General features: G+C 41.9%; 5 protein-coding genes across 5 annotated transcripts; 2 read left to right on the plus strand and 3 right to left on the minus strand.

Moving 5' to 3' along the window:
• Positions 1 to 8,010: 8,010 nt before the first annotated feature.
• On the minus strand, positions 8,011 to 27,128 carry LOC124119802. Its single transcript, XM_046482445.2, has 34 exons — positions 26,996 to 27,128; positions 25,885 to 26,003; positions 25,193 to 25,303; positions 24,898 to 24,918; positions 23,995 to 24,027; positions 23,654 to 23,674; positions 22,905 to 22,962; positions 22,063 to 22,139; positions 21,732 to 21,764; positions 21,469 to 21,489; positions 20,702 to 20,759; positions 20,288 to 20,343; positions 20,141 to 20,161; positions 19,779 to 19,845; positions 18,995 to 19,050; positions 18,834 to 18,854; positions 18,476 to 18,542; positions 17,692 to 17,747; positions 17,531 to 17,551; positions 17,172 to 17,238; positions 16,388 to 16,443; positions 16,227 to 16,247; positions 15,868 to 15,934; positions 15,085 to 15,140; positions 14,924 to 14,944; positions 14,565 to 14,631; positions 13,781 to 13,836; positions 13,620 to 13,640; positions 13,261 to 13,327; positions 12,585 to 12,672; positions 11,298 to 11,421; positions 11,017 to 11,084; positions 10,130 to 10,324; positions 8,011 to 8,186 (listed from the first exon to the last, which is right to left on the minus strand). Exons 2-34 carry the CDS (start codon positions 25,997 to 25,999, stop codon positions 8,052 to 8,054), a joined length of 2,022 nt encoding a protein of 673 aa, XP_046338401.2. The 5' UTR covers positions 26,000 to 26,003; positions 26,996 to 27,128; the 3' UTR covers positions 8,011 to 8,051.
• Positions 27,129 to 45,022: 17,894 nt separating this feature from the next.
• LOC124119804 (transmembrane protease serine 11E-like) lies at positions 45,023 to 74,597 on the plus strand. Its single transcript, XM_048388741.1, has 9 exons — positions 45,023 to 45,238; positions 45,711 to 45,906; positions 47,924 to 48,059; positions 49,343 to 49,544; positions 50,139 to 50,304; positions 70,860 to 70,965; positions 71,063 to 71,234; positions 72,834 to 72,967; positions 74,384 to 74,597. The coding sequence occupies exons 1-9, from the start codon at positions 45,094 to 45,096 to the stop codon at positions 74,564 to 74,566; spliced, it is 1,440 nt and encodes a 479-aa protein (XP_048244698.1). The 5' UTR covers positions 45,023 to 45,093; the 3' UTR covers positions 74,567 to 74,597.
• Positions 64,591 to 70,058, plus strand: LOC124119805. The gene is made up of 2 exons (XM_048388742.1): positions 64,591 to 69,656; positions 69,929 to 70,058. Exon 1 carries the CDS (start codon positions 64,591 to 64,593, stop codon positions 65,812 to 65,814), a length of 1,224 nt encoding a protein of 407 aa, XP_048244699.1. The 3' UTR covers positions 65,815 to 69,656; positions 69,929 to 70,058.
• A 32,462-nt stretch (positions 74,598 to 107,059) lies between the features above and the next one.
• LOC125376791 (papilin-like) lies at positions 107,060 to 108,311 on the minus strand. The gene is made up of 2 exons (XM_048388737.1): positions 108,037 to 108,311; positions 107,060 to 107,642 (listed from the first exon to the last, which is right to left on the minus strand). The coding sequence occupies exons 1-2, from the start codon at positions 108,309 to 108,311 to the stop codon at positions 107,060 to 107,062; spliced, it is 858 nt and encodes a 285-aa protein (XP_048244694.1).
• A 1,802-nt stretch (positions 108,312 to 110,113) lies between these two features.
• Positions 110,114 to 110,848, minus strand: LOC125376792 (serine-rich adhesin for platelets-like). Its single transcript, XM_048388738.1, has one exon. The coding sequence runs from the start codon at positions 110,846 to 110,848 to the stop codon at positions 110,114 to 110,116; it is 735 nt and encodes a 244-aa protein (XP_048244695.1).
• Between the last annotated feature and the right edge of the window lie 33,331 nt (positions 110,849 to 144,179).

Here is a 144,179-nt window from a genome sequence, read left to right on the forward strand (position 1 = left end):
TTGTATGTTTCAGACAGAACTTGCAATATCTCTATAACATCCATCAAGACACTGCATATTTCATAGAGCACTTGCAATACCTCTATTACGTTCACCAAGACACTGCATGTTTCATAGAGCACTTGCAATACCTCTATAACATCCACCAAGACACTGCATATTTCATAGAGAACTTGCAATACCTCCATAACGTTCACCTAGACATTGCATGTTTCAGATAGATCTTGCAATGCCTCTATAACATCCACCTAGACACTGCATGATTCAGATAGAACTTGCAATACCTCTATCACATCCACCAAGGCACTGCATATTTCAGATAGAACTTGCAATACCTATGTAACGTTCACCAAGACATTGCATGATTCAGATAGAACTTGCAATACCTCTATCACATCCACCTTGACACTGCATATTTTAGATAGAACTTGCAATATCTCGATAACATCCACCTAGACACTAAATGTTTCAGAAAGAACTTGCAATAACTCTAGACATAGACATTGCTTGTTTCAGACAGAACTTGTAAGAACCCTACACCTCGTCACTGCATGTTTCAAATGTCTTCATATCTATTGCACTTACTTTCCACAGTGGGCAGAATGTCTGTAATAAAACCAAATCAGCATTGTTAATATACCCGTTGCTAATGACAGAATGTATCAGTGTGTTGTGAAACCGAAACATTGTTGTTGAGTAATTTTACTTGGACGGATAGGTTGATAAACATTGAAAGTTATCTGGCTACACTTGGGATGTACCCGAGCATAATGTCCCCGTAACATCAAGAGATATGCCTCAATAGATAATGAGGAAGAAATCACCATCAAATTGCGCATACATCGTGTGGAAATGATTGCTATCTATTTCATAGCTTGTTATAGTTAACTGGAAAATATTTTTTTAAATAGTTGCCTTTCCCGATCTGCTCCACCACAGGGAGTGTCTCTGCAAGGGAAGTCGTGTATTTCTTGAGTTCTCGTTAAGTCATGGAGGATAGAATTACGTCAGAGGTTATCACGCAAGCGTGTGTTGGGGTGGTAAACATAATTGCTTGAATGTCCTCATTGATATACTACGTCACAAGGTCACACTGTCCTGATAGTGACAGCATTGCAGCACTTTGTTAACTTATTTGCATATCACATTTCCCTTGTTTGCAAACAAATGCGCAGGTTGTTCATATCAGTCCCGCCTAGTGGTAGCCTTTCAGTGCGAGTTACAAGTTCTTTTGCATAATTGTCAAGACATGTGACAGTGAGGAGTAGGGCAATACATCCCTACACATCAAATTGATCTTACAATGTATCTCCAGATGTGATGTCTGCACTTGGAACCATACAAACATTGAACGATAACTGCCTACACAGAATTTTCCAACTTTTTCAGTTATCGTCTTTCGAGGAAATCCATCGGTAGCCGTCCACGTTAAATATCTGGGCAATTTATATATATTTGCTAACACTTGTAAACGGCCTCACCTACACTCCTGTTAGAAACTGATGTTCGATAGCTGATACTATTATTTGATAATACCCAATCAAAGGCCGGTTCGTTTGTAAACACTGAAAGTAGAACCTACCTCACCTTTCATATTTGCATAATTAAACGTACATAACCCCCCAAAATATCGTTTTTATCCGTTGGCTTTCTCCTGCCGCGAAACATACCCATTAAATGATAGACTTTTATGACCTTGCTCCACTACTTTATGCGGTAAAAGAAAACTTACGTGTAAAAATCGTTTGATTTTCAAGCCTTGCTTTGGTACGACATGAGAAGCGTATTCTTGAATTTCACTAAACTATCTACTCTACACTCTTAGCATTTTAGTGCATAGAATAATTCCTGATAGGAAATCTAAACAAGCGGAAACAGGACACAACAAAATGGCTTACTTTGGGCGATGTTTGCGATGTCTGAAATCAGAAGTAGAAAAAACAATTATTCGAGATGGTTTGATTCTGTCTTTGAAGAAATGCAAGACCTGATTTTACTTGAAACGGAATACCTGCAGGGAGGGGCGTTATCAGACAGTGACCCAGTCACTACAGGAGCTGCAATGCCATAAGTTGTGTTACATATGACGAGACATACCTGAGATCCAATGTTTCTCTACAAAATTGCTGACCTTTATAAAAACGTTCGTTGCAGTTGGAGAGTGTGTTCTATGTTTGCCTACCTTGGCCGAACTTCTAGAATCCATTCTTTAGGGTGTCCAGAAAACTCCTCTTCCCGATCGACGTGGCGACGGCCTTGATCTGCTTCTCACCACCCTGGATATGGGCGTTGGCTGGAGTCAGATGTACATGTATTACACTATGTCAGATGTACATGTATGATTCTATGTCAGATGTACATGTATTACTCTATGTCAGATGTACATGTATTACTCTATGTCAGATGTACATGTGTTACTCTATGTCAGATGTACATGTAGTACTCTATGTCAGATGTACATGTATTACACTATGTCTGATGTAAATGTATTACACTATGTTAGATGTACATGTATTACTCTATGTCAGATGTACATGTATTACTCTATGTTAGATGTACGTGTATTTCTTTATGTCAGATGTACATGTATAACTCTATGTCAGATGTACATGTATTACTCTATGTCAGATGTACATGTAGTACTCTATGTCAGATGTACATGTATTACTCAATGTCAGATGTACATGTATTACTCAATGTCAGATGTACATGTATTACTCAATGTCAGATGTACATGTAGTACTCTATGTTAGATGTACGTGTATTTCTTAATGTCAGATGTACATGTAGTACTCTATGTCAGATGTACATGTATTACTCTATGTCAGATGTACAGGTATTACACTATGTCAGATGTACATGTATTACACTATGTCAGATGTACATGTATTACTCAATGTCAGATGTACATGTATTACTCTATGTCTGATGTAAATGTATTACACTATGTCAGATGTACATGTATTACACTATGTCAGATGTACATGTATTACTCAATGTCAGATGTACATGTATTACTCTATGTCTGATGTAAATGTATTACACTATGTCAGATGTACAGGTATTACACTATGTCTGATGTAAATGTATTACACTATGTCAGATGTACATGTATTACACTATGTCAGATGTACATGTATGATTCTATGTCAGATGTACATGCATTACACTATGTCAGATGTACATGTATGATTCTATGTCAGATGTACATGTATTACTCAATGTCAGATGTACATGTATTACACTATGTCAGATGTACATGTATTACTCTATGTCAGATGCACATGTATTACTCTATGTCAGATGTACATGTATTACTCTATGCCAGATGTACATGTATTACACTATGTCAGATGTACATGTATTACTCAATGTCAGATGTACATGTATTACTCAATGTCAGATGTACATGTATTACACTATGTCAGATGTAAATGTATTACTCTATGTCAGATGTACATGTATTACACTATGTCAGATGTACAGGTATTACACTATGTCAGATGTACAGGTATTACACTATGTCTGATGTAAATGTATTACACTATGTCAGATGTACATGTATGATTCTATGTCAGATGTACATGTATTACACTATGTCAGATGTACATGTATTACACTATGTCAGATGTACATGTATTACTCTATGCCAGATGTACATGTATTACACTATGTCAGATGTACATGTATTACACTATGTCAGATGTACCTGTATTACTCAATGTCAGATGTACATGTATTACTCTATGTCAGATGTACATGTATTACTCTATGTCAGATGTACATGTATTACTCTATGCCAGATCTACATGTATTACACTATGTCAGATGTACATGTATTACTCTATGTCAGATGTACCTGTATTACTCAATGTCAGATGTACATGTATTACTCAATGTCAGATGTACATGTATTACTCAATGTCAGATGTACAGGTTTCTTACCTGTCGTGACGTCAATCATTGCAGGAAACTTTAAAGACACTGATATACATGTTTATTTACTCCAATATTCAACATGTTAGTTATTGATGTTTTAGTGCAGTATGTGCTAGAACACCGACTCTACAGTATGCATCCAAGAACACAAGTGATGGATAAATTAGGATCAACAACTGGTTCTCATAGTCCCCTGCACTGTCAAAGTGTTTCCATCTCACACCGTGAAGTAATCTCACACCGTGAAGTAATCTCACACCGTGAAGTAATCTCACACCGTGAAGTAATCTCACACCATGAAGTAATCTCACACCGTGAAGTAATCTCACACCGTGAAGTAGATATTACTGCACACCATGAGTGTTTTATCAACCTACACTGTCAAAGTATTTCCATCTCACACCGTGAAGTAATCTCACACCGTGAAGTAGATATTACTGCACACCATGAATGTTTTATCAACCTACACTGTCAAAGTGTTTCCATCTCACACCGTGAAGTAGATATTACTGCACACCATGAATGTTTTATCAACCTACACTGTCAAAGTGTTTCCATCTCACACCGTGAAGTAATCTCACACCGTGAAGTAGATATTACTGCACACCATGAATGTTTTATCAACCTACACTGTCAAAGTGTTTCCATCTCACACCGTGAAGTAGATATTACTGCACACCATGAATGTTTTATCAACCTACACTTTGAGGGTATTATCATAATAAAATGGAAATGTTATATAGCCCTACACCGTGCATGTATATCATCCCACAGTATGACTATGTTATAACCTTACACTGTGAAAGTGATATCACCCTGCAGTATAAATGTATTAAACCTTACACTGTGAATACATTATCACCCCACAGTATAAAAATGTTATAACCTTACACTGTGAAAATGATATCACCTTACAGTGTGTATGTATTATCACCCCACAGTATAAATGTGATATAAGCTTACACTGTGAATATATTATCACACCAGGGTAAAAATATGTTATAACGTTATACTGTGAATGTATTATCACCCGACAGTACACATGTGTTATAACCTTACACTGTGAATGTATTATCACCCAACAGTATAAATATGTTATAACCTTACACTGTGAATGTATATCATCCCACAGTATAAATGTGATATAACCTTACGCTGTGAATATATTATCACGCCAGGGTAAAAATATGTTATAACCTTATACTGTGAATGTATTATCACCCGACAGTACACATGTGTTATAACCTTACACTGTGAATGTATTATCACCCAACAGTATAAATATGTTATAACCTTACACTATGAATGTATATCATCCCACAGTATAAATGTGATATAACCTTACACTGTGAATGTATTATCACCCAACAGTATAAATATGTTATAACCTTACACTGTGAATGTATATCATCCCACAGTATACATGTGATATAACCTAACACGTGAATGTATTATCACCCATCAGTATAAATGTGTTATAACCTTACACTGTGAATGTAGTGTTACGCCAGGATATAAATATGTTATAACCTTACACTGTGAATGTATTATCACCCCACAATATAAATGTGTTATAACCTTAAACTGTAAAAGTTACATCGCCCAACACTGTGAATGTTGGCAAGTTATTGGAGTGAATGGCATACTAGTGATCTGGCACACAACACGGCCATCGACCGGCGGACATGACAAGATACACAGTGCAACCACTATTACTTACAGGGATTTTACCAGAACATTTGACAGACAGCAGTGATTGTATCAGAAAAAAGACAGACACCAGTGATTGCACCAGAACATATAGACAGACATCAAGGATTGTACCAGAATATATAGATAGCAGTGATTGTACCAGAACATACAGACAGACAGCAGAGATTGTACCAGAATATTTAGACAGACAGCAGTGATTGTACCAGGACATACAGACAGAGAGCAGGGATTGTACCAGGACATACAGACAGACAGCAGTGATTGTACCAGAATATACAGACAGACAGCAGAGATTAGATATTACTGCACACCATGAATGTTTTATCAACCTTCACTGTCAAAGTGTTTCCATCTCACACCGTGAAGTAGATATTACTGCACACCATGAATGTTTTATCAACCTACACTTTGAGGGTATTATCATAATAAAATGGAAATGTTATATAGCCCTACACCGTGCATGTATATCATCCCACAGTATGACTATGTTATAACCTTACACTGTGAAAGTGATATCACCCTGCAGTATAAATGTATTAAACCTTACACTGTGAATACATTATCACCCCACAGTATAAAAATGTTATAACCTTACACTGTGAAAATAATATCACCTTACAGTGTGTATGTATTATCACCCCGCAGTTTAAAGTTGATATAAGCTTACACTGTGAATATATTATCACGCCAGGGTAAAAATATGTTATAACGTTATACTGTGAATGTATTATCACCCGACAGTACACATGTGTTATAACCTTACACTGTGAATGTATTATCACCCAACAGTATAAATATGTTATAACCTTACACTATGAATGTATATCATCCCACAGTATAAATGTGATATAACCTTACACTGTGAATGTATTATCACCCAACAGTATAAATATGTTATAACCTTACACTGTGAATGTATATCATCCCACAGTATACATGTGATATAACCTAACACGTGAATGTATTATCACCCATCAGTATAAATGTGTTATAACCGTACACTGTGAATGTAGTGTCACGCCAGGATATAAATGTTATAACCTTACACTGTGAATGTATTATCACCCCACAATATAAATGTGTTATAACCTTAAACTGTAAAAGTTACATCGCCCAACACTGTGAATGTTGGCAAGTTATTGGAGTGAATGGCATACTAGTGATCTGCCACACAACAAGGCCAACGACCGGCGGACATGACAAGATACACAGTGCAACCACTATTACTTACAGGGATTTTACCAGAACATTTGACAGACAGCAGTGATTGTATCAGAAAAAAGACAGACACCAGTGATTGCACCAGAACATATAGACAGACATCAAGGATTGTACCAGAATATATAGATAGCAGTGATTGTACCAGAACATACAGACAGACAGCAGGGATTGTACCAGAACATACCTACAGACAGCAGGGATTGTTCCAGAACATACCTATAGGCAGCAGGGATTGTACCAGAACATACCTACAGACAGCAGGGATTCTACCAGAACATATAGACAGACAGCAGGCATTGTACCAGAACATACCTACAGACAGCAAGGATTGTACCGGGAATACCTACAGACAGCAGGGATTGTAGATAGATAGACATGAAAGCTTTATGGATAACAACTTCTTTATTATCTGTAGCAATGTATCAGGTAGACATTTCATTCACGAAAAATATAGGGACTGTAAAATCACGAAGCCTCACATTCTGCACCATCATGTTTACAGAGAATCGTTTAATAAAGTCCTATTTGAGATCAGATCGATGGGCAATCTAAATCTGAAAAGTTTAGATGTGCGAATTAATGAGAACATATCTAGCCACATACTTGCCAGTGCCTGCACGGTCACGGGATAACACGCAATAGGTAAAGGCCAAGGCAGCGCTACACGGAGTAAGGCGCCAAGAAAACAAGCAGAAATGGCAGAATCTTCCCAAAAAGTTATCGTCTTTGAGAGGCATTTAGAAGTTGGAGTAGCATAAGGTGTACGGATGAACAATTTCTTTATTGCATGTCGGTACAGGTTATAACGCTGTTATATATAAAAATGGTATCCCCTTTGATTTGTTTCTCAAATAAATACGTACACGATTTAATTCATATTTTGTCTCTGCTGGGGTAGACAGGTACTGTCTATTTGTCTTTCTCACCGAATTGTTCAATATGTTCTGTATGCAGGACATAGGTCCTACTTGCTGAGGTGAGTGTGTAAATAATCTTGCAGCGTCACGCTTCACTTTGTTGTATTGCCTTCCTTATTGTGTATGTCGGAATGTACTGACATTGAGAGTGGGTTTCACACAATGGTGTATAACACGGATACACACATTCATACGTCACCGAATAAACAAGGAGGCAATGTTTTAATATGTTGTTTTATTCTAAATCTCTTGTATACTCGTTTAATGTCCCGTCAGTTTTTCAGCTACACTCTTGATCTGAGTGAAGACGGATCCCAGTTGAGTCTGGAATGGCTTGAAGAACTTGACGGCCTCGGCAGCGACCTGTGCGGTGGCTTGTCCAGCTTGGGCTAGGAACTGGACACAGACACAGATGTTACATGCGTGAATACAATGTTGCAATGTAACTTACTGTCTGGGTCAACCTTTGAATTCGTTGTTTCAATGAAACTTACTGTCTGGACGAGGCCCTGATAACAATGTTTCAATGGAACGTACTCGTACTGTCTGGGCGAGCCACTAAAAACAATGTTTCAACAGAACGTACTTCCTTCTGTCTGGCCGAGCCACTAAATACAATGTTTCAATAGAACGTACTGTGTGGTCGAGCCACGAAATACAATGTTTCAATAGAACGTACTGTGTGGTCGAGCCACGAAATACAATGTTTCAATAGAACGTACTGTCTGGTCGAGCCACTAAAAACAATGTTTCAATGGGACTTAATATCCGGTCGAGCCACGAAATACAATGTTTCAATACAACGTACTGTCTGGGCGAGCCACTAAATACAATGTTGCAATGGAACGTAATGTGTGGTCGAGCCACTAAATACAATGTTTCAATAGAACGTACTGTGTGGTCGAGCCACGAAATACAATGTTTCAATAGAACGTACTCTCTGGTCGAGCCACTAAATACAATGTTGCAATGGAACGTACTGTCTGGTCGAGCCACTAAATACAATGTTTCAATAGAACGTGCTTGTACTGTCTGGGCGAGCCACGAAATACAATGTTTCAATAGAACGTGCTGTGTGGTCGAGCCACGAAATACAATGTTTCAATAGAACGTACTGTCTGGTCGAGCCACTAAAAACAATGTTTCAATGGGACTAAATATCCGGTCGAGCCACGAAATACAATGTTTCAATACAACGTACTGTCTGGTCGAGCCACTAAATACAATGTTTCAATAGAACGTGCTTGTACTGTCTGGGCGAGCCACGAAAAACAATGTTTCAATGGGACTAAATATCCGGTCGAGCCACGAAATACAATGTTTCAATACAACGTACTGTCTGGTCGAGCCACTAAATACAATGTTGCAATGGAACGTACTGTCTGGTCGAGCCACTAAATACAATGTTTCAATAGAACGTGCTTGTACTGTCTGGGCGAGCCACGAAATACAATGTTTCAATAGAACGTGCTGTGTGGTCGAGCCACGAAATACAATGTTTCAATAGAACGTACTGTCTGGTCGAGCCACTAAAAACAATGTTTCAATGGGACTAAATATCCGGTCGAGCCACGAAATACAATGTTTCAATACAACGTACTGTCTGGTCGAGCCACTAAATACAATGTTTCAATAGAACGTGCTTGTACTGTCTGGGCGAGCCACGAAATACAATGTTTCAATAGAACGTGCTGTGTGGTCGCCACTAAATACAATGTTTCAATAGAACGTACTGTCTGGTCGAGCCACTAAAAACAATGTTTCAATGGGACTAAATATCCGGTCGAGCCACGAAATACAATGTTTCAATACAACGTACTGTCTGGTCGAGCCACTAAATACAATGTTTCAATAGAACGTGCTTGTACTGTCTGGGCGAGCCACGAAATACAATGTTTCAATAGAACGTGCTGTGTGGTCGCCACTAAATACAATGTTTCAATAGAACGTACTGTCTGGTCGAGCCACTAAATACAATGTTTCAATGGAACTTACTGTCTGGTCGAGCCACTAAATACAATGTTTCAATGGAACTTACTGTCTGGTCGAGCTACTTAATACAATGTTTCAATGGAACGTACTGCCTGGTCGAGCCACTAAATACAATGTTTCAATGGAACATATTGTCTGGTTGAGCCACTAAATACAATGTTGCAATGGAACATATTGTCTGGTCGAGCCACTAAATACAATGTTGCAATGGAACATATTGTCTGGTCGAGCCTGTAAATACAATGTTGCAATGGAACTTACTGTCTGGTCGAGCCACTAAATACAATGTTGCAATAGAACATATTGTCTGGTCGAGCCACTAAATACAATGTTTCAATGGAACTTACTGTCTGGGCGAGACCCTTCAGGTTACCCAGTGCCGGGGAAAGAGCTTGTGTGGCAGTTGTAACAGCGCTTCCGAGGAATGTTTTAAGATCGGCAAAGGCGGTGCCAGTCAGAAGACCAAGAGTATCACCCACAGTGTCCTTCAATCCGTTGAAAATATCGCCGAGAAGACCACGACGGCTGTGCTTGGAGAAGAGCTGAAAACATACACCACTGTCACAACTCTCCGCTTCACTGTAGTTTTATTCTTTAAAAAACTGTAGAGGTTTTCGGAATTATATTTTTTATGAGATTTCTGGTAATAGTTGCATCATAAATACGGACAAATTGGAAACACATTTCAAGGTAGTGAAGTATGGCATGACGTTATGACCGCCAACGATGTTGAAAGACGATAGGGGTAAGATGGGAATATTTTACGTGTTTGCATCAGTCGTTTGTAATTGTCGCACGATTTGTTAAACATTCATTAACTCGCTTAGGCTAAATGCGTATCAGTCTCCCAAAGGCGATTTCCAGGTCTCTGCCCCACGCCTCTTCAACACCTGGAAAGTTCAACCAGCGTGGTTGGCGGCCTAAGGCGGTGACGCACACGCCTCCCTATATTGCCACAGGCGTGTTTAAGGGGGGAAAAGGCCTGGGCTTATTGCTGGCCATGGTATTCTATGGGTGTGGCGCTGCTGGAGGTGAGTATTGACGATTTGAGAACGGGCGTTGTACCGATAGTACTGTCCAGTGCACAATATAGAGTGGGAGTCCCTCAGTCATAGTGATGGTTGAGAGTTGGTATATGGATTAACCCCCCTTTATATCTAAATATTTTGGCTTAATATAACGTCTGTGTGTAGAATCCTCAAAACGTTTCTCTGCAATCGATCGTGATATTAACCTTTGCAACAGCGTTGGGGACAATATTCTGGATCAACGCATCAATATCAACGTCAAATGTTCCCTTTTCTGAAACAATGAACAAAACAGGAAGTTCTACTTCAAATGAATACAAAGAAGGTCATCTCAGTGAGGTTATCCACGTGGAAGCACATAAGTCAGCATAACATTATTCAAACACTGACACAGGCATTTAACTGCACAATCTAACTGAAAGCTTTTATCGCCATGTGCTTCATATTTAATCTTATACATATATGTTGTATATGCCTATAGTAGTACCCATCATTGACTCGACATCCTTCTCCAGGGTGGACAGCACCATCTGGGCGAGGGCTTTGACATCCTGGCCACTGGTCAGACCCTGGGCAGCTGTCTTCAGGTTGCCCTCAAGGTTCGTGGCGATCTGAACGTAATGATCAGATACTTTGTCACTGAATTCAGACACAAGACCTAGAAAACGTTTCGAAATGCTGTTTTATCGAGATTTGTACTGATTGTCGTATTTACTACGAAGATAAAATATATGTGAATTTGTAAGTCTGATGTCAACTTTATATGTTGATAAAAACGACAAAACATTTCCATAATCCATATGAATTTATCGTATGCTACTGACTATAGTATCATCATGTCTCTGAATCTCTATAAAATATATATGATATGAGGCGTTTGCGAAAAGGTGACCCACACCTACACAGGCAAGTCAAATATTCATCTAAAAAGAAAGTGAACATGACAAAAGTCAACATAGGGAACTGCATCATACTTTCTTTCAGTCACTGATGTTTCAAAAACCTTAAACGTTTTTCCTGAATCAAACAGCTTTTGAGCAAGACTCGTATAACGCTCTATGAAATCTTTATAGAACGAGCATCCTCTATTTAGTCAAGGACCAACCTGTAGGTCCCGTGACCAAATGATATAAACAAAGGTTCGAACGTGTTTTTGAGTTTCCTGATGTATACTGAACAATTTTGACTTGGGCTGCCCGGTCATTTTGGGGAAGGGTCAACAGTGGTCTTCTAGTAATTATACTCATAAGTTGTTAGATGGTGGCACCAATTGCTTGGGCTGCTGGAATTTGCTTCATAAAAAGTGTAAGTTGATTATTGGAAAGTTGAAGTCATCCCTCTCGACATACAGTCTTGTGGAGACTTATCTTCACGTTAACACACAGCTCATCGTGTTCCGAATGTTATTGTTGATATTCACCTTCTCTGCTTCCTCCACACATAATGAATTGAATGATAATGTGCATGAATTGTATTCACCTTCTCTGCTGCCTCCACATATGATGAGTTGAATGATAATGTGCGTGAATTGTATTCAACTTCTCTGGGTCCTCTACATATGATGAGTTCTGAAGTAATGTGCATGAATTGGATTCACCTCCTGTGCTCACTCCACATAAAATGAGTTGAGAGATAATGTGAGTGAATTGTATTCACCTTCTCTGCTTCCTCCACATATAATGAGTCGAGAGATAAAGTGCTTGAATTGCATCCACCTTCTCTGCTTCCTCTACATATAATGAGTTCTGAAGTAATATGCGTGAATTGTATTCACCTTCTCTGCTCCCTCCACAGACTCCTTCAGCTTGTCCACCACAGAGAGCATCTCATCCCTCACATGTTCCAGAAGTCCGGCCTCCACACTGAGAACAAACACGATACTTTCATACATGGCATGACATCTCTGGCACTGAGCATGATTTACAAACACATACACAACACTGTTACAGAGGGCCTCTCATCTTTTACACTGAAAACAAGGACAAACACATACCCGGTACTTTCATACATGGCATGCAATCTCTAACACTGAACATGAGTATAACAACTACACTACAATAGATACATACCTTCAAGGATGTCTGTAAAGCAATTGGCATTAATTGCCATTTGAAAAAGAAATCATCTTACTTTGATTGAAAGCACACGTCGACATTATACATGCTCCATACACGAAATCCATCGTTTGTAACATATAGAAAAGTATTGAATGAAGGGAATGAAGGAAGTCAGAATATATCTAACCTCATCATGGTGGCTGTCAATAATCGAAGCCTGGCCAAGTAAATTATCGGCCAATTGCTTCGGAAATTTCAACTTTTCTTGCTTATGACAACATACAGTTTGCAATATCACACATATCAATCGACTTTTCGACAAACATGATATCAAATGAAGAACAAAAGCATCTTGAATGAAATTAGCTTTTAGTACATGAAGTCATTACTTACATTTCACGTTTTCCTACACTAGAGAGGAGTGCGGGGAGTGCGCTTTGGATGATTGTGGGTGCAAGCACTGGAAAGGATTCAAATACATAGATTACAAACATTGGTCGATATGGTAACACTCCAACCTTTTATCTAGTCCATGCATATAAGAAAACATCGTGTTTCTATTATTATCGAGGTAACATATTCATTACATTCACAGGACGTTACACATCGTATTTGGTTGATTTCCTGAGAGCGTCACATTACGATGATAAAAGAATAATTGCTGTCAGAGATCATACTTCACACAGAGGATGTATCTTTGACAATGTTTCCATAATTGTTTGTAAGATTGACGTGAAAAGTAACATACTCACCTTCAATCTCCTTGGCAACAGCTGTAGAATAAAATTGAAAAGAAGTTAGACTTGTCGCTTCATTAAAATGAAATCTCTTTATTACCTGGCTTTCATTTTGCATTTGCTTCATGTGTCCCATAACACGTTGTAATATTATTTAACATTATTGAAGAGCTTACTTTGGCCAATAGTCCCCAAGGTCTTCTTCAGATCATCCAGGAAGTTTCGCCGTTCTCTAAAATGGGAAATGATTTTAGCTCTTATAACTACGTATTTCTTGTAACAGGGTTTGTATTTCCCCTATAGTAATATTCGTGTTTTCAGCCAGAGAATGTCTTCATGCATACAGAAGTAATATATGTTTATCATGGTGGTCTTTCAATAATCAAGTCTTGATCTCTCATGCCAGTGCTTGAATGCATGAGCAATGATAAACGTTAACTCGCTACACCAAAAGTGCATACGTATCAACGTTCCACTTTGTGATTACCTGATTCCCGTTTTATTTGACTTTTTGGACAAGCATTAAATATTGAGCACCTACTCTGCCTTCGAAACTCAACGCGTATGCACAATGGAGAGAAAATCTTAGAAGGGTGTCTGTAAAGTAATTGGCATTATTGGGCATGTGAATAGCAAATCATCTTACTTTAGTTGAAAGCCCACAGGATCTGTTTTCTTGACACGAAATCCATTGTTCGTATCATGTAGAAAATTATTTAAGTAAGGGAATGGAGGAAGTCAGGGTGTATTTAAAGTCATCATGGTGGCTGTCAATAATCGAGTCCTGACCATGTAAATTATCGGTCGATTGCTTCGGAAATTTCAACTTTACTGGGTTATGACAGCATACAGTTTGCAATGTCGCACACCTCTATAGACTCTTCAACAAGCATAATATCAAATGAAGAACAAAAGCATCTTGTATGAAATTAGGTTTTAGTAGATGAAGTCATTACTTACATTTCACGTTTTCCTACACTAGAGAGGAGTGCGGGGAGTGCGCTTTGGATGATTGTGGGTGCAAGCGCTGGAAAGGATTCAAATACATAGATTACAAACATTGGTCGATATGGTAACTCTCCAACCTTTTATCTAGTCCATGCATATAAGAAAACATCGTGTTTCTATTATTATCGAGGTAACATATTCCTTACATTCACAGGACGTTACACATCTCATTTGGTTGATTTCCTGAGAGTGTCACATTACGATGATAAAAGGATAATTGCTGTCAGAGATCATACTTCACACAGAGGATGTATCTTTGACAATGTTTCCATAATTGTTTGTAAGATTGACGTGAAAAGTAATATACTCACCTTCAATCTCCTTGGCAACAGCTGTAGAATAAAATTGAAAAGAAGTTAGACTTGTCGCTTCATTAAAATGAAATCTCTTTATTACCTGGCTTTCATTTTGCATTTGCTTCATGTGTCCCACAACACGTTGTAATATTATTTAACATTATTGAAGAGCTTACTTTGGCCAATAGTCCCCAAGGTCTTCTTCAGATCATCCAGGAAGTTTCGCCGTTCTCTAAAATGGGAAATGATTTTAGCTCTTATAACTACGTATTTCTTGTGACAGGGTTTGTATTCCCCTTTAGTTATATTCGTGGTTTCAGCCAGAGAATGTCTTCATGCATACAGAAGTAATATATGTTTATCATGGTGGTCTTTCAATAATCAAGTCTTGATCTCTCATACTAGTGCTTGAATGCATGAGCAATGATGAACGTTAACTCGCTACACCGAAAATGCATACTTATCAACGCTCCACTTTGTGATTACCTGATTCCCGTTTTATTTGACTTTTTGGACAAGCATTAAATATTGAGCACCTACTCTGCCGTCGAAACTCAACGCGTATGCACAATGGAGAGAAAATCTTAGAAGGGTGTCTGTAAAGTAATTGGCATTATTGGGCATGTGAATGGCAAATCATCTTACTTTAGTTGAAAGCCCACAGGATCTGTTTTCTTGACACGAAATCCATTGTTCGTATCATGTAGAAAACTATTTAAGTAAGGGAATGGAGGAAGTCAGGGTGTATTTAAAGTCATCATGGTGGCTGTCAATAATCGAGTCCTGACCATGTAAATTATCGGTCGATTGTTTCGGAAATTTCAACTTTACTGGGTTATGACAGCATACAGTTTGCAGTGTCGCACACCTCTGTAGACTCTTCAACAAGCATAATATCAAATGAAGAACAAAAGCATCTTGTATGAAATTAGGTTTTAGTAGATGAAGTCATTACTTACATTTCACGTTTTCCTACACTAGAGAGGAGTGCGGGGAGTGCGCTTTGGATGATTGTGGGTGCAAGCGCTGGAAAGGATTCAAATACATAGATTACAAACATTGGTCGATATGGTAACACTCCAACCTTTTATCTAGTCCATGCATATAAGAAAACATCGTGTTTCTATTATTATCGAGGTAACATATTCATTACATTCACAGGACGTTACACATCTTATTTGGTTGATTTCCTGAGAGTGTCTCATTACGATGATAAAAGGATAATTGCTGTCAGAGATCATACTTCACACAGAGGATGTATCTTTGACAATGTTTCCATAATTGTTTGTAAGATTGACGTGAAAAGTAACATACTCACCTTCAATCTCCTTGGCAACAGCTGTAGAATAAAATTGAAAAGAAGTTAGACTTGTCGCTTCATTAAAATGAAATCTCTTTATTACCTGGCTTTCATTTTGCATTTGCTTCATGTGTCCCACAACACGTTGTAATATTATTTAACATTATTGAAGAGCTTACTTTGGCCAATAGTCCCCAAGGTCTTCTTCAGATCATCCAGGAAGTTTCGCCGTTCTCTAAAATGGGAAATGATTTTAGCTCTTATAACTACGTATTTCTTGTGACAGGGTTTGTATTTCCCCTATAGTAATATTCGTGTTTTCAGCCAGAGAATGTCTTCATGCATACAGAAATAATATATGTTTATCATGGTGGCCTTTCAATAATCAAGTCTTGATCTCTCATGCCAGTGCTTGAATGCATGAGCAATGATGAACGTTAACTCGCTACACCGAAAATGCATACTTATCAACGCTCCACTTTGTGATTACCTGATTCCCGTTTTATTTGACTTTTTGGACAAGCATTAAATATTGAGCACCTACTCTGCCTTCGAAACTCAACGCGTATGCACAATGGAGAGAAAATCTTAGAAGGGTGTCTGTAAAGTAATTGGCATTATTGGGCATGTGAATGGCAAATCATCTTACTTTAGTTGAAAGCCCACAGGATCTGTTTTCTTGACACGAAATCCATTGTTCGTATCATGTAGAAAACTATTTAAGTAAGGGAATGGAGGAAGTCAGGGTGTATTTAAAGTCATCATGGTGGCTGTCAATAATCGAGTCCTGACCATGTAAATTATCGGTCGATTGTTTCGGAAATTTCAACTTTACTGGGTTATGACAGCATACAGTTTGCAGTGTCGCACACCTCTGTAGACTCTTCAACAAGCATAATATCAAATGAAGAACAAAAGCATCTTGTATGAAATTAGGTTTTAGTAGATGAAGTCATTACTTACATTTCACGTTTTCCTACACTAGAGAGGAGTGCGGGGAGTGCGCTTTGGATGATTGTGGGTGCAAGCGCTGGAAAGGATTCAAATACATAGATTACAAACATTGGTCGATATGGTAACACTGCAACCTTTTATCTAGTCCATGCATATAAGAAAACATCGTGTTTCTATTATTATCGAGGTAACATATTCATTACATTCACAGGACGTTACACATCTTATTTGGTTGATTTCCTGAGAGTGTCACATTACGATGATAAAAGGATAATTGCTGTCAGAGATCATACTTCACACAGAGGATGTATCGTTGACAATGTTTCCATAATTGTCTGTAAGATTGACGTGAAAAGTAACATACTCACCTTCAATCTCCTTGGCAACAGCTGTAGAATAAAATTGAAAAGAAGTTAGACTTGTCGCTTCATTAAAATGAAATCTCTTTATTGCCTGGCTTTCATTTTGCATTTGCTTCATGTGTCCCACAACACGTTGTAATATTATTTAACATTATTGAAGAGCTTACTTTGGCCAATAGTCCCCAAGGTCTTCTTCAGATCATCCAGGAAGTTTCGCCGTTCTCTAAAATGGGAAATGATTTTAGCTCTTATAACTACGTATTTCTTGTAACAGGGTTTGTATTTCCCCTATAGTAATATTCGTGTTTTCAGCCAGAGAATGTCTTCATGCATACAGAAATAATATATGTTTATCATGGTGGCCTTTCAATAATCAAGTCTTGATCTCTCACACCAGTGCCTGAATGCATGAGCAATGATGAACGTTAACTCGCTACACTGAAAATGCATGCATATCAACGTTCCACTTTGTGATTACCTATTTCCCGTTTCATTTGACTTTTTGGACAAGCATTAAATATTGAGCACCTACTCTGCCTTCGAAACTCAACGCGTATGCACAATGGAGAGAAAATCTTAGAAGGGTGTCTGTAAAGTAATTGGCATTATTGGGCATGTGAATGGCAAATCATCTTACTTTAGTTGAAAGCCCACAGGATCTGTTTTCTTGACACGAAATCCATTGTTCGTATCATGTAGAAAATTATTTAAGTAAGGGAATGGAGGAAGTCAGGGTGTATTTAAAGTCATCATGGTGGCTGTCAATAATCGAGTCCTGACCATGTAAATTATCGGTCGATTGTTTCGGAAATTTCAACTTTACTGGGTTATGACAACATACAGTTTGCAATGTCGCACACCTCTATAGACTCTTCAACAAGCATAATATCAAATGAAGAACAAAAGCATCTTGTATGAAATTAGGTTTTAGTAGATGAAGTCATTACTTACATTTCACGTTTTCCTACACTAGAGAGGAGTGCGGGGAGTGCGCTTTGGATGATTGTGGGTGCAAGCGCTGGAAAGGATTCAAATACATAGATTACAAACATTGGTCGATATGGTAACACTCCAACCTTTTATCTAGTCCATGCATATAAGAAAACATCGTGTTTCTATTATTATCGAGGTAACATATTCATTACATTCACAGGACGTTACACATCTCATTTGGTTGATTTCCTGAGAGTGTCACATTACGAGATAAAAGAATAATTGCTGTCAGAGATCATACTTCACACAGAGGATGTATCTTTGACAATGTTTCCATAATTGTTTGTAAGATTGACGTGAAAAGTAACATACTCACCTTCAATCTCCTTGGCAACAGCTGTAGAATAAAATTGAAAAGAAGTTAGACTTGTCGCTTCATTAAAATGAAATCTCTTTATTACCTGGCTTTCATTTTGCATTTGCTTCATGTGTCCCACAACACGTTGTAATATTATTTAACATTATTGAAGAGCTTACTTTGGCCAATAGTCCCCAAGGTCTTCTTCAGATCATCCAGGAAGTTTCGCCGTTCTCTAAAATGGGAAATGATTTTAGCTCTTATAACTACGTATTTCTTGTGACAGGGTTTGTATTTCCCCTATAGTAATATTCGTGTTTTCAGCCAGAGAATGTCTTCATGCATACAGAAATAATATATGTTTATCATGGTGGCCTTTCAATAATCAAGTCTTGATCTCTCATGCCAGTGCTTGAATGCATGAGCAATGATGAACGTTAACTCGCTACACCGAAAATGCATACTTATCAACGCTCCACTTTGTGATTACCTGATTCCCGTTTTATTTGACTTTTTGGACAAGCATTAAATATTGAGCACCTACTCTGCCTTCGAAACTCAACGCGTATGCACAATGGAGAGAAAATCTTAGAAGGGTGTCTGTAAAGTAATTGGCATTATTGGGCATGTGAATGGCAAATCATCTTACTTTAGTTGAAAGCCCACAGGATCTGTTTTCTTGACACGAAATCCATTGTTCGTATCATGTAGAAAACTATTTAAGTAAGGGAATGGAGGAAGTCAGGGTGTATTTAAAGTCATCATGGTGGCTGTCAATAATCGAGTCCTGACCATGTAAATTATCGGTCGATTGTTTCGGAAATTTCAACTTTACTGGGTTATGACAGCATACAGTTTGCAGTGTCGCACACCTCTGTAGACTCTTCAACAAGCATAATATCAAATGAAGAACAAAAGCATCTTGTATGAAATTAGGTTTTAGTAGATGAAGTCATTACTTACATTTCACGTTTTCCTACACTAGAGAGGAGTGCGGGGAGTGCGCTTTGGATGATTGTGGGTGCAAGCGCTGGAAAGGATTCAAATACATAGATTACAAACAGTGGCCGACATGGTAACAATGCAACTGTTTATCTTGTCCATGTATATCAGAAAACAGCGTGTTTCTATTTTTATAGGGTAAGCATATTCATTAGATTCATGGAACATTACATATCTTTTTCGGTTCATTTCTGAGATTGTCCCATTACAGTGATGAAAGGAATAATTATTGTCAGAGATCATACTTCACACAGAGGATGTATCTTTGACAATGTTTCCATAATTTCTTTTTGTAAGATTGACGTGAACAGTAAAATACTCACTCTCAACCTCCTTGACAAGAGCTGTAAAATAAAATTGAAAAGAAGTTATTGAAATGAAATCACTTAAATACCTTGTTTTCAGTTTGCATTTGCTTCCTGGGTCTCACAGCACGTCGTTAAGATCATAAAGATTATTGAAGAGCTTACTTTGGCCAATATTCTTCAGGGTGTTCTTCAGATCATCCAGGAAGTTTCGGCGCTCTCTAAAATGGGAAAGGATTTCAACTCTTGTAACTGCGTATTTCATGTAACAGGGTGAGTGTGTTTGCATTTTCTCCTTTAGTAATATTCGTGTTTACAGTCAGGCTATGCCAGACTCAAACATTTGACATTCTTTCTGCGGGGTCAACACTTAACAATCCATCTGTTCGATTTAACACGTATCAATAGCTTTGTCGGGTCAGCATTTAAGGATCCATGTGTGGGATTAATGCTTAACAATCCTTCTGTGAGATCAACACTTAAAAATCCGTCTGTGAGAGGGAACGGTGATGAAACTAATTTCAAGGTTCAACTATGGAAACCCAATATGCATACATCTTCATCACTTGGTTTACTCACATCTCTCGTCTCCCAACGAGAGCAGTCAGTCCAGCGCTGATAAGACTTGGGGCAACCTCTGAAAGTAATTATGTTTATTGAGTACTTCTAGTAGTAGTGATGGTGGTGGTGGTAGTGGTAGTGGCAGTGGTACCAGTGTCAGGTATTTTTTGAAAGACCTGATATTGTGATGTGTCAAGAGAGGCATATGACACAGTGGGTGGTGTGTCAAGCGAGGCATGTGACACGTTGTGTGGTGTGTCAAGCGAAGCATGTGACAGTGTGTTTCGTGTTTCAAGAGAGGCAGGTGACAGTGTGTTTTGTGTGTCAAGAGAGGCATGTGACACAGTGTGTGGTGTGTCAAGAGAGGCTTGTGGCAGTGTGATTGGTATATCAAGAGAGGCATGTGACCCAGTGTTTGGTGTGTCAAGAGAGGTTTGTGACACAGTGTGTTTGGTGTGTCAAGTGAGGCATGTGACACAGTGTGTTTGGTGTGTCAAGTGAGGCATGTGGCACAGTGTTGGGTGTGTCAAGAGAGGCATGTGATATAATCTTTGGTGTGTCAAGAGAGGCTTGTGACACTGTATTTGGTGTTTCAAGAGAGGCATGTGACACAGTGTGTTTGGTGTGTCAAGTGAGGCATGTGGCACAGTGTTGGGTGTGTCAAGAGAGGCTTGTGACACTGTGATTGAATCTGTAAACGAATCTAGCAATGTGACAACAATGGCGCCAACATCAATGATAACTACACGTTACACGTTAGACATGTACATATGTAGACAACTCACTTTCAGCAATTGGGAGCACCTCTGAAACAAAAGTATTCTGTAGTTAGACTTGTGTTCACTCTTAACGTATTAAATGTTCTTTCATATTTGTGCTAATATTTTCAATGTATGGTCAGGCAGTTACAAAATATTGATTTTACATATGTGTCCACACGTGTTGATCGTTTCAGAAAGGAACCTCGCGTTTCCAGTACATGGAGCATGGAGGACATGTTGTAGGTGCATATTTGCAGCTGAGAAAAAAGGGTGAGAAAAAAACTTACGTTTTCCAATCTCTTCGACAACAGGTAGAGCGGCTGGAGAAAATAATATGCTTGTTATTTGCATAAATAGTAAAAGAGACGAAGTTACATTCTGTGGAATTGTTTGCAGAACAAGGTTATTGTGTGTCGTGACATCTTCTGCACTGGTGGATTCCTACGGTTTACGATGGTTTCCTTTGGTTCTGGGCGCTGCTTATGTTCGGAATACTGGAATAATCTATCAGCCAACTAACTCATTCGAATGATGGTAAAACAAGCCGCGTATGTATACGTCTACTTTTTTTAACACAGGAACCGGCAATGGTGTTACCATGGTGATATAACATCTTACCTTTGGCGGCAGTAGCGATGGCATTCCCGACTGTTTCGAGACCTTTCTTTATGTCATCAAATATGTTCCTCCTCTCGCTGTGACAGGAAAGACAAGTGTAATGTTGGTAGATTTAATGATTGATTTACATTTTAGTGTTACGATATTTAAATGCGTTTTGTTATTATAAGGGGTCTGCGAGGACGACTCATGTCTCTTTTAACGCAGGTTATGAGATGTGTGTGGGTTTTGGAATATCGATTGTGATACACATTGCGCTTGTCAAGTGAAAGTGTATGTTTGCGACAATGTGTGATGTATTCATGAATCTTTACAATGTTTTTTTATGGGACCGACGACGGCGTGCCTCAGTGATAAATATATAAAATTCATGAAGAGTGTTGCGTCCATGGTTACATCACGAAGAGTATGGAACATCATGGACATGTGTGAAATGGGCTCAAAACACCAAAACAAGAACCGTTACAACAGTTATTGTCTACAGTAAACTACGGTTCTAACGAACTTTAGTTCGTAATAACCGTAGTTCGTTATCGTATTTTCGGTCAGTTCGTTATAAGCGTGTTCGTTATAAACGTAGTTTACTGTATAGGATTTTCCCTCACATATGTGACAGTTCTTATCCATAAGAGGACAACTTTGTCGAACACTTTCTATTGTTCTTTCACTTTCATCAAAATATTTTGACACCTCGTCTCAAATATGAAGAATGAATATTGGAGATTAGTGGATTATAGCAGTTTTCCTAGATTCGGTATCTAACGTTCTATTATGCACGTGATTACAATGTCTGAGGCCCATTTCTGGTTTCATCAGCCATGTAAAAACATGTATTCACTTACATGTCCCTTCTTCCAAGAGCTGCCGTAAGAGCCGTGCTGATGAGTGTTGGTGCCAGCTCTGTTAGAATGTCCACGCCATTATTACACAGTACAAAACATACTGAACCAATATTGATATTAGTATAATACAGCACAAAACACACTGAACCAATACCAATACTAATACAAAAAAACCACACTGAACCAGTACCAATACTAATATAACATAGCACAAAACACACTGAACCAATACCAATACTAATATGAAAAAACACACAAAACACACTGAACCAAACTTAATGCCAGTATAACATAACACGAAACACACTGAACCAATACCAATACTCATATAAAAAAACACACAAAACACACTGAACCAATACCAATACCAATACTAATATAACATAGCACAAAACGCACTGAACCAATACCAATACTAATATAAAAAACCCACACAAAACACACTGAACCAATACCAATACTTATATAACATAGCACAAAACACAACCAATGTTAAACTCACTATTCAGTGCAAAAAACAACAACACACTGACTCAATGTTAACTCCGTGATTCCATAGCATAAAACACTCTATAACATCCACCTTGACACTGCATATTTCATTTTTAACTTGCAACAAATCTACACCTCGTTTCAGACAGAACTTGCAATAACGCTACACATAGACACTGTATGTTTCAGAAAGAACTTGCAATAACTCAATACCTGTCACTGCATGTTTCAAATGTCTTCATATCTATTGCACTTACTTTCCACAGTGGGCAGAATATCTGTAATAAAACCAAAGCAGCATTGTTAATGAACCCGTTGTTAATGACAGAATGTATCAGTGTGTTATGAAACCGAAACATTGTTGTTGAGTAATTTTACTTGAACGGATAGGTTGATAAACATTGAAAGTTATCTGGCTACACTTGTGATATGCCCGAGCATAATGTCCCTCTTACATCAACTGTTATGCCTCAGTAGATAATGATGAGGGAATCGCAACCAAAGGATCAAACGAATTTTCATACATCGAGTGGAAATGCTGGCCATCTATTCCATAGCTTGTTATACTTAACTAGAATATGCTGTTTTCAATAGTTACCTTTCCCGATCTGCTCCACCACAGGGAGTGCCTCTACAAGGGAAGTCGTGTATTTCTTGAGTTCTCGTTAAGTCATGGAGGATAGAATTACGTCAGAGGTTATCACGCAAGCGTGCTTTGGGGTGGTAAATGTCATTATTTGAATGTGCGCATTAATATATTACGTCACAAGGTCATACACTCCGGCATTACGCCACCTTGTTTACTAAGTCTCATGTCATTTGTCTCTTGTTCATATCAGTCCCGCCTAGTGGTAGCCTTTCAGTGCGAGTTACAAGTTCTTTTGCAGAATTATCAAGAAATGCCGTTACAACTGTGACAGTGAGGAGTAGGACAGTACATCCGTACACATCAACTTGACCATCTCTAGATGTGATGTCTGCACTTGGAATCGTACAATCATTGAACGACAGCCGCCAACACAGAGTTATCGCATTTCGCGGACATCCATCGGAAGCCGTCCACATTAAATTTCTGGGCAATGTATACATATTTGCCCCCACTTGTAAACTGATTGTCGATACCTGAGACTAATATTTGATAATATCAATATCCCTGACAGTCAATTCTGACCAGACAAGGGAGAAGCCCTGTTTGTTTGTAAACACTAAAAGTAGTACCTACCTCAACTTAGTTAGCATAATTAACCGTACATGCTTTATCCTGCCGAGAAACACCCATTATATGATAGATTTCTATGACCTTGCTTCACAACTATACACGCGAAGTAAGCCTGCGTCTTAAAATCGTTTGATTTTTAAGCCCAGCATTGGAACGACGTGTGAAGCGTTTTCTTGAATTTCACTGAAATTTCTACTCTACTCTCCCAACTCTTTCTTGCATACAACAATTGCTGATAGGAAATCTAAACAACAAGAAAGAGGACATAACAAAATGGCTTACTTTGGGCGATGTTTGCGATGTCTGAAATCAGAAATAGTAAATCAATTAGTCAAGATGGTTTGTTTCAGTGCTTGAAGTATGTCAAATATAAATATAAGACATGATTTCTGATTTTTCTTTACACAGAATACCAGCAAGGAGGGGCGTTATCAGACAGTGACCCAGTCACCAGAGGAGCTGCAAAGTTGTGCTACATATGACGAGACATACCTGAGATCCAATGTTTCTCTACAAAATTGCTGACCTTTATAAAAACGTTCGTTGCAGTTGGAGAGTGTGTTCTATGTTTGCCTACCTTGGCCGAACTTCTCGAATCCATTCTTCAGGGTGTCCAGAAAACTCCTCTTCCCGACAGACGTGACGCCGGCCTCGATCTGCTTCTCAACACCCTGGATAAAGGCGTTGGCTGGAGTCAGATGTACAGGTATTACTCTATGTCAGATGTACATGAATTACTCTATGTCAGATTTACATGTATTACTCTATGTGAGATGTACATGTATTACACTATGTCAGATGTACATGTATTACTCTATGTCAGATGTACATGTATTACTCTATGTCAGATGTACATGTATTACTCTATGTCAGATGTACATGTATTACTCTATGTCAGATATACATGTATTACTCCATGTCAGTTGTACATGTATTACTCTATGTCAGATGTACATGTATTACTCTATGTCAGATGTACATGCATTACACTATGTCAGATGTACATGTATTAATCTATGTCAGATGTACATGTATTACTCTATGTCAGATGTACATGTATGATTCTATTTCAGATGTACATGTATTACTCTTTGTCAGATGTACATGTGTTACTCTATGTCAGATGTACATGTATTATCCTATGTCAGATGTACATGTATGACTCTATGTCAGATGTACATGTATGACTCTGTCAGACGTACATGTATTAATCTATGTTAGATGCAGACGTATTACTCTATGTCAGATTTACACAGATAGTGGACCAACCCGCTTTTTCCTGTGCGATGACCTGCTGAGTCAGCACCTTCTGCTGCTGGAGGATGTCTTGCAGGAGATCAGCTCGACTCAGCGCGAGGATGCAGAGAACCAGGAAGACCCTCATGATGCTGGTCAAGCAGAGAAACAGGAAACCGTCAGTTGTGTATGTATGTATTTATATCAGTACTTTGACAACAGATCGCACAGAACAGGATTCTGAATGAAACATGACAATGAAGAGTCAAACAGTTCACCGGATGCACCAAAAGCATATACATAAACCACAACGATTAAACAAGTGTCCATTTTATGGTCACTCGGAGCATCGACTACTGACCGTAGTGACAAACCATGTACATCATCAACATGTTATGTTGAACAAAGTGGAAACTGAAAAATGCCTTTCAATAGCATTCAAAGGAACAAAGGAATGTCAGGTGGAAATATACATTGTAGGCTCTCTCTTTGACCTGGAAAGTCGGTAAGAGACATCGTGTCAGATTGAGTCAACCATCAGATAATAACTCGTAGACCTCCAACCAGAGCACAACCATCAGTCAATACGGGTAGACATCCAGCCAGAGCACAACCATCACAGAATAAGACCTAGACCTCCAACAAGAGTACAACCATCAGAGAATAACACGAAGACCTCTTACCAGAGCATAACCATCAGATCATAATATGTGGGCATCCAAACAGAGAACAATAATAAAAAAATAACATCTAGACCTCCAGCATCACAACCATCAGCGAATAACACGTAAACCTCTAACAGCAGCCCAGCCATCAGATAATATTACCCAGATCTCCAACCAGAGCACAACCATCAGAACATAACATATGGATCTCCAACCAGAGAACAACTATCAGAAAAAAGCATATGGATCTCCAACCAGGGAACAACCATCAGACCGTGGACCTCTAACTGCCGCACAACCGATGTTCTAACATACAAAGTTCTCGATATTCTGGCCAAACAGACAGTAATTATACATATGTGAACAACTGAATTAGTGCAAAGTAGATTGTAATAAACTGAAGGTAATAATGAAGGACCATTGTCCAGATGCACCAGCTGTAGTGCCTGGTGCTTGCGCTTGGTGCTAGATCCACGTACCTGGTGCTTGCGCTTGGTGCTAGAACCACGTACCTGGTGCTTGCGCTTGGTGCTAGGTCCACGTACCTGGTGCTTGCGCTTGGTGCTAGAACCACGTACCTGGTGCTTGCGCTTGGTGCTAGATCAACGTACCTGTGCGGCGTCTGTGGACAGTGCAGGCACTGCATGGAGGTAGGTCAAACTATATATAGTGGCTGTGCAAGGAGTGGAGGGACATATGCAATCTTGCCAGTTGCTGCATTCTCAGGGTTTTGTAACTGGAACAATGGTTCTACAGTTTGCATTAAAAAACACAAGCAATGGGTAAATTAGGATAAACCCTTTATCCTCAGAGGCCCTAACGCTGTGAGAATGTTATCACCCTGAGCTGTGAACGAATTACCTTCGTACACTATGGAGGTGCTATCATCGTACACTATCTAGGTGTTACTACCCTGCACAGCAAAGGTGTTATCATGCTACACTATGAATGTGTTGTTATCACTGTACACTATGGAGGTATTATCATCGTACACTTTGAAGGTGTTATCACTGTACACTATGGAGGTATTATCATCGTACACTTTGAAGGTGTTATCACTGTACACTATGGAGGTATTATCATCGTACCCTTTGAAGGTGTTATCACTGTACACTATGGAGGTATTATCATCTTACACTTTGAAGGTGTTATCACTGTACACTATGGAGGTATTATCATCGTACACTTTGAAGGTGTTATCACTGTACACTATGAATGTGTTGTTATCACTGTACACTATGGAGGTATTATCATCGTACACTTTGAAGGTGTTATCACTGTACACTATGGAGGTATTATCATCGTACACTTTGAAGGTGTTATCATGCTACACTATGAATGTGTTGTTATCACTGTACACTATGGAGGTATTATCATCGTACACTTTGAAGGTGTTATCACTGTACACTATGAATGTGTTGTTATCACTGTACACTATGGAGGTATTATCATCTTACACTTTGAAGGTGTTATCACTGTACACTATGGAGGTATTATCATCGTACACTTTGAAGGTGTTATCACTGTACACTATGAATGTGTTGTTATCACTGTACACTATGGAGGTATTATCATCGTACACTTTGAAGGTGTTATCACTGTACACTATGGAGGTATTATCATCGTACACTTTGAAGGTGTTATCATGCTACACTATGAATGTGTTGTTATCACTGTACACTATGGAGGTATTATCATCGTACACTTTGAAGGTGTTATCACTGTACACTATGGAGGTATTATCATCGTACCCTTTGAAGGTGTTATCACTGTACACTATGGAGGTATTATCATCGTACACTTTGAAGGTGTTATCACTGTACACTATGGAGGTATTATCATCGTACACTTTGAAGGTGTTATCACTGTACACTATGGAGGTATTATCATCGTACACTTTGAAGGTGTTATCACTGTACACTATGGAGGTATTATCATCGTACACTTTGAAGGTGTTATCACTGTACACTATGGAGGTATTATCATCGTACACTTTGAAGGTGTTATCACTGTACACTATGGAGGTATTATCATCTTACACTTTGAAGGTGTTATCACTGTACACTATGGAGGTATTATCATCGTACACTTTGAAGCTGTTATCGGTGCACATTATGAACGTGTTATCATCGCTCACTATGAAAGTGTTAAACACCTTCACTATGAGGATGTTATCATCGCACACTATGAAGGTGTTACCATCCTATGTTATAATTGTCTCACCCTACATCGCCGAAGTTTTTCCACCAGTTTAAATTGTAACACACTTACAGAAAAAAGTGATCCTTTCATCCACTGTGTTTAACCTACACTTTGAATGTGTTGTCAACCTTCACTGTGAATGTATTCTTCGTTGGCAAGTTATTTGAGTCAGCGATTTGCGAGCGATGTGCCACACAACACCATCAACGACCAGCGGACATGACAAGTTGCAACCATTCTTATTTAATTATTTAGATATGTACTACATCAGCATCACAGATATATCCAGATATTTCCACTCGGGTAGGACAAGAAGAGTTACACCGTGATTTATAGATAATTTGTCAAAAATTGAATCAGTGTCAGTGATTGTCGTAACCATTAGTAGCACCAAGATTGTGTCAGTGATTGTTGTAAACATTAGTAGCACCAGGAATGTGCCAATGTCAGTGATTGTCGTAACCATTAGTAGCACTATTGTTGTAAACATAAGTAGCACCAAGAATGTATCAGTGGCAGTGATTGTTGTATCCATTAGCAGCACTAAGAATGTATCAGTGGAAGTGGTTGTCGTAACCATTAGTAGCACTATGAATGTAATCATTTTATATCACGTGAAAACAATCCTGACATTTCTAGGTCTGAAATTTGACAACACCCTTGTGCCTTTAATCGACGTAATTCTCCTGACCAGATAACACTATGGTAGAGGCACCAGCTGTAATAGATAAGCTGAATAATGTGAGTCTTGACAGAATTTAAGAAATGATGAGCCAATTTGTGCAATCCTTGAAATACAGATATATACACTCTGAAAGAGTTGTGGTTCTTGGAAATAACTAAAAATTTCCAAAAGAGATATTAGCTTCTAGTAATAGTTGCATTATAATAATGAACGAATTGTAAACACATTACAGTCCGAAGTGACGTATGACGTAAATGTGTTGACACTAACGATCAAGAAGGACGATAGGTGTAAGATGGAAATATCAAAAACTGACTTTTTTTATAAGCAGTGGAAACAACCACGATTTGTCAAACATTCATTTTCTCGAAGTGGCACATTGCGCATGAATCTCCCAATGGCGATTGGAGGGAGTGGGACCTACTCCTCTTGCAGTTCCTGGCCAAACTCAGCTAACGTGTTCGGCTGCCCATGACGTTGCCTCACACGTCTCCTTATCAGATATTCTTTATTCATTTCGTGCTGTAGGCCATCGGCCTATTGTACATTTAGATAGTCTACAATTTAGATGGAACTACAATGATATTTACCAATATTTAGAAGATACGATTTAACACAAAAATGTAATTTTAATAAAGAATACGTATGCATTTTAGGACTACTAGCAATATCCGAATGCCATTCATGGTCATGAATATATTTTAATCATGATACAAATTCAAATACAAATAGTAATGCCATAATAAACAAACAACATGCAGTGTCTATCTTTTTCGATCTCGAAAAAGCATATGACACTACATGGAAACATGGTATTTTAAAGGACTTACACGATTTTGGAATGAGAGGCCGTTTGCCTCAATTTATATCCAATTTTTTAATTGACAGACAATTTCAAGTCCCCGTGGGCTCAACCCTGTCTGATCATTATAATCAGGATCAGGGTGTCCCATAAGGCAGTATCTTGTCTGTTACACTATTTAGTATTAAGATAAATAGCCTGTCTAAGGTCTTAAATGATTCCATAGATGAGTCGCTTTTCGTGGATGATTTTAACATATCTTATTCAATTGAAAGACAATTGCAGTTATGTCTCAATACAATTCAATGATGGTCACTGGAAAATGGCTTTAAATTTTCTAAAGCCAAGACAAATTGTACACATTTTTGTCGCAAATATAAACCACATCAAGACCCTGTACTGTATTTGGATGGCACACCTATCAAAATTGTAAAGAAAGCCAAATTCCTGGGACTTATTTTTGATAGCCATTTGACATTTAAACCCCTCTATCAAATACCTTAAAGCTAAATGCCTGAAGGCACTCGATTTGTTAAAAGTCGTTTCCAATTCAAAGTGGGGAGGTGAACAGAAGACCCTCCTCCAACTATATAGATCTCTCATAACTGGATTATGGCTCCATCGTTTATGGAGGAGCATGCAAAAGCAATCTAAAAATTCTGGATTCTATACATCACCAAGGACTACGGCTCTGCCTTGGATCCTTCGAAACTTCTCCCATTAACAGTTTATATGTAGAGGCTGATGAACCATCACTAAAACTCAGACGTCTAACATTATCTCTACAGTATATTACCAAATTATCTTCAAATCAGTCAAACCCTGCATATGATTGCGTTTTTTACCCCCTATATGGGGACCTCTACCAAAATAAATCTTCTCTTATTCCCCCTCTTGGAATAAGGTTGAAAACTGCAATTTCTGATGCGAATTTACACCTTGAAACTATTTCTCCTTACCTCCTTTTGTCTTCAGCCAGAGGAAGACCTGACACTAACAAAATTAAAGAAATCACAAACTAATCCACTAATTTATCAACAAGAATACTAAATATGATACATACAAATCTATGTTTACAGATGGATCCAAGGAGGGTGACGCAGTTGCTAGCGCTACCATCATGGGATCCAGAACAATATCGTTCAGGTTGCCAGTTGACATTTCAATTTTCACGGCAGAATCACACGCCATCTTGACAGCTCTTAAATACATTCAAAATCAATCTAAGCATAAGCAGTTCATTATATTTTCCGACTCTCTTTCATGTCTTCAGGCTATGCACAATATGTCCAGTACACATCCACTATTACTCGACATTGTCGAATTTTATAATGATCTAGCTACTGGCCAATACGACATCGCTTTCTGTTGGTTACCCAGCCATGTTGGAATCGTTGGTAACACAATGGCTGATGCTGCTGCAAAAGCAGCACTCAACAAATCTGTGACACCACTTCTTATCCCCTACAGTGATATTAAACCGTTGATTTGATCGTACATCAGAGATCTAATGCAAAAGAAGTGGGACGCCCAGGTAGGTATAAATAAATTACATAACATAAAATCAAATATTGGTTACATCTTCTTGGGTTGTCAGTCCAGATTTGAGGAGGTCATTTTACGACGATGTCGGATTGGCCATACGCGCCTCACCAATGAATATTTATTGAAAGGTGAGGATCCTCCGTTCTGCATCCCTTGTGATGAAAGAATCCTGGTCAAGCATTTCCTGCCTGATTGTGTTGATTTTGCCATCACAAGGGATAAATATTTCAAAGGTAAATCTATGAAGGATCTTTTGAATATATTAATTCTCATTTAATTATTGGCTTTTTAAAAGAAATAGAGTTGTATAATAAATTTTGTTAACTTGTTTTGTATAAAATAATTTTTAACATTAGTAGAATAAATTATTATCTGTGATTGTTTGTGGTTGTATTCTCGAAGGGGGTTAAAGTACTGTAAAATTATTGTCCCCCTGAGAGGATATCGTAAGTCCCTGTCATTCAAAGAATATTTATATCTACTACGTTTTTAACAGTAGAATTTTTGTCATTTTAATTGTGGCTAATCTTACATTACAATCGCCAGCGACTGATAGGATGGTGTAGACCCTGCTGGGGTCCATGCAGGGAGCAAAGGTACTGTAAGTCCCCATGGAGTCCAGTGTGGTGATCTACCTTCAGTGACTGGCGATCTATAGCTCATTTTTATCTTGTATTGTTATCGTATGGAGTTATATTTAAATGATTATCTGCTAGTTTTAAATACAACCTGTGATAAATCTAGTTATTTTACTGTCCTTCGACGACAGGTTTTTATGGTCTAAATATATGTATTTTGAATATAGAATGTTTTCTCGTCACGATATGGCTGAAATAATGCTGATGTGACGTTAAATTTTAACTCACTCGCTCACTCACCTCTTACGGCATGATCGGGTGTCGAAGACTTAACACCTACAAATTGTTTGCATGCTAATACATAGATCTGTTCAATATCATTGGTATTTATTTAAGCCCCAAATTGCAGCTCCATATAACAATATTGGTGCGACTTGATATCAAATATCTTGAAAAATACTTTATACTCAAATGGTTTTACATTCCTGCGTAATTCTAAAATACCAAAGAATACTTTTTTGGCCTTAAGTGCAGCGTTGCATACATAGTTAGACCAATTTAAAGTCTTTGAGAACGATAGTTTTATCAAAGTTAACAGTTAATGGATATCTATGGCAAAAGTCTTTAAGACCATCAAAGCGCTTCAGTAGGCCAAACGCAGTATCAGCAATTAAAGTTACATCGTCCGCAAGGAACAATGAAGAAGTTCTGTATGAAACTGGATTCCTGGGTCACATTTGGATTCAATTTCTAGAGCCGAGTCATTTATGAACGCATTAAACAGAAAGGGGCTTAATATACAGCCTTGACGGACTCCAATATTACACGGGTTGGAAAGTTGGTTTCCATATTTAACACAAGAGATAACATATTTATAGAAAGACTGGATATATTTATACATCTTTGGCGAGACTTCGTGTACGTTTAATACGAGCCACAATTTCGTTCTGTCAATAGTAGCATGGGAAAATCTACAAAAAGTGTATATATTAAAATATGGTAAATCAGCTGGTGCAGATAAACTTATATATGAAATGTTTAAATATGTCTAGGATATACTATGTCCATTCTTGACTTTATTATTTAATGCTGTGTTTGATACTGCATACTTTCGGGGCGGTCGGGTAGCCCAGTGGTTAAAGCGTTCGCTCGTCACGCCGAAGACCCGGGCTCGTTTCCCGACATGGGTACAATGCGTGAAGCCCATTTCTGGTTTTTCCCCGCCGTGAAATTGCTGGAATATTGCTAAAAGCGGCGTAAAACCATACTCACTCACTCACTCACTCACTGCATACTTTCCTACTATGTGGACACATGGGGTTATTGTTCCCCTCCACAAAAAAGATGACACTAAAATAATCAGCCAACTACAGAGGTATAACAATACTTAGTACTTTGAGTAAAGTGTATACTAACATTTTAAATAAGAGATTACAGTTTGGGGGTGAATCATGTGATAAAGTTTGGTAAAAAGAGAAATCTACTTATGATGTCCGAGAGGTGTTCAGTGGGGGAATTGTCTGGGATCATTGCTGGCCATGGCATTCTATAACTGTTGGTCTGCTGGAGGTGAGCATAGATGATTCGTGCACGGTGAGCACGGGCGTTATCGTCCTGAAAGACAAAACGTCAACCCACACGCCTTGCTTCGATATACAGTCCAGTGACCCTTCCTTGCACAATATGGAGTGGGATTCGCTCAGTCATAGTGATGCCACCCCACACCATTACCGATCCACCGCCAAATCCGTCATGAAGTCTCAAGTTGACATTGGCTGGATGTTTATGCGAAGTGAATCGGCCACGTGACCAGCGACGATTACCCCAGCGTCTACGTTGTGCACACCATTGATGTCCGTTGGCAACAGGAAGATGTGTATGGAGCGACACAACACGTGACCGCCCGGCTTATAGATGTGCTGCAGGCAGACCCCGTAGTCTCATGAAAGTTTGCAGCAATTGGATTCGTCGTTTAAGCTTGATAAGCTCGTAGAGCCAGCAGCTGGTTTCGAACCAATCGAACCTTTGTTCATGTCGTTGACCTGTGCCGCCCTGTACGAGCTCGAGGTTGATCGTCTCGATGTGGGGTTTGTTGCTCTACTAATCACAGACTGTGCAACACGGAACTTACTGACCACTGCACGTTGACTTCTGCCATTACTAATCACAGACTGTGCAACACGGAACTTACTGACCACTGCACGTTGACTTCTGTCATTACTAATCACAGACTGTGCAACACGGAACTTACTGACCACTGCACGTTGACTTCTGCCATTACTAATCACAGACTGTGAAACACGGAACTTACTGACCACTGCAGGTTGACTTCTGACATTACTAATCACAGACTGTGAAACACGGAACTTACTGACCACTGCACGTTGACTTCTGCCATTGTCCAGCATGCCAATCGCCCGTAGATGCTACGTGGGTATGAATGAATGAAGAATGAATGAAATTCTTTATTTGTCCCAGAAGTTAGAAGATTTACAAAATCTCTGATATTCTCAGAGCAAATGTATTGTGCTAGTATTGATATAGATGGGTGCATTATTAACACATAAAATATATATATGCACACATTTTCTTCTAGAAGTTCAATTTGAACGTAACTTTCGATATCCAGTTTGTCAATATTTCGATCATTTATGAAATATTCACAGTGTAGAAGTACATGTCTGTCATAATCATAGGCATTTCTGCCACATTTAGAACATTCACGTGATGTAGTGGGTGATGAAACTATCTGAAGGGAGTATTGGATGCAATACCTAAGATGAGGATAAGTTAGTGCTAGTTTCCATTATACATGTAGTTTAAGTCTACTGTCCTGTATCGGACCAGATCCTCTCTGTGTTTCCACCTACCTTCTTCATATGAGGATATTGAATCATATACAATTCTTCTCCATTATTTTTTACAAGGAAATATTCCAGTACTGAAAAAGTTCAAAATGACATTTTTACCAGCAGTTAACATTGTGTCACACATGCTAGTGCTAGTTTGTATATATTAAGAGCATTGACTAAGGCTAAGTATGCACATATACTATGTTTCATAGGAAAGAAGCATGAGTTCGTATACAGTCTTTGTCTAGTAGGAGTAGTGGCCTGCATTTGTCTATGTATCCTGTCAGCGTCCACATTCCAGGATTTGCTATGGTTGAATCAGTTGATGATTTTTGGTCTAGACCTTGGGTGACTCTGGCAAAGTGCCGTTGAAATTCTCTGGTATCTTTACCACGTATGTCGCTTTGCAGCTCACACGCATAGAAGCTAGTTGAGAAAACCATTCTGGGGGGGGGGGGGGGGGGGGGGTTGGGGTTGTGTGTGTGTGTGCAAATTTCTTCATTTCTTTTTCAAGTTAACTTTCACAAGGAAAAATGTTTTCTATAAAAAAAACAGGGGAGGGGGGGGGGGGGCAACTGGGTTTTTCATCACTTGGGTATGTGTATATTCTGGTATATGTACATTCTGGTTGTGTTTGATCACGTGGGTATATGTAGTTTGTGTTTGTTTTTTATCACGTGGGTAGGTGTATATTGCGTTTGTGTCTCATCACGTGACGTATATGTACTAGTATATTGTCGTTGTGTTGCTGCATCACGTGGATATATATATATTGTGTTTGTGTTTCATCACATGGGTATATGTAGGTTGTGTTTGTGTTTCATCACATGGGTATATGTATATTGTGTTTCATCACATGGGTATGTGAATATTGTGTTTGTGCTTCATCAAATGGTTATGTGTATATAATGTTTGGGTTTCATCACGTGCGTATATGTACTAGTATATTGTCGTTGTGTTGCTGCTTCACGTGGATATATGTATATTGTGTTTGTGTTTCATCACATGGGTATATGTAGGTTGTGTTTGTGTTTCATCACGTGGGCATAAGTATATTGTGTTTGTGTTTCATCAAGTGGGTATGTGTATGTTGTGTTTGTGTTTCATCAAGTGGGTATATGTATATTGTGTTTGTGTTTCATCCCGTGTGTATATGCATATTGTGTTTCATCACTTGGGTATGTGAATATTGTGTTTGTGCTTCATCAAATGGTTATGTGTATATAATGTTTGGGTTTCATCACGTGCGTATATGTACTAGCATATTGTCGTTGTGTTGCTGCATCACGTGGATATACATGTATGTATATTGTGTTTGTGTTTCATCACATGGGTATATGTAGGTTGTGTTTGTGTTTCATCACGTGGGCATAAGTATATTGTGTTTGTGTTTCATCACGTGTGTATATGTATATTGTGTTTCATCACGTGGGTATATGTACATTCTGGTTGTGTTTCATCCCGCGTGTATATGTATATTGTGTTTGTGTTTCATCCCGTGTGTATATGTATATTGTGTTTCATCACGTGGGTATATGTACATTCTGGTTGTGTTTCATCCCGTGTGTATATGTATATTGTGTTTGTGTTTCATCACGTGTGTATATGTATATTGTGTTTCATCACGTGGGTATACGTACATTCTGGTTGTGTTTGATCACATTGGTATATGTATATTGTCTTTGTGTTTCATCCCGTGTGTATATGTATATTGTGTTTCATCACGTGGGTATGTGAATATTGTGTTTGTGCTTCATCAAATGGTTATGTGTATATAATGTTTGGGTTTCATCACGTGCGTATATGTACTAGTATATTGTCGTTGTGTTGCTGCATCACGTGGATATATGTATATTGTGTTTGTGTTTCATCACATGGGTATATGTAGGTTGTGTTTGTGTTTCATCACGTGGGCATAAGTATATTGTGTTTGTGTTTCATCAAGTGGGTATGTGTATATTGTGTTTGTGTTTCATCACATGGGTATATGTACATTCTGGTTGTGTTTGATCACGTTGGTATATGTATATTGTGTTTGCGTTTCATCACATGGGTATATGTATATTGTGTTTCATAACGTGGGTATACGTACATTCTGGTTGTGTTTGATCACATTGGTATATGTATATTGTCTTTGTGTTTCATCCCGTGTGTATATGTATATTGTGTTTCATCACGTGGGTATGTGAATATTGTGTTTGTGCTTCATCAAATGGTTATGTGTATATAATGTTTGGGTTTCATCACGTGCGTATATGTATTAGTATATTGTCGTTGTGTTGCTGCTTCACGTGGGTATATGTATATTGTGTTTGTGTTTCATCACATGGGTATATGTAGGTTGTGTTTGTGTTTCATCACGTGGGCATAAGTATATTGTGTTTGTGTTTCATCAAGTGGGTATGTTTATATTGTGTTTGTTTTTCATCACGTGGATAAGTGTTTATTGTGTTTGTGTTTCATCACGTGGGTATGTGTATGTTGTGTTTGTGTTTCATCAAGTGGGTAAGTGTTTATGTGTTTGTGTTTCATCACGTGGGTATATGTACATTCTGGTTGTGTTTGATCACGTGGGTATGTGTATATTGAGTTTGTGTTTCATCACGTGGGTATATGTACATTCTGGTTGTGTTTGATCACGTTGGTATATGTATATTGTGTTTGTGTTTGTGTTTCATCACGTGTGTATATGTATATTGTGTTTCATCACGTGGGTATATGTACATTCTGGTTGTGTTTCATCCCGTGTGTATATGTATATTGTCTTTGTGTTTCATCGAGTGTGTATATGTATATTGTGTTTCATCACGTGGGTATATGTACATTCTGGTTGTGTTTCATCCCGTGTGTATATGTATATTGTGTTTCATCCCGTGTGTATATGTATATTGTGTTTCATCACGTGGGTATACGTACATTCTGGTTGTGTTTCATCACATTGGTATGTGTATATTGTCTTTGTGTTTCATCCCGTGTGTATATGCATATTGTGTTTCATCACTTGGGTATGTGAATATTGTGTTTGTGCTTCATCAAATGGTTATGTGTATATAATGTTTGGGTTTCATCACGTGCGTATATGTACTAGTATATTGTCGTTGTGTTGCTGCATAACGTGGATATATGTATATTGTGTTTGTGTTTCATCACGTGGGTATATGTAGGTTGTGTTTGTGTTTCATCACGTGGGCATAAGTATATTGTGTTTGTGTTTCATCAAGTGGGTATGTGTATATTGTGTTTGTGTTTCATCACATTGGTATGTGTATATTGAGTTTGTGTTTCATCACGTGGGTATAAGTATATTGTCGTTGTGTTTCATCACGTGGGTTTGTGTAAAGTGTGCTTGTGTTTCATCATGTGTGTATGTGTATTTTGGTGTGTGTCGTGGGTATGTTTATATAGTGTTTGTGTTTCATCACGTGGGTATATGTACATTCTGGTTGTGTTTGGTGACCTGGGTATGTGTATGTTGTGTTTGTGTTTCATCACGTGGGTATGTTTATATTGTGTTCGTGTTTCATCACGTGGGTATATGTACTAGTAAATTGTCGTTGTGTTGCTGCATCACGTGGGTATGTGTATATTGTGTTTGTGTTTCATCACGTGGGTATGTGTATATTGAGTTTGTATTTCATCACGTGGGTATAAGTATATTGTCGTTGTGTTTCATCACGTGGGTTTGTGTATTTTTTGTTTGTGCTTCATCACGTGGGTTTATGTAAAGTGTGCTTGTGTTTCATCAAGTGTGTATGTGTATTTTGGTGTGTGTCGTGGGTATGTTTATATAGTGTTTGTGTTTCATCACGTGGGTATATGTACATTCTGGTTGTGTTTGGTGACCTGGGTATGTGTATGTTGTGTTTGTGTTTCATCCCGTGGGTATGTTTATACTGTGTTTGTGTTTCATCACGTGGGTATATGTACTAGTAAATTGTCGTTGTGTTGCTGCATCACGTGGGTATGTGTATATTGTGTTTGTGTTTCATCACGTGGGTATGTGTATATTGAGTTTGTGTTTCATCACGTGGGTATAAGTATATTGTCGTTGTGGTTCATCACGTGGGTTTGTGTATTTTTTGTTTGTGCTTCATCACGTGGGTTTATGTAAAGTGTGCTTGTGTTTCATCAAGTGTGTATGTGTATGTTGTGTTTGTGTCGTGGGTATGTTTATATAGTGTTTGTGTTTCATCACGTGGGTATATGTACATTCTGGTTGTGTTTGGTACCTAGGTATGTGTATGTTGTGTTTGATATAGTACAGAGGAGGCCTAAGGCATAATCCACATCATGGTACAGATGAAGGCATAATCCACATCATGGTACAGATGAAGGCATATTTATGTATACAATTAAGAAGATGCGGTATTTATGGTACATCAAATTATGTTGCAAACATCAAGTGAATAAGTTATTTTGCAGGTTGAGTAAACAAAGCCCATTTTTTATTAAAGGCAGAGAAGTCGTTATTTCTACGTGCAATATGATATTCAACGTCATAGATACTTCTTATTGTGTTCTTAAAAGCAACAAAGTCAACATTTTCATTCTTAATACACTGGACAAAGATAAATCTTTTAGCAGCTACAATCAAATGGTTAATTAATACATCAGAGGTACCAAAGAGGAGCTCGTTGTCAGTTATAAGGATTTTTCTATGCAAGATATGAGTCAAGTAAATACAGAAATCTGACCAAAAATTCTTAACAACATGACATTCGATATAAACATGAAAAATATTTTCTTTGTGAGTATGACACATAGAACACTCATCGTTATCAATAAGTTTCATTCTTAATAACTCACGTTTAGTAAATATTACTTTATGAATAAATCTAAACTGGAAATCCCTGAGTTGTGAGTCCCTTAACCCATGGCAATATACACTGAATATTTGATTCCATGGAAAAGAGCATCCCAGCTGATTTTCCCATTTCAAACAAGATTGAGGGAGAGGGAGGGAATTCCCTATCAGTTTATTATAAAACACTTTTGTTCCTTTAATAGAACGTGTAAGATCATAAATCCAAGGAGATACTGTGAGATTAGAAGAGGAATGTAGATTTTTATCAATATTTTGTCTCCAACTTCTTGGAATATTAAAAATCATACGGTTATAATCGAGAAAAGTTCCTTTAAGATCATAAAGTTGTTGTAAACGTGGGAAAGGGATCCATCCGTTTTCATCATACAAGTCTTTTATCGTAACTATACCTTTTTTAAACCAGTCATTAAAAATTAATACTGGTTCTCTAAAATAATGGTTTAACCATATGGGTTGGGAAGCAATTTCTGGTTTTTCTAAGACTTCAAAGTCATATGAATGCATAAAGTCACTCCAGGCTATAAGGGTATGTTTCCAGAACGGATTTACAATTTCCCAATTCTTGTGCAAACTGGCACCTAAAGTGTAGATATGAGCCAGCTGAAAACTAGCAAGGTCATAATTAATGTTTTTTTCACAATATCTTTTTAAACATGAAATTTTTAAAGATGCTATAAATTTGGGTATATCAGTCATTTTCAATCTACCTTGACTATAATTCCTTTTCAAATAATCCCTCTTAATCTTATCTCTTTTGCCACTCCAAATAAAGTTAAAAAGAATTCTATTCAATTGATCAATAAAAGCTTTTGATGGATTTGGGAGAGCGGAAAAAATATGTACAAGGGTAGAGAGAATTAAGGTCTTAACAACTGTTATTTTACCCATCAAAGTCAAATTACGTTTTTTCCATTTGCTTATAATACCATAGATATTATCAAGGCGTTTTTCAGTGTTGATTACCCAAAGGTCTTTTAAGTCAACATTAAAACATATGCCTAAAACTTCAAAGTTGCCATCATGCCAATCTAGCTTTAAGTTAGGACAAATTCGGACTTTACTACCAGCCATACTGCCTATCCATATTGCTTTGGTTTTTTCAAAGTTCATTTTTAATCCTGAGATTTTGTAAAAAGTTTCAAGTGTATCCATGGCTGATTTTAATGATTTTTCCGAGCCATCTAAAAATAGTTGGGTGTCGTCAGCATATTGGCCCAATGTGAGTTCAATATCGTGTAGAAGTATACCTTTTATATCTTCATTATTACGAATCATGATACCGAGAATTTCAGCTACGAAAAGAAACAAATAGGGGGAAATTGGGTCACCCTGTCTACAACCTCTTTCATTCATGAAAAATTTAGAGAGGTAGCCATTTTGGACAATACAAGAAGAGGCATTAGATATGAGTATATGTATCCATTTAATCATATTTGGCCCAAAGCCAAATTTTTCCAGAACGATGAAAATAAAATCTTTATTCACGGTGTCGAACGCTTTCTCAAAATCAATGAGTGTCAACGTACCTTTTTTGTCAAGTCTCTTAGTTTCAAATATGATATCGTAAAGTAATCTAGTATTTTCACTTAAACATCTCCCAGGGATAAATCCTGATTGATTACAATGAATTAATTTGTTTAAAGATTGCTTGATTCTATTAGTAATACAAGAGCTTAAAATCTTATATACAGCATTTAATAAAGTAATAGGACGCCACTTTTTTAATCTTTTTCTATCTTTATTTGCTTTTGGAATGCAAGTAATCACATCCCAGTTCTTAGTAGAAGTCAAAGAGTTAGAGTGGTAAGCGTGATTAAAGTATCTCCATATCCAGACTCTTAAATCTTTCCAGAAAAATTTAAAGAAGTCAATTGGGAAGCCATCAAGACCTGGGCTCTTATTATTTTTCATTGCAAGTGTAGCTTTACCAATTTCGTTTAAGGATAACGGCTGTTCAAAGGCCTGTTGCATATCAATCTCTAGTTTTGGAATTGGAATATTGTTTAACATCAGGCTTGGGTCAGTATCTACTGAACTATTTTTTTGGTACAAGTTTCTATAAAATGATTCTTGTTCTTTAATGATGAGAGTTGTATCATTCAGTTCCTCACCTTCACTATTAATCAAAGAGGAGATGATATTATTTGTAAAAAATTCTATTTTCAAGACGACAAAAGTATTTACTTGGTTTCTCTCCCTCCTCATACCATTGTAAACTCTTATTAAAAGCATTTATCTTGTTTTCTTCTTCTTTAATTTTTTCATAATCCTTTTTTGATTCAGATAATTTACTTAAAGCTTCTTCAGAAATATTTTGAAAATCCTCTCTAATTTTATTTTCATATTGGTTTATTTCTTTTTCTAAATCGCCCAATTTCTTTCCTTTTTTCTTTTTTCAAATATGAGGAAAAAGAAATTGTTTTACCTCGCAAATTCATTAAAAAGGTTTCCAAGAATAGGGAATCAGGTATATTCAGTTTTAAATCCAAATCATCAAAAGGAGCAGAATGGTCTGATCTATAAGATGGATGCACATATTGTTGTTTTGTTTCATCTAAAACAGTCGTAACCATATCCACATAATGTTTATTTCTTAAAAGGGCAGTGTTAAATTTAAAATATCCACGGCCCCTATTATTTATCAGAGAATCATTTAGGCATAAAGAAATAGCCGAATGGTCAGATTTATAACCTGGGAGAATGTCAGCAGCAGAGGATAGGTTTAAAATATCTTCACTAACCAGAAAAAAGTCTAGCCTAGCTTGCTGTCTGGGTTTATGTTTCCACCATGTAAATTTTCTAACAGCTGCATTCTGTTCACGCCAAATATCATATAGGTTAAACTGAGATAAATAGTCTAGAACCGTTTTTCTAGCATTTGGGTTGTTAACATTTTTATAGTTTTCCAGATCTAGAGATTGATCAAGAATGAGGTTCCAATCCCCACAAATTATAATCGCTTCATTATCAAGTCCATCAATGGCATTAAAGATATCATGATAAAATTTTGGGAGATCAGAATTAGGCCCATATAAAGTAGCTAATAGCTAATAGCTAATAGCTGTATATTGAGTTTGTGTTTCATCACGTGGGTATATGTACATTCTGGTTGTGTTTCATCCCGTGTGTATATGTATATTGTGTTTGTGTTTCATCAAGTGTGTATATGTATATTGTGTTTCATCACGTGGGTATATGTACATTCTGGTTGTGTTTCATCCCGTGTGTATATGTATAATGTGTTTGTGTTTCATCCCGTGTGTATATGTATATTGTGTTTCATCACGAGGGTATATGTACATTCTGGTTGTGTTTCATCCCGTGTGTATATGTATATTGTGTTTGTGTTTCATCCCGTGTGTATATGTATATTGTGTTTCATCACGTGGGTATATGTACATTCTGGTTGTGTTTCATCCCGTGTGTATATGTATATTGTGTTTGTTTCATCCCGTGTGTATATGTATATTGTGTTTCATCACGTGGGTATATGTACATTCTGGTTGTGTTTGATCACGTTGGTATATGTATATTGTGTTTGTGTTTCATCCCGTGTGTATATGTATATTGTGTTTCATCACGTGGGTATATGTACATTCTGGTTGTGTTTCATCCCGTGTGTACATGTATATTGTGTTTGTGTTTCATCCCGTGTGTATATGTATATTGTGTTTCATCACGGGGTATATGTACATTCTGGTTGTGTTTCATCCCGTGGGTATGTGCATATTGTGTTTGTATTTCATCACGTGGATTTATGTATATTGTGTTTGTGTTTCATCAAGTGTATATATGTGTATGTTGTGTTTGTGTTTCATCACGTGGGTATAAGTATATTGTCGTTGTGTTTCATCAAGTGGGTATGAGTATACTGTGTTTGTGTTTCATCACGTCGGTATGTGTATATTGTTTTAGTGTTTCATCGAGTGTGTATGTGTATATCGTGTGTGTGTTTCATCACGTTGGTATAAATATATTGTCGTTGTGTTTGATCACGTTGGTATATGTATATTGTGTTTTTGTTTCATCACGTTGGCTTATGTATATTGTGTTTGTGTTTCATCAAGTGTGTATGTGTATGTTGTGTTGTGTTTCATCGCGTGGGCATGTGTATATTGTATTTATGTTTCATCACCTTTGTATGTGTATAGTGTGTTAGTGTTTAATCACGTGGGTATGTGTATGTTGTGTTTGTGTTTCATCACGTGGGTATGTGTATGTTGTGTTTGTGTTTCTTAACGTGGGTATGTGTATGTTGTGTTTGAGTTTGTGTTTCATCACGTGGGTATGTGTATGTTGTGTTTGTGTTTCATAAAGTGTGTATGTATATGTTGTGTTTCATCACGTGGGTATGTGTATATCGTGTTTCATCACATGGGTATGTTTATATTGTGTTTATGTCTTTTCACGTGGGTATAAGTATATTGTCGTTGTGTTTCATCACGTGTGTATGTGTATGTTGTGTTTGTGTTTCATCACGTGGGTATAAGTATATTGTCGTTGTGTTTCATCACGTGTGTATGTGTATGTTGTGTTTGTGTTTTATCAAGTGGGTATAAGTATATTGTCGTTGTGTTTCATCACGTGTGTATGTGTATGCTGTGTTTGTGTTTCATCATGTGGGTATATGTATATTTTGTTTGTGTTTCATCACGTTGGTATGTATATATTCTGTTTGTGCTTCTGGTTTTCAGGATCGGTGATGCGATTGTGATTGTGAGTGGGCTATCACAATATAACGGATACAAGCACACGCACGCACGCACGCACGCACGCACGCACGCACGCACGCAGATGATGCAATATTCTTGAACGCGACTTTTAAATTATTTTCCTTCACCTCTAAGTAGTTCATATGTTGACACAACATTTGATTTTTATATTTGTTTGTGGAAGAAGCGTTTCGTGTCTAATGGGTAACAGCAAGGCACCAGCTTTAGCCATCAAGCAAGGATTATTACGTTACTTGGGACTCATCACGTGTGAAAGGTGCGCTCCACCTTGTGTACACCTGGGAGAGAACAGGTGCCACCTCCAGATAACCCAGACCTGGTCCCGGCAGGAGTGCCACACTACCTCAACACAGCCATGGCAGAAACCGTTTCATGGGCGCTCCGTCGTCTTACACTGATTGTTCTCTGGGTCCACGTGACACATCAGTCTCACTTCCAGCGCACTGTTGTGTTCATCCGCGCCAGTACAGATCTCGGGGAGAATGTATTCATACGAGGAGGTAAACCACCAAGAAGGTTGTGTTCATCCGCGCCTGACCCGTGTGGTGTCATTAGGCGGCTACAGAGCCAGGGTTGCTATTTCCAAGATAACATAAATACCGAGACCCAGAATATACAGTGCAATTGTTCTAATCGAGCTATGCCACAAATGGAACCGCATATATAGATCCCATAGTGAGTATTGTGGGGGCAGTTCCAACCGACATATATAGTAGCTCTGCTGAGCTGTTTAGGAACATTATACAATGCCACATAGATATGTAAACGTTTCCCAAACCGCCCTGACATTATGGTTCCCGTCTACTGTCTCCTCTCTAATGTTCGTTTTATTTTCTGGACTAAAATCACTGCGATGAACAGTCACACAACATAGAAACATATGCAGAGGTAAACGTTTTGCACGTATATGTTTTGCCATTGTCAAGACAATTCGGGTGGGTATGACGTCACATTCATTGTCTAACACACCAGGGAGAGGCAACTGCTCGGCTGACTCTTGTCCCATCCCCATCAAACACCGGATAGTGCCTACACACGCGCATGCAGGGGCATACTACACGTGGTCGCTAGGAGACCGGCACCTGGACTGGCATGGCATGGAGACAAGCCAGCACTCCTTCCACGGCAACAAGCCCCATGGAACACCCATGATATGGACCACGAATAAGTAATGGGATTTTTTTAGTTCTTAGTTTCGATCCGATGATCATTTTTGGTTTGTCTGTACAGTCGAGACGTCACTGAAACACTGTGATATCATCCTACATCACACTGGCATACCGTGACGTCACTGAAACACTGTGATATCATCCTGCATCACACTGGCATACCGTGACGTCACTGAAATACTGAGATATATCCTACATCAAGCTGATATATCGTTACATCACTGAAACACTGTGATATCTTCCTACATCACACTGGCATACCGTGACGTCACTGAAATACTGAGATATATCCTACATCAAGCTGATATATCGTTACATCACTAAAAACACTGTGATATCATCCTACATCACACTGGCATACCGTGACGTCACTGAAATACTGAGATATATCCTACATCACACTGGCATACCGTGACGTCACTTAAATACTGTGATATCTTCCTACATCAAGCTGATATACCGTTACGTCACTGAAATACTGTGATATCTTCCTACATCAAGCTGATATATTGTAACTTCACTGAAATACTGTGATATCTTCCTACACCAAGCTGATATAGCGTGACGTCACTGAAATACTGTGATATCTTCCTACATCAAGCTGATATATCGTTACGTCACTGAAATACTGTGATATCTTCCTACATCAAGCTAACATACAGTGACGTCACAGAAATACTGTGATAGCTTCCTACATCAAGCTGATATAGCGTGACGTCACTGAAATACTGTGATATCTTCCTACATCAAGCTGATATATCGTTACATCACTGAAATACTGTGATATCTTCCTACACCAAGCTGATATAGCGTGACGTCACTGAAATACTGTGATATCTTACTACATCAAGCTGATATAGCGTGACGTCACTGAAATACTGTGATATCTTCCTACATCAAGCTGATATAGCGTGACGTCACTGAAATACTGTGATATCTTCCTACTTCAAGCTGATATATCGTTACGTCACTGAAATACTGTGATATCTTCCTAAATCAAGCTGATATACCGTAACGTCAATGAAATACATTGATATCGTCCTACATCAAGCTGATATACCGTGACGTCGCTGAAATACTGTGATATCTTCCTACATCAAGCTGACATTTCGTTACGTCACTTAAATACTGTGATATCTTCCTACATCAAGCTGATATAGCGTGACGTCACTGAAATACTGTGATATCTTCCGACATCAAACTGATATAGCGTGACGTCACTGAAATACTGTGATATCTTACTACATCAAGCTGACATATCGTTACGTCACTTAAATAATGTGATATCTTACTACATCAGGCTAAAATATCGTGACGTTACTGAAATACTGTGATATCTTACTACATCAAGCTCATATATCGTTACGTCACTGAAATACTGTGATATCTTACTACATCAAGCTGATATACCGTGACGTCCTTGAAATACTGTGATATCTTACTACATCAAGCTGATATACCGTGACGTCCTTGAAATACTGTGATATCTTACTACATCAAGCTAAAATATCGTGACGTTACTGAAATACTGTGATATCTTACTACATCAAGCTGATATACCGTGACGTCCTTGAAATACTGTGATATCTTACTACATCAAGCTGATATACCGTGACGTCCTTGAAATACTGTGATATCTTACTACATCAAGCTAAAATATCGTGACGTTACTGAAATACTGTGATATCTTACTACATCAAGCTGATATACCGTGACGTCCTTGAAATACTGTGATATCTTACTACATCAAGCTGATATACCGTGACGTCCTTGAAATACTGTGACATCTTACTACATCAAGCTAAAATATCGTGACGTTACTGAAATACTGTGATATCTTACTACATCAAGCTAAAATATCGTGACGTCACTGACATACTGTGATATCTTCCTACATCAAGCTGATACCACGTGACCTTACTGAAATATGAAGTTTGTAAGTCTGTGAGACGGTGAGTATGTCAGCGAGTGAGTGAGTCAGGTGTCGCAGTATGCAAGCTGGAGGCTATGTTTCAGACATGTCCAGGGCGGGCCCACGGTACGGGATGACGGCTTCGGGTACACGCCAACTAACAAGCTCGGTAGCAACTTCTGGATGGTGGATATCGACATGGACTGTTCGCAAACATACAACGGCTGGTTTGAGTTTAAGGTGAGAAAGTTTAAAATTCATTAATTATGTAATTTGATAAGAATGAATAGATATTAGAAGAAAACAATATGTCCACAGGAAGATAGAGGCTATCACGCGAGTGTTTTTTGGGTGGTAAATATTCTGTATCAGGAATACATAGTGTTTATTCCTAATACAGAATATTACCAGCACCAAACACACAAGAGTGAAAACCTCTTTATCATATAATGTCATTCTTCAGTTCTTTGCTCAAAAATCACTTCCCATCTCTCACAAACATTACCTTCACATTGCACGTTTTCCTGGAATGTGCGCATTAATATATATTACTTCAGATTGTAACTGTTGTGTTAGTCACTGAAACCTGTTTCTTATACAGTGATGTAAGTACATATATGCAAAACAACAATTGCCCACACAAATTGTTTTTACTTGCCTTGCCTTGCAATCCATTGGTCTGACCGATAGAGTAAATGTACTTTATCAAAGGGATGCTACCCTAACCCTAGTGTATGAGACGCCAGGGCCACGCTCAGACGTTGTTGACAGTCGGCATGTCCTGTCATAACCTTCAGTCAGATGTACACACAGGGACAAAACGAAACAAGGTCACAATTCGAACATATTTCAGCCAAATCCAACTGTTTTAATTTGTGGAAAAGGTTCCAAGCCACAGAGGTCTACAAGCACTGATATGGAAACTGATCCCGCTTGGCTAGTGCCCTCGCAAAATTGTTTCGCGATTTATATCTCCAAAGCTGTCAAAACTTGTAAAATGCCTTAGCTACGTCATAGTTGGACCCTGATTTTCAGTATATTAGACTATTCTTTTGTTAATCAAAGCAATTATCCCAGTCGTTTATCCAGATTCCCGACAGTTAATTTCTGACTCGATCGCCAAATGACAAGCCATGTTTGTTTATGGGCCCTGAAAGTAGTGCCTATTTGACCTTTGATATTTGCATCTCTATCCGCATATGACCCCAAAGGATATCGTTTTAATCCGTTGGCTTTATCATCCCGAGAAACCTACCCATTATATGATAAAGAATAATAGTATGCCAATGAATCTAAACAGTGTCATTTGATCTGCATCAAGCTGGATGTCGCAATTACAGTACTGGCGATGCGCTTCCTAGAAATATAGGCATGAAATAACACGTCGGAATTAATTATTCATCAGATGGGGGGATTTCGCTGGATGTACAAAATTAATTAATTAAACATAGAAAACAACAAGTACTAAACTCCGCTACGTTTGTGCTGATGCACTGACTACATACGTGCTTCGTAATTCCCAGGCCTACACGGCGGCTGGCGACCAAGGGTCATGGGAGCCGAATGTAGATCAAACCGAGGCTTGCGGAGGTGACGTTGACGGGAGAAGACCATACCAGTCGATAAATCACATGGCGCTGTGCGGAAAGATGAATATCTTTTACTTCATGAACTATGGTTGCACCATCAACAATATCAATGACACGCTACAGTCTGTTAATACAGGTAAACCATTACCCATCACCAACGGTTAGGCAAGAAATGTGTGCAGGTAAGGAAGGTGTGCAAGTAAGGAAGGTGTAAAGGTAAGAAGGCGAGCAGGTAAGGAGGGTGTGCAGGTAAGGAAGGTGTACAGTTAAGGACGGTGTACAGGTAAGAAGGCGTGCAGGTAAAGAAGGTGTCCAGGTAAGGAGGGTGTACAGTTAAGAAGGTGTACAGGTAAATTATTTGTACAGGTAAGTTATTTGTATAGGTAAGGAGAGTGTACAGATAAGAAGGTGTACAGGTAAGTTATTTGTACAGGTAAGGAAGGTGTACAGGTAAGGAGGGTGTGCAGGTAAGGAAGGTGTACAGTTAAGGACGGTGTACAGGTAAGGAGGGTGCACAGGTAAGGAGGGTGTACAGTTAAGGACGGTGTACAGGTAAGGAGGGTGCACAGGGAAGGAGGGTGTACAGTTAAGGACGGTGTACAGGTAAGTTATTTGTACAGGTAAGGAGAGTGTACAGGTGAGAAGGTGTACAGGTAAGTAAGGTGTACAGTTAAGGACGGTGTACAGTGTAAAGAATCCAACGCTTTCAAGGAGAATTGTTTTGTTTCAGATAGGTGTGGTCACCGCAACCCCTCTCGCCGTATTGTTGGGGGCCACCCGGCCACCCCCGGGACCTGGCCTTGGATGCTGGAGGTCATGTACCAAGGCAATCACGGATGTGGCGCTGTCCTCATCTCCCCCACGTGGGCAGTGACAGCAGGCCACTGCGTCCGAACGTGAGTAGCATTGTGAGAACGTGTTGCATCACGGTCATTTTCCCTTAAAATAGAATAGAAGAATCAGAGTTGCTAGCGTTCCAAGATTTAGTCAGGTGCAGTGTGTTATAATAAACATTTCAATACATTTAATCACATAATCATATCTAATAATCATAAATTATATCATTACAAAAAATTGTCATAACGTCGTGGTTTCTTATGACATAACTACTCAGAATATAAATCATTAAGCATTTCGCTTCAATCTTATAACATAGCAAATAATCACCATTACATTATACACAAATAGATCAGGATGGAACTTTAAATAACGGCACAATAACAAAGACAACACATATGATTCACAATGCCAATGTCAGCTGAAATAATGCAACATTAATGGTAGACGTATTTTTACATGTATTACGGTAATGCAGTTTCGCTCATTACCGTAGTTCTTTTAATACAAGCGTTATTTAGCTACTTTATGCAGAGCTCGCATACGAGCATTGTGCATTGAACTATTAACATCAAGTTACAGGTATTTCATATCCTATCAAGAACAAAGCTGACTGACTATTAACTAAGTCCAGCATTACTGCTAGCAATTAATCTACACATATTGACGACATAACATATTTTACTTTACGACGTTGTTGATACTTGTACTAAATTTCTTATTTATCAAACGGTTATCAAGATGTTGATCAGGAATAAATGATTTCATATTTTGGTGATCGAAATTACTACAACCTACATAAGTGATTACAACCTACATAAGTGATACCTATAGAGGCATAGTGCGCATTGAAAACATTCCTAATCGTTATCGAAGATTCAAAATACATTAAACAATAACTTAAGAATGAACCAACGCATGTGGTTGAAAATATACAATGTTCAAGGAATCTAAGACAATAATCATGAAATACATTCAACATATTTGAAAACAACAATTAAAACAATCTGAGACAATATTCAACATGAATGAAAACAACCATTGAAACAACGCATGAAAATGTCTTACCTTAAAATAGAATAGAAGAATTGAGAATAAATGATGACATCAGAGTTGCTAGCGTTCCAAGATTTATTCAGGTGCAGTGTGACTTGGTAGTCTTAATTACTTACTTACTTATATTGGAGATTTTACGTGCGCTTTCCGACTGCAGCGTATTTCGCACACGGGCCAGGCCAGGCCATTTAATGTGTTTCCGAAAAGGGGTAAAAGTTGTTTGGCAATCCAGTAGGAGTGTTTTAGTGGTTGCTTATATAGAATTTTTTCGAAATTTTGAGATTTGGAAAAAATGCCAAGAGGGTTTGGGGGGCGAACTAAGGGAGCTGAGTAAGGAAGTTTTTTAGTTTGATTATGTGGTCTGGTTTTGGTTTTGGTAGTTTATTCGGGTTTTAAATGCGATTTATCAGTCCTGTTTTGATTAAGTATACGCCTAAGGCTTTAAATTTTTTTATTTTATTTTGTGGGTTTAGGATTGCTTCTAGAGTAAGAGCCTTACTTAGATTTAGGGTGGTTTGTAGTGTAGTTCGGTGTGTTAGGTAGTGGGTGCAGTGTATGAGTGCGTGTTCTGGGGTTTCTTGCGGTTTGCAATGTGGGCAGGTTCCTGTTGCGTGTTTTATTATTATTTTGAGGTGGTTATTTAGGTTGGTATGTCCTGTTTGGAGTTTAGTGATTACGATGTCGATGTTTTTGGACGGATGTAGAAATTTTGGTTTGGTTAGGTTTTTTTTGAGAACCTTTTTGATTTGGCTATTTGAGTTTAGATATAGGTTATCCCATTTTTTGGTGATTTTTTGTTTGTTGACACTTTAAATTTCTGATTTGGAGATAGGTAGGTTTAAGCTTATTTGTGGGATTTTAGGGATAGTTTAGCTGCTTTATCAACTTTTTCACTGCCGTATATTCCTACGTTGGCGGGGATCCAAATGAATACTATTTGTTTGCCTGCCTTAGTTAAGTCGTTTCCGCTTTTTAATATTTTCATTTATTAGTTTGGGGCGATTTTTGGTGTTTTTATTTTCGAGGGCCTGTAATCCACTGAGGGAGTCTGCAAGAATTAGTATCTTTTGGTGTTTTTTAGATCGTTGGTTATGGAGGGCTGAGGCCATGCCAATTAGCTCTGCTGTAAAGATTGATTGATTCTTTGGGAGTCGAAAAGATTGTGTGGTTTTAGTTGGTTGTGCGACGTGGACTCCGAAGCCTGTGTGGTTGGAGATCGGATCGGAGGATCCGTCTGTGTAGATGTGACACCAATTTGGCCAATTTTCGTGTATGTATGCTAGTGTGGTGGTTTTAGCTATGTTTGGGTTTGTTTATTTATTGTCTTGGCTAGTGATATGTCTATTTTGGGAGTTTTGAAGTTTGGGGAGATATTTGATTGTTTGCAGTTTTGCTTTAGATTGTTTATTCTGTGTTCATTTAGGTAGTTGATTATTCTTTGGGATATTGGGGTAAGTAGAGGGTGTCCTAGGTAGGGCTTTGTTTTGGGGCCGGATGTTTTGGTTTATTAGGTTTTGAATGAGGGGTTTGATTAGGACGCGGCCCAGAAGTTTAAGGTTAGGTGTTCCCTGCGTAGATTTAGTGCCATTTCTCCTGTTAGGGCATGGAGTGAAGTAAGAGAGGTGCCATATTGGGTTCGTGTGACCAGTCTAAGAGCCTGATATTGTATTGAGTCTAGTTTTGGGGTGAGAAATTTGTTTAAGGTGTCGTAGATGGCACAGCCGTAATCTAGTTTAGATCTAATCAGTGAAAGAGTGAGAGGAGGGTATCTTTGGAGGCCCCCCAGTTTGAGCCAATTAGACATTTTAGCGTGTTTAAGTCTTTGCTGCATTTGGTTGTGAGGTGTTTTACGTGAGCATCCCATGAGAGATGTTCATCGAAAATCAGACCTAGGAATTTGGTTTGTTTTTGGAATTTGATTGGTTTGTTGTTTAGCTGAAGATCTGGGGTAGCGCGTTTCATGTTTTTGTGTTTGAATACCATTCCTGTAGTTTTTTCCGAGTTTAGGGAGATGCCCCATTTGTCAGCCCATTGCTGTATTTTGTTTAGGGATTTTTGAAGTAGATTTTGGGACATTTTGATGCTTTTAGTGCGGATCCAGGGGGCTCCATCATCCGCGAATTTAGATGTATTTATTTTAGGGGATAGGCCCTCGAATAGATCATTTATTATTATATTGAAAAGTATGGTGCTGAGGATGCTGCCCCGGGGAGTCCCATGTTCTAGGGGACATTGGTCCGATAGCGTATGGTCTATACCCACGGTTATTTTACGATCGTTTAGAAAGTCCTGGATGTAGTTTAATATTTGACCTTTTAGTCCTATTTGTTTTAGTTTTTGTATTAGCCCGTTGTGCCATACCATGTCGAATGCTTTGGAGAAGTCTAAGAAAATGCTTGTTGTATATTGTTTGTTAAGTTGTCCTGTCTTAATGTCCTGCTCTAATCGGGCGAGGTTATCTAAGGTTGAGAGGCCAGGAGTGAAGCCGCTTTGGTCTGGGTTTATGATGTTATTTTGAGTAAGGTAGCTTGGTAGTCAAACTGCACCTATTTATATAGTCGAGGGACGCATAGCAAACTCTGATTGGTTTAGTTTTGAAAACATTATTTTAATTTATTGTCACTATTACTTCCTTTGTTATTTCATGTGTTGTTCCGGGTTGATACAATTGTAGATGCAAGTTTTCCTAATGTTTGAAAGTATGAACTGTTAGTGAAATGACATGAAAACAAGTTAAAATTGTTACAATTCATTCAACTTATTATCCATGGTGGTCCAATGATTAAGACACTTTATTATTTCACCAATGTTCTAAAGTTCAATTTCCACGTAATATGTATCAATGCTAAGATACATGTATACAATGTTTACATGTTCTCAGTAACTTTTCACTACCTCGTGACCTTAACCTTCATGTGCAATGTCAAAGCTCACAGGTCATGTCGCGACCTCTTCAAAGCTCATGCATTTTGAAGCACATGCTCACCAGTGTGTATTGGACCTCCATGCTGCCAGGTTCTCACCTTACTGCCTGCTATATTTGAACTATGTAAAGACACATGTGAGTACCTTTCCCTTTCATTGTTAGGTTTTATGTTTATTTCTGAACACCCTGAAATTGTATATATGCCAAAATATTAATTTAGTGCAAAATTGTTACATTATATTTGCAAATGTGTGCTTGGTAATTTTGCATAATTTCAATGTAGTCAACGTATTTATTGCTTCATTTGGATGTAACTTCGAATGTGTTAAATACTAGGAAAATTGGTAAATGTTTCTGAATTTACAGAAAGCTATTGTTTATTGTAGTTTTCTAAACCTCATCAACTTGTCGGCGCTTCAACTGGTCACCAACTTGTCACCAATTGTTCCTAAAGCCATGGCTCTGACTATAAACTGTATTATGTTTAACGTCACAAAATAAACCCTGTTGATGCGAGTGTTAGTTTTGTCGTCTTGCATCCACATTAGTTCAGAAAAAATATACAGACAGTAGGGTGTAATTATTGGTAAAATTGCAGAATATTGAACGTCTTACCGTAATGGAGGCCAATACACACTCATCCTAGACTGTTCAAAACGGTTATCAGTCACAGTCCGGGATACGTTTGAAGTTTATTTTGAACTGTTAATTGCTTAAGAGTACACGTATTTAACGTTTAACCGTAAAGCAATTGATCGCACAACAGGTGTTAAATTGTTGAAAAGTGACATCTGTATTCTTAAAAGTTAAAGAGTCATGGCTACAAGAGACATGCAGGATTACTCGGACGTTTCCAATCCTGTAGAAGAGGACGAACACTGGGACATGCTGGGAGGTGAAGAGAATAAGGACACTTCACAACGTCCAGTACGACAGAGAATTCTTATGGAGAAAGGCAAAAGTGAACATTACGTCTGCTAAGGAACAAGAGTGTTGCTGCTCTTTCTGCTTTGACTCAGCGCAAAAATGAACTTGTTTCTCTTATGAACAATCACGATAATTTGCATTTAGTTAAATCTTTTCTTGATAATTTTGCTGCTTTGTTTTCCAGTTACGAAATATGCTCTCAGGTCTATTCCAGTGAACTTGACACTCCTGAGGAGAAAGTGAAGTCTATTCAGCATGCTGCGGTTAAGCGGAATGAAGCTCATGGTTTCAGGGATTTGGTCGTGAGTTGGATCCAACGTGTTGAACATGAGTTGTCTGATCAAGTTAACAGAGAATCCATTTCAAAACAAAATTCTGTAATCAGTGGGCTATCCAAGCATTCAGTTAATTCTAAAAAGTCTACCATTAGCTCTACTCGGTCTGCTCATATTTTTGAGAAAGCAAAACTTGCTGAGCTCCGTGCAGAAAAGGCCATGCTGTATTCGATGACACAGGCCCAGACATCCATGCATGAAACACAGTTGAAGATGAAAGAGCTTGAGCTCGACATGGAGATCGCCAAGACCAGTGCAAGAGAACAGATATTTGCCGATGCTGAGGTAAAGTCTACAACAGAGATGAAGGTAAAGATACAAGGTACAGACCATGATGAGATAAATCAGATCTTTCCTTTTACATCCGAAATTAAACCTGATATGCGCAATGAGCAAATAATTTCCAATCCTGCGAATCACTGCACTGACCGGCCATCTTGGCAACTATCGAATCCTAGTTCCAATCCTGTACATTACAACACTGGTCAATCCTCGCATCCAAGGTTAGATCCTAATGCAAATGACTTTCTGCCAGAAAATAGGAATATTTCAAATAACTTCGTTCAAGATCATGAATGTGTATCTGATAACCAACTTCATTCATCAAACCATGTTTTCCTAGAGACTCAAAGACAGATGGCCAACGCCATGTTTTTACCACAACCGGAAGTCCCCAAGTTCAAAGGTGACCCAACGGAATTTGCTGCTTTCTTGATGGCGTTCGATGCCCGGATTGTTCCAAACACACAGACCGATGCAGATAGGCTTTACTATCTAGATCGACAGTTGCAGGAAGAGGCAAAGGATCTTGTTTCTGGATGTCTCTACATGCATGTAAATACTGGCTACAGCAAGGCAAGAGATTTATTGATGAAAGAATATGGTGACCCATATAAAGTTTCTACAGCATACTTGAACAAAATTCTTTCATGGCCCGTATTGAAAATTGATGACTATGTGGGACTTAAACAGTTCTCCTTTCTCCTGATTAAATGTTGTCATGTAATGCAAGACATTTCACAAATGCTTGTAACACGTCCCATTTTAATTCTGGAAACCCAAAAGTCCAGAAACTCTACGCTCTTTGCCCAGTCTCGGTTAAAGGTATTTACAAAATTAAACATGCCGTTTTCATGGGAACATACCAAGGAATAAAAAATGAAAAAAAAATTGTTTAAAAACTCAATATTTAGACTATGTCGCCCATGGGCCTGCCCATGGGCGAAGTCTGGCCCATGGGTAGGCCCATGGGCAGGCCCATGGGCGAGAATATTTTCCTCTACTTAAAACTCATGTTTTTGTTTCGCAAATACATTTAATGTATTCATTCAAGTATCATGACACAAAATTTAACTCATTTTAACTTAATTCAACGATTTTATAGCGATATTGAAATATTTCGCCCATGGGCGAGAAAAAGGTTTGGCCCATGGGCGAGAATATGTTCCTTTACTTAAAACTCATGATTTTGTTTCGCATATACATAAATGTATTTATTGAAGTATCATGACACAAAATTTAACTCATTTTAACTTAATTCAACGATTTTAAAGCGATATTGAAATATTTCGCCCATGGGCGAGAAAAAGGTTTGGCCCATGGGCAGGCCCATGGGCGAGAACATGTTCCTTTACTTAAAACTCATGTTTTTGTTTCGCAAATACATTTAATGTATTCATTCAAGTATCATGACACAAAATTTAACTCATTTTAACTTAATTCAACGATTTTATAGCGATATTGAAATATTTCGCCCATGGGCGAGAAAAAGGTTTGGCCCATGGGCGAGAATATGTTCCTTTACTTAAAACTCATGATTTTGTTTCGCATATACATAAATGTATTTATTGAAGTATCATGACACAAAATTTAACTCATTTTAACTTAATTCAACGATTTTAAAGCGATATTGAAATATTTCGCCCATGGGCGAGAAAAAGGTTTGGCCCATGGGCGAGAACATGTTCCTTTACTTAAAACTCATGTTTTTGTTTCGCAAATACATTTAATGTATTCATTCAAGTATCATGATACAAAATTAAACTCATTTTAACTTAATTCAACGATTTTATAGCGATATTGAAATATTTCGCCCATGGGCGAGAAAAAGGTTTGGCCCATGGGCAGGCCCATGGGCGAGAACATGTTTCTTTACTCAAAACTCATGTTTTTCTTTTGCAAATACATTAAATGTATTTATTCAAGTATCATGACACAAAATTTAACTAATTTTTACTTAATTCAACTATTTTACGGCGTTATTAAAATATTTCGCCCATGTTTTCGTCAGTCCCTTTCAAGCATCAACTAACTGTTTGCAAAGTATATTGTATCATGTGAAATATACTTTATATTATATCATTACATTACTATTTAAAAAGGGCTTTTGGTTGGATGTTTCCTTTAGTTCTACAAATTTCACCTGTTTTACATATTGTAGCGATCTTTAATGAACCCGGCCTTACCTCTCAAAACGTTTTGACAGTTTATCATACGAATTCATGTGCGTGTACTCAAATTCATTGGAGTTATTTTCCACAACATTAAATTTTAGTTAGTTTCTATTTCATTTCCCATTTTATGTCCCGTTGATACATCACACTGGGCAATTACGTGACACTAGGTATGCAATATACAGGTACGCGTGCGCGTATTTTAATGAAAAAAACTATTCGTCTTTTATTGCATAACGTTTGGCTGAATATCTTACATTCTAACGAAATCTCGAAATATTTATTTAATTACAAGCAGTGTCGAACTGACCAGTAGGAATTATGTTTCAATGCGATTGAGGAAAACGTGAGTTAATATTGTGACACTAAAGCAACTTTTAACTGCATTGTCACTTTTGGTATGAAAATGGTAATAGTTAAGAAAAACGTAACAGCCTTCTTATGATAATTCTCATATTCTCATTAGTACGTTGTGTCTAATTACAGTGTCGGCCTTATTTACAGGTGATTCTACAGTACTTGTTGTCGGTCAATTACAATCTGCCACACCACGCGTGAATAAACAGTTATGCAGGTGTTGCTGTGGGCAAATACCTAGCCAGTACATGTATACTTTTGTGGATACATGTATTACCTATTTTCGTTGATATGTGGATATATTAAGCACCAAGACACAAAAAGTTTATGAAAGATGAATTTGTGCCTTGATATATATATTCAACGCGAACGAAGCTTGTATTTTCTCCGCGATCCTGATGTGTATCATCGTTTAATTGGTCATTCATTAAAAGTATGTTGTGAGGCGATATCAAAGGAGCCGCTCAATTTTCACAGTGCCGTCCGTTTCGCGTGAACTACCACCCTACCCTGTCAGTAAGAGTTATGTAATCGGTACACAAATATATTTGGTGCAATGTCAGTGTGGAAGGAGTTTGAATTACGTCCGCCAGTGGCCACAGAAAGTATAGTACCAATCAACAAGGCCAATGCCGTACTAATAACCTAGTGACTCGCGTAACAACGGCTGTCAATATGTCTGCTACATCTACCATACCATCATCCCTGTCACAACTGGCGTATTAACGGCTTATTCAAAATATTAATTGTAGAAATGTCGTTACCAGACTAACGTACGTCGTATTCAGTCCTCAACTGGATGTTACATTCCTTATATCAGTTAACAGCCCTGTTTGTGAAAATATTTACTAGACATAAGATTTAATGACTAATAAAATCAATTGTAAGACCGCATAGACAATAAAACCGAATAAAATATGTCTTGGTATCATCTCTTGTGTATTAGATGATGGCAATGACCGGAAATGTTATAACGTTAGATTAAGAAGGAGAAACATTAAAGTGTTTTACAATACTTGGAAATATGAGCAATAAGATGTAGCAACATAAACATGCATGGAATAGGGAAAAAGGATGAAAACAAATTGAAAAGGATTTTAATACAAAATTATCGAACTAAATAACTTGCCTGAACAGAAGGGGTACCCAAACTTGTTTGACAGTTATTCGTGTGTTGTAGACTGTCGAATGGGACTCATGTGTGTACGTAGGGTACGCATATCTATTGCAAGTTTTAGTACTCATACACTTTCTCTTTTTGTGTTTTGTTTGTTTGTTAGTTGTATAACGCCACACTTAGCAATATTTCAGCTGTATGACGGCGGTCTGTAAATAATCGAGTCTGGACCAGACAATCCAGTGATTGACATCATGTGCATCGATCCACGCAATTGGGATACGATGACATGCATCAACCAAGTCAGCGAGCCTGACCACCCGATCCCGGTAGTCGCTTCTTACGACAAGCGCTGTCGCCCTTTTACGCCAAGAATGGTTTGTTGAAGATCTTCACGGGTCTATTGAATGCAGGGATTTGTGTAAAGTCATTCAGGCAGCATACAATGCCAACTAAAAAATTATACTCAGTGTCTCCGCAAAGTAATATAGTACGGTACTTAGAGTACATGTGAGATTATACTCAGATTAGGGAGATGTTTAATCCATATAACGTGTTATTATTCTACCTAACAATGTATTTAATGAAATGAATGCAAAACAAACTCAAAAGGTTTCATTGAAAAAACTACCCCTAGTCTTGACTTATAAAACAACTGCAACCCGACACAGATTAAACGCAACTTACAAACACAATCATAATCTGGTTAGTCTGTATCACTCAACGAGGCCGCTTACTCTGCCCACAGTATGACAGTATTGGGCAGTTCAGTAATTAGGAGCCAAATCCAGGCAGGTACGCTGGTCACACTTGACTGGTCTGACTGATGATTAGGTCGTCTGACAATTGGGAGTGAACCATAGCAAGAAGTATCTGCGAAACTATTTGCTCCTTTTATGGGACCGATTAGTTTTATTACCATGGGCCTCGGCACAAGCGTGGTGTTGGAAGACAAGTTATACATGTACATCCGATATGGTGACTGTTTTTCGCTATTCATATTCTAAATACATTCATAATACCACAACATTTTAGTACTCCTTGAAACTTTACAATCACTTCAATATGTACAATAGATTGAACAAGAACACTAGATATATTGCAGATTATTAAATCATAGTCTCTATTATCAGCCGCTACGTTTGTATCGTTTGCATTGTACAAAGAAATATTTTATCTGTCCTTTTGCAGATTTAGCCTCAGAATGTGCTCATTCGAATTAGGAACGAAAATAGTTGCTTATCATGAGTATATATGATACAGTTAAAAGTTACTTGTACACTGTAGACATATTCACTTTAAAGTCGCATACGACCTTCGCGAGCGAGTTGAATGATCCAGGTTAATTGGAACGAAGTCTAGAAAGGGTTATAAAGTTTTGTATTTGGTAATGTGTAGGTTTGTTAAATATATTTTTTTAAATTCCTTTTATTTCAATATGTAAAAACATAACTATGCGCTTAAAAACAGAGCTGACTTGATGGGAGATAGCCACCTCAGATTGTCTGTTGGACACGGTTTAACCTTACTGTGTCCTCACCCTGGTTGTTGTTACCGTTGTTATAAGGGATTAAGAGCTACGGCTCATTGCATTTTTGGTTACAGTCTGTATCACTAAAGTGGACATGTGCAGGTGAACTCTGTTCAATTAGTATATGAAATGCCCCAAAATGTGAACTCCAGACAATAATAACCTGAGGGTAAGTCCACGTGCGTCTGCCTTTCCCCTCGTTCACCTTCGAAATCCTTGATTATTATATCATGCCAGAGTTCTGAAATTCAGTGACAATGTTGCTGAACAGTAGAATCTGATGGACGTTTTGTGCAGAACCTGTTTGACACTATGGGTTCCAGGACCACTAACACTCTGAGCTGAAAAAGTTTGGTCCTAACCGCACCCAACATCTACAAGTTTGTAAGCTTGTAGACATCATTAAGAAGTAATTAACAGTCCCATGCTGAGACCTTTCTCAAAATTCAGACCGGTGGCAGGCTGCCAACAAAGAGAAGAAAATATCGCAACCCCGACACGAGTGTGCTCAGTCAAACAATGAACTTACGACCGGCAGAAAACAACTCCAGTTGAGTATGCCGATGCTGTATCTCAGCCGTGTTGGCCTGAAAATTTAAACATGCTAATTAAATCCAAAATCGTATAAATATTTTTAATAGAAACCGTATCTTAATTTGTTCTTGCACTGCATCATATCGTGTATTTCATCTGTATATGTGTAATGTGTATATGTATCCATGACTACACTTATACCGCATATTCTGCAACAGACTATAATTAATAACCTTATTAGTGTCTCTCCATTTACCATGGCTGACTGCACTAATACCCTTTTAACAGTGGACACCGATATCAGTATACATGTAGGCTTTTTGTTCAAAAAGGAATATGCAGGAAAGTATATGTAACAATTAACTGTGTACTAATTACATGTTTGAATGTTATCAGTTTTACGTTCTGAGATACAGTGATGTAAGCATCTTCTAAAATCTTCTAAAAATATAATAAAATACAAAACTCTCTGCCGTAATTTTTTGTGGAAATCATTCGATCAAGTAAAAATGACTGCGTGACAAGACGAATCAACTATTTATACCCGATAAAAGAAACTGCCGTATTTTAGGAACAGTGCTATAACAAGACATTTGAAATTTCTAACAAGCAGATACATTAGATACAGTGACTAGACTACAGGTACGTAATCCGTATCAATCAAAGGTGTAAAAAAACTGAAAATCATATCTGTCGGAGACCTACCAAATTACCAAGTTTTATCATTACTATATTTATTACAATGCAAATACTTTAGTGATACATTTTTTAGAGGAGAGGGCATACACACAAGTATATTGCTTCCGTGTGTGAATGCAGGTTGTACTTGGTATCTAAGTTCTCAGTTTCATACCGGTTGTATAACTGAATTTCTATATGGAACCATGCGTACAGCATGACAATTACTTGCCATTCGTCAGTTTACAACACACATAACACGGTCAAAGAATTTTAGGCACCGCTTTTGCGAGTTATTTAGTACAATAATGTTTTATTAAAATCTATTTCAATTAGTAATTAGTACGGATTGACCTTGTTTATTGTTTCTATACTTTGAGGATTTCTGTGGCAAGTGGCGGACGTAATTAAAACTCCTTCCGCACTGACACCGCATCAAATATATTTGTGTACCGATTAAATAACTCTAATGGACAGGGTGGGGTGGTAGTTCACCGGACGACACTGTGTATATTGGGCGGCTCCTTTGATATCTCCTCCAAACATACGTTTATTGAATGACCCCATTAAACGATGATACACATCTCGATGAATATATCAAGGCACTAATTCATCTTTCATAAACATTTTTTTTGTCTTTGTGCTTAATATATCCACATATCAACGAACGTTTGTAAAACATGTATCCTAAAAAAAATAAACATTTTCAGGCTAGGTATTTGCCCACAGCAACACCTGCATAACTGTTTATTCACACGTGGTGTGGTAGATCGTAATTGACCGAGAGCAGGTATTGTAGAATCACCTGTAAATAAGGCCGACACTGTAATTAGATACAACGTACTAATGAGAATTATCATAAGAAGGCTGTTGTTTTTTCTGAACTGTTACCATTTTCATACCAAAAGTGACAATGCAGTTAAAAGTTGCTTTAGTGTCACAATATTCACTCACGTTTTCCTCAATCGCATTGAAACATAATTCCTACTGGTCAGTTCGAAACCGCATGTAATTAAATAATTATTTCGAGATTTCGTTAGAATGTAAGATATTCAGCCAAACGTTATGCAATAAAAGACGCATAGTTTTTTTCATTAAAATACGCGCACGCGTACCTGTATATTGCATACCTAGTGTCACGTAATTGCCCAGTGTGATGTATCAACGGGACATAAAATGGGAAATGAAATAGAAACTAACTAAAATTTAATGTTGTGGAAAATAACTCCAATGAATTTGAGTACACGCACATGAATTCGTATGATAAACTGTCAAAACGTTTTGAGAGGTAAGGCCGGGTTCATTAAAGATCGCTACAATATGTAAAACAGGTGAAATTTGTAGAACTAAAGGAAACATCCAACCAAAAGCCCTTTTTAAATAGTAATGTAATGATATAATATAAAGTATATTTCACATGATACAATATACTTTGCAAACAGTTAGTTGATGCTTGAAAGGGACTGACGAAAACATGGGCGAAATATTTTAATAACGCCGTAAAATAGTTGAATTAAGTAAAAATTAGTTAAATTTTGTGTCATGATACTTGAATAAATACATTTAATGTATTTGCGAAAGAAAAACATGAGTTTTGAGTAAAGAAACATGTTCTCGCCCATGGGCCTGCCCATGGGCCAAACCTTTTTCTCGCCCATGGGCGAAATATTTCAATATCGCTATAAAATCGTTGAATTAAGTTAAAATGAGTTTAATTTTGTGTCATGATACTTGAATGAATACATTAAATGTATTTGCGAAACAAAAACATGAGTTTTAAGTAAAGGAACATATTCTCGCCCATGGGCCTGCCCATGGGCCTACCCATGGGCCAAACCTTTTTCTCGCCCATGGGCGAAATATTTCAATATCGCTATAAAATCGTTGAATTAAGTTAAAATGAGTTTAATTTTGTGTCATGATACTTGAATGAATACATTAAATGTATTTGCGAAACAAAAACATGAGTTTTAAGTAAAGGAACATATTCTCGCCCATGGGCCTACCCATGGGCCAAACCTTTTTCTCGCCCATGGGCGAAATATTTCAATATCGCTATAAAATCGTTGAATTAAGTTAAAATGAGTTAAATTTTGTGTCATGATACTTCAATAAATACATTTAATGTATTTGCGAAACAAAATCATGAGTTTTAAGTAAAGGAACATGTTCTCGCCCATGGGCCTGCCCATGGGCCTACCCATGGGCCAGACTTCGCCCATGGGCAGGCCCATGGGCGACATAGTCTAAATATTGAGTTTTTAAACAATTTTTTTTTCATTTTTTCTTCCTTGGTATGTTCCCATAACAACGGCATGTTTAATTTTGTAAATACCTTTAACCGAGACTAGGGAAAGAGCGTAGAGTTTCTGGACTTTTGGGTTTCCAGAATTAAAATGGGACGTGTTTTGTTCTTAATCATGCTCCCCATATGCAAGCAATTGTCTTAAAGCTTCCGCAGTATCTGCAGACCAAGTGGAGGGATCGAGTAACCCAAGCAAGGATTCGAAACCACGTCATTGGTTTTCCAGACCTGGTCGTCTTTATAGACTTTGCAGCCAAGTCGGCGAACGAACCAACGTTCAGTAAGCAAGCTTTGACCAACTTACAAGATGCATCATATTACAAGGGGACCCACAACAAGGCCAAGCAGATGTCTCACATGAATCAGTCAACCAGTTTAGCAACTCAAGTTGGAAACGACACTTCACAATGTAAACGAATTTCTTCAACTTGTTATTTCTGCAAACAACCTCATGATCTTGATGACTGTAGATCCTTTGCACAAAAGTCTCTCAGCGTAAAGCGTGACTTCTTAAAGGAAAGTAACCGATGTTTCAGTTGCTATGGCCTCAATCACTCCGCCAAAGGTTGTCTAAAAAGACGCACTTGCAAAACCTGTAGTAGACGTCATCCTACCGCTATGCACGATAACAACTTCCAGCCACTGAAAAGGCCAAACGAAGTAGTGTCTGAAAGTAGTAACAAGCAATGTAGTAATGATACTCCTGTCAAACAGGTTCATGATGCTGCAAGTTGTAACGCTTCAAAGTCCAACAACTGTATCGAAACTGTTCTTCAGCCTATTCTTCCCGTAAACGTGAAACAGAAGGGAAGTAATCGGGTTATCACTACATATGCCATGTTGGATAACGGTAGTACAGGCTGCTTTATCACGGAAGATCTACGAGATCGACTTGGTGCCAAGTGTTCGCCTACTGTATTAAAGCTTCAGACAATGAATAGTGTAGATTTTGTCAAGACATCTGCTGTAGATGACCTTGTGGTTTCGGATCTTGACGACATGCAGCAAGTAGATTTGCCACGTACATTTTCCAAAGATGTTATGCCCGCAGATCATGATCACTTTCCAAAGCCTGAACTACTGAAACAATTTTCTCATCTTAAAACTGTTTCTGACAAATTACCAGTACACATGCCTAATCTTGACATTGGTTTACTGATAGGCAGTAACTGTTCACTTGCGTTACAGCCATTAGAAGTGGTTCCACCCCTAGGCGAAGGACCCTTTGCAGTTCTTTATAGGCATGGTTGGACAATGAATGGTCCAATACAGCTCAAACTCAATCTTTCCAAAAACACTTTAGTATGTAATAGAATTGTTCAAAAAGTCAAAAGAATGCATTGCTCCTGAAACAGTTTTGAAATTGTTTGAGTTAGACTTCAATGAGCCAGATCTTGGATCGACTCCAAACGAACGAGGCTATTCTGTTGAAGATCGTCCTTTTATGAAAGAAACTGAACAAAATCTCAAATTCGTTGATGGCCATTTTGAAATTCCTCTTCCATTTACAGATGAATCTCCAGTTCCATGTAACAGGGAACAAGCTTTTAAACGCGTCCTTTGGCAAAAGCGAAAGATGCTAAAAGATGATAGGTACCATAAAGATTATGTCAAATTTATGGACACTATATTAACTAAAGGATATGCTTGTGAGGTCCCTGAAGATGAACTGCACCGACAAGAAGGTGAAACTTGGTATTTACCGCATCATGGTGTCCATCACCCAAAAAGGCCAAATAAGATTCGCGTCGTATTTGACTGCAGTGCTAAATTTGATGGTTGTTCACTTAATGATGTTCTGCTACAACTCTTTGATTGGTGTCCTCACAAGATTCCGCTCAGATGATATTGCTTTTAAGGGTGATGTGGAAGCAATGTTTCACCAGGTGAAAGTGCCTAAAGGACAACAAGACTTTCTCCGGTTTCAGTGGTGGCCTAGCGGCGATTTGAACAGTGATTTAAATGAGTACAAAATGACTGTTCACACTTTTGGATCTGTGTCATCTCCCACTATTGCAAACTATGCACTGAAAGCTTCTGCAAGAAATGCAAACTCAAAATATGACGCAAAAGTTATCGAAACCATAGAAAGGAACTTTTATGTAGACGACTGTCTCAAGTCTGTTGAAAACAACCAAGTAGCTGTTGAGCTGATAACCAATTTGCAATCTGCATGCGCAGAAGGGGGATTGAATCTTACCAAATTTACTAGTAACAGCAAAACTGTTTTGGCATCCATTCCCACCGAACATTGTTCTAAGGAAATCCAAACAATTGATTTGAACTATGATGACTTTCCAATGGAACGAGCACTTGGTATGCAGTGGGATATAAAATCAGATAGTTTCAAATTCTCGGTAGATTTGCCGAAGAAATCAATGACAAGGAGAGGAATTTTGTCTACAATGTCTTCCTTGTATGATCCTTTAGGCCTTGTATCACCAGTCTTGCTACCTGTTAAAAAGATCCTTCAAAACTTATGTAAGGACAAGTCCTTAGGCTGGGATGATGAAGTCAGCACTGAGCACAAACGAGGATGGGAACAATGGCTTCAAGAGTTGGAATTGTTAAGAGGCTTAACTGCTTCAAGCCTTCTCCTTTTGGCACAATTATTTCCAGACAATTGCACATCTTTTCTGACGCTAGTACTACCGGGTACGGATGTTCAGCTTACCTTAGACTATGTGATGACCAAGATAACATACACACTGCTCTGTTATTAGGCAAAGCCAGGCTAGCCCCTTTGAAAACTCTGACCATCCCAAGGCTTGAACTGACAGCAGCTACAGCTTCAGTTAAACTTGGTCAGTTTTTTTGCATGAGTTGGACATCAGCATTGATAAAGTCACTTATTACACCGACTCCACAACCGTTCTTCACTATATCAGCAATGAGTGGAACAGATTTCCAGTTTTTGTAACAAACCATGTGAAGATGATCAGAGATTACAGCGAGCCCCAGCAATGGAAGTACATTGATTCAAAAGGTAACCCAGCAGATATTGCTTCTAGAGGCTCAGGTTGTAAGCAGTTTCTCAAGTCAACACTCTGGTTTGATGGACCACAGTTTCTCGGAACTCCTGAAGACAAATGGCCAGTCTCTGATTGCCACGAATATGCTGGAATGGTAAAGTCAGAAGAAGCTGCCAATGCTGAAAGTGAGACAGTAGATACTTTGATCAATCATTATTCTTCATGGTATCGTCTAAAAAGAGCTATTGCAATTTACCGCAGATTCTGTGCTTATCTTCAGGTCAAGAAATCGAAATCCTCAAGTGGTCTGAAGAAGCAATCCACTGCAATGAATGAACCCCTCACCGTCCAAGAGCTTGCATCAGCTGAAAGAAACATTCTTAGATTTGTCCAATTGAACACTTACAAGTCTGAAATAGTATTTCTTGAGAGCACAGCAAAGGAAAGAGGCCGAGCACATGTCAAATTACCAAAGACCAGTTCCATTCAAAAGCTCAATCCTTTTGTCAACGATGGTTTGCTGCAAGTTGGTGGTCGTTTAAGCAAAGCAAATGTGCCTGATCTTGTCAAACATCCAATTATCTTGCCCCGTAAAAGCCACGTAGCTACCTTGATCATTCAACAGATCCATGATAAACTTGGCCATGCAGGTCGTAATCATGTGTTGTCTGCCTTGAAAGAAACATACTGGATTCCAAACGGAAACTCTGCTGTAAGGTCAGTTCTCAACAAATGTGTTGTATGCAGGAGATATAAAATGCCTATAAGTGTACAACTAATGTCAGAACTTCCAGCCAACGGTGTCAACCCAGCGCCTCCTTTCACATTTACAGGTATTGACTTCTTTGGGCCACATGTTGTGAAAGAAGGGCGTAAGTACATCAAACGTTATGGTGCACTTTTTACATGCCTTTTACAACCGTTCATATTGAAACCGCAAATTCTTTGAACACAGATTCCTTCATTAATGCTCTTCAGCGCTTCATTGCTCGTCGAGGTCCAGTTCAAGAAATCCACTGTGACAACGGAACAAACTTCAAAAGCGGCGCCAGGCAACTTCGTCAAGCAATAGATGACTTGGATCAGTCAAAGTTACATTCTCATCTACTTCAGCAAGACATTAGATGGAACTTCAATCCACCCTCGGCAAGTCATATGGGTGGAGTGTGGGAAAGGCTGATCAGATCTGTCTGCACTGTCCTGAATCCTTTACTTCATGAGTTTAGTCAGCAACTGGATGATGAAATGTACAGAACCTTCCTATGTGAGGTAGAAGCAATTTTGAATTCAAGACCTCTCACTCCAGTTTCTAGTGACCCTGACGATCTTGATCCACTCACGCCAAATCACCTTCTCATGATGAAATCAAAAGTCTTTATTCCCCCATCTGGCGAATTTCAGCTAAACGATGTTTTTGCACGTCGACGCTGGAGACGCATTCCACATCTGGCAAATGTCTTCTGGTCACGTTGGAAAAGAGAGTATCTTGTAACACTACAACAACGTCAAAAATGGAACACTCCGAACCGCAATTTCCAATTGAACGATATCATGCTCATAAAAGATGATACACTTCCCCGAAGCACTTGGTCTATGGGTCGTGTGACCGGAACTGAGGCTGATGAAAGCGGATATGTCAGGAGTGTCATATTGAAAACAAAAGACTCTGAACTGTGAAGACCTATTCACAAACTCGTTTTACTCATTCCCTCAAACAGTTGATTAAAATGTATGTTTGACGTCGTGTAAATGACATTGTCATCTTGCATTTTTGTAGGTCTGTTTTTTGCTGTTAAACACACCGTGAGTATGTTTAAGAGGCCGAGTGTGTAGATGCAAGATTTCCTAATGTTTGAAAGTATGAACTGTTAGTGAAATGACATGAAAACAAGTTAAAATTGTTACAATTCATTTAACTTATTATCCATGGTGGTTCAATGATTAAGACACTTTATCATTACACCAATGTTCTAAAGTTCAATTTCCACGTAATATGAATCAATTCTAAGATACATGTATACAATGTTTACATGTTCTCAGTAACTTTCCACTACCTCGTGACCTTAACCTTCATGTGCAATGTCAAAGCTCACAGGTCATGTCGCGACCTCTTCAAAGCTCATGCATTTTGAAGCACATGCTCACCAGTGTGTATTGGACCTCCATGCTGCCAGGTTCTCACCTTACTGCCTGCTATATTTGAACTATGTAAAGACACATGTGAGTACCTTTCCTTTTCATTGTTAGGTTTTATGTTTATTTCTGAACACCCTGAAATTGTATATATGCCAAAATATTAATTTAGTGCAAAATTGTTTAGATATTTCACACAACTGTTACATTATATTTGCAAATGTGTGCTTGGTAATTTTGCATAATTTCAATGTAGTCAATGTATTTATTGCTTCATTTGGATGTAACTTCGAATGTGTTAAATACTAGGAAAATTGGTAAATGTTTCTGAATTTACAGAAAGCTATTGTTTATTGTAGTTTTCTAAACCTCATCAACTTGTCGGCGCTTCAACTGGTCACCAACTTGTCACCAATTGTTCCTAAAGCCATGGCCCTGACTATAAACTGTATTATGTTTAACGTCACAAAATAAACCCTGTTTATGCGAGTGTTAGTTTTGTCGTCTTGCATCCACAACAATATTCTCATAGATTACCTGACTAATGTCTACCTATAGTGGATAAAGGTAATAAAAAAAACAAAGGCTGGCGTTTAGTTGAGCTGGCGGCATTTTAGACTGACCGCCGACTTGTCAAGGGGATTACTGTTATTGGTCAGCGTGTCAATCTGGAATTGACACGCAGCCGGTGACTGTAATGCGAACGGACATCTATTGTCTAAATTATGTCTCGCGGCATGCTTTTACAACCTAAGTGAGTTACTGCCATTTATGTGAGATGTCCGCGGTTTGACTGTAAAGATACATGAGTTAATTTTATAGATTTTGAATATTATTTTTAAATTTTGATATGAATTATTAAGCAAGTTTGCGCACTATAACAATTGTATCAGATCGTTAGTATCCTTGTATCAGTTTGTTAGTATCATTGTATCAGATCGTTAGTGTTATTGTATCAGATCGTTAGTATCCTTGTATCAGATCGTTAGTGTCTTGTATCAGATCATGAGTATCCTTGTATCAGATCGTTAGTATCCTTGTATCAGATCGTTAGTCCTTGTATCAGATCGTTAGTGTCCTTGTATCAGATCGTTAGTATCTTTGTATCAGATCGTTTGTTTCTGTGGGTTTTTTTCAGAGCTAAAACCAGTGAAAAGGTTCTCCCGTCTGTTTCAGAGCTAATACCAGTGGAAAGGTTCTCCCGTCTGTTTCAGAGCTAAAACCAGTGGAAAGGTTCTCCCGTCTGTTTCAGAGCTAAAACCAGTGGAAAGGTTCTCTCGTCTGTTTCAGAGCTAAAACCTATGGACCTTGGGCGACTGTAGTACGGGCTGGGGAAACAAACCGACACACGATCAGTGGAAGAGAAAAAGATTACTTTGTCAAACAAATAATCAAGGTAAGTGTTCACTGTACTGACCCTTGTCGGTTGCTGATCCCATAGATGGCACTGGTTGTGTTCCTTCATTCACTCCGAACGTTCTGTACTTTTTCAGCACCCTTTATTTGACAAAACCAAGCCCAACCATGACATTGCTCTTTTGGAAATCGTGAACCCCGTGTACACAGAAACTGATGACGTCACAGCAGCATGTTTACCGAGCGGAAACCTCTTAGATGATTTCGTGGCCAAGGAATGCTGGGCTATCGGATGGGGCAGAACCCATGGTGATTGTATGATAATTGATGATGATCATGATCATGATGACGATTTGCTTCCTTATCAAAGCACTTCCATTGACAACAACGTGTGCTATATATCCAGATGTGAACGTGGACCCGACTATCTATATTGACAGCTTAGAAAACAACCGGGTTGTATGTGATTCAATAAGACGTCAATACTTCAGACGGGGAAGACATGGTGGCATGTAATTCAATAAGAGGTCAATACTTCAGACGGGGAAGACATGGTGGCATGTAATTCAATAAGACGTCAATACTTCAGACGGGGAAGACATGGTGGCTTGTAATTAAATAAGACGTCAATACTTCAGACGGGGAAGACATGGTGGCTTGTAATTCAATAAGAGGTCAATACTTCAGACGGGGAAGACATGGTGAGGGCTGTTCAATAAGACGTCAATACTTCAGACGGGGAAGACATGGTGGCATGTAATTCAATAAGAGGTCAATACTTCAGACGGGGAAGACATGGTGGCTTGTAATTCAATAAGAGGTCAATACTTCAGACGGGGAAGACATGGTGGCTTGTAATTCAATAAGAGGTCAATACATCAGACGGGGAAGACATGGTGAGGGCTGTTCAATAAGAGGTCAATACTTCCGACGGGGAAGACATGGTGGCATGCTATTCAATAAGAGGTCAATACTTCAGACGGGGGAGACAGGGTGGCATGTAATTCAATAAGAGGTCAATACTTCAGACGGGGAAGACATGGTGGCTTGTAATTCAATAAGACGTCAATACTTGAGACGGGGGAGACAGGGCGGCATTTAATTCAGTAAGACGGTAATACTTCAGACGGGGAAGACAGGGTGGCATGTATATCAATAAGACGTCAATACTTCAGACGGGGAAGACAGGGTGGCATGTATATCAATAAGACGTCAATACTTCAGACTGAGAAGACAGGGTGGCATTTAATTCAATAAGACGGTAATACTTCAGACGGGGAAGACAGGGTGGCTTGTTAATCAATAAGACGTCAATACTTCAGACTGAGAAGACAGGGTGACATGTAAATCAATAAGACGTCAATACTTGAGACTGGGAAATCAGGGTGGTATGTCATTCAATAAGACGTCAATGCTTCACGTAGGGTACAGGGTGGCATTTAATTCAATAAGACGGCAATACTTCAGACGGGGAAGACAGGGTGGTATGTAATTCAATAAGACGTCATTACGTCAGACGGGGAAGACATGGTGGCATGTAAATCAATAAGACCGTTATACTTGAGACGGGGAAGACAGGGTGGCATGTAAATCAATAAGAAGTCAATACTTCAGACGGGGACGACAGGGTGGCATGTAATTCAATAAGACGTCAATACTTCAGACGGGGAAGACAGGGTGGCTGCTAATTCAATAAGACGTCAATACTTCAGACGGGGACGACAGGGTGGCATGTAATTCAATAAGAGGTCAATACTTCAGACGGGGAAGACAGGGTGACATGTAATTCAATAAGACGTCAATACTTCAGACGGGGAAGACAGGGTGACATGTATATCAATAAGACGTCAATACTTGAGACGGGGAAGACAGGGTGACATGTAATTCAATAAGACGTCAATACTTCAGGCGGGGGAGACCGGATGAAGCTACAAGAGGTCAGGGTAGACGTGGCCACAAACACTGCCTGTCATGATTACTATGGAAACAACGTGACGACACGCGATGTCTGTGCCGGACTTGGTTCAAAATCTGCCTGTGGGGTAAGTCGTTAGGGATTGCTCATAACGTGTTGTTACGCCAGCGTCTACACCAATCACCCCTTTTCCTCTGGGTGAAAATTGTAACAGAATTGTTTGGATCGAGATGAACCGCTTAATACGAAGATGAGAGGGGAGGGTGATTTTTCTATATTATGTTTGTTGTTTGTTGTTTGTTGTTTTATATAGTCTAGCTAACTGACACCGTCCACAGACTTCGGGTTTAGATGGCACACAGTCAATAATTGAGTCTCTCCACCCAGTCGCCTCTCACGTCACGTAGGCGAATGTTGGTAACATATTCTAACCCGTTTCCACGGGATCAGGAGATCAGGCGTTTATCAGTTCATTTACGGATTGAAAAACCTTCGGTTGGTGGTCGAAATAAAAACAAAACTAAGATTAGACTCTTCGATTGTTGTGTTCATGTTTGTGCATACAGATCGGATGGGGCAAACATGTTCGCCAGTTTACCTTTTTCACTGAATGTGAAATGAATGGTTCATAGTGTAGTCTCTAGATAACCACACCCGAGTGTCTTTTAATGTTAAATAAGTCGACAAAAGTTTTAACTCCGAGGCTGGCGATACTTGAATATCAAAAGACACTCGGATGAGAGTGTATGTATTCTCCAAAGTAACTCTTCCAAGTTTCAATTTGTAAACAGTAATATCCAGTGTAAAATGTACAGCTTACCTGCTTCCGTGGCATTGAGGTTCGTCATTTGATCAAATATTCGTTATGCTAGGTGAGATTCATCCGTTGATACCATGCCAGCATTATTGTATGGCTTGCCTGAAGTGCGGAGTAGGAGGCTGATAGCGAGCTAAGGCAAGAGATGAAGTAGAACACTCAGTTCTCCTTCTGCTAATGTACATTTTGATAGGTGAGATTCATCCGTTGATACCATGCCAGCAGTATTGTATGGCTTGCCTGAAGTGCGGAGTAGGAGGCTGATAGCGAGCTAAGGCAAGAGATGAAGTAGCACGCTCAGTTCTCCTGCTGCTAATGTACATTTTGATAGGTGAGAATTTTCAGTTGATATTATGACCTAAGGGATTAACTGTAGGTTTTATCATTAAACGGGGGGAACGGGTGCCCCGTAGTCTAAGGCGCTGCAATTCACTGTGCAGAGTTGGACACGACGGAAATCTATGATTGTGGGTTCGAATCCCGGTTCGCCCCGATTATGGTGATTTACGATTTCAGGGAGTAGGATCTCGTGCCACTTTTATTATTAGTCCGGCTACATGACTTTACCCTGTGGAGAATAGATACCCAGGATGACGAGCCAGCATGTTGGCCACAAGGGTGTCCTCTGCCACTTGATGACACGAAGCCTTGATCAGAGAAGGTGTTCTTGAAGAGCGCATTATACATCATACACAACCGGATGACAACTCACTACTTGATTTTCAGGGCGATTCCGGGAGTCCACTCTCCTGTCAGGTCAAAGGTCGATGGTATGTCGTGGGCGTAGTCTCCTGGGGTGATGACGGTTGCCATGGACGCCCGACTGTGTTCACGCGAATCTCTGCCTATCTCGACTGGATAAAATCAGAAACAGGAATTGATATTTCGCATAATGTCATAATTGGGTAATAAACAGTCACTTCGGTCGTATAATTTCATATCCCAGTACCAATTATTTCGCTTATAGTCAGTGTACCATCCATATCTTGTACGTATCATGGATATTCTATTAATGTACCTTCCATGTCTTGTACGTACCATGGATATACTTTCAATGTACATTCCATGTCTTGTACGTATCATGGATACACTTTTAATGTACCTTCCATGTCTTGTACGTACCATGGATACACTTTCAATGTACCTTCCATGTCTTGTACGTACCATGGATATACTTTCAATGTACCTTCCATGTCTTGTACGTATCATGGATACACTTTCAATGTACCTTCCATGTCTTGTACGTATCATGGATACACTTTCAATGTACCTTCCATGTCTTGTACGTATCATGGATACACTTTCAATGTACCTTCCATGTCTTGTACGTATCATGGATACACTTTTAATGTACCTTCCATGTCTTGTACGTACCATGGATACACTTTCAATGTACCTTCCATGTCTTGTACGTACCATGGATATACTTTCAATGTACCTTCCATGTCTTGTACGTATCATGGATACACTTTCAATGTACCTTCCATGTCTTGTACGTATCATGGATACACTTGCAATGTACCTTCCATGTCTTGTACGTACCATGGATACAGTTTCAATGTACCTTCCATGTCTTGTACGTATCATGGATACACTTTCAATGTACCTTCCATGTCTTGTACGTATCATGGATATTCTTTTAATGTACCTTCCATGTCTTGTACGTACCATGGATACAGTTTCAATGTACCTTCCATGTCTTGTACGTATCATGGATACACTTTCAATGTACCTTCCATGTCTTGTACGTATCATGGATACACTTTCAATGTACCTTCCATGTCTTGTACGTACCATGGATACACTTTCAATGTACCTTCCATGTCTTGTACGTACCATGGATACACTTTCAATGTACCTTCCATGTCGTGTACGTACCATGGATTCAGCTTCAATGTACCTTCCATGTCTTGTACGTACCATGGATACACTTTCAATGTACCTTCCATGTCTTGTACGTACCATGGATACACTTTCAATGTACCTTCCATGTTTTGTACGTACCATGGATACACTTTCAATGTACCTTCCATGTCTTGTACGTACCATGGATGCAGTTTCAATGTACCTTCCATGTCTTGTACGTACCATGGATGCAGTTTCAATGTACCATCCATGTCTTGTACGTACCATGGATACACTTTCAATGTACCTTCCATGTCTTGTACGTACCATGGATACACTTTCAATGTACCTTCCACGTCTTGTACGTACCATGGATACACTTTCAATGTACCTTCCATGTCTTGTACGTACCATGGATACACTTTCAATGTACCTTCCATGTCTTGTACGTATCATGGATACATTTTCAATGTACCTTCCATGTCTTGTACGTACCATGGATACACTTTCAATGTACCTTCCATGTGTTGTACGTACCATGGATACACTTTCAATGTACCTTCCATGTCTTGTACGTACCATGGATGCAGTTTCAATGTACCTTCCATGTCTTGTACGTACCATGGATACACTTTCAATGTACCTTCCATGCCTTGTACGTACCATGGATACACTTTCAATATACCTTCCATGTCTTGTACGTACCATGGATACACTTTCAATGTACCTTCCATGTCTTGTACTTAACATGGATACACTTTCAATGTACCTTCCATGTCTTGTACGTATCATGGATACAGTTTCAATGTACCTTCCATGTCTTGTACGTACCATGGATTCAGCTTCAATGTACCTTCCATGTCTTGTACGTACCATGGATACACTTTCAATGTACCTTCCATGTCTTGTACGTACCATGGATACACTTTCAATGTACCTTCCATGTCTTGTACGTACCATGGATACACTTTCAATGTACCGTCCATGTCTTGTACGTACCATGGATACACTTTCAATGTACCTTCCATGTCTTGTACGTACCATGGATACACTTTCAATGTACCTTCCATGTCTTGTACGTATCATGGATACACTTTCAATGCACCTTCCATGTCTTGTACGTACCATGGATGCAGTTTCAATGTACCTTCCATGTCTTGTACGTATCATGGATACACTTGCAATGTACCTTCCATGTCTTGTACGTACCATGGATACACTTTCAATGTACCTTCCATGTCTTGTACGTACCATGGATACACTTTCAATGTACCTTCCATGTCTTGTACGTATCATGGATACAGTTTCAATGTACCTTCCATGTCTTGTACGTACCATGGATACACTTTCAATGTACCTTCCATGTCTTGTACGTACCATGGATACACTTGGAATGTAACTTCCATGTCTTGTACGTACCATGGATACACTTTCAATGTACCTTCCATGTCTTGTACGTACCATGGATGCAGTTCCCGTTTACTCATATCGATAGTCAAGAAAATGAACGTGAAAACTGAGCGAGTGAGCGACATGTTGGCCCCATCTTGTTTCAGTCTCAACTGCCGTGTATGTCCAGATAACTTAGTTTCGTGGAGAACTACATGCTGTAACACTGTACTGGGCTCCTTCCAGAGGGCTCCCCTTTAGACATTGTGACGGTCTCCGGGGTATGCTTGGGGATGTTATCTCAATAATCCCAACACTCAGTTAATTAGATAAATTTGCTTACAGAATATTGGATCTTTCACAAATATGGAACCAACAAGTGTTTAAAGTCAATAAATAATTATATTTATTGGATTAATGTTAAATATATACTCACACGCAAAAAAAACACAAGTGGTTTTAAGCAAATAGGTAACAAGCACGGAACCATAAATTGATACGAGTTTTAGCATGTAGTGAAGCCTGATGGTGTTATCAATATTTTTGGTTGCATTCGGGAAGCCCCGAGTAAAAACGCAACATAAAAAAACGAATAGCCGAAACGCACCATTTCAGTGACTATGTGGGTATCATACACCCATTTCTCGCGAAATCGAAAATGCACGAACGGTCACGAACTGTAGTGGGTATAAAACTGTGGCCGATTCTTGGACCTACCACTCCTTGGTCAACAATGCCACGCCTAACTCAAATTCAGAGAAACCAGGCTATCGGACGTTTGGAAGCTGGAGAGTCTGTCCAAGATGTTGCCCGTCATTTCAACGTTAACATAACCACAATTTACCGTCTCCTGCATCGATACAATGCTACACAGACCACAGGTGACCTTCCTCGGAGCGGTCGTCCTAGGGTCACCACACCTCGACAAGATCGGCAGATTACCCGTCAACACCAGCGACAACCGTTCCTACCTGCAAGTTAAAGTGCTCGACAGACCATAGGAACACATAATCAACACATTAGCCGGGACACTGTGATCCGACGTCTCCGTTCCAACAACCTCAGATGTCGCCGACCAGCACGTCGTCCTGTTCTCCAACCATGGCATCGATCGCGACAAGCACGACTTCAGTGGACACAGGGTCATCGCAATTGGCGTCATCGAGAGTGGAGTCGTGTCATCTTCTCTGATGAAAGTCGCTTTTGTGTCTCCCATGCAGACGTAAGAGTCAGAATTTGGCGGCGTCGAGGTGATCGTTCGCTGACAGAAAAGTTGTGGAAAGGGGTCCATGGGGTGGACCTAGCGTCATTATATGGGCAGGGATTGGACTTAATGCGAGACTAGGCCCCATGTGCTTTCTGAATGTTGGTCAAGGTCGGGTACACGGCGTCACTGCTCAGCGGTATATCGACCAAGTGATCAGACCCCACGTTGTTCCATTTGTTGCACAACATCAACAACACATTTTCAAGCAGGACAACGCTCGTCCCCATGTTGCCAGAGCTACCATGGCCTTTCTGCAACAACGCAACATCCGTGTTCCACCGTTGCCAGCCCTCAGCCCTGATCTGAACCCCATCGAACACTTGTGGGATGAGGTTCAAAGGCGTCTGCACAATGTGCGCCCAGTCTCTACAACTGCCGATGAACTACGCACAGCTGCGCTGGATGTGTGTAGGAGGATCCCTAGGGTCTTCCCAAATCGTCTGATCCACTCAATGTACAGGAGATGTGTGGCAGTGATCAATGCTAATGGTGGTCACACCAGGTATTGGCTGACATTTGGGTATTGACCCGAAACTGTGTAAGCCTTTAACATTTGGAGAATCAATTATGTCATCTGCCTTTTAATCCATTAAACTGTCTTCAGTCAAATGTTTATCAATCTTGCCCTTTTAGTGTTTCTTGTCTTTACTGTTGAAAATAAATAACATGTACACTGCATACCCGACTTGCGTTTCTTTTGCGTGTGAGTATATATATATATATAATGATGGACAATAGTTATGACAATAGAATAAATTAAGACTTGGCCAAACTTAAAAGCTATAAACGTAAAAACCCAAACACAAGTGCCGTAAAATCAACGTCTGGTCGTGATGAAAAACAAATCTTCAACTGTTCGCAACTGTCACTGTTGATCAGTGACGTCATTAATGAACTCATTCTAAACAAAGAAAAAAATAAATAAAGCAAAGCATAAAGCAATTAAAGCTAATTGAACTAAGTCTCTAAATGAATAATTTAAACAAATATTAAGATGATAATAAATTGAGTTGAAGCAACTGAATAATCGAAATGCGAGATACGAAACTAAAAGTCAACTCAGGCAGTGACGTAAAATGGCGGCTTGCTCCAAACCGGAACACAGCAAAGACGACACATTCTTCAGTAAACTAAACGGTTAATAAAGGTAAGAACTGAGCGATAAGTGAGGTAAATACAAAAGGAAAATGTACTTATTAATCAACTGCAATGTTAATGAACTGTTAAATCATAATGACGAATTCATACACAGAACGAAATCTGAAGGACATTCCAAACGATAAATATTTATGATTACATATTAATGTCTATACATTGAAATAAATAATAGTTATGAAACATTTTACACATGATGATATAATACAATAGCATAGTAAACATGAATGTTATGTTCGTGCAATTAATAACAATAATATGAATTTACAATATTTACAATTTATCGATTTTCAAAGGATACTTCAGATAGGATGACGAGAAGGTTTGTAAGGTGTTGTCCTGTAAGCAAAACTTCAGAAAACGACCAACACCTGACCTTGAAGCGGCCAACGCAGGGCGGACCACCCAACTTGGACACAACAGGATATGTTTAGAGATGTTGGTTTGTGGGTTGGTTTGTTGTTTAACGCCGCACTCAGCAATATTCCAGCTATATGACGGGGGTCTGTAAATAAAGGAGTCCGGACCAGACAATCCAGTGATTGACATCATGAGCATCGATCCACGTAATTGGGATCGATGACATGCATCAACCAAGTCAGCGGGCCTGACCACCCGATCCCGTTAGTCGCCTTTTACGACAAGCATAGTCGCCTTTTACGACAAGCATAGTCGCCTTTTACGGCAAGTATGGGTTGCTGAAGACCTATTCTACCCCGGATCTTCACGGGTCTGTTTAGAGATGTGTGATGGGTTCTCTACTAACAACGCTCTCAGCACACACAACAGGATGTGTTTAGAGAGATGTGACGGGTTCTCTACTAACAACACACACAGCACACACAACAATGAACACAACAGGATATGTTAAGAGAGATGTGACGGGTTCTCTACTAACAACACTCACAACACACACAGACATGAACACAACAGGATGTGTTTAGAGAGATGTGACGGGTTCTCTACTAACAACAGACACAGCACACAGACATGGACACAACAGGATATGTTTAGAGAGATGTGATGGGCTCTCTACTAACAACACTCACAACACACACAACAATGAACACAACAGGATATGTTTAGAGAGATGTGACGGGTTCTCTACTAACAATACTCACAACACACACAGACATGAACACAACAGGATATGTTTAGAGAGATGTGACGGGTTCTCTACTAACAATACTCACAACACACACATACATGAACACAACAGGATGTGTTTAGAGAGATGTGACGGGTTCTCTACTAACAACACACACAGACATGGACACAACAGGATGTGTTTAGAGAGATGTGACGGGTTCTCTACTAACAAAACTCACAACACACACAGACATGGACACAACAGGATGTGTTTAGAGAGATGTGACGGGTTCTCTACTAACAATACTCACAACACACACAGACATGGACACAACAGGATGTGTTTAGAGAGATGTGACGGGTTCTCTACTAACAATACTCACAACACACACAGACATGAACACAACAGGATGTGTTTAGAGAGACGTGTGACGGGTTCTCTACTATCAACACTCACAACACACACAGACATGGACACAACAGGATGTGTTTAGAGAGATGTGACGGGTTCTCTACTATCAACACTCCCAACACACACAGACATGGACACAACAGGATGTGTTTAGAGAGATGTGACGGGTTCTCTACTAACAATACTCACAACACACACAGACATGGACAGAACAGGATGTGTTTAGAGAGATGTTACGGGTTCTCTACTATCAACACTCACAGCACACACAGACATGGACACAAAAGGATGTGTTTAGAGAGATGTGACGGGTTCTCTACTAACAAAACTCACAACACACACAGACATGGACACAACAGGATGTGTTTAGAGAGATGTGACGGGTTCTCTACTAACAAAACTCACAACACACACAGACATGGACACAACAGGATGTGTTAAGAGAGATGTGACGGGTTCTCTACTATCAACACTCACAACACACACAGACATGAACACAACAGGATGTGTTTAGAGAGATGTGACGGGTTCTCTACTAACAAAACTCACAACACACACAGACATGGACACAAAAGGATGTGTTTAGAGAGATGTGACGGGTTCTCTAGTGTCAACACTCACAACACACACAACAATGAACACAACAGGATGTGTTTAGAGAGATGTGACGGGTTCTCTACTATCAACACTCACAACACACACAGACATGAACACAACAGGATGTGTTAAGAGATATGTGACGGGTTCTCTACTAACAATACTCACAACACACACAGACATGAACACAACAGGATGTGTTTAGAGAGATGTGACGGGTTCTCTACTAACAAAACTCACAACACACACAGACATGGACACAACAGGATATGTTAAGAGAGATGTGACGGGTTCTCTACTGTCAACACTCACAACACACACAGACATGAACACAACAGGATGTGTTTAGAGAGATGTGACGGGTTCTCTACTATCAACACTCACAACACACACAGACATGGACACAACAGGATGTGTTTTAGAGAGATGTGACGGGTTCTCTACTAACAATACTCACAACACACACAGACATGAACACAACAGGATGTGTTTAGAGAGTTGTCACGGGTTCTCTACTATCAACACTCACAACACACACAGACATGGACACAACAGGATGTGTTTTAGAGAGATGTGACGGGTTCTCTACTAACAATACTCACAACACACACAGACATTAACACAACAGGATGTGTTTAGAGAGATGTGACGCGTTCTCTACTAACAAAACTCACAACACACACAGACATGAACACAACAGGATGTGTTTAGAGAGATGTGACGGGTTCTCTACTAACAAAACTCACAACACACACAGACATGAACACAACAGGATATGTTTAGAGAGATGTGACGGGTTCTCTACTAACAAAACTCACAACACACACAGACATGGACACAACAGGATGTGTTTTAGAGAGATGTGACGGGTTCTCTACTAACAAAACTCACAACACACACAGACATGGACACAACAGGATGTGTTTAGAGAGATGTGACGGGTTCTCTACTAACAAAACTCACAACACACACAGACATGGACACAACAGGATGTGTTTAGAGAGATGTGACGGGTTCTCTACTAACAAAACTCACAACACACACAGACATGGACACAACAGGATGTGTTTTAGAGAGATGTGACGGGTTCTCTACTATCAACACTCACAACACACACAGACATGAACACAACAGGATGTGTTTAGAGAGATGTGACGGGTTCTCTACTAACAACACTCACAACACACACAGACATGGACACAACAGGATGTGTTTAGAGAGATGTGACGGGTTCTCTACTATCAACACTCACAACACACACAGACATGAACACAACAGGATGTGTTAAGAGAGATGTGACGGGTTCTCTACTATCAACACTCCCAACACAGACAGACATGGACACAACAGGATATGTTAAGAGAGATGTGACGGGTTCTCTACTATCAACACTCACAACACACACAGACATGGACACAACAGGATGTGTTTAGAGAGATGTGACGGGTTCTCTACTAACAATACTCACAACACACACAGACATGAACACAACAGGATGTGTTTAGAGAGACGTGTGACGGGTTCTCTACTATCAACACTCACAACACACACAGACATGGACACAACAGGATGTGTTTAGAGAGATCTGACGGGTTCTCTACTATCAACACTCCCAACACACACAGACATGGACACAACAGGATGTGTTTAGAGAGATGTGACGGGTTCTCTACTAACAAAACTCACAACACACACAGACATGAACACAACAGGATGTGTTTAGAGAGATGTGACGGGTTCTCTACTAACAATACTCACAACACACACAGACATGGACACAACAGGATGTGTTTAGAGAGATGTTACGGGTTCTCTACTATCAACACTCACAGCACACACAGACATGGACACAAAAGGATGTGTTTAGAGAGATGTGACGGGTTCTCTACTAACAAAACTCACAACACACACAGACATGGACACAACAGGATGTGTTTAGAGAGATGTGACGGGTTCTCTACTAACAAAACTCACAACACACACAGACATGGACACAACAGGATGTGTTAAGAGAGATGTGACGGGTTCTCTTCTATCAACACTCACAACACACACAGACATGAACACAACAGGATGTGTTTAGAGAGATGTGACGGGTTCTCTACTAACAAAACTCACAACACACACAGACATGGACACAAAAGGATGTGTTTAGAGAGATGTGACGGGTTCTCTAGTGTCAACACTCACAACACACACAACAATGAACACAACAGGATGTGTTTAGAGAGATGTGACGGGTTCTCTACTATCAACACTCACAACACACACAGACATGAACACAACAGGATGTGTTAAGAGATATGTGACGGGTTCTCTACTAACAATACTCACAACACACACAGACATGAACACAACAGGATGTGTTTAGAGAGATGTGACGGGTTCTCTACTAACAAAACTCACAACACACAGAGACATGGACACAACAGGATATGTTAAGAGAGATGTGACGGGTTCTCTACTGTCAACACTCACAACACACACAGACATGAACACAACAGGATGTGTTTAGAGAGATGTGACGGGTTCTCTACTATCAACACTCACAACACACACAGACATGGACACAACAGGATGTGTTTTAGAGAGATGTGACGGGTTCTCTACTAACAATACTCACAACACACACAGACATGGACACAACAGGATGTGTTTAGAGAGATGTGACGGGTTCTCTACTAACAAAACTCACAACACACACAGACATGAACACAACAGGATATGTTTAGAGAGATGTGACGGGTTCTCTACTAACAAAACTCACAACACACACAGACATGGACACAACAGGATGTGTTTTAGAGAGATGTGACGGGTTCTCTACTAACAAAACTCACAACACACACAGACATGGACACAACAGGATGTATTTAGAGAGATGTGACGGGTTCTCTACTGTCAACACTCACAACACACACAGACATGGACACAACAGGATGTGTTTAGAGAGATGTGACGGGTTCTCTACTGTCAACACTTACAACACACACAGACATGAACACAACAGGATGTGTTAAGAGAGATGTGACGGGTTCTCTACTATCAACACTCACAACACACACAGACATGGACACAACAGGATGTGTTTAGAGAGATGTGACGGGTTCTCTACTATCAACACTCACAACACACACAGACATGGACACAAGAGGATGTGTTTAGAGAGATGTGACGGGTTCTCTACTATCAACACTCCCAACACACACAGACATGGACACAACAGGATGTGTTTAGAGAGATGTGACGGGTTCTCTACTAACAAAACTCACAACACACACAGACATGGACACAACAGGATGTGTTTAGAGAGATGTGACGGGTTCTCTACTAACAATACTCACAACACACACAGACATGGACACAACAGGATGTGTTTAGAGAGATGTTACGGGTTCTCTACTATCAACACTCACAGCACACACAGACATGGACACAAAAGGATGTGTTTAGAGAGACGTGTGACGGGTTCTCTACTAACAAAACTCACAACACACACAGACATGGACACAACAGGATGTGTTTAGAGAGATGTGACGGGTTCTCTACTAACAAAACTCACAACACACACAGACATGAACACAACAGGATATGTTTAGAGAGATGTGACGGGTTCTCTACTAACAAAACTCACAACACACAGAGACATGGACACAACAGGATATGTTAAGAGAGATGTGACGGGTTCTCTACTGTCAACACTCACAACACACACAGACATGAACACAACAGGATGTGTTTAGAGAGATGTGACGGGTTCTCTACTATCAACACTCACAACACACACAGACATGGACACAACAGGATGTGTTTTAGAGAGATGTGACGGGTTCTCTACTAACAATACTCACAACACACACAGACATGAACACAACAGGATGTGTTTAGAGAGATGTGACGGGTTCTCTACTAACAAAACTCACAACACACACAGACATGAACACAACAGGATATGTTTAGAGAGATGTGACGGGTTCTCTACTAACAAAACTCACAACACACACAGACATGGACACAACAGGATGTGTTTTAGAGAGATGTGACGGGTTCTCTACTAACAAAACTCACAACACACACAGACATGGACACAACAGGATGTATTTAGAGAGATGTGACGGGTTCTCTACTGTCAACACTTACAACACACACAGACATGAACACAACAGGATGTGTTAAGAGAGATGTGACGGGTTCTCTACTATCAACACTCACAACACACACAGACATGGACACAACAGGATGTGTTTAGAGAGATGTGACGGGTTCTCTACTATCAACACTCACAACACACACAGACATGGACACAAGAGGATGTGTTTAGAGAGATGTGACGGGTTCTCTACTATCAACACTCCCAACACACACAGACATGGACACAACAGGATGTGTTTAGAGAGATGTGACGGGTTCTCTACTAACAATACTCACAACACACACAGACATGGACACAACAGGATGTGTTTAGAGAGATGTGACGGGTTCTCTACTATCAACACTCACAGCACACACAGACATGGACACAAAAGGATGTGTTTAGAGAGACGTGTGACGGGTTCTCTACTAACAAAACTCACAACACACACAGACATGGACACAACAGGATGTGTTTAGAGAGATGTGACGGGTTCTCTACTAACAAAACTCACAACACACACAGACATGGACACAACAGGATGTGTTAAGAGAGATGTGACGGGTTCTCTACTATCAACACTCACAACACACACAGACATGAACACAACAGGATGTCTTTAGAGAGATGTGACGGGTTCTCTACTAAAAAAACTCACAACACACACAGACATGGACACAAAAGGATGTGTTTAGAGAGATGTGACGGGTTCTCTAGTGTCAACACTCACAACACACACAACAATGGACACAACAGGATGTGTTTAGAGAGATGTGACGGGTTCTCTACTATCAACACTCACAACACACACAGACATGAACACAACAGGATGTGTTAAGAGATATGTGACGGGTTCTCTACTAACAATACTCACAACACACACAGACATGAACACAACAGGATGTGTTTAGAGAGATGTGACGGGTTCTCTACTAACAAAACTCACAACACACACAGACATGGACACAACAGGATATGTTAAGAGAGATGTGACGGGTTCTCTACTGTCAACACTCACAACACACACAGACATGAACACAACAGGATGTGTTTAGAGAGATGTGACGGGTTCTCTACTATCAACACTCACAACACACACAGACATGGACACAACAGGATGTGTTTTAGAGAGATGTGACGGGTTCTCTACTAACAATACTCACAACACACACAGACATGAACACAACAGGATGTGTTTAGAGAGATGTCACGGGTTCTCTACTATCAACACTCAGAACACACACAGACATGGACACAACAGGATGTGTTTTAGAGAGATGTGACGGGTTCTCTACTAACAATACTCACAACACACACAGACATGAACACAACAGGATGTGTTTAGAGAGATGTGACGGGTTCTCTACTAACAAAACTCACAACACACACAGACATGAACACAACAGGATGTGTTTAGAGAGATGTGACGGGTTCTCTACTAAAAAAACTCACAACACACACAGACATGGACACAAAAGGATGTGTTTAGAGAGATGTGACGGGTTCTCTAGTGTCAACACTCACAACACACACAACAATGGACACAACAGGATGTGTTTAGAGAGATGTGACGGGTTCTCTACTATCAACACTCACAACACACACAGACATGAACACAACAGGATGTGTTAAGAGATATGTGACGGGTTCTCTACTAACAATACTCACAACACACACAGACATGAACACAACAGGATGTGTTTAGAGAGATGTGACGGGTTCTCTACTAACAAAACTCACAACACACACAGACATGAACACAACAGGATATGTTTAGAGAGATGTGACGGGTTCTCTACTAACAAAACTCACAACACACACAGACATGGACACAACAGGATGTGTTTGAGAGAGATGTGACGGGTTCTCTACTAACAACACTCACAACACACACAGACATGAACACAACAGGATGTGTTTAGAGAGATGTGACGGGTTCTCTACTAACAAAACTCACAACACACACAGACATGGACACAACAGGATGTGTTTAGAGAGATGTGACGGGTTCTCTACTAACAAAACTCACAACACACACAGACATGGACACAACAGGATGTGTTTTAGAGAGATGTGACGGGTTCTCTACTATCAACACTCACAACACACACAGACATGGACACAACAGGATATGTTTAGAGAGACGTGTGACGGGTTCTCTACTATCAACACTCCCAACACACACAACAATGAACACAACAGGATATGTTAAGAGAGATGTGACGGGTTCTCTACTGTCAACACTCACAACACACACAGACATGGACACAACAGGATGTGTTTAGAGAGATGTGACGGGTTCTCTACTATCAACACTCCCAGCACACACAACAATGAACACAACAGGATATGTTAAGAGAGATGTGACGTGTTCTCTACTAACAACACTCACAACACACACAGACATGGACACAAAAGGATGTGTTTAGAGAGATGTGACGGGTTCACTACTAACAAAACTCACAACATACACAACAATGAACACAACAGGATATGTTAAGAGAGATGTGACGGGTTCTCTACTAACAAAACTCACAACACACACAGACATGAACACAACAGGATGTGTTTAGAGAGATGTGACGCGTTCTCTACTAACAACACTCACAACACACACAGACATGGACACAACAGGATGTGTTTAGAGATGTGACGGGTTCTCTACTATCAACACTCACAACACACACAGACATGAACACAACAGGATGTGTTAAGAGAGATGTGACGGGTTCTCTACTATCAACACTCCCAACACACACAGACATGGACACAACAGGATGTGTTTAGAGAGATGTGACGGGTTCTCTACTAACAACACTCACAACACACACAGACATGGACACAACAGGATGTGTTTAGAGAGATGTGACGGGTTCTCTACTAACAACACTCACAACACACACAGACATGGACACAACAGGATGTGTTTAGAGAGATGTGACGGGTTCTCTAGTAACAAAACTCACAACACACACAGACATGGACACAACAGGATGTGTTTAGAGAGATGTGACGGGTTCTCTACTAACAAAACTCACAACACACACAGACATGGACATGGACACAACAGGATGTGTTTAGAGAGATGTGACGGGTTCTCTACTAACAAAACTCACAACACACACAGACATGGACACAACAGGATGTGTTTTAGAGAGATGTGACGGGTTCTCTACTAACAACACTCACAACACACACAGACATGGACACAACAGGATGTGTTTAGAGAGATGTGACGGGTTCTCTACTATCAACACTCACAACACACACAACAATGAACACAACAGGATGTGTTTAGAGAGATGTGACGGGTTCTCTACTAACAACACTCACAACACACACAGACATGGACACAACAGGATGTGTTTAGAGAGATTTGACGGGTTCTCTACTAACAAAAGTCACAACACACACAGACATGGACACAACAGGATGTGTTTAGAGAGATGTGACGGGTTCTCTACTGTCAACACTCACAACACACACAGACATGGACATAACAGGATGTGTTTAGAGAGATGTGACGGGTTCTCTACTGTCAACACTCACAACACACAGACATGGACACAACAGGATGTGTTTAGAGAGATGTGACGGGTTCTCTACTAACAAAACTCACAACACACACAGACATGGACACAACAGGATGTGTTTTAGAGAGATGTGACGGGTTCTCTACTAACAACACTCACAACACACACAGACATGGACACAACAGGATGTGTTTAGAGAGATGTGACGGGTTCTCTACTGTCAACACTCACAACACAAACAGACATGGACACAACAGGATGTGTTTAGAGAGATGTGACGGGTTCTCTACTGTCAACACTCACAACACACACAGACATGGACACAACAGGATGTGTTTAGAGAGATGTGACGGGTTCTCTACTGTCAACACTCACAACACACACAGACATGGACACAACAGGATGTGTTTAGAGAGATGTGACGGGTTCTCTACTGTCAACACTCACAACACACACAGACATGGACACAACAGGATGTGTTTGGAGAGATGTGACGGGTTCTCTACTGTCAACAATCACAACACACACAGACATGGACACAACAGGATGTGTTTAGAGAGATGTGACGGGTTCTCTACTAACAATACTCACAACACACACAGACATGAACACAACAGGATGTGTTAAGAGAGATGTGACGGGTTCTCTACTGTCAACACTCATAACACACACAGACATGGACACAACAGGATGTGTTTAGAGAGATGTGACGGGTTCTCTACTGTCAACACTCACAACACACACAGACATGGACACAACAGGATGTGTTTAGAGAGATGTGACGGGTTCTCTACTAACAACACTCACAACACACACAGACATGGAGACAACAGGATGTGTTTAGAGAGATGTGACGGGTTCTCTACTAACAAAACTCAGAACACACACAACAATGAACACAACAGGATATGTTAAGAGAGATGTGACGGGTTCTCTACTAACAATACTCACAACACACACAGACATGGACACAACAGGATGTGTTTAGAGAGATGTGACGGGTTCTCTACTAACAAAACTCAGAACACACACAACAATGAACACAACAGGATATGTTAAGAGAGATGTGACGGGTTCTCTACTAACAATACTCACAGCACACACAGACATTGACACAACAGGATGTGTTTAGAGAGACGTGACGGGTTCTCTACTAACAAAACTCACAACACACACAACAATGAACACAACAGGATATGTTAAGAGAGATGTGACGGGTTCTCTACTAACAAAACTCACAACACACACAGACATGGACACAACAGGATGTGTTTAGAGAGATGTGACGGGTTCTCTACTGTCAACACTCACAACACACACAGACATGGACACAACAGGATGTGTTTAGAGAGATGTGACGGGTTCTCTACTGTCAACAATCACAACACACACAGACATGGACACAACAGGATGTGTTTAGAGAGATGTGACGGGTTCTCTACTAACAACACTCACAACACACACAGACATGAACACAACAGGATGTGTTAAGAGAGATGTGACGGGTTCTCTACTGTCAACACTCATAACACACACAGACATGGACACAACAGGATGTGTTTAGAGAGATGTGACGGGTTCTCTACTAACAATACTCACAGCACACACAGACATTGACACAACAGGATGTGTTTAGAGAGACGTGACGGGTTCTCTACTAACAAAACTCACAACACACACAGACATGAACACAACAGGATGTGTTAAGAGAGATGTGACGGGTTCTCTACTGTCAACACTCATAACACACACAGACATGGACACAACAGGATGTGTTTAGAGAGATGTGACGGGTTCTCTACTGTCAACACTCACAACACACACAGACATGGACACAACAGGATGTGTTTAGAGAGATGTGACGGGTTCTCTACTAACAACACTCACAACACACACAGACATGGAGACAACAGGATGTGTTTAGAGAGATGTGACGGGTTCTCTACTAACAAAACTCAGAACACACACAACAATGAACACAACGGGATATGTTAAGAGAGATGTGACGGGTTCTCTACTAACAATACTCACAACACACACAGACATGGACACAACAGGATGTGTTTAGACAGATGTGACGGGTTCTCTACTAACAAAACTCAGAACACACACAACAATGAACACAACAGGATATGTTAAGAGAGATGTGACGGGTTCTCTACTAACAATACTCACAGCACACACAGACATTGACACAACAGGATGTGTTTAGAGAGACGTGACGGGTTCTCTACTAACAAAACTCACAACACACACAACAATGAACACAACAGGATATGTTAAGAGAGATGTGACGGGTTCTCTACTAACAAAACTCACAACACACACAGACATGGACACAACAGGATGTGTTTAGAGAGATGTGACGGGTTCTCTACTGTCAACACTCACAACACACACAGACATGGACACAACAGGATGTGTTTAGAGAGATGTGACGGGTTCTCTACTGTCAACAATCACAACACACACAGACATGGACACAACAGGATGTGTTTAGAGAGATGTGACGGGTTCTCTACTAACAACACTCACAACACACACAGACATGAACACAACAGGATGTGTTAAGAGAGATGTGACGGGTTCTCTACTGTCAACACTCATAACACACACAGACATGGACACAACAGGATGTGTTTAGAGAGATGTGACGGGTTCTCTACTAACAATACTCACAGCACACACAGACATTGACACAACAGGATGTGTTTAGAGAGACGTGACGGGTTCTCTACTAACAAAACTCACAACACACACAACAATGAACACAACAGGATATGTTAAGAGAGATGTGACGGGTTCTCTACTAACAAAACTCACAACACACACAGACATGGACACAACAGGATGTGTTTAGAGAGATGTGACGGGTTCTCTACTGTCAACACTCACAACACACACAGACATGGACACAACAGGATGTGTTTAGAGAGATGTGACGGGTTCTCTACTGTCAACAATCACAACACACACAGACATGGACACAACAGGATGTGTTTAGAGAGATGTGACGGGTTCTCTACTAACAACACTCACAACACACACAGACATGAACACAACAGGATGTGTTAAGAGAGATGTGACGGGTTCTCTACTGTCAACACTCATAACACACACAGACATGGACACAACAGGATGTGTTTAGAGAGATGTGACGGGTTCTCTACTGTCAACACTCACAACACACACAGACATGGACACAACAGGATGTGTTTAGAGAGATGTGACGGGTTCTCTACTGTCAACACTCACAACACACACAGACAAGGACACAACAGGATGTGTTTAGAGAGATGTGACGGGTTCTCTACTAACAAAACTCACAACACACACAGACATGGACACAACAGGATGTGTTTAGAGAGATGTGACGGGTTCTCTACTGTCAACACTCATAACACACACAGACATGGACACAACAGGATGTGTTTTAGAGAGATGTGACGGGTTCTCTACTAACAAAACTCACAACACACACAGACATGGACACAACAGGATGTGTTTAGAGAGATGTGACGGGTTCTCTACTAACAAAACTCACAACACACACAGACATGGACACAACAGGATGTGTTTTACAGAGATGTGACGGGTTCTCTACTAACAAAACTCACAACACACACAGACATGGACACAACAGGATGTGTTTAGAGAGATGTGACGGGTTCTCTACTGTCAACACTCACAACACACACAGACATGAACACAACAGGATATGTTTAGAGAGATGTGACGGGTTCTCTACTGTCAACAGTCACAACACACACAGACATGGACAGAACAGGATGTGTTTAGAGAGATGTGACGGGTTCTCTACTGTCAACACTCACAACACACACAGACATGGACACAACAGGATATGTTTAGAGAGATGTGACAGGTTCTCTACTGTCAACAATCACAACACACACAGACATGGACACAACAGGATGTGTTTAGAGAGATGTGACGGGTTCTCTACTGTCAACACTCACAACACACACAGACATGGACACAACAGGATGTGTTTAGAGAGATGTGACGGGTTCTCTACTGTCAACACTCACAACACACACAGACATGGACACAACAGGATATGTTTAGAGAGATGTGACGGGTTCTCTACTATCAACACTCACAACACACACAGACATGGACACAACAGGATGTGTTAAGAGATATGTGATGGGTTCTCTACTAACAACACTCACAACACACACAGACATGGACACAACAGGATATGTTTAGAGAGACGTGTGACGGGTTCTCTACTATCAACACTCCCAACACACACAACAATGAACACAACAGGATATGTTAAGAGATATGTGACGGGTTCTCTACTAACAAAACTCACAACACACACAGACATGGACACAACAGGATATGTTTAGAGAGACGTGTGACGGGTTCTCTACTATCAACACTCCCAACACACACAACAATGAACACAACAGGATATGTTAAGAGAGATGTGACGGGTTCTCTACTAACAACACTCACAACACACACAGACATGGACACAACAGGATGTGTTTAGAGAGATGTGATGGGTTCTCTACTAACAACACTCAAAACACACACAGACATGGACACAACAGGATGTGTTAAGAGAGATGTGACGGGTTCTCTACTCACAACACTCACAACACACACAGACATGGACACAACAGGATGTGTTTAGAGAGATGTGACGGGTTCTCTACTATCAACACTCACAGCACACACAACAATGAACACAACAGGATGTGTTTAGAGAGATGTGACGGGTTCTCTACTAACAACAGACACAGCACACACAGACATGAACACAACAGGATATGTTTAGAGGGATGTGACGGGTTCTCTACTATCAACACTCACAGCACACACAACAATGAACACAACAGGATATGTTAAGAGAGATGTGACGGGTTCTCTACTGTCAACACTCACAACACACACAGACATGGACACAACAGGATGTGTTTAGAGAGATGTGACGGGTTCTCTACTGTCAACACTCACAACACACACAGACATGGACACAACAGGATATGTTTAGAGAGATGTGACGGGTTCTCTACTATCAACACTCACAACACACACAGACATGGACACAACAGGATGTGTTAAGAGATATGTGATGGGTTCTCTACTAACAACACTCACAACACACACAGACATGGACACAACAGGATGTGTTTAGAGAGATGTGACGGGTTCTCTACTAACAACACTCACAACACACACAGACATGAACACAACAGGATATGTTAAGAGAGATGTGACGGGTTCTCTACTAACAACACTCACAACACACACAGACATGGACACAACAGGATATGTTTAGAGAGACGTGTGACGGGTTCTCTACTATCAACACTCCCAACACACACAACAATGAACACAACAGGATATGTTAAGAGATATGTGACGGGTTCTCTACTAACAAAACTCACAACACACACAGACATGGACACAACAGGATAGGTTTAGAGAGACGTGTGACGGGTTCTCTACTATCAACACTCCCAACACACACAACAATGAACACAACAGGATATGTTAAGAGATATGTGACGGGTTCTCTACTAACAAAACTCACAACACACACAGACATGGACACAACAGGATATGTTTAGAGAGACGTGTGACGGGTTCTCTACTATCAACACTCCCAACACACACAACAATGAACACAACAGGATATGTTAAGAGAGATGTGACGGGTTCTCTACTAACAACACTCACAACACACACAGACATGGACACAACAGGATGTGTTTAGAGAGATGTGATGGGTTCTCTACTAACAACACTCAAAACACACACAGACATGGACACAACAGGATGTGTTAAGAGAGATGTGACGGGTTCTCTACTAACAACACTCACAACACACACAGACATGGACACAACAGGATGTGTTTAGAGAGATGTGACGGGTTCTCTACTGTCAACACTCACAGCACACACAACAATGAACACAACAGGATGTGTTTAGAGAGATGTGACGGGTTCTCTACTAACAACAGACACAGCACACACAGAGATGAACACAACAGGATATGTTTAGAGGGATGTGACGGGTTCTCTACTATCAACACTCACAGCACACACAACAATGAACACAACAGGATATGTTAAGAGAGATGTGACGGGTTCTCTACTAACAATACTAACAACACACACAGACATGGACACAACAGGATGTGTTTAGAGAGATGTGACGGGTTCTCTACTATCAACACTCACAACACACACAAACATGGACACAACAGGATGTGTTTAGAGAGATGTGACGGGTTCTCTACTAACAACACTCACAACACACACAGACATGGACACAACAGGATGTGTTAAGAGAGATGTGACGGGTTCTCTACTAACAAAACTCACAACACACACAGACATGGACACAACAGGATGTGTTTAGAGAGATGTGACGGGTTCTCTACTAACAACACTCACAACACACACAGACATGGACACAACAGGATGTGTTTAGAGAGATGTGACGGGTTCTCTACTATCAACACTCACAACACACACAACAATGAACACAACAGGATGTGTTTAGGGAGATGTGACGGGTTCTCTACTAACAACACTCACAACACACACAGACATGGACACAACAGGATGTGTTGAGAGATGTGACGGGTTCTCTACTAACAAAACTCACAACACACACAGACATGGACACAACAGGATGTGTTTAGAGAGATGTGACGGGTTCTCTACTAACAAAACTCACAACACACACAGACATGGACACAACAGGATGTGTTTAGAGAGATGTGACGGGTTCTCTACTGTCAACACTCACAACACACACAGACATGGACACAACAGGATGTGTTTAGAGAGATGTGACGGGTTCTCTACTGTCAACACTCACAACACACACAGACATGGACACAACAGGATGTGTTTAGAGAGATGTGACGGGTTCTCTACTGTCAACACTCACAACACACACAGACATGGACACAACAGGATGTGTTTAGAGAGATGTGACGGGTTCTCTACTGTCAACACTCACAACACACACAGACATGGACACAACAGGATGTGTTTAGAGAGATGTGACGGGTTCTCTACTGTCAACAATCACAACACACACAGACATGGACACAACAGGATGTGTTTAGAGAGATGTGACGGGTTCTCTACTAACAACACTCACAACACACACAGACATGAACACAACAGGATATGTTTAGAGAGATGTGACGGGTTCTCTACTGTCAACACTCACAACACACACAGACATGGACACAACAGGATGTGTTTAGAGAGATGTGACGGGTTCTCTACTGTCAACACTCATAACACACACAGACATGGACACAACAGGATGTGTTTAGAGAGATGTGACGGGTTCTCTACTGTCAACACTCACAACACACACAGACATGGACACAACAGGATGTGTTAAGAGAGATGTGACGGGTTCTCTACTAACAACACTCACAACACACACAGACATGGACACAACAGGATGTGTTTAGAGAGATGTGACGGGTTCTCTACTAACAAAACTCAGAACACACACAACAATGAACACAACAGGATATGTTAAGAGAGATGTGACGGGTTCTCTACTAACAAAACTCACAACACACACAGACATGGACACAACAGGATGTGTTTAGAGAGATGTGACGGGTTCTCTACTGTCAACACTCATAACACACACAGACATGGACACAACAGGATGTGTTTTAGAGAGATGTGACGGGTTCTCTACTAACAAAACTCACAACACACACAGACATGGACACAACAGGATGTGTTTAGAGAGATGTGACGGGTTCTCTACTAACAAAACTCACAACACACACAGACATGGACACAACAGGATGTGTTTTAGAGAGATGTGACGGGTTCTCTACTAACAAAACTCACAACACACACAGACATGGACACAACAGGATGTGTTTAGAGAGATGTGACGGGTTCTCTACTGTCAACACTCACAACACACACAGACATGAACACAACAGGATATGTTTAGAGAGATGTGACGGGTTCTCTACTGTCAACACTCACAACACACACAGACATGGACACAACAGGATGTGTTTAGAGAGATGTGACGGGTTCTCTACTGTCAACACTCACAACACACACAGACATGGACACAACAGGATATGTTTAGAGAGATGTGACGGGTTCTCTACTGTCAACAATCACAACACACACAGACATGGACACAACAGGATGTGTTTAGAGAGATGTGACGGGTTCTCTACTGTCAACACTCACAACACACACAGACATGGACACAACAGGATGTGTTTAGAGAGATGTGACGGGTTCTCTACTGTCAACACTCACAACACACACAGACATGGACACAACAGGATATGTTTAGAGAGATGTGACGGGTTCTCTACTAACAACACTCACAACACACACAGACATGAACACAACAGGATGTGTTAAGAGGGATGTGACGGGTTCTCTACTAACAACACTCACAACACACACAGACATGGACACAACAGGATGTGTTTAGAGAGATGTGTGACGGGTTCTCTACTATCAACACTCCCAACACACACAACAATGAACACAACAGGATATGTTAAGAGAGATGTGACGGGTTCTCTACTAACAAAACTCACAACACACACAGACATGGACACAACAGGATATGTTTAGAGAGACGTGTGACGGGTTCTCTACTATCAACACTCCCAACACACACAACAATGAACACAACAGGATATGTTAAGAGAGATGTGACGGGTTCTCTACTATCAACACTCACAACACACACAGACATGGACACAACAGGATGTGTTTAGAGAGATGTGATGGGTTCTCTACTAACAACACTCAAAACACACACAGACATGGACACAACAGGATGTGTTTAGAGAGATGTGACGGGTTCTCTACTATCAACACTCACAGCACACACAACAATGAACACAACAGGATGTGTTTAGAGAGATGTGACGGGTTCTCTACTAACAACAGACACAGCACACACAGACATGAACACAACAGGATATGTTTAGAGAGATGTGACGGGTTCTCTACTATCAACACTCACAGCACACACAACAATGAACACAACAGGATATGTTAAGAGAGATGTGACGGGTTCTCTACTAACAATACTCACAACACACACAGACATGGACACAACAGGATGTGTTTAGAGAGATGTGACGGGTTCTCTACTATCAACACTCACAGCACACAGACATGAACACAACAGGATATGTTTAGAGAGATGTGACGGGTTCTCTACTATCAACACTCACAGCACACAGACATGAACACAACAGGATGTGTTTAGAGAGATGTGACGGGTTCTCTACTAACAACACACACAGCACACACAACAATGAACACAACAGGATGTGTTTAGAGAGATGTGATGGGTTCTCTACTAACAACACACACAGCAATGAACACAACAGGATATGTTTAGAGATGTGTGACGGGTTCTCTACTATCAACACTCACAGCACACACAACAATGAACACAACAGGATATGTTAAGAGAGATGTGACGGGTTCTCTACTAACAATACTCACAACACACACAGACATGGACACAACAGGATGTGTTTAGAGAGATGTGACGGGTTCTCTACTATCAACACTCACAACACACAGACATGAACACGACAGGATATGTTTAGAGAGATGTGACGGGTTCTCTACTATCAACACTCACAGCACACAGACATGAACACAACAGGATGTGTTTAGAGAGATGTGACGGGTTCTCTACTAACAACACACACAGCACACACAACAATGAACACAACAGGATGTGTTTAGAGAGATGTGATGGGTTCTCTACTAACAACACACACAGCAATGAACACAACAGGATATGTTTAGAGATGTGTGACGGGTTCTCTACTATCAACACTCACAACACACACAACGTTGAACACAACAGGATATGTTTAGAGAGATGTGACGGGCTGTCTACTAACAACACTCACAACACACAGCAGTGAACACAACAGGATATGTTTAGAGAGATGTGACGGGCTGTCTACTAACAACACTCACAACACACAGCAGTGAACACAAGAGGAGATGTGTTATGGGCTCTCTACTAACAACACTCACAACACACACTTACATGGAGACTACAGGAGATGTTTAGAGGCGTGTGACGTGCACTCTGCTGACAACACTCACAACACACAGAGACATTGAAACAACAGTAGATGTTTAGATATGTGTGAGCTCTCTACTAAAACCACTCACAACACACACATACATGGAGACAACAGGAGATGTTTAGAGACGTGGGACGGGCTCTCTGCTGACAATACTCACAATACACACAACAGGGGCTGTTAGAGATGATAGATAGATAGATCATCTTTATTTCCTCCATTTCATGAAGAGTACAATATATACAGTGATAAGACAACAGTTATAGGATAAGTGCACACACACACACACACACACGCACACGCACACGCACACATGCACACAGATGATGCAATATTCTTCAACGCGACTTTAAAACCAGTTTACTTCACCTCTAAGTAGTTCATATGTTGACACAACATTTGATTTTTGTATTTGTTTGTGGAAGAAGCGTTTCGTGTCTAATGGGTAACAGTTATGTATATTACATTATGTATCTGAAGAAGTTTACATACACATGCATCACCACCAATATGTATCATGCTTTCTGCCCATACTTTGTAGTCTAATTCATCTTCAAATTGTTCAGGTAAACCTCCAAACAGGAAAGACAGAAAGGTATCAGCGTCTGTCCAGATTCTAACAAATATTTTACCGTCAAGCAAATCAATGATTTTATCAAATATGATATTTCTTTCTTTTAAATTCTGTTGACATGACATGATAACGTGTTTCACTGTATCATTCGAAACCGTTCCACAAACACATTCCTTTGATTCTATTGGCATTGAACCTAAGCGAACTAGTCTAGCTAAAGAAATAAAATATTCTGGTCGATGGAGAGCAAATTATATTGGGAGACAAGATGCAGCATTTCGTGATTTCGTGTCCCACTTGTTCTTATTAACTTGTGTTGCTTTATAATATCTAACCTGTCCAAGTTGGACTAGATACATTAGGTTTGAATTACATGGCTTACCAAGGAGCTAACGCTTTTGTTGATCAGTGTATCCTCGTATGGATACTTCACCAATTGTGTCTCTCTATTTCTTTAGGCATACACTTATTAAGACCCTAGATTGTCTGACAGAAATAGCGTTGAGTGATTGCGAGCATCTCATATTCCTTTAAGGATAGTTTTCCCCACACATTACATCCATATAAGCCACAGGGTAATATCACTCGTTGCCAGATGCGCATAGCGGCTGTAGGATTTAGTCCAGCAAAGTACAGGCCAGAATCATGGTTTACTTTATCAGTTTTCTGTTTTTCACATACTAGCCTCGTTCTTTCTGCAGAAGTTTTAACAGGACTTGTGTACACGCCCGCATAGACAATTTGAACAGGTAGATTTATCTTACCAATGTACAGATGTTCAGGCGACACTGATTTGTTGCTACATCCGAAAGTTGGGACGGCGCTTGTGATCACATTGTATTTCAGCTGCCACTTGTTAGCATAATGTTCTGCAACGTTTAGGAGGAGCATTTGAAGACCTGTTATGTTACAGCTGATCAAGGTCGTGTCGTCTGCTAACAGTATTCCTGGCATCGTCCCCATGGAAGACATAGTCCACAACCGGAATTGCTTAGTTGATGAAGTAAATCGTTGATATGAAGTATACAGAGACATGGTGAAATGACACGTCCTACACACTTTTTAACGGGGAACACATCAGATTTGAGGCCAGCAAAACTAACACATGAGTACATAGAATTATAAGATAGACGAAGAAAACTCAATGTACCATTGATACCAAATTTATGTAATTTATAAAAGGGACCGTCAAGCCAAACACGGTCGAAGTCTTTCTCGTTATCAAGAAAGCACAATAAACTGGTGAGTTTCTTTCGTTAAAGTATGAAATACTTTCTGGAAGAGTGAGAGCCGCCTTTTCGGCCCAGCATGTTTCCTAAATCCATGTCCATTTTTCGATTCTGTTGAGAAGCATTCTTTAGAAAAGCTTACTTAGGACTGAAGTTAGTGTTATGCCCCTGTAGTTAGATGGATCACTTTTACTTTTTCCTCGTCCCTTATGTACTGGTAAGATTTCGCCAAAATGATACATTCTGGGTATATATTTATATTTAAAAACAACATTGAATAACACCATGATATGCTTTAATAAAGATCTTCCAGCATACTTTATATGTTCATTTGTGAGCCCATCAGGTCCTGGAGATTTATTGTTTTTTAGTCCTTTAACTGTACTTAATACCTCTACAATGGTGAATTGTCTCTTCATTGGACAGTTAGCAGTCACATCGTTATCAGCATCGGAGGTTTCGTTGTTTTCAATATTTGTGACTATGCATATTACTTCATCAGCAAAAGAACAGTCAAAATTACTCACCATGGTTATGATTGACAAGTCTCTAAAGTATTTACCAAATATTTCAGAAATGCCCTCCGCGTTGCTACTTTGATTACATTTATAAAGAAGTTTGTGTACTTGGCCCTTAGTTTTGTTATATCGTTTTGCAGTTTTAAAGTATCCATGTATTATCTATTTCCGCTGCCTCATAAAGTTCTTTCAGTCTGCTATCTATGAGCGATTGTTTGGATCTCCGATGCTGTCTTCTAAAACTACGCTTTGCTTCTTAATATTCAAAAAATTATAATCGTTCTTAGCATGTGATCTGCCATTCTCTGCAGATTGTCTTTTTTCCAGTAGGTTTTGAGGTAGGGTTTAAACTTCGTTGATGGGGTACTTGCTGCATGGAGGGCTTCTGTAATGTACTCATGATACGTTTCAATATATTCATTATGGGATGGGAATTGGGACCAACTGCATATGTCTTTACGAAAGAAATTTTCAGTTTCATAACGATACAGCATAAGATCAATATCACACGTTTTCTTCCAATGGAGCTTATATCCACCATATGATTTTTAGGACAGTCATTTGTTATGCACAGTAGGATAGGCAGATGGTCCGAGACAGTATGATATATCAGTATCAATGGTGTAACTAATAACATTATTCAGATAATTAACACTCACAAATATATAGTCTATCATCGTTCTCACATCTTTAAATTTGTTTGACAACGTATACTAAGTAATATCGTCTAATGGTACACCTGAATAAAGGGTTCGTTCATTTAGTACCCTTTGAAGGCAACGAGATCTCATAATATATTCTTTGGACCGCAGATTATCGTATATCTGCATTAAAATCTCCAGTAAGAATAGTAAGACCCTGTTGTGAGTATATGTCATACAATTACAATCACATAGTCCACCTGTTCGAAATATACACTGTCCAACGTGTTAGTGGAAGGTTATCTAGTTCCTATCACATATAATGTGTTCTTACCTATTCTTAGACTTACTCCGATTACTAGTACATTTTGGCTTTGTAATGTATTAATAACGGATACCTTACACCAATCGCCTTCACGTATGAAGGTTGCCATACCAGCTGACCCACGCTGAGAAGTACTGGTACAGCTGCATTTATAGTAAACATCAAAATCATCATGTATAGTGTTGATAAGGATGGCATTTTGTTCACTTAAACAATGTTCAGTCACAAAGAATAGATCTGTACTGTCTAGTCTGGTACATAACTGATGCGTGCCGTGCATAATGCCTAACGTGTAGTAGCAGTGCACTAAGTATAATGTTTATTATTAGTATGGCTTTTCATTCCCGGCACTTGAGTTGTCGTTTGTATACCAAGAACTTTTGGGTACCCATTCTCTGCCGTTCACATTTTCAGGCCAGAACGTTTCATCGGTCAATATTGCCTTTGCACATTGTGTTGGCATATTTACACGTATTGTGTAAGTTGGATTTTCACCTCCCAATGCCTGAGGAGCGTCATATAACTACTTGAAACACCATGCTGTGTTGCATAGTCCTTGATCGCGTCATGTACATATTTCAAAAGGCATGTCAGCTTTTAGATAAGACAGAACAATCCTCTTTTGTCTAAAGCGAGAGGCCCCATAGAAAGCTTTTTTTGTCGTTTTAAAAATATGCCTCCTAGACTTAATAAGTATGAATTTGTTTGGGCTGATTATTGTGCTGCAAATAATTACAGAATTTGGAATTTTTAAACACAAAAGAATTTTTTTGAATTTGGTTTATATCAGGTTTTAAATACAAATCGTCCTGTTAACAAGTCGTTTTTATGTTCATTTGTAGAAGATGTGCGTATGAATGATTATTTGAGAAAGTGGTTTTAACAAGTCAAGATCGTATCGCTGCTTTAAACAATTTTATTGTACAGAAAATTATGTTTCATCTCATATTCCATGATGTTTTAGATCCGCATATGCAAAACTCAGATGTGGTATTGCTCCTTTAAAAATAAAAACTGGTAGAAACACTAACGTACCAATCAATGAATGAACATGCTTCCATTGCAAAAATTGTGTTGAAGGTGAATGTAACGTTTTGTTTCACTGCCCATTATATGATGATTTTAGAGATATGCTTTTTAATGAATTAAATGTGATTTTCAGATATGTCAGATGTTGATAAGCTTTGTTTTATAATGGGTAATAATGATGTTTGTTTCTTACCTGCCAAAATCTGCTTTTTAATTCTTAATCGGCGAAAAAATGTATTATATGGTAAATGTTGTAAACTGTTTTAATATATACTGTTTTTTTATCATTCATATTACCGTCTCTCATAATTCTTCATGAATGGTTCTGTGCATAATTTTACAAATATTGTTTATGATAATCATGCCTTTTAAATGTTTGTACAGAAGTGAGACGAAAATAAACTATTGTCTGTCTGTCTGCTCAAACAATCTATTTTCCCATCTATAGCAGACGTTCGTTTATCAGTTGTTGATATTCTTGTATGCAGAGTTTCTTGAAGCTCTTTAATATCTACATCCTTATGTTGTAGGTCGTCCTTCAGTGATGACACATCATGCTCAAGTCTTTTCCTCACGTGAATGACTCTCTTGAACTTTAGTTTTAAGGAAAACAAGTTTTTTGTTCTTTTCTTCTGAATGCATTAATCATGTGAAGCATGTCCTCTTCATATTTAGACTGGAAATCGTTCACTTTTATCATAAAGCATTCTTTCATCTCTTCATGCATACACATTAGTTTAGAAGGAAAACATCCAAGCACATCTTTGTCTTTATCATCCACAAGTTCAGTGTTTTCGTCAGATATGATCGAACTGCATATGACCTCTGCGGTCTGTTTACATCTGTGTCAAAATGGCGCCCTCAACCGTAGAGGAAATTATGGGAAAATGGCTTGTCCCGGAATAACACGAGTTGGTCACGAATGACTCTGAACACAAGCAGTCATTTCTGCAGCGGTTACGGTAAGGGGCGAGGTTTGACGGTCATATTGGGAGCAGCAGGGAATTCGACAGTGTGTGTTAGGAGTGAGTGAGCGAGTGAGTTGGGTTTAACGCTGCTTTTAACAGTATTCCAGTTATATCACGGCGTGTCCGCTTAATGTGGGAGGAAAGCCCGAAGTGATGCAGGTGTCAGACGTTTACCACTTCGGTGAAACCCACGAGCACGGGTATGGTCCTGACAAACCAAGAAACATAATCGGGGCGAACCGGGATTCGAACCCACAATTATAGGTTTCTGGCGTGCCCAAGGGAGGCAACTCTGCACAGCGAATGGCGGCGCCTTAGACGGCTTGGCCACCCGTGCCCCCGTGTGTATTAGGAAGTACACGTACGTCGTTGTATGGAATATGTGTTTGCCTAGCATGCCTAGCGATAAGGCAGTGTGACCAAGTAATATCCAGCAGACGTGATATTCCTACAGCAGAACTTGTCAAAATTGGCCAAAAATTGAGATTGCGCCTGAGGTCATGCAGGGAGCTAAAGTGACAGTTTCGGGTAAGGAATATGTGAATATAATGATCACGTATTACAGTGTGTATGGGTATGTTTGGCCATAAAAACAAAATAAGCGGCCCAAGGGTTGCAAAATGAAGAGGTTTAATGTGTTAACGTTATAGTGTCAGTGACAAATATCCCTGATCAAAATGATCGCAACAAGGACATGGAAACCTGCAAATCATTAATCGGGAAACGCGTACGATGGAGGGCCACGGAGCCGCATGTACTGCACGTGCAGCAGCACTATGAACGATATTAAAATGCAGTGATAATAACGATATGAACGGTTTATGTAGTACTAGGCTTTATTTACATGCTTTATTGTGTCATGTTGTAGTATATATGCTTTATTTACATTGTTCTTGTCTTCCATAGTTATTCACAGTTTCATAATAAATAATATATATATTATATAATGATAAATATATACAGTTTTAGTTTGACATTGAGCTAATTTTGAGTAAAGGTACTTAAAACTTCAAAGCATGTGATCTTTTCATAATAAGTTGTAGATTAAATTGGAGTAGAGGCTCACACAAATCTGGCTGTAGGTTTCTCGTTTTGAAGAGTACGATATGTGTAAGTAAATGTGTGAATTTATTTTTTCATCATATGTTAATCCTTGCTCATGTATATGATGTAGAAATGTGTTTGACATATATTCCTTTAACAAGATACTCTGTATGCTAATGTGACTCATTTTCTTATTTCATATTTCATATAACAAAAACCTATACTCACTTTACTCAGTGAGAAAGATTAATAGCCTAAACTTACATGTGCAGCTCTACTTTAAATAACGATATGAACGATTAATGTAGTACTAGGCTTTATTTGCATGCTTTATTTTGTTATGTTGTAGTTTTTATGCTTTATTTATATTGTCCTTGTTTTCCACAGTTATTTACAGTTTCATTATAAATAAAATATATATTATATAATGATGGCACGGGTGGTACAGTCTTCAAAGGCGCCTGCATTCCTTGGCCACGCCTATGCTCGATCATTCGAGTCCCAGTTTGCCCCGATTATGTTTCTGTTTGAAAGCACCACACCTGCATCACTTTCCTCCCACATTGAGATGAACATATGTTTTTCCATTAGTTTAAAGTGGAGGGATTGTAAAACAAGCACATGTTGCTTATCTGAATGCCTCTCCCACACTATGATGACAAACAGTGATTTAACTGGAATAAGTTTCAAAACCAATCCCACTCCTTCACAACCACTATCACCTCAAAAGTAACGAAATAGAAATAAATCATTAAGAAAGATCACCAAATTTGTTTATCCAGTATATGAGCACTGATTTACTTCTTAACGATACAAACTGATAACATTTTTTTCAATGAGGTAATGTACACTTTCCAAAAGTACACACAATTTATGGATAACAAGTTCTTTAATTACTGTAAAAGCGACGTTTCGGTATAAATCCTTATACCGCTGTCAGTCCGCTTGACGACGGTATAAGGATTTATACCGAAAGAAGACGTTATCCATAAATTGTGTCTCAAATGTTTTAGTAAATTCTACAAATGCCCTCATTGCATGAACATGAAATTAACCATTGATACATTAATCACAGGGCTAAAACATAAATCAAGGTTAGACGGTGGGACAAACAAAACGGTACACTATACAATTTAACATGTGTCATTAGGATCAGTAGAACACACATACCGCCTATAAAATGTTTAAAAGAGTCACAGGAAAGATGACAATCTTTTTCTTTGCTATATAATTTTTTTTAACCCTTACAAGGTCGGGCGAGTATCTTTAGCGGATGGGGTCAGAAGATTATATAATTACGAAATATACTTTGACCAATGAAAATTCAATGGATGATCATGCGTAACACTTGTTAATCGTTACACGTGAAGACTTTGACCAATGAGAAATCCATGTTGTTTTACGAGTAAAGAAATTGTACCATGTAAAAGTAGTATATTTCCTGTAAAGATAAATTCATGGATCGGATATCATGTTTACATGTAAATACGTAAGCTTAATAAGTGTGTTACGTGTAAATTTACAGCGATTTTCATTGGCCAAAGGCTTTATGTGCTCTGACTACAACTTTACGCGTAATAACATTAGTTGCACTGTTGTCATATGTTGCACTGTTGTCATATGTTGCACTGTTGTCAGATGTTATACTGTTGTCAGATGTTATTCTGTTGTCATATGTTGCACTGTTATCAGATGTTATTCTGTTGTCATATGTTGCACTGTTGACATATGTTGCACTGTTGTCATAGGGTATTCTGTTGTCAGATGTAGCATTGTTGTCATATGTTGCACGGTTGTCAGATGTTGCACTGTTATCAAATGTTGTACTGTTGTCATATGTTGCACTGTAGTCAAATATTGCACTGTTGTCATTTGTTGCACTGTTGTCATATGTTGCACTGTTGTCATATGTTGCAGTGTTGTCATATGTTGCACTGGTGTCAGATGTTGCACTGTTGTCAGATGTTGCACTGTTGTCAGATGTTATACTGTTGTCAGATGTAGCACTGTTGTCATATGTTGCACTGTTGTCAGATGTTGCACTGTTGTCAGATGTTGCACTGTTGTCAGATGTTATTCTGTTGTCATATGTTGCACTGTTGTCATATGTTGCACTGTTGTCAGATGTTATTCTGTTGTCATATGTTGTCACTGTTGTCATATGTTTGATATATGTTGACCCTATCCGCTAACCATAGACCATAACCTCATTGAAACTCATATAGTATGTAATCATCAGTGAAACAAACAAGAACATAATTCATAATGTACATTGTTAAATACAGCTTGACATACAAATACAAACACTACATATGTACAGTTTCCATGCAGATAGACACACACCACAAGCGTCCATCATGTCAGTTCAGCATGGCGCACAAAGTCCTTCACTGATGTTTTACTTGTCAGATGTTGCACTGTTGTCATATGTTGCACTGTTGTCATATGTTATTCTGTTGTCATATGTTGCACTGTTGTCATATGTTGCACTGTTGTCAGATGTTTTACTTGTCGGATGTTGTACTGTTGTCAGATGTTGCACTGTTGTCATATGTTGCACTGTTGTCATATGTTTCACTGTTGTCAGATGTTGCACTGTTGTCATATGTTGCACTGTTGTCATATGTTGCACTGTTGTCATATGTTGCACTGTTGTCATACGTTGCACTGTTGTCAGATGTTGCACTGTTGTCATATGTTGCACTGTTGTCATATGTTGCACTGTTGTCATATGTTGCACTGTTGTCAGATGTTGTACTTGTCAGATGTTGTACTGTTGTCATACGTTGCACTGTTGTCAGATGTTGCACTGTTGTCATATGTTGCACTGTTGTCAGATGTTGCACTCTTGTCATTTGTTGCACTGTTGTCAGATGTTGTACTTGTCAGATGTTGTACTGTTGTCAGATGTTGCACTGTTATCATATGTTGCACTGTTGTCATATGTTGCACTGTTGTCATATGTTGTACTGTTGTCATCTGTTATTCTGTTGTCATATGTTGCACTGTTGTCATATGTTGCACTGTTGTCATATGTTATTCTGTTGTCATATGTGGCACTGTTGTCAGATGTTTTACTTGTCAGATGTTGCACTGTTATCATATGTTGCACTGTTGTCATATGTTGCACTGTTGTCATCTGTTATTCTGTTGTCATATGTTGTACTGTTGTCAGATATTGCACTGTTGTCATAAGTTGCACTGTTGTCATATGTTGCACTGTTGTCAGATGTTATACTGTTGTCAGATTTTATTCTGTTGTCAGATGTTGTACTGTTGTCAGCTGTTGCACTGTTGTCAAATGTTGCACTGTTGTCAGATGTTATACTGTTGTCCGATTTTGTACTGTTGTTATATGTTGCACTGTTGTCAAATGTTGCACTGTTGTCAGATGTTATACTGTTGTCCGATTTTGTACTGTTGTTATATGTTGTACTGTTGTCATATGTTCTTCTGTTGTCATATATTGTACTGTTGTCAGATGTTATACTGTTGTCATATATTGTTATATGTTGTACTGTTGTCAGATGTTGTACTGTTGTCATATGTTCTTCTGTTATCAAATGTTGTACTGTTGTCAGATGTTCTTCTGTTGTCATATATTGTACTGTTGTCAGATGTTATACTGTTGTCATATGTTGTTATATGTTGTACTGTTGTCAAATGTTCTTCTGTTGTCATATGTTGCACTGTTGTCAGATGTTATACTGTTGTCATATGTTGTTATATGTTGTACTGTTGTCATATGTTCTTCTGTTGTCATATATTGTACTGTTGTCAGATGTTATACTGTTGTCATATGTTGTTATATGTTGTACTGTTGTCAGATGTTGTACTGTTGTGATATGTTCTTCTGTTATCAAATGTTGTACTGTTGTCATATGTTCTTCTGTTGTCATATATTGTACTGTTGTCAGATGTTATACTGTTGTCATATGTTGTTATATGTTGTACTGTTGTCATATGTTCTTCTGTTGTCATATATTGTACTGTTGTCAGATGTTATACTGTTGTCATATGTTGTTATATGTTGTACTGTTGTCATATGTTCTTCTGTTGTCATATATTGTACTGTTGTCAGATGTTATACTGTTGTCATATGTTGTTATATGTTGTACTGTTGTCATATGTTCTTCTGTTATCAAATGTTGTACTGTTGTCATATGTTCTTCTGTTGTCATATATTGTACTGTTGTCAGATGTTATACTGTTGTCATATGTTGTTATATGTTGTACTGTTGTCATATGTTCTTCTGTTGTCATATATTGTACTGTTGTCAGATGTTATACTGTTGTCATATGTTGTTATATGTTGTACTGTTGTCATATGTTCTTCTGTTATCAAATGTTGTACTGTTGTCAGATGTTATACTGTTGTCATATGTTGTCATATGTTGCACTGTTGTCATATGTTGTACTGTAGTCAAATATTGCACTGTTGTCATATGTTGCACTGTAGTCAAATATTGCACTGTTGTCATTTGTTATACTGTTATCAAATGTTGCACTGTTGTCAGATGTAGCACTGTTGTCAGATGTAGCACTGTTGTCAGATGTAGCACTGTTGTCAGATGTTGCACTGTTGTCAGATGTTGCACTGTTTGTCAGATGTAGCACTGTTATCAGATGTAGCACTGTTATCAGATGTAGCACTGTTGTCAGATGTTGCACTGTTGTCAGATGTAGCACTGTTGTCAGATGTAGCACTGTTGTCAGATGTTGCACTGTTATCAGATGTAGCACTGTTATCAGATGTAGCACTGTTGTCAGATGTTGCACTGTTGTCAGATGTAGCATTGTTGTCAGATGTTGCACTGTTGTCAGATGTTGCACTGTTATCAGATGTAGCACTGTTATCAGATGTAGCACTGTTGTCAGATGTTGCACTGTTATCAGATGTAGCACTGATGTCATATGTAGCACTGTTGTCAGATGTTGCACTGTTGTCAGATGTAGCAGTGTTGTCAGATGTAGCACTGTTATCAAATGTTGTAGTGTTGTCAGATGTTGCACTGTTATCAGATGTTGCACTGTTTGTCAGATGTAGCACTGTTGTCAGATGTTGCACTGTTATCAGCTGTTGCACTGTTGTCAGATGTTGCACTGTTGTCAGATGTTGCACTGTTGTCAGATGTAGCACTGTTGTCAGATGTTGCACTGTTATCAGATGTAGCATTGTTGTCAGATGTTGCACTGTTGTCAGATGTTGCACTGTTATCAGATGTAGCACTGTTATCAGATGTAGCACTGTTATCAGCTGTGGCACTGTCGTCAGATGTTGCACTGTTGTCAGATGTTGCACTGTTGTCAGATGTTGCATTGTTGTCAGATGTAGCACTGTTGCTTAACATTTGATAGATATTTTTCGCACACAATATAAAATTGATGCAGTTTATAGAATGAGAGGGTCTTGCTGCCTGGAGATGCATGCCAATCTTATGCACAAATAATTCTGTATTGCCAACGCTTTGTGCAACACATACATCCCAAAAACCATAATGATGAAAAGGCTGATATGCGATGCCCAGTTAGGACGTTTTCTATCAGCAATGGATAATAACATTTTATAACACTGCTATGGGTATCTGTTTGGATTCATTTGCATTATCTTAAGGCAATATTAAATGCATTTTACATAATGTATAGTATGAAGTGGATACCTACCACATTCACCATAGGTCACTGCATTTGCATTATCTTAAGGCAATATTAAATGCATTTTACATAATGTATAGTATGAAGTGGATACCTACCACATTCACCATAGGTCACTGCATTTGCAGTTCTGTAGCCTGTGGGAAGTAAACATTTACAATATTTGCGATGAACAATTTCAATCCTATTCTATTTTTGGTATCCCCAAATCTCAGCACCATACATAAAATGCTCCCCTAACCGAAATATCATAACGTCTTATTAACAATTTAACTGACCAGGTGCTTTGCTTGCTTGCTCACATAAAGTTTTGCAGGCCTTAGTCCAAATTAATTTTGGAGTGAAAATAAGTCCAAAATATTTATAATATCATCACACAATATCATCCATTGGTAGATGATCAACTGCATCAAAACCAATATAATCTAATTGGGTTCCAGTTTTACTATTAAATTCTACACACAAGATGTAGTCATTTTCCATGAATTCGTCCATGAGCAATGCAGGAACATTTTTTAAAACTTCAATACACTCATTATAGCCGAATGTTTCAGGGTTCAGTTTAACACATCCAACTATTAGCCTTGTACCAGTACATCATTGGACACAATAAAAACACAGTAAACCTATTCGTCAGGTATCTTTGAAAAATAAGATGAAAGTTTATCACTAATATATACTGTACATACACAATAGCGACCTGCCTTCTCCTCTTAAGGTCTAAGTAACTGAAACGAAACGAAATCAGTTAAAACAAACTTGAAGTCATCTAAACATTTTGTCAACGTTTCGGTTAAACAGATAATACACACACAGTCATGGAAGTTATTATTGTTTATCTTAGTGTATAAACAGTTCACATTCCAACACAACAAGAAGTGAGTTGCTTTGCTGGAGAAATGCACGTGCATTCCGCGCTGACGACATCTGGTGAAGTTCTTCGTAACGGGTTTCAGATGAGAGATCACTTGGCAGCGACTTCCCATCATCTCTGCCCTTCGTTACTTTTGTAAGATCTTCTGTCTGATCATCAAAATAAAACTTTTTACCATTGACAAAGAAATAGTAGTTCTTCAAGAATGCACTTTGACCTTTTCCTCTAGCATTTATCATGTACAAGACAAGTTTCTTAGTTCTTTCCCTGTCCTCCGACACACGACACGGGGTAATTACCATACAGATGCTTCATCACCCCTTGACGCAAACCGTACAATTATAGGCGGGTTCGATCCTTGTTCACGTTTAGCACCCAGCCTATGAACCGTATCAAAATGAATGTTGTCATAATAACTCATATCAAGCCTTTCTTTCAAGAAAGTTCTTACTTTTTCCTTGGTTTCATACGGTTCTTCCTTCCCGTCCATTCCGATGACAAAAAATAGGTTATAGGAGTAATTCTCACTTCTATCTAATTTATCTTCTAAAGCCGCAATTTTAATGGATTGTTTAGACACAATTGACTTAAGTTCAAAGTTTTCATTCTGTCTATCGACTAGCTGTGCACTCACACGTGCATTATTTTCTTCAACTGCGCATTACAAATGCATAATGATTTCTGATTCCCTTTCTAGTGTGCACTATTCTAGCACGACAACTTGGTGCAAATACATTCTACATTTTGACCAGTTATCATTGTGGGCCCTTATTGTGTATTTAAACAGTAATGGCCACGTATTGTCTTCAGATAAAACCCGTTTTCGTGCAGGTGAATCGATCAAAATCATGTGCACAGCACTATAGTGGCAAAAGTGGTTTTTCACGTGCAACTGGTCACGTGGCCATAATACCGCTCGTGTTTTCAGCCATACTTGTTAGCAGTCATTAACAAAAAAAGAAAAACACAAGAAAACAAAAGTCTTTACGGCCATTTGTCATGCCACGCCTTTCAAATGTGTAACGTGAACGTGCCATCGGCATGTTGCAGACGGGAACGTCCGTAGCTGAAGTCGCAAGGACGAATGGTTGTAGTCGACGGACTGTTTATTATTTACAGACGCGTCTACAGCAAACGGGTACCACCGCTGATCGCCCTCGGCCAGGTCGACCACGTGTGACGTCACATGCAGAGGATCGTCAGATTGTCTTGCATCACCTCCGTAACCGATTTTTGACGGCTACATAAACCAGAAATGAACTGTTTAGGGGAAGACTGAGTGCGCAAACTGTTCGAAACCGTCTGAGAACTGCTCACCTTCAAGCACGACCGCCCTACTGCAGGCCGATTCTGACTCAATTACACAGACGTCATCGTCAATTGTGGGCACAGCGACACTTACGAGGGACTCAGAGGAATTGGAATCAAGTCGTCTTCAGTGATGAATCCCGATTCAATCTTCGATTTGCTGATGGTAGGGCAAGGGTGTGGAGGCGCCGTCATGAACGTTACGCCCAGTGTTGTGAACAGGAAGTAAACAGATTTCGAGGCGGAAGTGTCATGGTGTGGGGTGCTTTCTGTGGCAATGCACTTTCCAGACTTCTTGTCATCCGTGGCAACCTCAACGCTGCTGTTGACTCAGTATACATTGACTGGCTGTGGAACGTTCTTTCCTTTTTTATTCCTTGTATCTCGAATGAAATCATGCCAATCAAAATAATATCAACAAATTACAAATTGATGTTGACATGTTGAGTAACTCTGCTGTTTCTTACTCTTACTACTGTGGAAATACAAATGGGTAAACCCCCTTTTATGTGGCGTCACCTCATCTACTTTATTTGTAATGTTACATGTGGCTCGCTTTTCACGTTTCGATAAAAAAAACATAGGAATAAAAAAAAGAAGTTCCTATCGGTTTCTTTGTCATAATTAAGTGATAGTGATCGAAGAAATTAAAAACCATTTCAGCCTTTTAATCACCTGATTTCCTCCATATGTCTATTGTATGTGCGAGGATAGGGGTGGTGTATTCAGTGCTGACGTCACTGATTGACACGTGGGATCTAATTATAGATTTAAATTGAAAATTACTACCAAGTGTTTGAAGGCCTTGAAAAACAACTCAACACGATACAAAATATCAAATACTCAATATTAAAACATTAAAACCTTCTTTTCTGGGTCTGATCATGTTAATGTTGATAAATGTAGATCAACAAACTAACTTCAGGTGAGTGAGGTATTAAGAGAATATGATATTGCCTTCTTGTGTCACTAATGAAGAAATGTCATTCTAAAATCATCAACTTACAGCTTAACGATGAGCATCGGCAGATGTCTGTCCGTTAAACACTCATGCTTGCCGTCCAGCCGTCTCCTGCCTGGGAAATAATACAGGGGAACCCCCTACACATCACGTGACCCCAGCTTTCATTCTAATTGGCTAAGATTGTATTACTTCCCGTAACAACCCGCTTGTGACAACATAGGTGCATCTGATCACACAGTCCAGATCAGGTCTTGAATAGTGTCGATGAGCAGGGACTAATCTACCATTGCTTGCACTTCATTCCGTTTATTGTACGTATCATTGACGTTTGATCAGTATAGTGAACACATCGAGTGTATAAATGAGCAAAAATTGGCCTATATGTACATTTTCAGATTTATATAAACCCTTCGGGGATTCCAATATAATACGATCCCAAGCTTGACACACGAGGCGACTATAATATTTGTCAAAGGATCCCTTGGTCGTGGGTTCAGGGACAGAAGAGATCCCTGCACCACATGCAATTCATTGTGTAGAAGTGCGTCAAGGGATCCCTTGGTCGTGGGTTCAGGGACAGAAGAGAACTCCGAGTCGTGCAATTCCTTGTGTAGAGGTGCGTCAAAGGATCCCTTGGTCATGGGTTCAGGGACAGAGGAGATCCCTGTAGCACGTGCAATTCCTTGTGTAGAGGTGCGTCAAAGGATCCCTTGGTCTTGGGTTCAGGGACAGAAGAGATCCCTGCACCACGTGCAATTCCTTGTGTAGAGGTGCGTCAAAGGATCCCTTGGTCATGGGTTCAGGGACAGAGGAGATCCCTGTACCACGTGCAATTCCTAGTGTAGAGGTGCGTCAAAGGATCCCTTGGTCTTGGGTTCAGGGACAGAAGAGATCCCTGCACCACGTGCAATTCCTTGTGTAGAGGTGCGTCAAAGGATCCCTTGGTCGTGGGTTCAGGGACAGAAGAGAACTCCGAGTTGTGCAATTCCTTGTGTAGAAGTGCGTTAAAGGATCCCTTGGTCGTGGGTTCAGGGACAGAAGAGATCCCTGCACCACATGCAATTCCTTGTGTAGAGGTGCGTCAAAGGATCCCTTGGTCATGGGTTCAGGGACAGAGGAGATCCCTGTACCACGTGCAATTCCTTGTGTAGAGGTGCGTCAAAGGATCCCTTGGTCTTGGGTTCAGGGACAGAAGAGATCCCTGCACCACATGCAATTCCTTGTGTAGAAGTGCGTTAAGGGATCCCTTGGTCATGGGTTCAGGGACAGAAGAGAACTCCGAGTCGTGCAATTCCTTGTGTAGAGGTGCGTCAAAGGATCCCTTGGTCATGGGTTCAGGGACAGAGGAGATCCCTGTAGCACGTGCAATTCCTTGTGTAGAGGTGCGTCAAAGGATCCCTTGGTCTTGGGTTCAGGGACAGAAGAGATCCCTGCACCACGTGCAATTCCTTGTGTAGAGGTGCGTCAAAGGATCCCTGGGTCGTGGGTTCAGGGACAGAGGAGATCCCTGCACCACATGCAATTCCTTGTGTAGAAGTGCGTCAAAGGATCCCTTGGTCGTGGGTTCAGGGACAGAAAAGATCCCAGCACCACATGCAATTCCTTGTGTAGAAGTGCGTCAAGGGATCCCTTGGTCGTGGGTTCAGGGACAGAAGAGAACTCCGAGTTGTGCAATTCCTTGTGTAGCAGTGCGTTAAAGGATCCCTTGGTCGTGGGTTCAGGGACAGAAGAGATCCCTGCACCACATGCAATTCCTTGTGTAGATGTGCGTCAAAGGATCCCTTGGTCATGGGTTCAGGGACAGAGGAGATCCCTGTACCACGTGCAATTCCTTGTGTAGAGGTGCGTCAAAGGATCCCTTGGTCTTGGGTTCAGGGACAGAAGAGATCCCTGCACCACATGCAATTCCTTGTGTAGAAGTGCGTTAAGGGATCCCTTGGTCGTGGGTTCAGGGACAGAAGAGAACTCCGAGTCGTGCAATTCCTTGTGTAGAGGTGCGTCAAAGGATCCCTTGGTCATGGGTTCAGGGACAGAGGAGATCCCTGTAGCACGTGCAATTCCTTGTGTAGAGGTGCGTCAAAGGATCCCTTGGTCTTGGGTTCAGGGACAGAAGAGATCCCTGCACCACGTGCAATTCCTTGTGTAGAGGTGCGTCAAAGGATCCCTGGGTCGTGGGTTCAGGGACAGAGGAGATCCCTGCACCACATGCAATTCCTTGTGTAGAAGTGCGTCAAAGGATCCCTTGGTCGTGGGTTCAGGGACAGAAAAGATCCCAGCACCACATGCAATTCCTTGTGTAGAAGTGCGTCAAGGGATCCCTTGGTCGTGGGTTCAGGGACAGAAGAGAACTCCGAGTCGTGCAATTCCTTGTGTAGAGGTGCGTCAAAGGATCCCTTGGTCATGGGTTCAGGGACAGAGGAGATCCCTGTACCACGTGCAATTCCTTGTGTAGAGGTGCGTCAAAGGATCCCTTGGTCTTAAGTTCAGGGACAGAAGAGATCCCTGCACCACGTGCAATTCCTTGTGTAGCAGTGCGCCAAAGGATCCCTTGGTCGTGGGTTCAGGGACAGAAGAGAACTCCGAGTTGTGCAATTCCTTGTGTAGAAGTGCGTTAAAGGATCCCTTGGTCGTGGGTTCAGGGACAGAAGAGATCCCTGCACCACGTGCAATTCCTTGTGTACAGGTGCGTCAAAGGATCCCTTGGTCTTGGGTTCAGGGACAGAAGAGAACTCCGACTTGTGCAATTCCTTGTGTAGCAGTGCGTCAAAGGATCCCTTGGTCGTGGGTTCAGGGACAGAACAGATCCCTTCACCACGTGCAATTCCTTGTGTAGAGGTGCGTCAAAGGATCCCTTGGTCGTGGGTTCAGGGACAGAAGAGAACTCCGAGTCGTGCAAATCCTTGTGTAGCAGTGCGTCAAAGGATCCCTTGGTCGTGGGTTCAGGGACAGAAGAGAACTCCGAGTCTTGCAATTCCTTGTGTAGAGGTGCGTCAAAGGATCCCTTGGTCGTGGGTTCAGGGACAGAAGAGAACTCCGAGTCGTGCAATTCCTTGTGTAGCAGTGCGTCAAAGGATCCCTTGGTCGTGGGTTCAGGGACAGAAGAGAACTCCGAGTCGTGCAATTCCTTGTGTAGAGGTGCGTCAAAGGATCCCTTGGTCGTGGGTTCAGGGACAGAAGAGATCCCTGCACCACGTGCAATTCCTTGTGTAGAGGTGCGCCAAAGGATCCCTTGGTCGTGGGTTCAGGGACAGAGGAGATCCCTGCACCACATGCAATTCCTTGTGTAGAGGTGCGTTAAAGGATCCCTTGGTCGTGGGTTCAGGGACAGAAGAGAACTCCGAGTTGTGCAATTCCTTGTGTAGCAGTGCGTTAAAGGATCCCTTGGCCGTGGGTTCAGGGACAGAAGAGATCCCTGCACCACGTGCAATTCCTTGTGTAGCAGTGCGTCAAAGGATCCCTTGGTCTTGGGTTCAGGGACAGAAGAGATCCCTGCACCACGTGCAATTCCTTGTGTAGAGGTGCGCCAAAGGATCCCTTGGTCGTCGGTTCAGGGACAGAGGAGATCCCTGCACCACATGCAATTCATTGTTTAGAGGTGCGTTAAAGGATCCCTTGGTCGTGGGTTCAGGGACAGAAGAGAACTCCGAGTTGTGCAATTCTTTGTGTAGAGGTGCGTCAAAGGATCCCTTGGCCGTGGGTTCAGGGACAGAAGAGATCCCTGCACCACGTGCAATTCCTTGTGTAGAGGTGCGTCAAAGGATCCCTTGGTCGTGGGTTCGGGACAGAAGAGAACTCCGAGTCGTGCAATTCCTTATGTAGAAGTGCGTCAAAGGATCCCTTGGTCGTGGGTTCAGGGACAGAAGAGAACTCCGAGTCGAGCAATTCCTTGTGTAGAGGTGCGTCAATGGATCCCTTGGTCGTGGGTTCAGGGATAGAATAGATCCCTGCACCACGTGCAATTCCTTGTGTAGAGGTGCGTCAAAGGATCCCTTGGTCGTGGGTTGAGGGAAAGAAGAGATCCCTGCACCACGTGCAATTCTTTGTGTAGAGGTGCGTTAAAGGATCCCTTGGTCGTGGGTTCAGGGACAGAAGAGAACTCCGAGTCGTGCAATTCCTTGTGTAGAAGTGCGTCAAAGGATCCCTTGGTCGTGGGTTCAGGGACAGAGGAGATCCCTGCACCACGTGCAATTCATTGTGTAGAGGTGCGTCAAAGGATCCCTTGGTCGTGGGTTCAGGGACAGAAGAGAACTCCGAGTCGTGCAATTCATTGTGTAGAAGTGCGTCAAGGGATCCCTTGGTCATGGGTTCAGGGACAGAGGAGATCCCTGTAGCACGTGCAATTCCTTGTGTAGAGGTGCGTCAAAGGATCCCTTGGTCGTGGGTTCAGGGACAGAAGAGAACTCCGAGTCGTGCAATTCCTTGTGTAGAAGTGCGTCAAAGGATCCCTTGGTCTTGGGTTCAGGGACAGAAGAGATCCCTGCACCACATGCAATTCCTTGTGTAGAAGTGCGTTAAGGGATCCCTTGGTCGTGGGTTCAGGGACAGAAGAGAACTCCGAGTCGTGCAATTCCTTGTGTAGAGGTGCGTCAAAGGATCCCTTGGTCATGGGTTCAGGGACAGAGGAGATCCCTGTAGCACGTGCAATTCCTTGTGTAGAGGTGCGTCAAAGGATCCCTTGGTCTTGGGTTCAGGGACAGAAGAGATCCCTGCACCACGTGCAATTCCTTGTGTAGAGGTGCGTCAAAGGATCCCTGGGTCGTGGGTTCAGGGACAGAGGAGATCCCTGCACCACATGCAATTCCTTGTGTAGAGGTGCGTCAAAGGATCCCTTGGTCGTGGGTTCAGGGACAGAAGAGAACTCCGAGTCGTGCAATTCCTTGTGTAGAAATGCGTCAAAGGATCCCTTGGTTGTGGGTTCGGGACAGAAGAGAACTCCGAGTCGTGCAATTCCTTGTGTAGAGGTGCGTCAAAGGATCCCTTTATCGTGGGTTCAGGGAAAGAAGAGATCCCTGCACCACGTGCAATTCCTTGTGTAGAGGTGCGTCAAAGGATCCCTTGGTCGTGGATTCAGGAACAGAAGAGAACTCCGAGTCGTGCAATTCCTTGTGTAGAAGTGCGTCAAAGGATCCCTTGGTCGAGGGTTCAGGGACAGAGGAGATCCCTGCACCACGTGCAATTCATTGTGTAGAGGTGCGTCAAAGGATCCCTTGGTCGTGGGTTCAGGGACAGAAGAGAAAACTCCGAGGCATGCAATTACTTGTGTAGAGGTGCGTCAAAGGATCCGTTGGTCGTGGGTTTAGGGACAGAGGAGATCCCTGCACCACATGCAATTCCTTGTGTAGAGGTGCGTCAAAGGATCCCTTGGTCGTGGGTTCAGGGACAGAAGAGAACTCCGAGTCGTGCAATTCCTTGTGTAGAGCTGCGTCAAAGGATCCCTTGGCCGTGGGTTCACGGAAAGAAGAGATCCCTGCACCACGTGCAATTCCTTGTGTAGAGGTGCGTCAAAGGATCCCTTGGTCGTGGGTTCAGGGACAGAAGAGAACTCCGAGTCGTGCAATTCCTTGTGTAGAAGTGCGTCAAAGGATCCCTTGGTCGTGGGTTCAGGGACAGAAGAGAACTCCGAGTCGAGCAATTCCTTGTGTAGAGGTGCGTCAAAGGATCCCTTGGTCGTGGGTTCAGGGATAGAATAGATCCCTGCACCACGTGCAATTCCTTGTGTAGAGGTGCGTCAAAGGATCCCTTGGTCGTGGGTTCAGGGACAGAGGAGATCCCTGCACCACATGCAATTCATTGTGTAGAGGTGCGTCAAAGGATCCCTTGGTCGTGGGTTCAGGGACAGAAGAGAACTCCGAGTCGTGCAATTCCTTGTGTAGAAGTTCGTCAAAGGATCCCTTGGTCGTGGGTTCAGGGACAGAGGAGATCCCTGCACCACATGCAATTACTTGTGTAGAAGTGCGTCAAAGGATCCCTTAGTCTTGGGTTCAGGGACAGAGGAGATCCCTGCACCACATGCAATTCCTTGTGTAGAAGTGCGTCAAAGGATCCCTTAGTCTTGGGTTCAGGGACAGAGGAGATCCCTGCACCACATGCAATTCCTTGTTTTAGAGGTGCGTTAAAGGATCCCTTGGTCGTGAGTTCAGGGACAGAAGAGAACTCCGAGTCGTGCAATTCCTTGTGTAGAAGTGCGTCAAGGGATCCCTTGGTCGTGGGTTCAGGGACAGAAGAGAACTCCGAGTCGTGCAATTCCTTGTGTAGAGGTGCGTCAAAGGATCCCTTGGTCGTGGGTTCAGGGACAGAAGAGAACTCCGAGTCGTGCAATTCCTTGTGTAGAAATGCGTCAAAGGATCCCTTGGTTGTGGGTTCGGGACAGAAGAGAACTCCGAGTCGTGCAATTCCTTGTGTAGAGGTGCGTCAAAGGATCCCTTTGTCGTGGGTTCAGGGAAAGAAGAGATCCCTGCACCACGTGCAATTCCTTGTGTAGAGGTGCGTCAAAGGATCCCTTGGTCGTGGATTCAGGAACAGAAGAGAACTCCGAGTCGTGCAATTCCTTGTGTAGAAGTGCGTCAAAGGATCCCTTGGTCGAGGGTTCAGGGACAGAGGAGATCCCTGCACCACGTGCAATTCATTGTGTAGAGGTGCGTCAAAGGATCCCTTGGTCGTGGGTTCAGGGACAGAAGAGAAAACTCCGAGGCATGCAATTACTTGTGTAGAGGTGCGTCAAAGGATCCGTTGGTCGTGGGTTCAGGGACAGAGGGGATCCCTGCACCACATGCAATTCCTTGTGTAGAGGTGCGTCAAAGGATCCCTTGGTCGTGGGTTCAGGGACAGAAGAGAACTCCGAGTTGTGCAATTCCTTGTGTAGAGCTGCGTCAAAGGATCCCTTGGCCGTGGGTTCAGGGACAGAAGAGATCCCTGCACCACGTGCAATTCCTTGTGTAGAGGTGCGTCAAAGGATCCCTTGGTCGTGGGTTCAGGGACAGAAGAGAACTCCGAGTCGTGCAATTCCTTGTGTAGAAGTGCGTCAAAGGATCCCTTGGTCATGGGTTCAGGGACAGAAGAGAACTCCGAGTCGAGCAATTCCTTGTGTAGAGGTGCGTCAAAGGATCCCTTGGTCGTGGGTTCAGGGATAGAATAGATCCCTGCACCACGTGCAATTCCTTGTGTAGAGGGGCGTCAAAGGATCCCTTGGTCGTGGGTTCAGGGACAGAGGAGATCCCTGCACCACATGCAATTCATTGTGTAGAGGTGCGTCAAAGGATCCCTTGGTCGTGGGTTCAGGGACAGAAGAGAACTCCGAGTCGTGCAATTCCTTGTGTAGAAGTTCGTCAAAGGATCCCTTGGTCGTGGGTTCAGGGACAGAGGAGATCCCTGCACCACATGCAATTACTTGTGTAGAAGTGCGTCAAAGGATCCCTTAGTCTTGGGTTCAGGGACAGAGGAGATCCCTGCACCACATGCAATTCCTTGTGTAGAAGTGCGTCAAAGGATCCCTTAGTCTTGGGTTCAGGGACAGAGGAGATCCCTGCACCACATGCAATTCCTTGTTTTAGAGGTGCGTTAAAGGATCCCTTGGTCGTGAGTTCAGGGACAGAAGAGAACTCCGAGTCGTGCAATTCCTTGTGTAGAAGTGCGTCAAGGGATCCCTTGGTCGTGGGTTCAGGGACAGAAGAGAACTCCGAGTCGTGCAATTCCTTGTGTTGAGGTGCGTCAAAGGATCCCTTGGTCGTGGGTTCAGGGAGAGAGGAGATCCCTGCACCACATGCAATTCCTTGTGTAGAGGTGCGTCAAAGGATCCCTTGGTCGTGGGTTCAGGGACAGAAGAGAACTCCGAGTCGTGCAATTCCTTGTGTAGAAATGCGTCAAAGGATCCCTTGGTCGTGTGTTCGGGACAGAAGAGAACTCCGAGTCGTGCAATTCCTTGTGTAGAGGTGCGTCAAAGGATCCCTTGGTCGTGGGTTCAGGGAAAGAAGAGATCCCTGCACCACGTGCAATTCCTTGTGTAGAGGTGCGTCAAAGGATCCCTTGGTCGTTGATTCAGGAACAGAAGAGAACTCCGAGTCGTGCAATTCCTTGTGTAGAGGTGCGTCAAAGGATCCCTTGGTCGTGGGTTCAGGGAAAGAAGAGATCCCTGCACCACGTGCAATTCCTTGTGTAGAAGTGCGTCAAAGGATCCCTTGGTCGAGGGTTCAGGGACAGAGGAGATCCCTGCACCACGTGCAATTCCTTGTGTAGAGGTGCGTCAAAGGATCCCTTGGTCGTGGGTTCAGGGACAGAAGAGAAAACTCCGAGGCATGCAATTACTTGTGTAGAGGTGCGTCAAAGGATCCGTTGGTCGTGGGTTCAGGGACAGAGGGGATCCCTGCACCACATGCAATTCCTTGTGTAGAAGTGCGTCAAAGGATCCCTTAGTCGTGGGTTCAGGGACAGAGGAGATCCCTGCACCACATGCAATTCCTTGTTTTAGAGGTGCGTTAAAAAGGATCCCTTTGTCGTGGATTCAGGGACAGAAAAGAACTCCGAGTCGTGCAATTCCTTGTGTAGAAGTGCGTCAAGGGATCCCTTGGTCGTGGGTTCAGGGACAGAAGAGAACTCCGAGTCGTGCAATTCCTTGTGTTGAGGTGCGTCAAAGGATCCCTTGGTCGTGGGTTCAGGGAGAGAGGAGATCCCTGCACCACGTGCAATTCCTTGTGTAGAGGTGCGTCAAAGGATCCCTTGGTCGTGGGTTCAGGGACAGAAGAGAACTCCGAGTCGTGCAATTCCTTGTGTAGAGGTGCGTCAAAGGATCCCTTGGTCGTGGATTCAGGAACAGAAAAGAACTCCGAGTCGTGCAATTCCTTGTGTAGAAGTGCGTCAAAGGATCCCTTGGTCGAGGGTTCAGGGACAGAGGAGATCCCTGCACCACGTGCAATTCATTGTGTAGAGGTGCGTCAAAGGATCCCTTGGTCGTGGGTTCAGGGACAGAAGAGAAAACTCCGAGGCATGCAATTACTTGTGTAGAGGTGCGTCAAAGGATCCGTTGGTCGTGGGTTCAGGGACAGAGGGGATCCCTGCACCACATGCAATTCCTTGTGTAGAGGTACGTTAAAGGATCCCTTGGTCGTGGGTTCAGGGACAGAAGAGAACTCCGAGTTGTGCAATTCCTTGTGTAGAGCTGCGTGAAAGGATCCCTTGGCCGTGGGTTCAGGGACAGAAGAGATCCCTGCACCACGTGCAATTCCTTGTGTAGAGGTGCGTCAAAGGATCCCTTGGTCGTGGGTTCAGGGACAGAAGAGAACTCCGAGTCGTGCAATTCCTTGTGTAGAAGTGCGTCAAAGGATCCCTTGGTCGTGGGTTCAGGGACAGAAGAGAACTCCGAGTCGAGCAATTCCTTGTGTAGAGGTGCGTCAAAGGATCCCTTGGTCGTGGGTTCAGGGATAGAATAGATCCCTGCACCACGTGCAATTCCTTGTGTAGAGGTGCGTCAAAGGATCCCTTGGTCGTGGTTTCAGGGAAAGAAGAGATCCCTGCACCACGTGCAATTCTTTGTGTAGAGGCGCGTTAAAGGATCCCTTGGTCGTGGGTTCAGGGACAGAAGAGAACTCCGAGTCGTGCAATTCCTTGTGTAGAAGTGCGTCAAAGGATCCCTTGGTCGTGGGTTCAGGGACAGAGGAGATCCCTGCACCACATGCAATTCATTGTGTAGAGGTGCGTCAAAGGATCCCTTGGTCTTGGGTTCAGGGACAGAAGAGATCCCTGCACCACATGCAATTCCTTGTGTAGAGGTGCGTCAAAGGATCCCTTGGTCATGGGTTCAGGGACAGAGGAGATCCCTGTAGCACGTGCAATTCCTTGTGTAGAGGTGCGTCAAAGGATCCCTTGGTCTTGGGTTCAGGGACAGAAGAGATCCCTGCACCACATGCAATTCCTTGTGTAGAAGTGCGTTAAGGGATCCCTTGGTCGTGGGTTCAGGGACAGAAGAGAACTCCGAGTCGTGCAATTCCTTGTGTAGAGGTGCGTCAAAGGATCCCTTGGTCATGGGTTCAGGGACAGAGGAGATCCCTGTAGCACGTGCAATTCCTTGTGTAGAGGTGCGTCAAAGGATCCCTTGGTCTGGGTTCAGGGACAGAAGAGATCCCTGCACCACGTGCAATTCCTTGTGTAGAGGTGCGTCAAAGGATCCCTGGGTCGTGGGTTCAGGGACAGAGGAGATCCCTGCACCACATGCAATTACTTGTGTAGAAGTGCGTCAAAGGATCCCTTGGTCGTGGGTTCAGGGACAGAAAAGATCCCAGCACCACATGCAATTCCTTGTGTAGAAGTGCGTCAAGGGATCCCTTGGTCGTGGGTTCAGGGACAGAAGAGAACTCCGAGTTGTGCAATTCCTTGTGTAGCAGTGCGTTAAAGGATCCCTTGGTCGTGGGTTCAGGGACAGAAGAGATCCCTGCACCACATGCAATTCCTTGTGTAGAGGTGCGTCAAAGGATCCCTTGGTCATGGGTTCAGGGACAGAGGAGATCCCTGTACCACGTGCAATTCCTTGTGTAGAGGTGCGTCAAAGGATCCCTTGGTCGTGGGTTCAGGGACAGAAGAGATCCCTGCACCACATGCAATTCCTTGTGTAGAAGTGCGTTAAGGGATCCCTTGGTCGTGGGTTCAGGGACAGAAGAGAACTCCGAGTCGTGCAATTCCTTGTGTAGAGGTGCGTCAAAGGATCCCTTGGTCATGGGTTCAGGGACAGAGGAGATCCCTGTAGCACGTGCAATTCCTTGTGTAGAGGTGCGTCAAAGGATCCCTTGGTCTTGGGTTCAGGGACAGAAGAGATCCCTGCACCACGTGCAATTCCTTGTGTAGAGGTGCGTCAAAGGATCCCTGGGTCGTGGGTTCAGGGACAGAGGAGATCCCTGCACCACATGCAATTCCTTATGTAGAGGTGCGTCAAAGGATCCCTTGGTCGTGGGTTCAGGGACAGAAGAGAACTCCGAGTCGTGCAATTCCTTGTGTAGAGGTGCGTCAAAGGATCTCTTTGTCGTGGGTTCAGGGAAAGAAGAGATCCCTGCACCACGTGCAATTCCTTGTGTAGAGGTGCGTCAAAGGATCCCTTGGTCGTGGATTCAGGAACAGAAGAGAACTCCGAGTCGTGCAATTCCTTGTGTAGAAGTGCGTCAAAGGATCCCTTGGTCGAGGGTTCAGGGACAGAGGAGATCCCTGCACCACGTGCAATTCATTGTGTAGAGGTGCGTCAAAGGATCCCTTGGTCGTGGGTTCAGGGACAGAAGAGAAAACTCCGAGGCATGCAATTACTTGTGTAGAGGTGCGTCAAAGGATCCCTTGGTCGTGGGTTCAGGGACAGAAGAGAACTCCGAGTCGTGCAATTCCTTGTGTAGAGGTGCGTCAAAGGATCCCTTGGTCGTGGATTCAGGAACAGAAGAGAACTCCGAGTCGTGCAATTCCTTGTGTAGAAGTGCGTCAAAGGATCCCTTGGTCGAGGGTTCAGGGACAGAGGAGATCCCTGCACCACGTGCAATTCATTGTGTAGAGGTGCGTCAAAGGATCCCTTGGTCGTGGGTTCAGGGACAGAAGAGAAAACTCCGAGGCATGCAATTACTTGTGTAGAGGTGCGTCAAAGGATCCGTTGGTCGTGGGTTCAGGGACAGAGGGGATCCCTGCACCACATGCAATTCCTTGTGTAGAGGTACGTTAAAGGATCCCTTGGTCGTGGGTTCAGGGACAGAAGAGAACTCCGAGTTGTGCAATTCCTTGTGTAGAGCTGCGTCAAAGGATCCCTTGGCCGTGGGTTCAGGGACAGAAGAGATCCCTGCACCACGTGCAATTCCTTGTGTAGAGGTGCGTCAAAGGATCCCTTGGTCGTGGGTTCAGGGACAGAAGAGAACTCCGAGTCGTGCAATTCCTTGTGTAGAAGTGCGTCAAAGGATCCCTTGGTCGTGGGTTCAGGGACAGAAGAGAACTCCGAGTCGAGCAATTCCTTGTGTAGAGGTGCGTCAAAGGATCCCTTGGTCGTGGGTTCAGGGATAGAATAGATCCCTGCACCACGTGCAATTCCTTGTGTAGAGGTGCGTCAAAGGATCCCTTGGTCGTGGTTTCAGGGAAAGAAGAGATCCCTGCACCACGTGCAATTCTTTGTGTAGAGGCGCGTTAAAGGATCCCTTGGTCGTGGGTTCAGGGACAGAAGAGAACTCCGAGTCGTGCAATTCCTTGTGTAGAAGTGCGTCAAAGGATCCCTTGGTCGTGGGTTCAGGGACAGAGGAGATCCCTGCACCACATGCAATTCCTTGTGTAGAGGTGCGTCAAAGGATCCCTTGGTCGTGGGTTCAGGGACAGAAGAGAACTCCGAGTCGTGCAATTCATTGTGTAGAAGTGCGTCAAAGGATCCCTTGGTCTTGGGTTCAGGGACAGAAGAGATCCCTGCACCACGTGCAATTCCTTGTGTAGAGGTGCGTTAAAGGATCCCTTGGTCGTGGGTTCAGGGACAGAAGAGATCCCTGCACCACATGCAATTCCTTGTGTAGAGGTGCGTCAAAGGATCCCTTGGTCATGGGTTCAGGGACAGAGGAGATCCCTGTAGCACGTGCAATTCCTTGTGTAGAGGTGCGTCAAAGGATCCCTTGGTCTTGGGTTCAGGGACAGAAGAGATCCCTGCACCACATGCAATTCCTTGTGTAGAAGTGCGTTAAGGGATCCCTTGGTCGTGGGTTCAGGGACAGAAGAGAACTCCGAGTCGTGCAATTCCTTGTGTAGAGGTGCGTCAAAGGATCCCTTGGTCATGGGTTCAGGGACAGAGGAGATCCCTGTAGCACGTGCAATTCCTTGTGTAGAGGTGCGTCAAAGGATCCCTTGGTCTTGGGTTCAGGGACAGAAGAGATCCCTGCACCACGTGCAATTCCTTGTGTAGAGGTGCGTCAAAGGATCCCTGGGTCGTGGGTTCAGGGACAGAGGAGATCCCTGCACCACATGCAATTCCTTGTGTAGAAGTGCGTCAAAGGATCCCTTGGTCGTGGGTTCAGGGACAGAAAAGATCCCAGCACCACATGCAATTCCTTGTGTAGAAGTGCGTCAAGGGATCCCTTGGTCGTGGGTTCAGGGACAGAATAGAACTCCGAGTTGTGCAATTCCTTGTGTAGCAGTGCGTTAAAGGATCCCTTGGTCGTGGGTTCAGGGACAGAAGAGATCCCTGCACCACATGCAATTCCTTGTGTAGAGGTGCGTCAAAGGATCCCTTGGTCATGGGTTCAGGGACAGAGGAGATCCCTGTACCACGTGCAATTCCTTGTGTAGAAGTGCGTCAAAGGATCCCTTGGTCGTGGGTTCAGGGACAGAAGAGATCCCTGCACCACATGCAATTCCTTGTGTAGAAGTGCGTCAAAGGATCCCTTGGTCGTGGGTTCAGGGACAGAAAAGATCCCAGCACCACATGCAATTCCTTGTGTAGAAGTGCGTCAAGGGATCCCTTGGTCGTGGGTTCAGGGACAGAAGAGAACTCCGAGTTGTGCAATTCCTTGTGTAGCAGTGCGTTAAAGGATCCCTTGGTCGTGGGTTCAGGGACAGAAGAGATCCCTGCACCACATGCAATTCCTTGTGTAGAGGTGCGTCAAAGGATCCCTTGGTCATGGGTTCAGGGACAGAGGAGATCCCTGTACCACGTGCAATTCCTTGTGTAGAGGTGCGTCAAAGGATCCCTTGGTCGTGGGTTCAGGGACAGAAGAGATCCCTGCACCACATGCATTTCCTTGTGTAGAAGTGCGTTAAGGGATCCCTTGGTCGTGGGTTCAGGGACAGAAGAGAACTCCGAGTCGTGCAATTCCTTGTGTAGAGGTGCGTCAAAGGATCCCTTGGTCGAGGGTTCAGGGACAGAGGAGATCCCTGCACCACGTGCAATTCATTGTGTAGAGGTGCGTCAAAGGATCCCTTGGTCGTGGGTTCAGGGACAGAAGAGAAAACTCCGAGGCATGCAATTACTTGTGTAGAGGTGCGTCAAAGGATCCCTTGGTCGTGGGTTCAGGGACAGAAGAGAACTCCGAGTCGTGCAATTCCTTGTGTAGAGGTGCGTCAAAGGATCCCTTGGTCGTGGATTCAGGAACAGAAGAGAACTCCGAGTCGTGCAATTCCTTGTGTAGAAGTGCGTCAAAGGATCCCTTGGTCGAGGGTTCAAGGACAGAGGAGATCCCTGCACCACGTGCAATTCATTGTGTAGAGGTGCGTCAAAGGATCCCTTGGTCGTGGGTTCAGGGACAGAAGAGAAAACTCCGAGGCATGCAATTACTTGTGTAGAGGTGCGTCAAAGGATCCGTTGGTCGTGGGTTCAGGGACAGAGGGGATCCCTGCACCACATGCAATTCCTTGTGTAGAGGTACGTTAAAGGATCCCTTGGTCGTGGGTTCAGGGACAGAAGAGAACTCCGAGTTGTGCAATTCCTTGTGTAGAGCTGCGTCAAAGGATCCCTTGGCCGTGGGTTCAGGGACAGAAGAGATCCCTGCACCACGTGCAATTCCTTGTGTAGAGGTGCGTCAAAGGATCCCTTGGTCGTGGGTTCAGGGACAGAAGAGAACTCCGAGTCGTGCAATTCCTTGTGTAGAAGTGCGTCAAAGGATCCCTTGGTCGTGGGTTCAGGGACAGAAGAGAACTCCGAGTCGAGCAATTCCTTGTGTAGAGGTGCGTCAAAGGATCCCTTGGTCGTGGGTTCAGGGATAGAATAGATCCCTGCACCACGTGCAATTCCTTGTGTAGAGGTGCGTCAAAGGATCCCTTGGTCGTGGTTTCAGGGAAAGAAGAGATCCCTGCACCACGTGCAATTCTTTGTGTAGAGGCGCGTTAAAGGATCCCTTGGTCGTGGGTTCAGGGACAGAAGAGAACTCCGAGTCGTGCAATTCCTTGTGTAGAAGTGCGTCAAAGGATCCCTTGGTCGTGGGTTCAGGGACAGAGGAGATCCCTGCACCACATGCAATTCCTTGTGTAGAGGTGCGTCAAAGGATCCCTTGGTCGTGGGTTCAGGGACAGAAGAGAACTCCGAGTCGTGCAATTCATTGTGTAGAAGTGCGTCAAAGGATCCCTTGGTCGTGGGTTCAGGGACAGAGGAGATCCCTGCACCACATGCAATTCCTTGTGTAGAAGTGCGTCAAAGGATCCCTTGGTCTTGGGTTCAGGGACAGAAGAGATCCCTGCACCACGTGCAATTCCTTGTGTAGAGGTGCGTTAAAGGATCCCTTGGTCGTGGGTTCAGGGACAGAAGAGATCCCTGCACCACATGCAATTCCTTGTGTAGAGGTGCGTCAAAGGATCCCTTGGTCATGGGTTCAGGGACAGAGGAGATCCCTGTAGCACGTGCAATTCCTTGTGTAGAGGTGCGTCAAAGGATCCCTTGGTCTTGGGTTCAGGGACAGAAGAGATCCCTGCACCACATGCAATTCCTTGTGTAGAAGTGCGTTAAGGGATCCCTTGGTCGTGGGTTCAGGGACAGAAGAGAACTCCGAGTCGTGCAATTCCTTGTGTAGAGGTGCGTCAAAGGATCCCTTGGTCATGGGTTCAGGGACAGAGGAGATCCCTGTAGCACGTGCAATTCCTTGTGTAGAGGTGCGTCAAAGGATCCCTTGGTCTTGGGTTCAGGGACAGAAGAGATCCCTGCACCACGTGCAATTCCTTGTGTAGAGGTGCGTCAAAGGATCCCTGGGTCGTGGGTTCAGGGACAGAGGAGATCCCTGCACCACATGCAATTCCTTGTGTAGAAGTGCGTCAAAGGATCCCTTGGTCGTGGGTTCAGGGACAGAAAACATCCCAGCACCACATGCAATTCCTTGTGTAGAAGTGCGTCAAGGGATCCCTTGGTCGTGGGTTCAGGGACAGAATAGAACTCCGAGTTGTGCAATTCCTTGTGTAGCAGTGCGTTAAAGGATCCCTTGGTCGTGGGTTCAGGGACAGAAGAGATCCCTGCACCACATGCAATTCCTTGTGTAGAGGTGCGTCAAAGGATCCCTTGGTCATGGGTTCAGGGACAGAGGAGATCCCTGTACCACGTGCAATTCCTTGTGTAGAAGTGCGTCAAAGGATCCCTTGGTCGTGGGTTCAGGGACAGAAGAGATCCCTGCACCACATGCAATTCCTTGTGTAGAAGTGCGTCAAAGGATCCCTTGGTCGTGGGTTCAGGGACAGAAAAGATCCCAGCACCACATGCAATTCCTTGTGTACAAGTGCGTCAAGGGATCCCTTGGTCGTGGGTTCAGGGACAGAAGAGAACTCCGAGTTGTGCAATTCCTTGTGTAGCAGTGCGTTAAAGGATCCCTTGGTCGTGGGTTCAGGGACAGAAGAGATCCCTGCACCACATGCAATTCCTTGTGTAGAGGTGCGTCAAAGGATCCCTTGGTCATGGGTTCAGGGACAGAGGAGATCCCTGTACCACGTGCAATTCCTTGTGTAGAGGTGCGTCAAAGGATCCCTTGGTCGTGGGTTCAGGGACAGAAGAGATCCCTGCACCACATGCATTTCCTTGTGTAGAAGTGCGTTAAGGGATCCCTTGGTCGTGGGTTCAGGGACAGAAGAGAACTCCGAGTCGTGCAATTCCTTGTGTAGAGGTGCGTCAAAGGATCCCTTGGTCATGGGTTCAGGGACAGAGGAGATCCGTGTAGCACGTGCAATTCCTTGTGTAGAGGTGCGTCAAAGGATCCCTTGGTCTTGGGTTCAGGGACAGAAGAGATCCCTGCACCACGTGCAATTCCTTGTGTAGAGGTGCGTCAAAGGATCCCTGGGTCGTGGGTTCAGGGACAGAGGAGATCCCTGCACCACATGCAATTCCTTATGTAGAGGTGCGTCAAAGGATCCCTTGGTCGTGGGTTCAGGGACAGAAGAGAACTCCGAGTCGTGCAATTCCTTGTGTAGAGGTGCGTCAAAGGATCTCTTTGTCGTGGGTTCAGGGAAAGAAGAGATCCCTGCACCACGTGCAATTCCTTGTGTAGAGGTGCGTCAAAGGATCCCTTGGTCGTGGATTCAGGAACAGAAGAGAACTCCGAGTCGTGCAATTCCTTGTGTAGAAGTGCGTCAAAGGATCCCTTGGTCGAGGGTTCAGGGACAGAGGAGATCCCTGCACCACGTGCAATTCATTGTGTAGAGGTGCGTCAAAGGATCCCTTGGTCGTGGGTTCAGGGACAGAAGAGAAAACTCCGAGGCATGCAATTACTTGTGTAGAGGTGCGTCAAAGGATCCCTTGGTCGTGGGTTCAGGGACAGAAGAGAACTCCGAGTCGTGCAATTCCTTGTGTAGAGGTGCGTCAAAGGATCCCTTGGTCGTGGATTCAGGAACAGAAGAGAACTCCGAGTCGTGCAATTCCTTGTGTAGAAGTGCGTCAAAGGATCCCTTGGTCGAGGGTTCAGGGACAGAGGAGATCCCTGCACCACGTGCAATTCCTTGTGTAGAGGTGCGTCAAAGGATCCCTTGGTCGTGGATTCAGGAACAGAAGAGAACTCCGAGTCGTGCAATTCCTTGTGTAGAAGTGCGTCAAAGGATCCCTTGGTCGTGGGTTCAGGGACAGAAGAGAACTCCGAGTCGTGCAATTCCTTGTGTAGAGGTGCGTCAAAGGATCCCTTGGTCGTGGATTCAGGAACAGAAGAGAACTCCGAGTCGTGCAATTCCTTGTGTAGAGGTGCGTCAAAGGATCCCTTGGTCGTGGATTCAGGAACAGAAGAGAACTCCGAGTCGTGCAATTCCTTGTGTAGAAGTGCGTCAAAGGATCCCTTGGTCATGGGTTCAGGGACAGAGGAGATCCCTGTAGCACGTGCAATTCCTTGTGTAGAGGTGCGTCAAAGGATCCCTTGGTCTTGGGTTCAGGGACAGAAGAGATCCCTGCACCACATGCAATTCCTTGTGTAGAAGTGCGTTAAGGGATCCCTTGGTCGTGGGTTCAGGGACAGAAGAGAACTCCGAGTCGTGCAATTCCTTGTGTAGAGGTGCGTCAAAGGATCCCTTGGTCATGGGTTCAGGGACAGAGGAGATCCCTGTAGCACGTGCAATTCCTTGTGTAGAGGTGCGTCAAAGGATCCCTTGGTCTTGGGTTCAGGGACAGAAGAGATCCCTGCACCACGTGCAATTCCTTGTGTAGAGGTGCGTCAAAGGATCCCTGGGTCGTGGGTTCAGGGACAGAGGAGATCCCTGCACCACATGCAATTCCTTGTGTAGAAGTGCGTCAAAGGATCCCTTGGTCGTGGGTTCAGGGACAGAAAAGATCCCAGCACCACATGCAATTCCTTGTGTAGAAGTGCGTCAAGGGATCCCTTGGTCGTGGGTTCAGGGACAGAATAGAACTCCGAGTTGTGCAATTCCTTGTGTAGCAGTGCGTTAAAGGATCCCTTGGTCGTGGGTTCAGGGACAGAAGAGATCCCTGCACCACATGCAATTCCTTGTGTAGAGGTGCGTCAAAGGATCCCTTGGTCATGGGTTCAGGGACAGAGGAGATCCCTGTACCACGTGCAATTCCTTGTGTAGAGGTGCGTCAAAGGATCCCTTGGTCGTGGGTTCAGGGACAGAAGAGATCCCTGCACCACATGCAATTCCTTGTGTAGAAGTGCGTTAAGGGATCCCTTGGTCGTGGGTTCAGGGACAGAAGAGAACTCCGAGTCGTGCAATTCCTTGTGTAGAGGTGCGTCAAAGGATCCCTTGGTCATGGGTTCAGGGACAGAGGAGATCCCTGTAGCACGTGGAATTCCTTGTGTAGAGGTGCGTCAAAGGATCCCTTGGTCTTGGGTTCAGGGACAGAAGAGATCCCTGCACCACGTGCAATTCCTTGTGTAGAGGTGCGTCAAAGGATCCCTGGGTCGTGGGTTCAGGGACAGAGGAGATCCCTGCACCACATGCAATTCCTTGTGTAGAGGTGCGTCAAAGGATCCCTTGGTCGTGGGTTCAGGGACAGAAGAGAACTCCGAGTCGTGCAATTCCTTGTGTAGAAATGCGTCAAAGGATCCCTTGGTTGTGGGTTCGGGACAGAAGAGAACTCCGAGTCGTGCAATTCCTTGTGTAGAGGTGCGTCAAAGGATCTCTTTGTCGTGGGTTCAGGGAAAGAAGAGATCCCTGCACCACGTGCAATTCCTTGTGTAGAGGTGCGTCAAAGGATCCCTTGGTCGTGGATTCAGGAACAGAAGAGAACTCCGAGTCGTGCAATTCCTTGTGTAGAAGTGCGTCAAAGGATCCCTTGGTCGAGGGTTCAGGGACAGAGGAGATCCCTGCACCACGTGCAATTCATTGTGTAGAGGTGCGTCAAAGGATCCCTTGGTCGAGGGTTCAGGGACAGAAGAGAAAAATCCGGGGCATGCAATTACTTGTGTAGAGGTGCGTCAAAGGATCCGTTGGTCGTGGGTTCAGGGACAGAGGGGATCCCTGCACCACATGCAATTCCTTGTGTAAAGGTGCGTTAAAGGATCCCTTGGTCGTGGGTTCAGGGACAGAAGAGAACTCCGAGTTGTGCAATTCCTTGTGTAGAGCTGCGTCAAAGGATCCCTTGGCCGTGGGTTCAGGGACAGAAGAGATCCCTGCACCACATGCAATTCCTTGTGTAGAGGTGCGTCAAAGGATCCCTTGGTCGTGGGTTCAGGGACAGAAGAGAACTCCGAGTCGTGCAATTCCTTGTGTAGAAGTGCGTCAAAGGATCCCTTGGTCGTGGGTTCAGGGACAGAAGAGAACTCCGAGTCGAGCAATTCCTTGTGTAGAGGTGCGTCAAAGGATCCCTTGGTCGTGGGTTCAGGGATAGAATAGATCCCTGCACCACGTGCAATTCCTTGTGTAGAGGTGCGTCAAAGGATCCCTTGGTCGTGGGTTCAGGGACAGAGGAGATCCCTGCACCATATGCAATTCATTGTGTAGAGGTGCGTCAAAGGATCCCTTGGTCGTGGGTTCAGGGACAGAAGAGAACTCCGAGTCGTGCAATTCCTTGTGTAGAAGTTCGTCAAAGGATCCCTTGGTCGTGGGTTCAGGGACAGAGGAGATCCCTGCACCACATGCAATTACTTGTGCAGAAGTGCGTCAAGGGATCCCTTGGTCGTGGGTTCAGGGACAGAAGAGAACTCCGAGTCGTGCAATTCCTTGTGTTGAGGTGCGTCAAAGGATCCCTTGGTCGTGGGTTCAGGGAGAGAGGAGATCCCTGCACCACATGCAATTCCTTGTGTAGAGGTGCGTCAAAGGATCCCTTGGTCGTGGGTTCAGGGACAGAAGAGAACTCCGAGTCGTGCAATTCCTTGTGTAGAAATGCGTCAAAGGATCCCTTGGTCGTGTGTTCGGGACAGAAGAGAACTCCGAGTCGTGCAATTCCTTGTGTAGAGGTGCGTCAAAGGATCCCTTGGTCGTGGGTTCAGGGAAAGAAGAGATCCCTGCACCACGTGCAATTCCTTGTGTAGAGGTGCGTCAAAGGATCCCTTGGTCGTTGATTCAGGAACAGAAGAGAACTCCGAGTCGTGAAATTCCTTGTGTAGAGGTGCGTCAAAGGATCCCTTGGTCGTGGGTTCAGGGAAAGAAGAGATCCCTGCACCACGTGCAATTCCTTGTGTAGAAGTGCGTCAAAGGATCCCTTGGTCGAGGGTTCAGGGACAGAGGAGATCCCTGCACCACGTGCAATTCCTTGTGTAGAGGTGCGTCAAAGGATCCCTTGGTCGTGGGTTCAGGGACAGAAGAGAAAACTCCGAGGCATGCAATTACTTGTGTAGAGGTGCGTCAAAGGATCCGTTGGTCGTGGGTTCAGGGACAGAGGGGATCCCTGCACCACATGCAATTCCTTGTGTAGAAGTGCGTCAAAGGATCCCTTAGTCGTGGGTTCAGGGACAGAGGAGATCCCTGCACCACATGCAATTCCTTGTTTTAGAGGTGCGTTAAAAAGGATCCCTTTGTCGTGGATTCAGGGACAGAAAAGAACTCCGAGTCGTGCAATTCCTTGTGTAGAAGTGCGTCAAGGGATCCCTTGGTCGTGGGTTCAGGGACAGAAGAGAACTCCGAGTCGTGCAATTCCTTCTGTTGAGGTGCGTCAAAGGATCCCTTGGTCGTGGGTTCAGGGAGAGAGGAGATCCCTGCACCACATGCAATTCCTTGTGTAGAGGTGCGTCAAAGGATCCCTTGGTCGTGGGTTCAGGGACAGAAGAGAACTCCGAGTCGTGCAATTCCTTGTGTAGAGGTGCGTCAAAGGATCCCTTGGTCGTGGATTCAGGAACAGAAGAGAACTCCGAGTCGTGCAATTCCTTGTGTAGAAGTGCGTCAAAGGATCCCTTGGTCGTGGGTTCAGGGACAGAAGAGAACTCCGAGTCGAGCAATTCCTTGTGTAGAGGTGCGTCAAAGGATCCCTTGGTCGTGGGTTCAGGGATAGAATAGATCCCTGCACCACGTGCAATTCCTTGTGTAGAGGTGCGTCAAAGGATCCCTTGGTCGTGGTTTCAGGGAAAGAAGAGATCCCTGCACCACGTGCAATTCTTTGTGTAGAGGCGCGTTAAAGGATCCCTTGGTCGTGGGTTCAGGGACAGAAGAGAACTCCGAGTCGTGCAATTCCTTGTGTAGAAGTGCGTCAAAGGATCCCTTGGTCGTGGGTTCAGGGACAGAGGAGATCCCTGCACCACATGCAATTCCTTGTGTAGAGGTGCGTCAAAGGATCCCTTGGTCGTGGGTTCAGGGACAGAAGAGAACTCCGAGTCGTGCAATTCATTGTGTAGAAGTGCGTCAAAGGATCCCTTGGTCGTGGGTTCAGGGACAGAGGAGATCCCTGCACCACATGCAATTCCTTGTGTAGAAGTGCGTCAAAGGATCCCTTAGTCTTGGGTTCAGGGACAGAGGAGATCCCTGTACCACGTGCAATTCCTAGTGTAGAGGTGCGTCAAAGGATCCCTTGGTCTTGGGTTCAGGGACAGAAGAGATCCCTGCACCACGTGCAATTCCTTGTGTAGAGGTGCGTTAAAGGATCCCTTGGTCGTGGGTTCAGGGACAGAAGAGATCCCTGCACCACATGCAATTCCTTGTGTAGAGGTGCGTCAAAGGATCCCTTGGTCATGGGTTCAGGGACAGAGGAGATCCCTGTAGCACGTGCAATTCCTTGTGTAGAGGTGCGTCAAAGGATCCCTTGGTCTTGGGTTCAGGGACAGAAGAGATCCCTGCACCACATGCAATTCCTTGTGTAGAAGTGCGTTAAGGGATCCCTTGGTCGTGGGTTCAGGGACAGAAGAGAACTCCGAGTCGTGCAATTCCTTGTGTAGAGGTGCGTCAAAGGATCCCTTGGTCATGGGTTCAGGGACAGAGGAGATCCCTGTAGCACGTGCAATTCCTTGTGTAGAGGTGCGTCAAAGGATCCCTTGGTCTTGGGTTCAGGGACAGAAGAGATCCCTGCACCACGTGCAATTCCTTGTGTAGAGGTGCGTCAAAGGATCCCTGGGTCGTGGGTTCAGGGACAGAGGAGATCCCTGCACCACATGCAATTCCTTGTGTAGAAGTGCGTCAAAGGATCCCTTGGTCGTGGGTTCAGGGACAGAAAAGATCCCAGCACCACATGCAATTCCTTGTGTAGAAGTGCGTCAAGGGATCCCTTGGTCGTGGGTTCAGGGACAGAATAGAACTCCGAGTTGTGCAATTCCTTGTGTAGCAGTGCGTTAAAGGATCCCTTGGTCGTGGGTTCAGGGACAGAAGAGATCCCTGCACCACATGCAATTCCTTGTGTAGAGGTGCGTCAAAGGATCCCTTGGTCATGGGTTCAGGGACAGAGGAGATCCCTGTACCACGTGCAATTCCTTGTGTAGAGGTGCGTCAAAGGATCCCTTGGTCGTGGGTTCAGGGACAGAAGAGATCCCTGCACCACATGCAATTCCTTGTGTAGAAGTGCGTTAAGGGATCCCTTGGTCGTGGGTTCAGGGACAGAAGAGAACTCCGAGTCGTGCAATTCCTTGTGTAGAGGTGCGTCAAAGGATCCCTTGGTCATGGGTTCAGGGACAGAGGAGATCCCTGTAGCACGTGCAATTCCTTGTGTAGAGGTGCGTCAAAGGATCCCTTGGTCTTGGGTTCAGGGACAGAAGAGATCCCTGCACCACGTGCAATTCCTTGTGTAGAGGTGCGTCAAAGGATCCCTGGGTCGTGGGTTCAGGGACAGAGGAGATCCCTGCACCACATGCAATTCCTTGTGTAGAGGTGCGTCAAAGGATCCCTTGGTCGTGGGTTCAGGGACAGAAGAGAACTCCGAGTCGTGCAATTCCTTGTGTAGAAATGCGTCAAAGGATCCCTTGGTTGTGGGTTCGGGACAGAAGAGAACTCCGAGTCGTGCAATTCCTTGTGTAGAGGTGCGTCAAAGGATCTCTTTGTCGTGGGTTCAGGGAAAGAAGAGATCCCTGCACCACGTGCAATTCCTTGTGTAGAGGTGCGTCAAAGGATCCCTTGGTCGTGGATTCAGGAACAGAAGAGAACTCCGAGTCGTGCAATTCCTTGTGTAGAAGTGCGTCAAAGGATCCCTTGGTCGAGGGTTCAGGGACAGAGGAGATCCCTGCACCACGTGCAATTCATTGTGTAGAGGTGCGTCAAAGGATCCCTTGGTCGAGGGTTCAGGGACAGAAGAGAAAAATCCGGGGCATGCAATTACTTGTGTAGAGGTGCGTCAAAGGATCCGTTGGTCGTGGGTTCAGGGACAGAGGGGATCCCTGCACCACATGCAATTCCTTGTGTAAAGGTGCGTTAAAGGATCCCTTGGTCGTGGGTTCAGGGACAGAAGAGAACTCCGAGTTGTGCAATTCCTTGTGTAGAGCTGCGTCAAAGGATCCCTTGGCCGTGGGTTCAGGGACAGAAGAGATCCCTGCACCACATGCAATTCCTTGTGTAGAGGTGCGTCAAAGGATCCCTTGGTCGTGGGTTCAGGGACAGAAGAGAACTCCGAGTCGTGCAATTCCTTGTGTAGAAGTGCGTCAAAGGATCCCTTGGTCGTGGGTTCAGGGACAGAAGAGAACTCCGAGTCGAGCAATTCCTTGTGTAGAGGTGCGTCAAAGGATCCCTTGGTCGTGGGTTCAGGGATAGAATAGATCCCTGCACCACGTGCAATTCCTTGTGTAGAGGTGCGTCAAAGGATCCCTTGGTCGTGGGTTCAGGGACAGAGGAGATCCCTGCACCATATGCAATTCATTGTGTAGAGGTGCGTCAAAGGATCCCTTGGTCGTGGGTTCAGGGACAGAAGAGAACTCCGAGTCGTGCAATTCCTTGTGTAGAAGTTCGTCAAAGGATCCCTTGGTCGTGGGTTCAGGGACAGAGGAGATCCCTGCACCACATGCAATTACTTGTGCAGAAGTGCGTCAAGGGATCCCTTGGTCGTGGGTTCAGGGACAGAAGAGAACTCCGAGTCGTGCAATTCCTTGTGTTGAGGTGCGTCAAAGGATCCCTTGGTCGTGGGTTCAGGGAGAGAGGAGATCCCTGCACCACATGCAATTCCTTGTGTAGAGGTGCGTCAAAGGATCCCTTGGTCGTGGGTTCAGGGACAGAAGAGAACTCCGAGTCGTGCAATTCCTTGTGAAGAAATGCGTCAAAGGATCCCTTGGTCGTGTGTTCGGGACAGAAGAGAACTCCGAGTCGTGCAATTCCTTGTGTAGAGGTGCGTCAAAGGATCCCTTGGTCGTGGGTTCAGGGAAAGAAGAGATCCCTGCACCACGTGCAATTCCTTGTGTAGAGGTGCGTCAAAGGATCCCTTGGTCGTTGATTCAGGAACAGAAGAGAACTCCGAGTCGTGAAATTCCTTGTGTAGAGGTGCGTCAAAGGATCCCTTGGTCGTGGGTTCAGGGAAAGAAGAGATCCCTGCACCACGTGCAATTCCTTGTGTAGAAGTGCGTCAAAGGATCCCTTGGTCGAGGGTTCAGGGACAGAGGAGATCCCTGCACCACGTGCAATTCCTTGTGTAGAGGTGCGTCAAAGGATCCCTTGGTCGTGGGTTCAGGGACAGAAGAGAAAACTCCGAGGCATGCAATTACTTGTGTAGAGGTGCGTCAAAGGATCCGTTGGTCGTGGGTTCAGGGACAGAGGGGATCCCTGCACCACATGCAATTCCTTGTGTAGAAGTGCGTCAAAGGATCCCTTAGTCGTGGGTTCAGGGACAGAGGAGATCCCTGCACCACATGCAATTCCTTGTTTTAGAGGTGCGTTAAAAAGGATCCCTTTGTCGTGGATTCAGGGACAGAAAAGAACTCCGAGTCGTGCAATTCCTTGTGTAGAAGTGCGTCAAGGGATCCCTTGGTCGTGGGTTCAGGGACAGAAGAGAACTCCGAGTCGTGCAATTCCTTCTGTTGAGGTGCGTCAAAGGATCCCTTGGTCGTGGGTTCAGGGAGAGAGGAGATCCCTGCACCACATGCAATTCCTTGTGTAGAGGTGCGTCAAAGGATCCCTTGGTCGTGGGTTCAGGGACAGAAGAGAACTCCGAGTCGTGCAATTCCTTGTGTAGAGGTGCGTCAAAGGATCCCTTGGTCGTGGATTCAGGAACAGAAGAGAACTCCGAGTCGTGCAATTCCTTGTGTAGAAGTGCGTCAAAGGATCCCTTGGTCGAGGGTTCAGGGACAGAGGAGATCCCTGCACCACGTGCAATTCATTGTGTAGAGGTGCGTCAAAGGATCCCTTGGTCGTGGGTTCAGGGACAGAAGAGAAAACTCCGAGGCATGCAATTACTTGTGTAGAGGTGCGTCAAAGGATCCGTTGGTCGTGGGTTCAGGGACAGAGAGGATCCCTGCACCACATGCAATTCCTTGTGTAGAGGTACGTTAAAGGATCCCTTGGTCGTGGGTTCAGGGACAGAAGAGAACTCCGAGTTGTGCAATTCCTTGTGTAGAGCTGCGTCAAAGGATCCCTTGGCCGTGGGTTCAGGGACAGAAGAGATCCCTGCACCACGTGCAATTCCTTGTGTAGAGGTGCGTCAAAGGATCCCTTGGTCGTGGGTTCAGGGACAGAAGAGAACTCCGAGTCGTGCAATTCCTTGTGTAGAAGTGCGTCAAAGGATCCCTTGGTCGTGGGTTCAGGGACAGAAGAGAACTCCGAGTCGAGCAATTCCTTGTGTAGAGGTGCGTCAAAGGATCCCTTGGTCGTGGGTTCAGGGATAGAATAGATCCCTGCACCACGTGCAATTGCTTGTGTAGAGGTGCGTCAAAGGATCCCTTGGTCGTGGTTTCAGGGAAAGAAGAGATCCCTGCACCACGTGCAATTCTTTGTGTAGAGGCGCGTTAAAGGATCACTTGGTCGTGGGTTCAGGGACAGAAGAGAACTCCGAGTCGTGCAATTCCTTGTGTAGAAGTGCGTCAAAGGATCCCTTGGTCGTGGGTTCAGGGACAGAGGAGATCCCTGCACCACATGCAATTCATTGTGTAAAGGTGCGTCAAAGGATCCCTTGGTCGTGGGTTCAGGGACAGAAGAGAACTCCGAGTCGTGCAATTCATTGTGTAGAAGTGCGTCAAAGGATCCCTTGGTCGTGGGTTCAGGGACAGAGGAGATCCCTGCACCACATGCAATTCCTTGTGTAGAAGTCCGTCAAAGGATCCCTTAGTCTTGGGTTCAGGGACAGAGGAGATCCCTGCACCACATGCAATTCCTTGTGTAGAAGTGCGTCAAAGGATCCCTTAGTCTTGGGTTCAGGGACAGAGGAGATCCCTGCACCACATGCATTTCCTTGTTTTAGAGGTGCGTTAAAGGATCCCTTGGTCGTGAGTTCAGGGACAGAAGAGAACTCCGAGTCGTGCAATTCCTTGTTGGAAGTGCGTCAAGGGATCCCTTGGTCGTGGGTTCAGGGACAGAAGAGAACTCCGAGTCGTGCAATTCCTTGTGTAGAAGTGCGTCAAAGGATCCCTTGGCCGTGGGTTCAGGGAGAGAGGAGATCCCTGCACCACATGCAATTCCTTGTGTAGAGGTGCGTCAAAGGATCCCTTGGTCGTGGGTTCAGGGACAGAAGAGAACTCCGAGTCGTGCAATTCCTTGTGTAGAAATGCGTCAAAGGATCCCTTGGTCGTGTGTTCGGGACAGAAGAGAACTCCGAGTCGTGCAATTCCTTGTGTAGAGGTGCGTCAAAGGATCCCTTGGTCGTGGGTTCAGGGAAAGAAGAGATCCCTGCACCACGTGCAATTCCTTGTGTAGAGGTGCGTCAAAGGATCCCTTGGTCGTTGATTCAGGAACAGAAGAGAACTCCGAGTCGTGCAATTCCTTGTGTAGAAGTGCGTCAAAGGATCCCTTGGTCGAGGGTTCAGGGACAGAGGAGATCCCTGCACCACGTGCAATTCATTGTGTAGAGGTGCGTCAAAGGATCCCTTGGTCGTGGGTTCAGGGACAGAAGAGAAAACTCCGAGGCATGCAATTACTTGTGTAGAGGTGCGTCAAAGGATCCGTTGGTCGTGGGTTCAGGGACAGAGGGGATCCCTGCACCACATGCAATTCCTTGTGTAGAGGTACGTTAAAGGATCCCTTGGTCGTGGGTTCAGGGACAGAAGAGAACTCCGAGTTGTGCAATTCCTTGTGTAGAGCTGCGTCAAAGGATCCCTTGGCCGTGGGTTCAGGGACAGAAGAGATCCCTGCACCACGTGCAATTCCTTGTGTAGAGGTGCGTCAAAGGATCCCTTGGTCGAGGGTTCAGGGACAGAAGAGAACTCCGAGTCGTGCAATTCCTTGTGTAGAAGTGCGTCAAAGGATCCCTTGGTCGTGGGTTCAGGGACAGAAGAGAAATCCGAGTCGAGCAATTCCTTGTGTAGAGGTGCGTCAAAGGATCCCTTGGTCGTGGGTTCAGGGATAGAATAGATCCCTGCACCACGTGCAATTCTTTGTGTAGAGGCGCGTTAAAGGATCCCTTGGTCGTGGTTTCAGGGAAAGAAGAGATCCCTGCACCACGTGCAATTCTTTGTGTAGAGGCGCGTTAAAGGATCCCTTGGTCGTGGGTTCAGGGACAGAAGAGAACTCCGAGTCGTGCAATTCCTTGTGTAGAAGTGCGTCAAAGGATCCCTTGGTCGTGGGTTCAGGGACAGAGGAGATCCCTGCACCACATGCAATTCATTGTGTAGAGGTGCGTCAAAGGATCCCTTGGTCGTGGGTTCAGGGACTGAAGAGAACTCCGAGTCGTGCAATTCATTGTGTAGAAGTGCGTCAAAGGATCCCTTGGTCGTGGGTTCAGGGACAGAGGAGATCCCTGCACCACATGCAATTCCTTGTGTAGAAGTGCGTCAAAGGATCCCTTAGTCTTGGGTTCAGGGACAGAGGAGATCCCTGCACCACATGCAATTCCTTGTGTAGAAGTGCGTCAAAGGATCCCTTAGTCTTGGGTTCAGGGACAGAGGAGATCCCTGCACCACATGCATTTCCTTGTTTTAGAGGTGCGTTAAAGGATCCCTTGGTCGTGAGTTCAGGGACAGAAGAGAACTCCGAGTCGTGCAATTCCTTGTGTAGAAGTGCGTCAAGGGATCCCTTGGTCGTGGGTTCAGGGACAGAAGAGAACTCCGAGTCGTGCAATTCCTTGTGTAGAAGTGCGTCAAAGGATCCCTTGGCCGTGGGTTCAGGGAGAGAGGAGATCCCTGCACCACATGCAATTCCTTGTGTAGAGGTGCGTCAAAGGATCCCTTGGTCGTGGGTTCAGGGACAGAAGAGAACTCCGAGTCGTGCAATTCCTTGTGTAGAAATGCGTCAAAGGATCCCTTGGTCGTGTGTTCGGGACAGAAGAGAACTCCGAGTCGTGCAATTCCTTGTGTAGAGGTGCGTCAAAGGATCCCTTGGTCGTGGGTTCAGGGAAAGAAGAGATCCCTGCACCACGTGCAATTCCTTGTGTAGAGGTGCGTCAAAGGATCCCTTGGTCGTTGATTCAGGAACAGAAGAGAACTCCGAGTCGTGCAATTCCTTGTGTAGAAGTGCGTCAAAGGATCCCTTGGTCGAGGGTTCAGGGACAGAGGAGATCCCTGCACCACGTGCAATTCATTGTGTAGAGGTGCGTCAAAGGATCCCTTGGTCGTGGGTTCAGGGACAGAAGAGAAAACTCCAAGGCATGCAATTACTTGTGTAGAGGTGCGTCAAAGGATCCGTTGGTCGTGGGTTCAGGGACAGAGGGGATCCCTGCACCACATGCAATTCCTTGTGTAGAAGTGCGTCAAAGGATCCCTTAGTCGTGGGTTCAGGTACAGAGGAGATCCCTGCACCACATGCAATTCCTTGTTTTAGAGGTGCGTTAAAAAGGATCCCTTTGTCGTGGGTTCAGGGACAGAAAAGAACTCCGAGTCGTGCAATTCCTTGTGTAGAAGTGCGTCAAGGGATCCCTTGGTCGTGGGTTCAGGGACAGAAGAGAACTCCGAGTCGTGCAATTCCTTGTGTTGAGGTGCGTCAAAGGATCCCTTGGTCGTGGGTTCAGGGAGAGAGGAGATCCCTGCACCACATGCAATTCCTTGTGTAGAGGTGCGTCAAAGGATCCCTTGGTCGTGGGTTCAGGGACAGAAGAGAACTCCGAGTCGTGCAATTCCTTGTGTAGAGGTGCGTTAAAGGATCCCTTTGTCGTGGATTCAGGGACAGAAAAGAACTCCGAGTCGTGCAATTCATTGTGTAGAAGTGCGTCAAAGGATCCCTTGGTCGTGGGTTCAGGGACAGAGGAGATCCCTGCACCACGTGCAATTCATTGTGTAGAGGTGCGCCAAAGGATCCCTTGGTCGTGGGTTCAGGGACAGAGGAGATCCCTGCACCACGTGCAATTCCTTGTGTAGAGGTGCGTCAAAGGATCCCTTGGTCGTGGGTTCAGGGACAGAAGAGAAAACTCCGAGTCGTGCAATTCCTTGTGTAGAGGTGCGTCAAAGGATCCCTTGGTCGTGGGTTCAGGGACAGAAGAGATCCCTGCACCACGTGCAATTCCTTGTGTAGAGGTGCGTCAAAGGATCCCTTGGTCGTGGGTTC

Source organism: Haliotis rufescens, unplaced genomic scaffold (assembly GCF_023055435.1).
Source record: "Haliotis rufescens isolate VD_foot unplaced genomic scaffold, xgHalRufe1.0.p SCAF_78, whole genome shotgun sequence".
NCBI lineage: Eukaryota > Metazoa > Mollusca > Gastropoda > Lepetellida > Haliotidae > Haliotis > Haliotis rufescens.

Excerpts from the sequence above, each read along its gene's own strand:
- LOC124119804 (XM_048388741.1), top strand. The coding sequence starts at position 45,094 with ATGGCAGAAACCGTTTCATGGGCGCTCCGTCGTCTTACACTGATTGTT. Across the intron at positions 45,907-47,923 it reads ATGATATGGACCACGAATAA|ACATGTCCAGGGCGGGCCCA; the intron begins GTAATGGGATTT and ends GCTATGTTTCAG. Across the intron at positions 48,060-49,342 it reads ACGGCTGGTTTGAGTTTAAG|GCCTACACGGCGGCTGGCGA; the intron begins GTGAGAAAGTTT and ends CGTAATTCCCAG.
- LOC125376791 (XM_048388737.1), bottom strand. The coding sequence starts at position 108,311 with ATGACAACAGTACAACATCTGACAAGTACAACATCTGACAACAGTGCA. Across the intron at positions 107,643-108,036 it reads AACAGTACAACATCCGACAA|TGCAACATATGACAACAGTG; the intron begins GTAAAACATCTG and ends ATCTGACAACAG.
- LOC124119805 (XM_048388742.1), top strand. The coding sequence starts at position 64,591 with ATGCAAGCAATTGTCTTAAAGCTTCCGCAGTATCTGCAGACCAAGTGG.
- LOC125376792 (XM_048388738.1), bottom strand. The coding sequence starts at position 110,848 with ATGCAACATCTGACAACAGTGCAACATCTGACAACAGTGCAACATCTG.
- LOC124119802 (XM_046482445.2), bottom strand. The coding sequence starts at position 25,999 with ATGAGGGTCTTCCTGGTTCTCTGCATCCTCGCGCTGAGTCGAGCTGAT. Across the intron at positions 22,963-23,653 it reads TATTCTGCCCACTGTGGAAA|AGCTGGCACCAACACTCATC; the intron begins GTAAGTGCAATA and ends ACATTCTAACAG. Across the intron at positions 12,673-13,260 it reads AGTGTAGGAAAACGTGAAAT|TGTGGAGGCCGGACTTCTGG; the intron begins GTAAGTAATGAC and ends GTTTGTTCTCAG.